The sequence below is a fragment of the Staurois parvus genome, unplaced genomic scaffold (assembly GCF_062004578.1).
Source record: "Staurois parvus isolate SC_StPar_1 unplaced genomic scaffold, SC_StPar_1.0 ptg001158l, whole genome shotgun sequence".
NCBI lineage: Eukaryota > Metazoa > Chordata > Amphibia > Anura > Ranidae > Staurois > Staurois parvus.
The window spans coordinates 299,244-443,422 of NW_028318954.1; the positions used below are offsets into that span (position 1 = coordinate 299,244).

General features: G+C 43.6%; 1 long non-coding RNA gene across 1 annotated transcript; it reads left to right on the forward strand.

Moving 5' to 3' along the window:
• The first annotated feature begins 450 nt into the window (after positions 1 to 450).
• On the forward strand, positions 451 to 112,519 carry LOC149439108 (uncharacterized). The gene is made up of 3 exons (XR_016307856.1): positions 451 to 685; positions 107,651 to 107,793; positions 110,212 to 112,519. It is a non-coding gene; the product is annotated as an uncharacterized LOC149439108 (long non-coding RNA).
• Positions 112,520 to 144,179: the final 31,660 nt, after the last annotated feature.

The window sequence follows — 144,179 nt, forward strand, 5'->3', positions numbered from 1 at the left end:
CTTTGTGCTCCTTCTTTTTGCTAGCTAGTAACTCTAGAAGCAAGCAGAGCACATTTCACAGCTCCAGTTTGTCAATAATGGGCAGCACAGTGGCTAAGAGGTTAGAACCTCTGCCTAGCAGCTCTAGAGTCCACCACAGCACTACCTGCTTGGAGTTTGCATGCTCTCCTTGTGCCTGTATGGGTTTCCTCCCATACTCCAAAGACATGCTGGTAGGTTAATTGGCTCCTGTCTAAACTGGCCCTAGTATGTATATGGATGAATGTAAGTCAGTGACCTTACTGTAGAACGTAAGCTCCTTGAGGGTTAGGGACTGATGTGAATGTACTATATATATATATATATATATATATATATATATATTGTAAGCTGCATAAATTGATGGTGCTATGTAAGTACCTGTAATTTTAAAAAAAACCATCACCGTGCTTTATAAATGTGTGCATTTGTTTTCTGTTTTTACACCCAGCACAATGGCTGGTTAGCACTTCTGCTTAGAAGCACTAGAGTCATTGATATAAATCCCAGCCAACTTGCTGGGGGCACATTTCTGGGGGGGAACATTGCTGGGGTTCTTTCCTGTAGTGATTCTTTCTAGAAGTGATTCTTTATACAAGTGATTTGCACTTCAGACTCTGCTCCACCTGAATGTCTCATCTGAACATATCTTTCTGTCCCTCCACAGGTATGTTGCTGCCTGCATCCACCCAGAACTGAACACTGACTGTTTATTTTCACTGTGTTGTTGTGCATTTTGGCATGTTGCTGCCTACATCCACCCAGAACTGAGCACTAACTGTTCATTTTCACTGTGTCTTTGTGCATTTTGGTATGTGCTGCCTTCACCATCTGTTGCCCTTTCTGCATCATTATGTTTGTGTTGCTCTGTAAGTGTCTTACCTAAGTTATGGCTGCTCTTATCTTTACAACTCTGTCTGCCCTCTTGCAAGCTTGGCTTAGATGTCAACAGCTTGCTTTGCTAGCCAGCCATCCTTATATTGATAAATTAATTAACAACCAACCACCCCCACCCTTAATAGTATAAATCTAGAGCACCTTTATGGGGAAGCACTTTCCTAGGGGGAATGTTGCTAGTGTTCTTTCCTTTAGTGATTCTTTCTAGAAATGATTTGCACTTCAGAATCTGCACTTCAGCGATTGTACGAACTGAGCATACATAGAAAACTGCATTGAAAAGCCCGAAACAGGCTGCAGGTGACCCTCTCTCTATTCTGCTCTCCTACTCTGTAGCATGCGCTTTCTCAACCAACAGAGCAAAAGGTGCGCCCACGCAGGGGCTATCAATGGCACATAGATTACAAAAACAGTGATATAACACTGACAGTAGCTCAAACTAAAAGGCAGCTATCCACCACCTCACAAAAGACAAAAATAGAAAGGAAAGAGGAGTAGAAAAGGAAGAAGACAAGACCAGGAGAAGGGGTCCGGGAACGCCAATACCGAACAACATCACAAACCCAGACTAGCCGGGGGGAGCGTGGGAAAAGCATATGTCAACCACGGCTCCCATACTCTCAAATATTTCTGTTGGGAGTCGTTACAGATACTCGACATCTGTTCATTGAGCATCAGAGTGGTCCCCTGAAGAGGGACAGACGGGCTCTTCCAGGCCTGAGCAATTGTTCTAGTGCCCGACAAGAACAAATAGGAAGCCAACTTCTGCTGGTGAGCCAACAGGTCCAGTATGGGACAATGAAGCAAAGTGTACAGAGCATCCTGGTGTATGGAGAGATGGAACAAGGTGAAAAGGAGGCCATCTGGGCAGTTTACGGGACTGATCTTTTCCACGCCTGTAACTTTGATGGCCTTCAATATTTAGGATATTTAGTGTTCACCATGGCATTATTGTGATTCTTCAGTTACAACGGCTGTAGTACTCTTAATGTGAATTCCCCTTTATTTGCTACCGTTTTGTTTACCGATTCCCATGTATGCATGTATGTGGCCGGATGAGCTGCTTGGGTGTCTAGACAACATTGTCTTTTTAATTTAGTAAAGTGCCAGTGGTGGTTGTTCACCTTAATAGTTTGTTGTGTGACTTTATACTTTCTATCTAATAAAGCCATTTTTTTTTATAAAGCTGCATGGTCCCTAATGAAACTTTCTTTGGGGGTACCCCTCAGTACCTCTTTCTTCTTCCATGTTGTCCCCAAGTTTTGGTGACCACACCCAATATTGATCTATTCATGGGGGTGGAGTCAGCAATCATTTGGCGGCCCTTATATGCAGGATTATGTATATTTTGTTCGTTTTCTTGCATTGGCCATAGAGGTCAATGGCGTACCTATGTTTTATAGTCTGCTGTCCATTGTAAAGTGCCCTGCCTCCATGTAATGTGCCTGCTCCCACAAAAGTGCCTTGCCTTCATGTAATGTGCCCTGCTACCCTCATGTAGTGTGCCCTCCTGAGCCACTGTATCCTGCCCTGCCCCCTCCCCCACACACACTGTTTATCTCAAGTTGGACCCAGAATGGAACACCTCTGCAGAAAAAGAAAGCACAAGTTTCACAGTATATAGGCATGTTTTAATATTTATTCTTTTATCTAATGCTATTTCTAAAAATAATTGTTATTATCAACAGCTTGCTGATCATACCAATGTTCCGTGAGCTGTAGATCATTATTTCAGAGGTTGCTCGAGATCTAAAACGTTTGACAGGGGTTCCTCGAAGGTAAAAAGTTTGAGAAACACTGGCCTAACACATTACCCCAGGTTTTAGGGACAGTGGACCTTAACACTGTTGTGCTCAGGCAATGTTAAGAGCCCTGTCACACTCATTTCTCACATAACCGCATTTGCGCACATCACCCCTTCCATCCACAAGACAGTATTATCAGTGCTGGGCCTACAAGGAGGGGCACTCCACAGTACAGCATTATCAGTGTGGCAGATAAAGGGTTAGTGGAGGCACAGTAGTGCGGCAGTTGGAATCTCATGTCTTGACCTGCGGTTGGTATGTACTGTATTTGCTCTGTCAGCCATGAGACACTGCAAACATGTAATGGACTTTTTTCCACCTTCCATCCACCCCCCTTCCCAGCCTAACACAGAGGTGAGAGTTAAAGATTACAGCACATCGAAATTGTTAGCCTCACTCCTGAACTGCCAGTGGTTGCCTTACCCATCCCTCAGTTAATTTTTATCGCTTGAATTATTTTTCCCATTATGGGTGTGAGTGGGGGCCCATGTCTAAATTTTGCCTAAAGCCTCACAAAGCCTATAGCCGCCTCTGTCTCTCACGCAAGTGGAGAAGTAAAGAATGACAAATATGTGATGAGCAGTAATTGCAAGATGCAAATTGTATAATCTTCTTTAAATTTATCAAAATGTGCATATAATTTGAGAACCTATTTGAACAGTTCATTGAAATTGTATCCAGTAAGGCAGCTACTCACACTACAGAGCAGTATCTAGATCTAAAGGGGTTGTATACTAAGAATGTAAGAAAAATGAAAAGGTGAACTAACACCCTACACCCTTGCCAGCTGTCAGGGATCCCGGCCGCTCGGAGGTGCGCGCATGCGCAGAGCGCCGACATGCACTAGCTGGCAAGCATTGAGACATAGACGATCATGGCCGCGCATGCGCACTCGCGATCGCGCGCCTGTCACCAATGAGGGCACAGGGCGCCCAATTCAAATCAGCCCTGTGCATCTCCAAATCACCTTATAGTATTGTTCCCTGTTCCTGTGTTCCTGATTGCTCCTGTGTTCCTGATTACCTTGTTGGCGACCCAGCCTGTTCCTGATACTGCTGTCTTCTCCTGCTCTGACCCCTGGCTCGTCCTGACTATTCTCTGCCTGATCCTGATTGCCTGACCTCCTGTTACTGAACCCGGCTTGTGACCTGTTATTCTTTTGCCTGCCCTGTACTGTCTGCGCCGCTGTTGCCAACCCGGCCTGTCTGACCACGCATACCTCTTCACATCTGGCTCTTACCTGCTCTACGCCATTGGCATCCGCCTCTACCACAGCTGGTGTTTTTCAGAGGTCGCGACCTAGTCTCAGGCTGCTTCAAGTCCATCTCCACCATCAGGGGCTCTGGTGAACCAGCAGACTGAGGCTTAGACTCCGCGCCCTGAGGGACTCCGGCCAGTGGGCCGCTAGAGGCTGACACCAGCCCTTTGGTCCCAGCTTCACCTACCTCCGTGGGTGATTAGCTATCAGTGCCCTCACAACCGGTGAAGGGGATTTGAAATGCCAACCGTTCTTCCCTGCTTTTAGAGCTTCCAGGATGGATCATGATGGCTCCAATTGGTCAAAGGGGTCACATGTCAGCTTGTGACTAATCAGAATTGTTCTGATCTATCTCAATATTTATAAGGAAATACATGGAAGAAGAGCTGGGCTTTCAAATCCATGGACCACTGCAGCGACTGCATGGACAGTGACAGCTAATCAACCACGGAGGTAAGTACAATGGGGATTGGAGGCTGGGGACATTGTAGAGTGTTAACTCACCATTTCATTTTCTATGAAAAGATGGACTTACACTTTAAGAGTAAAAAGCAGTAATTAGTGAAGTTCTAGACAGCCTTTGTAAAGCTAGAGGCAATGAAAAATGGTACAGAAAATTATAGAATGATGAAAGACAGAAAACAAGAGGGGTATGGAAAGGAAGAGCTTTTAATGAAATAGTGTCAGTGGAAAAAGGGGCTCCATTTATTGGTGGTCAGTGGTTACTTTACCTGAAACAGGAGCTCCCATTGGACATGCTGACTCCTGCACTTTCTGGTCCAGAAATTTAACTGACCACAGACCTGGAATCTGGCCATGGTACTTTCATTTACTGGAAGCACTTTAGCAATCATCTGGCAGCTGAGACTCTGGGAACTATTACTGGTAGGGCAGCCCCTACCTGTGATGGGCCCCAGGATTTCAGTGGCCCCGATGCAATTGCACAACTGATAGTCTGCCATTGCAGGCTGAGAGGAAAAAAGACCTCACCAATGCAATTCAGAAAAGTAAAACACAGTTTCCTAACTGACCCTGATCTGTTTCTGCACAGTTTTCATCTCTTCCTACCCTCTTCATACAGCACCTTTTATTACACTGACACTATGGCTGTTCTTTGTCTCCCCTATTATAGTGAGGGGGATGACCTATCCAAAAGAGCCCTTTTTATGCTCTTTATGTCTTCTTGCCTTGGTTCATAAGCATAGGCTTTCCAAGCTTAATTATTATGTGTGCTTCCAGATATGTATGATTGTTTTCTGCATTTACAGTGTTACTAAACCCAGGACCCTGCATTCACTATATCTGGTGTCCCACAGTACACACAACATGAAAATGCAATTATTTTAGTAAATATAAAATTGCTAAATAACTTTTCTCATCAGCAGTTAGAGCAGTCGTGTGACTTCTAGCAGTGTCCAGCAGAGCACTGGTTAAAGCTTGAAAAATATATATAATAGCGCCTATGGAAAGAACAAAATTATATATAAATCACTTGTTGTGATATACCAGCTGCAAAAAATCACCATAAATAAATAAAGTGTAACGATTATTACAAAAAATATTTTGCGCTAGTAAATATAAAAATATATCCGTGAAACAAAAAATATATATATATGCATGAATAATATTAAAATAAAAAAATGTTCAAATAATAAGTCCACACTTTAAAATATATGTAACACAAAAAATGTGCACTAAAATGTCTAAATGTGACAAACCACCACCAAAAAACTAAATAAACTCACCAGAGCTAAAAAACAAAAACATGTATTGCTCTGGGAGCGATAATATAATGGCAAGTCATTCGTAGATATATCTTCAGGAAATGATATTCTGCAGAACACCGATCCACATAGACCAATTTCAGATGGAGCAAAATACTTTCAAATTATCATCAAGGAAATCCACTTCTCCAAAAAAAGCCACCCTTAATCGTATCCAAGGAAGAAGATGCCAGACACTCGGAAGAAACAAAAGAACTTCATGGTGCAGTATTATTATTATTATTATCCGCTCCGTGAGGACGTCGATGACAAAACGCGTAGGGCGGAGCTTGATCGATGTGACATCATTACGTTTGTCTACGAGCTACTGCGCATGTGCTGAGTAGCTGGGTCCATTTTCTGTGATTGCTGTATGCTGTTGACGCTGGTGTCGGCTGGGACACCTCCTGAGTTAAGTGCAATGAGTACCTAATAAAGGAATTTGGTTTTTAATAATACTGCACCATGAGCTTCCAGAGCAATACATGTTTTTGTTTTTGTTTTTTAGCTCTGGTGAGTTTATTTAGTTTTTTGGTGGTAGTTTGTCACATTTAGACATTTTAGTGCACATTTTTTGTGTTACATATATTTTAAAGTGTGGACTTATTATTTGAACATTTTTTTATTTTAATATTATTCATGCATATATATATATATTTTTTGTTTCACGGATATATTTTTATATTTACTAGTGCAAAATATTTTTTGTAATACTGGTTAAAGCTTGTAGGAGGAATTTTCTTCTGCTCTAGGAGGATACAAAACACCTGACCTCTATCTGGACAATGCTGATCACATGCACTTTCCCAAGAAAAAAAAAACCTCTCTAGCAATACATGTTAAACTGAGCATGTGCAGAGTGACTCCACACCATATGTCTTATCAGGAGATAAGAGGGGGACACTTGAAGAAGGGGAGGATCAGAGAAGACAGGATCAAACAGCATTTTTAAACTATGCAGAGGATTAACCCCTTAGGTTCCACAGTGAGTATAACAAGCATGCTTTACTGAATATACACACTGATTTTACTGCTGTGGGTTTAGTAACACTTGAAGTCTGATTATTCTATAAAGGGAATGTAAAAATACCAGTACATAGAAGGCCTTAAAGTTTTTGTAAAGGCTCAAGGTTTTTTACTTTCATGAATGCTATGCATAAGGGTAAAAAACCTTCTGTGTGCACCATCTCTCCTAATACTCACCTAAGCCCCGTCTCGATCCAGTGATGTGCACTGGTGTCAGGGCTCCAGGTAAGACCAGAGGTGTGTGGACCGACACAGGGAAACACAGACTTCAGGTATAGTGTGTGAAACAATATAATTTATTAAGGGCAACACAAACATAAATGCAGTGCAACAAACAAAACCCAAAGCTAACACAAATACGTACAACAAGGTGCAACAAACCCAAAACCTTAACTGATATATATATTATATATAGAGCACAACATAGTCAGGCAGGCTGGGTCGGTAGCTAACAGGCAGACAAGGTACAAGGAGTAGGCAGAAGATTGGTCAGGGGTAGCCAAGGTCGGTGCAGGCAGAGTTCAAGCAGAGTCAGGATCAAGGAGAGTCAGGATCAGGCAGGAAGCAGACAGGATGCAGGTACAGGGGCTCATGGGAACAATACACCAAGGCCCTGACTGCAGGCCTGGCCATTCCTTAAATACACCTCCTGCAATCAGCCTCAGGTGATGGCTTGATTGCAGGAGTGAGTTTCTGGCTGCTGAGAGCACCCGCTGGCCGTACTGCAGCCCACAAGGCAGGTGAGTCCCACCACCATTGGCGAGTCCATTCCTGACAACTGGAGTCTCAGCAATACCGGAACTCTCTGTCCTCGTTGGCTGAGATGGAAGCGAGAGCCACTGGCTCCCGATGCTGTCAATCACAGCCAGTGAGCTAATGAGAAGAGATAGGGATGAGGCCAAGCCGCGGCTCTGTGTGTGAATGGACACATGGAGCAGCAGGTACCCCCATTGCAAACTGCTTGAGGGGCCAGGAGTGCCGGCAGGGGACCTGAGAAGAGGGCTGCTCTGTGAAAAAGCGCTGCAGAAAGCAGGTAAGTATTATTTTTTTTATTATTTAAGCCTTTAATATCACTTTAAGCCCTATACCAGAATACATGTTGAATAAAAAACATATTTCCCCATAGTTTTCTATACTGAAATAACTAAGATGACCCAGTTTCCATACATATCCCAGTTCACACACAGCTGTGCTGCTGATAGAGACTAGTAAAACCCAGCCTGATCTACTGCTGTTTCTGAATTTTTCTTGTAATTTCATATAAATAAAAGGGTAAGTATAGTATTTTAACATATTTTCTTTTTTTATGTTCATACTAAATAAATGTTGGTTATTTATTTTTTAACAAGATAGATATTCTTTGTTGTATTTTAAATGTATGAAATATTGCTTAACATGGATTTTCACCACCATTTTCATTACCTTGAAATGTGTAATAAAACAGTAAGATATACAGTTTACAGTACATTTCTGTAAAAAAGAATGTTAGTCATTGGCTTTAGCAGTGAAAAAATGTCACTTTACCTGTGTGCTCAAACATGTAGCTTAACAATTGAATTTACATATCAGCATATACTTCTACTCAGGGAAAAAAGTCCTGGTTCAAACTAATACAATCTGCCTATATTGCTTTCAATTCATGCTAGGTCTAGCAATGCCAAAATGATTTACACGGGTCTCATTATCAAACAATTGGTGAAATATATGTCCATTATGCAAACTGCTAAAATTACTAAAAATGTCTCTGGTTATTTTCTTGCCAAACCACCTAAAAAAAATATACATGGGAATATCCTAACAGGTTTTTTAATGAAGCAGTGCTACTATATTCTGACAACTGGGAGACTCCCTCACTGTCAGAATAAACAGATCAGCACTGCAGCCATTAGATGCAGCCGCTGATCATGCAACTTTTATCTGACAGGGTGGTTGAACAGAAGCCGATCAGTAGATAAACTTCTGTTCAACTGCAGTTGCCACACATAGATCAAAATTCAACCGATTCCTGCTGATCCGGTTGAATTTCTATCCATTTAAGGCCACCTTTTCAAACAGAAAGAACACATCTCATCTGCTAGCAAAGACAGCAATGTCCTAAATAGTGGATCAACAAAGTCTGCCAGAAGCTATGACAGTAGTGCTGGGCATTTTTTAGAGGTTTTCCTGCAGGCTTCCAGCTGTGTCGGATGCCTTGCCCTCCACTGCACTTTGTGGCTCTCTCCCAATCACAACAGTCATCACAAATGTAAGCAGTGTAGCAAAGCCTGCCCATTCCTCTTAAAATTGAGGAAGAGAAGAATGGAGGAACTAATGAATCAGTCAATCAAATGAGGTCACCTTGAGATCCGAGTGTTTTTTGGGGGGTTTTTGCACTGTCCTGGAATTTTCATTTTGTTTTATTTACTGTATATAGTAAAAACTTAAAAAAACAAACAGTGGTTATTAAATACCACCAAAAGAAAGCTTCATCTGTCTCACGAAAATTATTTTAAATTCAATTGGGTACAGTGTTGCATGACCAAGCAAATGTCAAACTTTCACAGCAATGAAGCATGAAAAATATGTGACAAAATCAATCAGTGCAGTTATATATAACACTTCTGTGAACAAGAAATATATATATATATATATATATATATATACAGTCAGGTCCATAACTATTGGGACATCAACACAATTCTAACATTTTTGGCTCTATACACCACCACAATGGATTTGAAATTAAACGAACAAGATGCGCTTTAACTGCAGACTGTCAGCTTTAATTTGAGGGTATTTACATCCAAATCAGGTGAACGGCGTAGGAATTACAACAGTTTGCATATGTGCCTCCTACTTGTTAAGGGACCAAAAGTAATGGGACAATTGGCTTCTCAGCTGTTCCATGGCCAGGTGTGTGTTATTCCCTCATTATCCCAATTACAATGAGCAGATAAAAGGTCCAGAGTTCATTTCAAGTGTGCTATTTGCATTTGGAATCTGTTGCTGTCAACGCTCAAGATGAGATCCAAAGAGCTGTCATTATCAGTGAAGCAAGCCATCATTAGACTGAAAAAACAAAACAAACCCATCAGAGAGATAGGAAAAACTTTAGGCGTGGCCAAAACAACTGTTTGGAACATTCTTAAAAAGAAGGAACGCACCGGTGAGCTCAGCAACACCAAAAGACCTGGAAGACCACGGAAAACAACTGTGGTGGATGACCAAAGAATTCTTTCCCTGGTGAAGAAAACACCCTTCACAACAGTTGGCCAGATCAAGAACACTCTCCAGGAGGTAGGTGTATGTGTGTCAAAGTCAACAATCAAGAGAAGACTTCACCAGAGTGAATACAGAGGGTTCACCACAAGATGTAAACCATTGGTGAGCCTCAAAAACAGGAAGGCCAGATTAGAGTTTGCCAAACGACATCTAAAAAAGCCTTCACAGTTCTGGAACAACATCCTATGGACAGATGAGACCAAGATCAACTTGTACCAGAGTGATGGGAAGAGAAGAGTATGGAGAAGGAAAGGAACTGCTCATGATCCTAAGCATATTACCTCATCAGTGAAGCATGGTGGTGGTAGTGTCATGGTGTGGGCATGTATGGCTGCCAATGGAACTGGTTCTCTTGTATTTATTGATGATGTGACTGCTGACAAAAGCAGCAGGATGAATTCTGAAGTGTTTCGGGCAATATTATATCTGCTTCACAGTGCAGATGGACAATGACCCAAAGCATACTGCAAAAGCAACCAAAGAGTTTTTTAAGGGAAAGAAGTGGAATGTTGTGCAATGGCCAAGTCAATCACCTGACCTGAATCTGATTGAGCATGCATTTCACTTGCTGAAGACAAAACTGAAGGGAAAATGCCCCAAGAACAAGCAGAAACTGAAGACAGTTGCAGTAGAGGCCTGGCAGAGCATCACCAGGGATGAAACCCAGCGTCTGGTGATGTCTATGCGTTCCAGACTTCAGGCTGTAATTGACTGCAAAGGATTTGCAACCAAGTATTAAAAAGTGAAAGTTTGATTTATGATTATTATTCTGTCCCATTACTTTTGGTCCCTTAGCTCCTTTAGGAGAGGCTTCCTTCATGGACAACACCCATGCATACCATTCCTCTGCAGTGTATGCCGTATTGTGTCATGAGAAACAATCACCCCCGTTTGGCTTTCTACTTGTTTAGCTAACTACAGTGAACTTGCATGGTGATTTTCTTCAACTCTTCTTATCAGAAGATGTTCCTGTCGAGATGGTAACTTCCATGGATGGCCTGGTCTTCTCTGTGAGATAGTTGCAGTTCCATCTTTGTTACATTTTTGTATCACTTTTGCTACAGTATCCTGACTAATAAGTAAAGCTTTCCTGATCTTCTTGTAGCCTTCACCTTTCTTGTTTAAGAAACTATTTTCTTCCTCAGGCCTTGTGATATTTCTTTTCCATGTGATGCCATTGCTAACAGCATGAAATGGGAAGGGGTTTTCTTTGTTAAGTAATGCCCTTCTATAATCAACTGTCTGCTGGACACCTGTTTAATGAATAATTAGACTCACCTGTAGTTGAATTCTTGTTAATTAGGATTTTGTTGTCTAAAATTTAGCTTTGCTCGTAAGATTTTCATTGGGGTGTATTCATTTTTGCAACATGGTCTTGAATGAATTTGTTATGAAAAATACTTTTTTATGTGTGTAAATTAACAAATCTTGCTTGCAATGGCCCACATTTGTGGTAGTAATTTGTAGTATAGTGTCCCATAGAAAATGTTGATTCTGAAAGGAAAGTAAAGGTTTTCTGACAAATCTTTTGGGGTGTACTCACTTATGCTGAGCACTGTACTCTAGGTGGGCTGCACTGGTAGAATCGGCAGTTATTTATTGGACACTAAAATAAGACTGTAAATTGTAAGCGCTAGGAAGCAGGGCCCTCTGATTCCTCCTGTATTAAATTGTATTGTGATTGTACTGTCTACCCATATGTTGTAAAGTGCTGCTTAAACTGTTGGCACAATATAAATCCCATATAATAATAATAATAAAAAATATTCAGATGCGCTTATACCTGTAATTACATGCTGCTGCACATATTTTTTAAATTAGAGACTATAATTTTACTTTATATTGTAAATGTTTTTTATTTTTAAATAAAATACTGTTTAGATTTGTTTTTTTATTTCTACCATCAATTTAACAATAAATAACAAATATGGAAGTATACACAATGTTTTTAAATCAAAAGCAGTCACCGTTGGTCTCAGAAGCACAAGGAATCCAATTCTTCTTCCTCTTCCTGGTATGTTCGCTGTGTAGAACTGATGATTAGTTGACATTCATTCCCAAATATTCACCATCTGCCCACGCACATTTGTTGTCATTATTATTTGCTTGTCAGTTATTCATAGCTGTTTAAAGCATCCGGCCAATAGTGTCAGGAAAAATCAAATTGTGTCTGGATTTGCTGTCTCTATAAATAGGTTCCTTTCCATTAATAGGATATCTATACCTCTAGCTTGTTACAATTTAAGTGCAAAATGGTAGCGCTCCCATTTCAGTATGTCACAGCTGTCAATGGTGATGGTGGGCATGTAGACAAGTTGCTCATTATTGTCCATTGTTCCTAAAGATAAACCCAGGAGTCAGAGCTGGAAAGTGTGGAAATTAGTCACTCAAGCGTTAAAGAAAACCTATGCCCAAACTATGCACATAAAGTAAATACATGCATATTCTAAACCAGCAGCATAGGCACTTTAAAACAAGCACTAATTAACCTCTGTAGCAATAGGCATTGTGGAAAAAATTATTCTCAAAACCCACAAAAAAGGCACTGAAATCACAGCTCTTCTTCCATTATTTTCTGTGGCAGCAGGGACTTTGCAGCCATCCAGTTCTCTAATTCAAAATAACCCCAGGTGCTAAATGCTGTTATAAACTGATTAAAACCGTTAAGCAGCCTCTTAGCTCCTCCCGTCTTCCTTGTCAGCTGTGGGGTATTGTTAGGCAGTCTACCTGTTCCTCCCAGCATTTACTGGCTATCTTCCTAGATGTTCCCATCTTCTTTGTCAGCTGCAAGGTAACAAGTCTGGCCACATGTCCTCTAGCTCTGGGATTGGTCTATGGTGCACGAGGCACCTTATCTAAAGTGCATCAGCCTGTGCCAATGAAAAAGATTTTCTGCTGCCTGCATCGTTGCATGTTTATTTTTGTTGCTGACCTTTGCTACCTTTATTGTAAATCTCTACCGCCTGCCATCTGTCCTGAGGTTTCTACATTAACAGATACTTCTACTGTCTGCTGCCTGCCCTGACCTTTGCTATGAATAATGGATACCTCTACTGCCTGCCACCTGCCCTTATATTTTCTGTGTTTAATGGATACTTCCACTGTATGCTGCCTGCTCTGACCTATGCTACGTATATTGAATATTTCTACTGCCTGCCACCTGCCATGATATTTCTATGTCCATGGATTACACCCGCAGCCAGTCACCAGTCCTGACTTCTCCACAGTGGTTTTCTTCTTGTTTCTCCCATTGCTGTACAGTTTGTCTATTCTCCTCTACCTGGGGTCCACTAGCAAAATTCTACAGCCAGAGTATATAGTTTTGTGTATTACATCCTGGGGCAATCTACTACTGATAGGTCTGCTTTCCTAAAGATGAAGTTACACTTATCTGCTATTTACTCTGGAGTGTCTACAGAAACCTGATTTCAGAGTCTCAGTTTTGATCATTTATGTCAAGGGTTAGGCTTGGAGACCAGTAGCTATAGCAGTAGGGAGGTTCACACTGACCAGCAGCCTAAATACATGAGCAAGCCACCCTGGTGGATGATGCGGGCTCACCCGAGATATGGGGTCTAAGCCCTAACCCAGCTGCAGGAACGCAAGAAAGAGGCTAGAAAGAGAACAACAATCTGGCAAACAGGAAGTACAGAGACATGCCTTAAATCAGGAAGTTCATGGGAGGAGCAAAGAGTTCAAGGTTCACCAGAAATAGGATACAAGGCAAGATTGTCCAAGGGGTCAGACATGGAGTTGCCCAGCATTTCAGCTGGAACAAGGAGAAGAGCTACAGCCAGACATTGCAGAGGTCCCAGGTTAAGATCCAGACCCTGACACTTTAAATTGTCTGCTTTACAGTACATACAGCCAGAGAGGTCAGTGATGGTTTATTTTAAAGTATATCTAACACCTTACAATGAACCTATTTGTTCCATTTTGGTCTGTTAAATATACAACTGAAGAAAGTGTTTTGTTAAATCTATTTTGATAAGTTAAAAAAATACCTGTTATTCTTGCAAGCTAATAACTTTCTGTGATCTGTGCCTGAGCTTAGTGCTATTCTTAAGATTGTTCTCTGAGGACTACAGAACTATGCCCCTGTATGTTATGGACAATAGAAGAGGGGTGGGATTCCATAGTCCTATCTTCATATCTAGTACATGATCTGTGCTCTCAGGTGGGGAGCGCACTTACGAGTGCCCCTTGGCCCGACAGTGCTGTGATTCGGTACAGCACTGATCAGTCAACAGGTCCAGGCCAGCCATTTTTTGGCCTGGACCTGTTGATCAGTTGTACTGAATCAGAGATCGTCTTGTGCCTGTGTTTACAGAACACAGGCACATGAAATGATGCAATCTTCTCTCCTGGAGCATTTTCACTAAAACACAGTCACATTTTAAACCCCTGATCCCCCCCCCCCCAGTTAAGCCTTTCACTACCCTGTCACCAGTGTCATTAGTGCAGGGTACATTTTTTTCTACCGATCACTGAAATTGACTGAGATATCGTTAGTGTCAGTTAGCATCCCTCCCAGATAGCATCAGATTGCCCACCACATATTCACCATCACATTTAACCCTTTGATTGCCAGGAACACTCTCATAGACACACTATACGCCTCCATTACTAGCATAGTGTCTGAAAGAATCAATATATTTGATCAGATCAGAACTATACTAGCCAATACCAATAGCATAGTGTCCCGAAAAAAACAATATTAGCAGGATCATCCCCAACACCTGCCAGCACTTGCATTTAGCCCCTCCCAACAAGTGCAGTGTCAGTAGATCACTGTCACTTCTGATACATTGCATACATAATCGCAGCATTAGTAAAATCAGGCCTGATCTGCTAGCACTAGCAGGTGATTTTTATTTGTAGTGGTTCAAGGAGTCCCTGACAGCCAGGTGCTCTTTTTCCCATGAGTCACACTAGGTACCTATAAATTTAGTGGCAAAAATATCCAAAGAAAGGTACACTGATGAATAAGCCTACAGGATTCTGAGTATGTCAGATGAGAGCGAAGGGGAAGTCTCACTGACAGAATAAGGCTTAGAATACAAACCTGTAGAGTGCAGCGGCACCCTGACAGATAGCTCATAAATGCATGATGATTCTTGTATGCTGCAAAGTGCCAGTACTTGTGCCGTGCTACCTTCTGGTGAGTTGGCAAGCACCAGCAGCTTAGTACATCCTGGCGTTTTACAAATCAGCATTGCAGTATCGCTTGGTGATGTATTGATTCCCATAACTGCAGTACAAGCTGGTGAGGTGGCTAGCACAAGTAGTGTCTCACAGCCACCAAAAATTTGAACACAGGCCCATAGATTCTGCAGCTCTGGTACCTCCCCCATTCACTGCCCAACCTAGGATTCAGGGGAAACAGCTAATTTAACAACCCCAGAGACTTTTTTAAGCTGTTTATCACGGAAGATCTGTATCATTTGATTGTGGACCAAAGCAATTTATATGCCAACTAGTACATCACCACCAATCCAAATTTGTACCTTGCCAGACCATTAGAATAGAAATGTATCATGGTTTCCGTGTTTAAAATGTTTTTGAGCCTTGCCCTCAACAAGGGCATTACTAAAAAGAATGAGTTGCAGTTATATTAGTCCACAGACCCGATTCATCATATGCTGTGTTCCCTGCTGCCATGGTCAAATGTATGAGAATATAATTAGTGATGGGCTGAACACCCCCCTGTTTGGTTCACGGTCAAACATTCAAACGAAAGTTCGACCGTGAACTTTGAAATTAATGCAAGTCTATGGGACTCGAAATTGTAAATTCAAAAGTGCCTATTTTGAAGGCTTATATGCAAGTTATTGGGCATAAAAGGGGCATGGGGACTCGGGTACTGCCTTGAGGGACATGAATCAGTGAAAAAAGTACTGTTTTTAAAGGGGCAGTCATTTTTAATTGCTTAACCAAAAAAAAAGAAATATTCCTTAACCACTTGCCAACATATAGCTATAGCTGAATGATGGCTACAGCGCGGTTGTCCAGTTCTGGGAGGGCATCATATGACATCCTCCCAGAACACGCCCTCCCACGCACCCCCAGCGGTGTGCACCTGGTGCTCTCCATGATCACTGTGTCCTATGGACACAGCTGATCACATGATGAGGTAAAAGGCCAATCACAGTACTTTGTACTGCCCTGCCATTTTAGCACCTCAAGAAATGTGATAGGCAGACAGTAAAAGCTGCGTAAATTCCAATATATATACCGCCATTTGTAGACTATATTTTCACACAACCAATAAAAATACATTTATTGGGATTTTTTTAACCAAAGACATGAAGCAAAGTACATTTTGGCCTAAATTTATGATGAAATTTTGCAAAAAAAAAAAAAGCGGTGATCAAATACCACCAAAAGAAATCTATTTGTGTGAAAAAAAAGGGTATAAATTTTGTTTGGGTACAGCATTGCATGACTGCGCAATTACCAGTTAAAGTGGCACAGTGCCAGATAGAAAAAAAATGCCCTGGTCAGGAAGGGGGTAAAACCTTCCAGAAGTCAAGCGGTTAAGGATTTCACACTGTTTACTTTTTTTTCAACTTTATTGGAATGTCATATTTCATTCATCTTTACTCACTGCAGTGAACTGCAATACAGTGTAGTGCACCGCAAAACTCTGCACTGAAAAAAACGACAGCATGTCCTTCTTTTACAGTATTGACACTGTGTTGCAGCTAGTATCTGTCGCTTTTGGTTATCTAGGATGAAAAGTCCCTCTCTGTGCACTGTGGTTCCAGCCGCTATGTATTTACTATCTCTCATAGAGCTGTAGCAGCTGGTAATATTACTCAGTGGCAGGGACGGACTGACCATTTGGAAACTCCGGCACTGCCCGAGGGCCCAGGGTCAGTAGGGGGCCCCATGAGATGCCCCTGGTACCTTTTCATAGGCTTTTTTGAGTTTGGGCAAGGACACAGGGGCCCCATGATCCCCTATTGCCCGGGGGCCCCATGAGTTGTCAGTCTGCCCCTGCTCAGTGGGACACATGGCATCAGATACATTCAGAAGTGATGGATTCCAATGGAGCCTGTAGCTCTACAAAAGAGCAAAAGATTGGAGTTCCCACCAGCTGGTTTGTTAAGTGCAGGGGTGGACTGACCATTTGGAAACTCCCGGGGTCAGTAGGGGGCCCCATGAGATGCCCCTGGTACCTTTTTCATAGACTTTTTTGAGTTTGGGCAAGGACACAGGGGCACCATGATCCCCTATTGTCCGGGGGCCCATGAGTTGTCAGTCCACCCCTGGTTAAATGTCAAATATTTGCTGCTTGCAGTTCAAAGGAGAATTCCAGGGCAAAGAAAAATGATCCACTGCAGTGGGGCTGTCCCAGCATTGCATGGGTTAAAAGCTTGTTTATGCCTTTATTTTCCTGATCTTCTGCTCCCGCAGACATCCTCTAGGTTGCAAGACCTATGCTGTGGCAGTCGGATACCTTCTTATGTCATCAAATCCAATGCAGAGCCCATAGCCCTGCATCGGACATGAGGATGCTGAGAAGCAGTCTACTGCTGGAGCATAGAGGAGCAGAGGAGAGCGCCAGCTGCTGGGGAAGCTGAAGACAGACCTAAACAAGTATTTAACCCTTGCAGGGAGGGGGCAGCCCCACTGCACGGGGGAATGCTAACTTTCCCTGGAGATAAGGTTTAACCACTTGCCTACCGCCCTATAGCTGCTACAGGGCCGCTGCTCTGCGCAAAATCACGTAAATAAATATATATATATATATATATATATATATATATATATATACATATACACACACATACACACACACTCGATTTTGCTGTTTCAGGTAGGGGGCACGCGTGCCCTACTCACGCTGCCATTGGTTCTTGGCTGGCACTCAGGGATCGCCGCTAAAGCTGAGAGGGGAGAGATCTGTGTGTAAACAACACCGATCTCTCTCCTGTCATCATGGACATGCTGATTTCTATCTCTCTCTCTTCACAGCATGTCTCCCTAGTAAAACACACACAGCACACAGTGTAAGCCCTAGGTCATTAGTTACAGTGTCAGTGCTTTTAATTAGCCCTGATTACTGTATTAGTGTCACTGGAGATGTTAGTGGCAGTTAGTTCCCACCCAGTGTCAGAATGCCCACCGCAGTCCTGCTATAAGTCACTGATCGCTGCCATTACGAGTATAAAAAAAAGAAAAGAAATTCCAGTATAAATACTGCCATTTGTAGACGCTATAACTTTCACGTAAACCAATTAATTTACACATTTTGGGAATTTTTTTTAGCAAAGACATGTAGAAGAATACATATTGTCCTAAATTTATGAAGAAATTTGATTTTTAAAATTTTTTTTTGTTGGATTCGTTTTATAGCAAAACATTTTGTGTTTTTTTCCAAATTGACAGTCTTTACTTGTTTATAGCGCACAAAAATAAAAAATGCAGAAATGATCAAATACCACAAAAAGAATTATCTATTTGTGGGGGGAAAAAAATGACAACATTTCATTTATGTACAGTGTTGCATGACCGCACAATTGTCAGTTAAAATAACGCAGCGCCCTATCGCAAAAAATTGCCTGGTCAGGAAGGGGGGGGGGTAAATCCTCTGGAGGGCAAGTGGTTAATTTTATCATAAAGTAGCAAAATAGTCTGCGCCACAGATATAACAAACTGAATGACTGATCTGAAGTCACTGAGGTGCATGAAAACAAAAAGAGAAAATGTAACCATGCTAAAAATGAAATAACATGAATGTATTCTTGGTAAGGTATTGAAATTATCTCATTTTTAGCACGGTCACATTTTCTGTTTTCGTTTTAATTTTATCATGTTTAATGACCCATTCGCTTTAATACTATCCACTGGGAAATCGTGACAGGTTGTAGTTACAACTCAAGGTCATTCTATGCAAACAAATATAACAGTAGCAGACTAGCACAATGACCTATTTAAAGCAGCCTCTGCGGCAGGAGAAGAATTCAACGCTCCGCGGTAAATGAAAACATGATTACACAACAGCAGTTAGGTCAGCCAGTACGACCACAGCTGTATGGGACAGAGCTTGCTGCAGGCGCACAGAAAGACCTCTGTATTGTTGTGTCACTACAAACACATACAGTACACAGCAGTGCTATTGTATAATAAATACTGGCCAGCCAGTACTTCCAGCAGAGGGCATCCCATCCTTTTGGACCATATGATCCAATTCAGAGCCCAAGGAGGAGCCACAGAGTAACCTCTGAACAATGACTCATCCGGAAACCTCTCTGCTTTTCCCAACTTGGAAATGACATATCCCTTCCTTTCCCTGGTGAATCAATGGTGATACAATTAACCCTCCCCCTCCTGCACACAACGCTTACATGCTCCTCTAAGTACAGATTATGAACATGCTGAGTTATCATTATCTCTAGTAATTTTCAGAGTAAAGAAAAAGGTCCCTTGATTGTGATTTAAAGTATATGAAACTCTAAAAATAATTTTCTTTTATTTGCTCCCTATCATTCTGTTACATATACCATTGAAAGTGTTTTATTGTTTATGACAGACAAGTTAAAAAAATATAAAAGCTGTTCAACCAGCCAAAAATCATGAAAATTGTGAGCTGATACATTTTTGTACTCTTTGCTCTAAAAAAAGAGGAAAGGCGCTACCCATATCAATATTGAAGTGATCACTACCTACATAAATAATAAACACATATCATTCAATAACAGCACAGTGTCAAATCAAGTTATAAAATGTCCATAAAAGAGTGTTGAATCAAATTATAAAGTATCCATAAAAGAGTGTTGAATCAAGTTATAAAGTATCCATAAAAGAGTGTTGAATCAAGTTATAAAGTATCCATAAAAGAGTGTTGAATCAAATTATAAAGTATCCATAAAAGAGTGTTGAATCAAGTTATAAAGTGTCCATAAAAGAGTGTTGAATCAAATTAAAAAGTGTCCAAAAAAGAGTGTTTAATCAAATTATAAAGTGTCCAAAAAAGAGTGTTGAATCAAATTATAAAGTGTCCAAAAAAGAGTGTTGAATCAAATTAAAAAGTGTCCAAAAAAGAGTGTTTAATCAAATTATAAAGTGTCCAAAAAAGAGTGTTGAATCAAATTATAAAGTGTCCAAAAAAGAGTGTTGAATCAAATTATAATTTGATTCAACACTCTTTTATGGACACTTTATAATTTGATTCAACACTCTTTTTTTGGACACTTTATAATTTGATTCAACACTCTTTTTTGGACACTTTATAAAGTGTCCATAAAAGAACAGCCCATGTATTAATTCCACAAAGAATTGACCTTCCACACCCAGTGTCAAAATAAACAAAATGATCCACTTGTGCAAATTCCACCGCATGCAGGGAGAGTAATAACTCACCAGATATAGAATATTTAAAGGATAATCATATTCAACTATATCAGAATGACCGACTCAACCCAAGTCTTCACAGTCTTCCACACAGTAGACTTTTGCAATCGGGGTGGAACAGTACAAACACTCAAAAAAGAGAGATGTTCTGTAGTGTAGCAAGTTTACTAAAATCGAGAAGAATATAAAAAAATATATATTATTGCACTCACATATTTCGGTGCCAAATGGCACCTCCAGAAGGCAGAAACAGATGCTCCGCACTGCCCAAATGACCCTTTTTTGGAAAGTAGGCAGTACAAGGTATTTAGTAAGAGTTTTTTGAGGTTGTAATTTTTTCCCACAATTCTATGTAAAATGAAGACATTAAAGAAAATTTGGGGGTTTTTTTTCACAAAATTGTCATTTTAACAACTTATTTCTCACACACAGCATAGTTATACTTACAATTACACCCCAAAATACATTCTACTACTCCTCCTGAGTATGGCGATTCCGCATGTGCAAGATTTATTCATAGCTCAGCCACATAGAGAGGCCCAAAAAATCCAAAAAGCACCTTTGGGCTTTTAAGGAGCATAAATTATGCATCTAATTTCCTGACTACCTATAACACCGTTTTGAAAGCTCTTGAGCACCAGGACAATGAAAACACACACAAAATGACCACACTTTGGAAAGCAAACACCCAATGTATTTTCTGTGAGGAATACAGTAATGAGTCTTTTGAACATGTTATTTTTTGGAAAATATGGAAAGAAAATGAAAACATTATTTTTTTACAAAAGGTTGTCAATTTATAAGATATTTCTAACACACAGCATGGACATACTAAGAAATACACACCAAAATACATTCTGCTACTCCTCCAGAGTATGATGATACCACATGTGTGAGATTTTTTTACAGCCTAGCCACATAGAGAGCCCCAAATAAAGGAGAACTTTCAGGCATTATAGGGGCATAAATTACACATTTAATTTCCTGACTACCTATCACATTTTTGGAGGCCCACTGAGGACACCAAAAGATGTTGATGGTCCACTAGGGACACTGACAGATGTTGATGGTCCATTAGGGACACCAACAGATATTGATGGTCCACTGGGACACTGACAGATGTTGATGGTCCATTAGGGACACCAACAGATTTTGTAGGTCCACTAGGGACTCTGAAAAATGTTGATGGTCTAATAGGGACACTGACAGATGTTGATGTTGCAATAGGACACTATTGCAGATGGTAATGAGACACTGGTACAATATGACAGATGTTGATGGGACACTGGTAAACTGTAACAGATGTTTTATGCACTGGTCCTCTGGAGACACTGACAGATGTTAACGGTCCACTAGGGGCACCAACAGATTTTGATGTTGCAATGGGACACTGACAGATATTGATATTGCAATTGAACACTATTGCAGATGTTGTGCACTGGTACACTGCGACAGATGTTTTTGAGCACTGGTACACTGTGACAGATTTTTATGCACTGGTACACTGTGATAGATGTTGATGGGACACTATTACACGTTGAGAAATGTTTTTGTGCACTGGTGCACTGTGACAAATGTTGAAGGTCCACTAGGGACACCAACAAGTGTTGACAATCAACTAGGGACACTGACAGATGTTGGTGTTGCAATGTGACACTGACAGATGTTGAAATGGGACATTATTGCAGATGTTGATAGAACATTGGTACACTGTGACAGATATGTTTGTGCACTGGTACACAGTGACAGATGTTTTTGTGCAGTGGTACATTGTGACAGATGTTGATGGGACACTGGTACATATTTTGATGTGGATAGGGACAGATGGTGTGTGGTGCACTGGTGTGAGATGGCTGCACTCTGTGTGACCTGTGTGTAGCAGCACAGTAAAATCATCAGCTATGCATAGATTGCTGAGAGGCTGCAGTGCTCCCCATCCTCACTGAACTCTCACTGAGCCTATAAAGAGGCACGTGCCTCTGTTTACATTGTGTGATGGCTGTAATTGGATATAGCCATCACATGACCGGGAGGGCCAATCAGAGAGCCCATGTCCCGATCTGCGATGCGCTGTGTCCGAGGAGAATAGCTGTCATGGGACTGCATCGCTGCAGGGCACCGAGGCTGAACGCAAGCATAGGTTCTGACAGGCCGCATGGGTACATCCTGTCAGAACAGACTTGTCCCACCCAGCTGTTTATGTACAATGGCCAGGTGGGAAGTGGTTCCTCCTAGATTGTAAGCTCTAATGAGCAGGGCCCTTGGTTTCCTCTTGTACCAAATTGTATTGTAACTGTAATGTCTACCTTCATTTTGTAAAGCGCTGCGCAAACTGTTGGCGCTATATAAATCCTGTATAATAATAATAATCTGGTTATATTTTGCCTTCCCTGGTTCCTCTTCCCCCCAACCCCATCAACATGCTAATGAAATATTTAAATAACACCTGTTTTAATTACATACCTTATATTAAATCCAGTGACATCATCACTTGGTCTTTGTGCTTTACTATGCATTGCAAGCATATCATGGGTGGCAGGAGGGGCCAACAGAGTGCTGTTCATAGATTCCTGAAAACATCACATCATCCTGCCTCAGTACTGCTGCCTTCAACTCTGCTGCAAGCCGTGGGATGGCTCATAGGAAGAGTTATACAATCAAAATGCCTTGATGGGTGCACATCAGTCTGCAGCAATGGACATTCCTAGGCAAACTGTATTTGCATTCATAATCTCCTGGGTAATGCCCACATGTGATGCTCAGCCGCCACAATTGAAATAACTGAAATCGAACAAATAAAGGTGGTAGAGCAAGGACAGTCAGCTTGGGAAAGGAAAGCGCTAGATGATGCTGGACATCCTTCAGCCAGGAAATGAGGTAGGATCTATCTGACTGGCTTCAGCTTCTAATGCACACTATAGTATGAGAGGCTTACAGTGTGCAGTGAAAGCAGAGTAACTAATTACAGTGCAGGAGAGGAGCCTGTAGAGCTGTGCAAGACTGAAGGGAAGTGCTGCTTGATTGTTGATTATTACCCAAAGAAATTTTTGTTTATACAATAGGCAGAATGTGAATAGAGCTTACAATATACATGGAGGGACCCTTTGAAATCGTGCGATGTGCATGAAGCGCGTCATAGAAGGAGCCTACATGCTGACGTCACGCCGACAAGTCCATGCGATGGTCCGGCGGCCATACTTGTAAGTGTGGCTGTTTGTTTTTATGCTGTACTCCATATGAATGTAATCGTTTTACCCAATAAATACTACATTATATACTACTTTCTCCTGGGCTCTGGTTTGTGAGCTCTTTTCTAGGATTTGCCAGTGCAAGGTCGCATGCCTGTTCCTGTAATGGAGAAGTAATATGCGCTTCAGGGGGTTCTCTGTATAAAGCCCAGGTGTTTTGCTTTTCTGAATTTGCTTCCATAAGGCTACATGTCTATTCCTGCAATGGAGAAGTAATATGCTCTTCAGATGGATTTCTGTATAAAGCCTGGTTGATTTCAATTTCTGGTGAGTGCATAGTGGTGGAGGATTGTCATGGATGTACTCTGCACAGATGTCACCTCTATTCTTTGGTCATTACTGATTTTGCACATTGAAGAACACTTCACTTTTTTGACTTTATTTATGGATATTTATATGTTTGACCTAATCAGTCCACATAACAGTTTTTTCACATGTAGCAAGATGGTGTTGGCATCTGCAGAGAGGGGAAAATTGGAGAGTGGAGTAGAGCAAGGAGCAACAGAAAGGTGATAGCAAATTTTTTTATTGATAATTAATATTTTAGCCCAGACCATTTTTAATTTAAAGTATAACTGTACTTTTAGCATAGTTATATATTAAAGTTCCCCCCAGCACCCTAACCAAGTGTTATACTTGTCCCTTCTCCTCTGATATCTTCTCTTTGTGGACTACTGCGAGTCCAGAATTGTTGCTTCAGAAGTTAAATTGCTGGAATCTTCTTCCGCCGTGCAATCTCCAAATATTTCTATTGAAGGGCCATCCACTTTGGGCTACCACTACTAGGCCATAGAGCAGAGATATTAGAGCAACGGGGACAGTTAACTAAGACATGTGCAGCTAAGTTTACATACTGGTGCAGATACTGTACGCCAGGTTGACATCATCCCGCACCTACCATTTGCCACAGCCCGGCACTCGGAATATGCCAGGTAGAAAATACCGGTGCCGATGAGGGGCATTGAACCATTCAACGGAGAGGTAAGTATTGCAGACTTTAGTTCTGGTTTAAGATGGGGTAATCTCTTATATTTCCATGCTCCAGGAATAATATAATTGCAGTGTAGGCTGCAGGGAGGTACAGAACCTACCTGTGCTCTTTGGCAGGAGTATATAGATCACATGACTGGGTGAATAGAATTATACATTCTTCAGAAGGTAAATCAGTTCACATACTGTATATCATATGTATATTTAGCTGTTTACCTTGACTTTAGTTGAGATCATTTGACAGGTAAGTCAACACATTATGGCTAACAGCCCTTGGGGATCAAAACTACACAGTTTAATTCCAGTTTAACTAGTTGCCGACCGCAGATAGCCGAATGACGGCTTCACTGCGGCCGGCCAGTTCTGGGTGGACGTCATATGACGTCCCCCCAGAACGCGCTCTCCTGCGCGCCCCAGGGGGCGCGCACCCGGCGATCTCCGTGATCGCTGTGTCCTACGGACACAGCTGATCACGTGATGTGGTAAAAGGCCGATCCCAGCAGCCTTTTACCACGTGATCAGCGGTGTCCAATGACACGCTGATCACAGGGAAATGCAAGTGCCGGTTCTCGGCTGCACTTTCCTCACGCTGTCAGATCGTGAGGAAAGTACTGCCGAGAACCGGCAGTTGTCACAGCGGGGATCGGCACCGATCATCAGGACACTGATGATCAGTGCCCTGATGATCGGTGCCCAGCAGTGCCACCCGCAAGTTCTGCCCACCTGTGCCCAGCAGTGCGCCCACTAGCTCCGCCCACCTGTGCCCAGCAGATCACCCACCTGTGCCCAGCAGTGCACCCACCTGTGCCCAGCAGTGCACCCACCTGTGCCACTCTGCAGTGTCACACACCTGTGCCCAGAAGTGCCACCTACCTGTGCCCAGAAGTGCCACCCACCTGTGCCCACCCACCTGTGCCCACCAGTGCCACCCACCTGTGCCCACCCACCAGTGCTGCCCACCAGTGCCACCCACCAGTGCAGCCCAGCAGTGCTGCCAGTCAGTGCCCAGGGGTTGTGCCAGTCAGTGCCGCCAGTCAGTGCCCAGCAGTGATGCCAGTCAGTGCCGTCTATCAGTACCCATCATCAGTGTCACCTATCAGTGCCACCTATCAGTGCTGCATATTAGTGCCGCCTATCCGTGACACCTCATTAGTGCTGTCTATCAGTGCCGCCTATCCGTGCCACCTCATTAGTACTGCCTATCAGTGCCCTTTAGTGCTGCCTATCAGTGCCCATCAGTGCCGCCTATCAGTGCCCATCAGTGCTGCCTCATCAACGCAGATCAGTGAAGGAGAAAAAATACCTGTTTGAAAAATTTTATAATAGAAACAAAGAAAAATTATTTTTTTTTCAAATTTTTTGCACTTTTTTTATTTATAGCGCAAAAAGTAAAGCGCCCAGTGGCAATTAAATACCACCAAAAGAAAGCTCTATTTGTGAGAAAAAAATGATCAAGATTTCATATGGGTACAATGTTGCATGACCGCGCAATTGTCATCAAAGTGCGGCAGCGCTGAAAGCTGAAATTGGCCTGGGCACGAAGGGGGTATAAGTGCCTGGTAGGCAAGTGGTTAAGGAACGCTTATGCTTATTTCCAAGATGTTTCCCAATATGATGTGTGCAAAGAAACAAACAGAAGACTCACAGGCCTAGTGCATTGCCTTCTAAAAATTAGATTTATTGAATAAAAAGTAATATACTCACAAGAATAAAATCAAAGGCACATCACAAAAAAGACAGCATGGTCCAATCTCCCTAAATGGTGGCTGTTGGGGGACTGTAGGCTTCCAAATGGCTGACCCGTTTCAAGGCAGAACCAGCTTCCTCAGGAAGCTGGTTCTGCCTCAAAATGGGTCAACCCTTTGGAGGCTTACAGTCCCCCATCAGCATCATCTAGGGAGATTGGATTATGCTGTCTTTTTTGTGATGTGCCTTTGATTTTATTCTTGTGAGTATAGTACTTTTTAATTCAATAAATCTAATTTTTAGAAGGCAATGCCCTAGGCCCATGCACCCTCTGTTTGTTTCTTTGCACACAGCTTCTTTGGATTTCCCTGGTCCGTTGAGGGTAACAAGGCTTGCATTCTCAAAAAGTACTCCATGTGGGGTCACTGACATTGTAGAGCTCATCATCCAGCGCAGGAGTTCCAGCATTCATTTGCTCATGCTTTTATCAGTTTCCCAATATGATACCTGATGTGTTGTGATGGGTGTAAGGAGGAAACCCTGCAGCTTACATAAGAAGCAACCAAACTGCCACAAGGTAGAACACCAGGTCTTACATGTGTCCCAGTAGGTCCTGTTATATTTCCCTATATTTAATTCATAGTAACAGGAAGGTGTTAGACTGTTTATGTAGTCTGTTAAAGGGGAATTCAACTAAATATTGAGCAGATAATGCTCATAAGTGCAAACAAAGCTTCACGACTCATAAATATGCGCATACCAGCAACTGGCCGGGCAGATGTGCAAAAATATGAGCACAGGCACTTGTGCCTGTATGTGGGTGCGCGCCTGTCATCATGGCTGACACCATATGGACTATTTACATAAAAGTGTGTGTGTGTGTGTGTGTGTGTGTGTCCAGCATTCTAACCTGATCTTGACCCGGCTTGCTCCTGACCCTGCTTGTCTGCTATCTGCCCTGACCTCACCTTGTTCTCTGGATTTTGCCTATGCCTACTGTCACTGCCTAATCTGCCTCCACTACTGCTGACATTGGCCTATGACCCAACTTCTTTCCTGTCTGCCTTTTATGCCTGATCTGCCCGTCTGTTGCCAAGCCGGCTTGCCTGACCCTGCATCCTGTTCATCCAACCTGCTACAACTCCGTAGTCCAGCAAGCTCTCATCTGACTCGTCTGCCTGCTACCAGCCTGCCAGCTGTGACATCTGCCTGCTGGCAGCCTGTCTGCTACCGATCTGCTCTGCTGTGCCATCTGCCTGCTGCTAGCCTTCCCTGCTGAGACATCTGCTTACAGCCGGCTGCTCTGTTTCTGGCATCCTTTCAGCAAAGTAACAGCTACTACTCATGATGACTACTGGACTGCTCACGGCACTCATACCTCGCTGTGCTCTCGTGGTTACTGTTCCACTATCGGTGACTGCTGAGCCACAGCTGTACAAGAGGCCTTCCTCAACACGTCAGGCTCACTACTAGGTACGTGACACTAATAAGTTGAATCCTAGATGAGAAAAAGGACTCCAGTAATTTATTTCTGACAGGTTAACAACATATAGAAAAGATTAACATGTTAAGATGGTTTATTACAATGACATCAGCACTGCACCTGTATTTTTGTAGTCACATAAAATATTGGTCCACCTATTAGTGGCAATTATGATTGTTTTATTATTGCCTCAAAGAAAACTTAAACTGCTGACTGATAAATTCATCTAAGTGAGCATGTACTACATAATATACTGGAAAGCAAAGATTAGATAAAGAAAACCAGGGACACTTTACAGCATGGTCATGGGTCACCACACATACTTATATGCTCCCAAACACAGACTATAGCAGTTGTGAGCATACTGTATACCCAAAGTAAATATTACATACCCCCAGCATCCTCTGTGTATAATACCTACCACTTAGACAAGACTAAAGTCAAGGCTATGCACAAAGAAATTATTATTATCATCAGGGACAGTAACAAAAATGTTCATTTAGTATTGCTGAGCAATTAAACATATTTCGTCATAAAAAGTTAGTTACAATTCTTTAAAGGAAACTATTTTTTTTTACTATTTGTAGATATATACAGTCAGGTCCATAAATATTGGGACATCAACACAATTCTAAAATTTTTGGCTCTATACACCACCACAATGGATTTGAAATGAAACAAGCAAGATGTGCTTTAACTGCAGACTGTCAGCTTTAATTTGAGGGTATTTACATCCAAATCAGATGAACGGTGTAGGAATTACAACAGTTTGCATATGTGCCTCCCACTTGTTAAGGGACCAAAAGTAATGGGACAGAATAATAATCATAGATCAAACTTTCACTTTTTAATACTTGGTTGCAAATCCTTTGCAGTCAATTACAGCCTGAAGTCTGGAACGTATAGACATCACCAGACGCTGGGTTTCATCCCTGGTGATGCTCTGCCAGGCCTCTACTGCAACTGTCTTCAGTTCCTGCTTGTTCTTGGGGCATTTTCCCTTCAGTTTTGTCTTCAGCAAGTGAAATGCATGCTCAATCAGATTCAGGTCAGGTGATTGACTTGGCTATTGCATAATATTCCACTTCTTTCCCTTAAAAAACTCTTTGGTTGCTTTTGCAGTATGCTTTGGGTCATTGTCCATCTGCATTGTGAAGCGGCGTCCAATGAGTTCTGAAGCATTTGGCTGAATATGAGCAGATAATATTGCCCGAAACACTTCAGAATTCATCCTGCTGCTTTTGTCAGCAGTCACATCATCAATAAATACAAGAGAACTAGTTCCATTGGCAGCCATACATGCCCACGCCATGACACTACCACCACCATGCTTCACTGATGAGGTGGTATGCTTAGGATCATGAGCAGTTCCTTTCCTTCTCCATACTCTTCTCTTCCCATCACTCTGGTACAAGTTGATCTTGGTCTCATCTGTCCATAGGATGTTGTTCCAGAACTGTGAAGGCTTTTTTAGATGTCGTTTGGCAAACTCTAATCTGGACTTCCTGTTTTTGAGGCTCACCAATGGTTTACATCTTGTGGTGAACCCTCTGTATTTACTCTGGTGAAGTCTTCTCTTGATTGTTGACTTTGACACACATACACCTACCTCCTGGAGAGTGTTCTTGATCTGGCCAACTGTTGTGAAGGGTGTTTTCTTCACCAGGGAAATAATTCTTCGGTCATCCACCACAATTGTTTTCCGTGGTCTTCTGGTGTTGCTGAGCTCACCGTTGCGTTCCTTCTTTTTAAGAATGTTCCAAACAGTTGTTTTGGCCACGCCTAATGTTTTTGCTATCTCTCTGATGGGTTTGTTTTGTTTTTTCAGCCTAATGATGGCTTGCTTCACTGATAGTGACAGCTCTTTGGATCTCATCTTGAGAGTTGACAGCAACAGATTCCAAATGCAAATAGCACACTTGAAATGAACTCTGGACCTTTTATCTGCTCATTGTAATTGGGATAATGAGGGAATAACACACACCTGGCCATGGAACAGCTGAGAAGCCAATTGTCCCATTACGTTTGGTCCCTTAACAAGTGGGAGGCACATATGCAAGCTGTTGTAATTCCTACACCGTTCACCTGATTTGGATGTAAATACCCTCAAATTAGAGCCGACAGTCTGCAGTTAAAGCACATCTTGTTAGTTTCATTTCAAATCCATTATGGTGGTGTATAGAGCCAAAAATGTTAGAATTGTGTTGATGTCCCAATATTTATGGACCTGACTGTATGTAGCACAACCCCCTTAGGAGTAAGTTTTGGGTTCCCCTATAGTTCTGCACAGTCAGGCAACATGTATTTTCTTCCACGCTTGCACTGTGGAGACAGTAATCAGTTCTTGAGCTTGTTTTTTGTTTAGTTTTATTAAGGGTGTTAAACTTGGATGGGTTGAGGGGTTTATGGGATGCCCAATGGAACTGTAAACTGAGGACAACTTCCTGGCAACTATATACAAGTCTTTACACAGCAAACTCTTATGGGAGAGGTCTCCAGCCTCTCCTGGTGTACCACCCCAGATAAATCCTCTCCTTTACCCAGGGGTTCCTGTGCCTGCCATTTTAAGATGAACAGTACTGGGTAGGGAGATAGTCAGGTTTCCCACCAGAATGCTCTTTTCCCCTTAGCTGGCCCAGGGGTGTAGAATTACTAACTTAGTCTCTTTTCTGTGCGCTGGTTTAGGTTGGTGGCTGCCTTTAGGCTTTCTGCTGTGCTGGGTCCTTTCCTGGCTCCACAGGTAGTCCTCCCTCCGGGGACTGGTGAGGCAGAGTGATCCTCCTGTCCAGGTCCCAGCCTGTAGGTAGACTTCTTCCCACTGGGCCCCCTCCCAGGCTCAGTCATACTTAATGTCTGTCCTGACCCCATGCCAAGCTTACTGCCTGGGAATTGGTCAGGATCCCCTAAGTATGGAGATCAGCCCCTCCTCACCCCTGCCCACTGCCTTCTAGAAACTTATTAAGTCTAGAGCAGGGGGAGGTATCAGAGAACTGATCTGCAGAGACTCTCAGCCCTGACCCAAATTTGATCCTACTGACTATTTCCAGGCTGCTGCTCAACCATTTTAAGCCCTTGACGCCGACGGCACACAAATATGCGGCCCCACGGAACTGAGCTTTTTTCAGTTGGGCCACATATTTGCGTACCTGTCTTTGTGCTGGGAGCGCGCCGCTCGGCGTGCTCCCAGCACAGAGACCGTGGTGTCACTGAGAGCCCCAGGTCCCGTTCTAATGATCGGGACCCGGGACTACCGATTTCGGGTCACGTGATCGCTGTAATAGCCTCTGATTGCCTGTCACAGTGATCAGTCACTGTGCAGCCCGGCCCCCTTGTTTTTTCTCTCTCTATGAATGGAGAAGAGAGATACATTGTATCTCTCTAACTCCTGGCATAGAGAGATAAAAAAATGTTTGTGAAAAAAAAAAATTATAAATAAACAAATATTAAAAAAATAAAATAAAAAAAATAAATAAAAAATGCCAAGATCAAGGTTTGATCTAGTTCAGTGCCAGGGTTAGTGTTTGGGTCAAGGTCAGGGTCAAAGGTCAAGATTCAAAAAGAAATTTGGTGTCAGTTAATGTTAATGTTAGTGTCAGTGTGTTTTAGGTAAACAAAAAAAAAAAAAGACAAAAACAAAATGCGCACTATTGTTTCTGGGCTGTACTACGGGTATAAACAACAAATAACATACACATATATGGTATCGCTGCGATTGTTAAGAGCTGGAAAATTTATTTTGGGTTGTTCTATGGAGGTAGGTTATGGTCGTAACAAGAAACACACAGCTAAATAAAAAAAATTTTTTTTACTATTTTGGGCCAGTTTTCCTTTGATAATGAAAAAAAATTAGGAGCTATCCATTACCATTTACCACCAAATGAAAGCCCAATTTGTCCTGAAAAAAACGCGGTAAAATCCACCTGGATGTACAAAGTAGTTGTGATGATATGTACGGTTTTCGTAACGTTGCAGAATTGTGCTTAGGCATTTAGATTTGTTTTACCCTTAAGCCTGAAGGGGTTAACTAACAATTTGCAACAATTTGCAACTAGCTCCCCCTGGCTATCTAGAGGGGTGCTACTTATAGATGAACATGGTTGATTTGATGGAACTCTTTGAGGACCCATTGTACAGGTATGGCCAGCAGCATAGATTTCAGCTGCAGGCTGTAAACATTGTGAAGGTCCATGGCTGTCTGATTCAGTTAGGTATGATGCATACCTAAGGTGGAGTAGGAGGATATACTTTTAATCGGAGGGCTAGGCAGACAACTACACTTATTCTTAAAACTGACTGAACTCCAGGCAAACAGCTAAAACACACAGATGAAATATATATATGACAGCTATTTTACCTGCCAATAGATTTGTTTTCCTAGCCATCCAGTCCTGATGTTTACAAATCTGACTAAATCTTATGCTCGATATGCACATAGCGAAAGTCGGACAGTTCAGCATATGTGAATGGGCCCCAAAAGCTAAAATATTTGTAGTTTATTACATGTTGCAGTATAAATAAGGTATATCTAAAGCCAATATCTCTTTAACTTACCTGTAGACTAAATGGGAAGTGTTAGGAACTCATTCCAATGTGAGGGAAATCCTCTTTTTGTCAGTAGTCACCAAAACAAGTGATCCCACTGGAAGATTTCACCTTCACCTCTATTCCAAGCTCAGTTGCAAGTTGGTTGCAGCTTAACATTTTTGATCTTCCCTCACTTTCAGTATTGAAGACAGTGTTCACCGTTAAGGATGAGCTTGAGTTCAGTCTGAACTGGATTCATCCTGAATCCAAAAGTTTGCTGTCATTGCTAGGCCTATGTGCCCATATTTGGTTATTGATATCACAAGCATCCCCACCCTTTTGTGTACATCAGCTACAGGCCAGGAAATCTGCCTCCTACCAGGGGTGTATTTGCCGCAAGGCAAACAAGGCGTTTGCCTAGGGCGGCACTTTTCAGGGGGGCGGCGTGGCAGTGGTATAGACCCCCCTTTCCCACGAAAGGGACACTTCCGTGGGAAAGGGACAGGGGCTTCTGTGTCTTACCTGTCTCCGTGACTCCGTGTCCCACTTCAATCCAGTCTACGAGGCAGTGCTGGAGGAGGGGGTCAAGAGGGTATCCGTCCGGAGTCTTTATCTCCCTGGATCTTGATCACGATGTGGGCGGGATGACATGCCACCCCTCTCATCTGGCCACTCCCCCTGGATCACTGGGCAGCCTATGGCAGCCTGTCCCTCCCTCTGCAAGCTCCGCCTCTTCACCGGTGATTGGCCGCCGGATCTGTAGCTCAGGAAAGGCATACAGGCGGCCCATCACCGGCCAGGAGGCGGAGCCTGGAGAGGAGGAGCCGAGAGGTAGCTCAAAGATCGAAGATCAAGTGAGGGACCAGCATGAGCCAGTGAAGAGGAGGAGAGTGGCTGGAGAAGGAAGACAGCTGATCGGTAAGGTATCTGTGAGGCCGGGATCTGGGCAGAGCAGATGGTCTGCTGCAGCCAGGTGTGCTGGCTGTGGATGGGAGAGGGAGCCCAAGCTGGAGCAGGGGTCAGCAATGTAAGCATCATTGGTGTCAGTGGGAAGAATAGTGCCCCATTATTATGTCATGGAAATTTTGTATTGTTGGTCGAACTTTAAATGTGTCATGTATTCGTGTTATTCATATGTCTCTCGTGTGGCTTAATTAAAGCTCTGAAGGCTGCAATTGGGCCATGCGCATGTACAATGTATGTATTACAGTACTCGGCTTGGTAATGGATGAGATGGCAGATCTGCGCTTATAGACCGACGTGTATACCACCACGGCATTCCATGCGAATGCTGCTGTCAGTAGACCGCGGGCCTGTATCCACATATCAGCAGCATGGTACCACGTGGGCTTCATAACGCAATGCGCAAGCGGTGTGAACTCCACGTGTAGGCTTATGCATATCTTACAACCCATTACCAACTTGAAACTGTATCTTGGATGGATGTGTTTTAATAAAGATCGTATCGGGCCCATCCAGGTACAGACTGATATTTTTAGGGAGTGCTTGTGCAGAGAATTTTGCATACCAATAGAAGCTAGTAGGACAGGAAATATGACCTCAGATGGCTCATAGGGGGGAAGGGGAGGAAGTCTGCTGACCTCAGAAGACTCATGGGGGAGGACCAGTGATAGATAATAGCAAAGGCTATGCTCCAATTGGAATGTATATCCTCTGTATAGGCAATCCCCATTGTATTGTTTGGTGGGAGGGATTGACTTTATTCATGTGGGGGGCATGTGTGTATTCTTAATAAAAACAGAGAGCTGAGCCTAAAGCCGGCCCTTATGTGGATTGCAACCAGCCTTAGAGTGTCGTGTGATCATTCCAGGGCAACGGAGCTCCATCACCCACAAATTCAACAGAACCAAAGTATTTGGATGGGCAGGAATCGTGTAGTTTGGCTGCAGTCGTGGTAAGCGAGATTCGCACAGCTTTATGGGGGATTTCTGCACATCCAACTGCGAGTACTCACGGTAAGGAGAAATTCGTTAAAGCGAATTTCCAAGACAGTTTGGCGAGCCTGGTGGATACTAACGCGTATTCTTGCGTAGCTAACCTAGAACGAGGGGGGAATGGCCATCATGAACTAGCAAAAAGTATGCCGGCACATTTCAGGTCTCTCTGCCATTAAGAGGATCGCTTTTTGCGTGTTCGTGTGGCTGATTTCGCTCTCTGTTAGCTAACAAGAAATACCGCTTAACAAGGACCTCGTTTTTTGTCCTAAACTCTTGATTTGTGGGTGAAAGACAAGGGTTTGTCTCTGCGGAACGCAGCAGAGGGGGGGGTTTTGGTTGGCTGGATTTGGTCAAGTTTAAAAAATCTTCCAACCAAAAATTAAACGGGTATATGTTTTAGTGGGTAAAAGTTGTTGCATAGTGTTAGGTAAGTATTTGCGGGTTGTAGGTACTGTGGTGATTGCTTTACCCCCCTCCACGTGAGGTAATTATTACAGTGCTGAAAGGCTTAGGTTAATTGTTAACTGTTGTAAGATCTGTGTTATGTGGTCTGTACAATGTTTTGTGGTACCACTGCTCCCAGCAAGCATGCAGCAGGGGGTCCTTTTTGTTACATGTGCATGTTAGTGTGATATGTTGGTGTTTTATGTCCGTTCTGTGATTGTGCCCAAATTGTGTTGTATGTGTGCTTCATATTGTTGTGTAATTGTCCAGTGTATGTTCTGTCTAAAAGTCTGTTTTATGTAAGAGGCAATTTTGAGGCTAGAGTCTGCCGTGTGTTTTTCTGTGGGGGGTCATTCTAGTATCTGCCATGTGCTCCTCTGTGGGGGGTCATTCTAGTATCTGCCATGTGCTCCTCTGTGGGGGGTCATTTTCTTGACTAAACCACATGGACTCCTTTTGTTTGGTGGCCATTTTGTTGGCTACCAAATGTGCAGTAATCTCTATGCAATGTGCATGAAGTTTCCTATATGCATTTGACCCATATTGTGTTTTTAATCCAAATTTTTTACAGTTTCATTTGTTTGCTTTTAGCTTTAAATTTGCGTATTGCCAGCCAATTTAAAGTGTATTAAGCGAGTTTTCCCTTCACGTGTTCCACATTTAGTGAGCGCGGTGAAGTCTGGGTTTTTGCACATAGATTTCTTGTATAGTGATTATGTTTTTCTTGTGTTTTTCCTGTTAAAAGTAGTTCCTTATTGTAAAGCGGGTTTGTTTTAAGCTGCTGTGTCGCGTGTTTCACGTCCAGCAGACTTTTTGTGTAAACGGTTCTAGGTGGTTGCAGTAAAGATTGCGTGTATAACGTGGATCGTTTAGCGGTGCTGATAGGAGTGATTTTTGAGTCAGCAACAAGGTTACTTTTGGCGCAGTTTTTCGGTTTACCTCTGTGTAATTGTTTTACTGTGAAACGTCCCGTGTTTTTCATAAGGATCCACTTTGTCCTTTTTAACAGTTTTTCAGGTTGAAAAAGGGTTTTTCTGTGTGTATTAGGAAAGTTTTTTTCTTTTTACACAAATTTCCTAAAGGTCAGTTAGCAGGTTTCTGCCCAACCAGTGACCCCTAAGTAACATCCAAGAACCCCTCTTTTTGTTTTGACTTGTGTTAGCTACTGTGTGCAGGGAGAGAAAAGCCACTTTCATCATTGTGCGGTGTGGCCTGCCAAACACAGTGGGTGATGAGAACCACATAAATTACGCTGTGTGAGTGGGCGGTCCAGGGAAGTCCTGGTCACCACAAACACTTCGGGTGGTCAGGATCACACAAATTGCGCTGTGGGAGTGGGAGGTGTGCTCTCAGTCTGACCGCCACTTGATGCGCTTCGGGTGATCGATAAGTATCACATAAATTACGCTGTGCTGGGAAAGTGGTGGAATCAGGCCTCTCGGTAGGATCCCACCGAGTGCTCCAGGGGGTAAACAGGTACCCGGACGCGGGATATATACCAGTGACTAGTCACGATGGGCAGTAGTCAGTCCATGAAGAGAGAGGGGGAACCAGCCCTCTTCAGGGTAAGGACAGCTGCACAACTGATGAAGGTGAGTTTGGGGGGGAAGTCTACAGAACCCCTCAAAAGGTGGAATAAATGGTCGAAGGGTACCAGATGGGAAATTCCCCGGGAAGGTACATTTGACGCATGGAGGTGGGAAAAATTCATCTCTGAATTTGAACCACGGATGCAGGCGTCAGAACTAGAGATCGCACAACTATGGCTTCACAGGTCAATCCGATTAGGGAAGCAGGGCATACATAAACTGGTGTCTGTCCGGAAGAACCAGGTGATGTATACCTGGCCTCCAGAGGGAATAAAACAGGAGGATCCAGTGTCAGAGGTGGAGGAAGCTCTTTCAGGGCTGACTCTACTAAAGCAGGCAGGATCAGGGTCTACTGGGGTCCCCCAACAACCAACAGTGGCTGAGATAAGTATAACTGCACCTGTCTCTTCTGTTAGTGACGTCACTCTTGACATACCTTCTGTGTCTTCTGTCTCTATGCCTCAGCCTCTGCCTCTACCTCTCCCTTCTCCCTGCTTCACCCCAGCTCCTTCTGTTTCCAACTATGAAGCCTACTCAACAACCGATTTGCAGACTATCTGTGAATCAAGGGGAATAGACACCCGGTTAAAAAACAGGGCGGATTGCATCAAAGCGCTACGAACCACTGATCAGACCCCTGCCCCCCAGCTATACCCTGATCTGAGGGACCTCAAACCTGAAGGTGCAGTAAGCGAGGTGGTTAATCTAAGCCCACCGATGATGCTGGGTCAGCCCTTGCACTCTTCCCGGACCGAGGCCTATCCAGTCAGGGTGCAGCAATTTGAAGGTCCTCCCAATGCACGGGGGGAACGGACTTTAGGGGAACGGGTAGTTTGGCATGTCCCCTTCACCCCGGCAGAGATCCGCACTATTCTGGCTGAGCTCCCGGACTATCGAGTCAATCCGAGAGGATTTGCTCGAATGTTTGGACAAAACCAGTTCAGCTATGGTATGAGCGGGTCAGATTGTGCACAGATCCTACGGGCAAAGGTGGGCATGGAAGTGGCCAGTACAGTGATTGCAGGGTGCTCTATAACCACGCATGAGGAGATGACTTCAGGGGGCAAAGAGTTCTGTACACAGCTAAAGGCAAAGCTTCCAGAAATGTATGGTGCTACCTCTACTACGGACATGATGAAGCTCACCCAGGGTCCTAATGAGGAAAGCGCCTGCTTCTGGCGCCGTCTCAAGCAGACGGCACTGGATGCGGATCTGGAAGTTGGACCTGATGCTCCAACTGAAGGGGTAAAGGTGACCGCGACGCACATTCTGTTGCGGGCCAAATTTTTGGAAGGCATCGATACTAAAATTCGGGAAAGGCTGGTTCTGGCCCGACCCGAATATAATGAGATGTCTATCCCTGCTATCCTTTCCACTCTTGCGGCAATAGAGAGGGAAATGGATAGAAGAAAACAAGACAAGGCCAAAGTTCTTATGTCCCAGACCCCACACGAAAAACCAAGGGATCTGGGTCACAGGAAGGATAGGCCCCCACCCAGGTGCTTCCAGTGCCACCAAACGGGGCACATGAGGAGGAGCTGTCCCCAATTACCTAAAGGTCGGTGGCAGTTCATTCCTGATGAGTCCTCCGCCCCTATGACCACCATGGTAAGTAACTCCTATGAATTCTCATAGGAAGTTGACAAATCGGTGTCGGCCCAGATCCATCTTTTTCTAGAGGAATTAAAATATCCCCTCCCTTGCCTCACTGACACCGGTGCAGCAAGAACGGTCCTACGAAAACAGGACATCCAAGGCAAGGTACCCCTCTCAGGGGAAAGCCCTCCTAACCCCTACTAACCTCACTATCAAACGATGCACTATTCTTAACCCAGCTTCTCTTCTTCCTGTGTCGGAAGATGAGAAGGGGGGGGAGGACAGCAATGACAGTGCTGAATTTTGCAACACGACTAACAATACTAACACCTCTTCTGCTAACATGTCTTCTTTGTCCACTACTAATCTCTCTTCCAAAGGACACGACTGCATTTCTTTGGTGGAACTGGAGTCAGCGGCGACACACCCCATATCACCCCGAGAGTAGCGGTAAGGTTGAACGTCTTCCGATACCCAAAAACCTTGGCCTGAGTGTCTCCCCATTGCCCCCTATTCCATCCGGAATGCCCCTCGGCAACCACATGGGCTGTCACCCTACGAGGTGTTGTTTGGGGGACCTCCCAAAACAGGGTTGTACTTTCCTCAACAGTTGTTGTCTTTGCATTCACAGCTTACAGGTTATGTGCAATCTCTGCAACGGGAGCTGCAGAAGATACACCATCGGGTTCGCGAATCGCTCCCCGATCCAAATACAATAACAGGTGTTCTTTCTATTGAGCCAGGTGATTGGGTCGTCCTAAAGAAACATCAAAGAACCGGACTCGAGCCACGGTTCACCGGACCATACCAAGTCCAGCTGACGACACCTACCTCACTCAAACTCGAGGGACGAGACAACTGGGTGCACGCAAGCCACTGCAAGAAGCTTTTCAGCTACACCAGAGAATGAGGGGTGTCATTTTCCTTTTTCTTTTTGTTTGTATGTCATACATGTGTGTGAACGGAGGAAAAGACGGCAGATACCCCAACCTTTTATTTAAAATGCACCTGCGTTTAGCCAGAACCGCCAACAAAACCAACTGTTGGGTATGCTCAAAGCCCCCACCCAGTCATCACATGTCCGCAATGGCCGCTGTTCATGCCCTATATGACATCCGCGTCGGCATGAAAAAGCAAGGGACCCCTGGTCAGCCCCCACGTAGACATTTGTCGGTAGAACTTAATGACACATTTTTAGCAGGTAACATCAGTTTCAGCACCAATATTAGCTCTAGCTCCTGTAGGGCCCTCACCAGTCCATTATGGGTAACTGGGCAGCTAGGCAGCCCTCAGGTGTGCTTTAACATCAGCTTTGGCACAGGTAACAAGTTTGTTGGGATTACCACCTGCGAGGGAGGTATAACTGTCAATCTGACTAACCAGACTTCCTTTCTGAGTAACCACACTGACCGACCAGACCACGTGTGTTGGAAGGACGGATGTGATGTGCAGACTGAGGGAGCAATCCCCCAGTCTGTGCAACTGTTGCTCAGTACCAGAGGCCAAACGAGGAACTCCTCCTGTTCTGCTCTGACAGGTCCATACTATTTTCTGTGTGGTTCGGCAGCCTATAGAACATTTCCCCAGAACGCGAAAGGTTCGTGTGCCCTCATAAAGCTAGTCCCCGCATCCTATGTAGTGATGGACCATGAAGAGTTGATGGTCCACAAGAAGGTAAGGATGGCAGGGAGAGTTCGCAGGGAGCTGTTCTCTGAGGGCGACCAGGCATGGGCTTGGTTCCCCTCATGGACAGGATGGGGAATAGAACTTATGAAGCGCCTGAACAATTTTTCTGTCATCGTGGATAGTATGTTTAACGAGACCGTAGAGGCTGTCAGAGAAATTGCCCAAGAACAACGACAGATGGGAATTTTAGTGCTTCAGGAGAAGATGGCCCTCGATTATCTTTTAGCCGCCAAAGGGGGGTTCTGTGAGTTCATCGGAGAGGATTGTTGTACTTGGATAGAAGACACCGATGACAAGGTCCATGCCCATATGGACAAAGTTAGTGAACTACAGGGAAAAGCTAGAGCTATAGCTAGTGAGGGTTGGAACCCGTTCAAGGGTTTGGGAGGATTGGGAGATTTCCTGTTCTCCATCGGATCTTGGTTGAAGGAAGTGGGAGTGTATATCCTGATGCTTCTCTTTTTCATCTGCCTTTTATATGCCGCGGTGAGATGTTCCTGTTGCCTCATCGACCGTGTAAACCAAGCTCGGGCAGACGACCACATCTCCTTGCCCGCTCCTGGGATCCCACTCCAACCACTGATCGGAGGAAGACCTCACCAACCATCCACCTTCTCTACAGATTACGTCCTGGCTTCCCTCTAATTTATCTCTCTGAAGACCACATTCTCCAAGACCTTCAAGCAAGCTTCAAGCCTCATCATGGTTTGTGTCTGCGATTTGGAAAACTGTCTGGGTCGAGACCAGCCTTGTGTGGCCCCGTCTGCAGGGGCAATTTGAGAATCTGTTGCTGGATCTCCCCAGACCACCGTGGGATCACAAGCTTTATTCATACCACAAGTCTGTTTGTGGTTTTTGCAAGAGCCTTCCTGTAGTGAAGGTTCCAACGCTCTTGAGGATCATCGCTTCAATCAAGCCTGTTTGCGTCGAGTCTGCGTCGGGTCTTGTTGTTTCAGGTACCCCGTGGAGCTTTATTCTCAGGGACAACTACAGGAACTCTTTGAAGTTTGAGACTACACCCATCAAGCTGAAGAAGATCAAGAAGGGACACGAGGAGAATATGATAAAACAGGAGGGAATGTCATGGAAATTTTGTATTGTTGGTCGAACTTTAAATGTGTCATGTATTCGTGTTATTCATATGTCTCTCGTGTGGCTTAATTAAAGCTCTGAAGGCTGCAATTGGGCCATGCGCATGTACAATGTATGTATTACAGTACTCGGCTTGGTAATGGATGAGATGGCAGATCTGCGCTTATAGACCGGCGTGTATACCACCACGGCATTCCATGCGAATGCTGCTGTCAGTAGACCGCGGGCCTGTATCCACATATCAGCAGCATGGTACCACGTGGGCTTCATAACGCAATGCGCAAGCGGTGTGAACTCCACGTGTAGGCTTATGCATATCTTACAACCCATTACCAACTTGAAACTGTATCTTGGATGGATGTGTTTTAATAAAGATCGTATCGGGCCCATCCAGGTACAGACTGATATTTTTAGGGAGTGCTTGTGCAGAGAATTTTGCATACCAATAGAAGCTAGTAGGACAGGAAATATGACCTCAGATGGCTCATAGGGGGGAAGGGGAGGAAGTCTGCTGACCTCAGAAGACTCATGGGGGAGGACCAGTGATAGATAATAGCAAAGGCTATGCTCCAATTGGAATGTATATCCTCTGTATAGGCAATCCCCATTGTATTGTTTGGTGGGAGGGATTGACTTTATTCATGTGGGGGGCATGTGTGTATTCTTAATAAAAACAGAGAGCTGAGCCTAAAGCCGGCCCTTATGTGGATTGCAACCAGCCTTAGAGTGTCGTGTGATCATTCCAGGGTAACGGAGCTCCATCACCCACAAATTCAACAGAACCAAAGTATTTGGATGGGCAGGAATCGTGTAGTTTGGCTGCAGTCGTGGTAAGCGAGATTCGCACAGCTTTATGGGGGATTTCTGCACATCCAACTGCGAGTACTCACGGTAAGGAGAAATTCGTTAAAGCGAATTTCCAAGACAGTTACTGTCAGTGTGGGAGGAATAGTGCCCCATAATTGGTGTCACTGACACCAATGAGGGGGCACTTTTCCTCCCACTGACACCAATGATGGGACACTATTCCTCTCAGACTGACACCAATGATGGGGCACTATTCCTCCCACACTGACACCAATGATAGGGCACTATTCCTCCCACACTGACACCAATAATGGGGGAACTATTTCTCCCACACTGACACCAATGATGGGACACTATTCCTCCCACTGACACCAATGATGGGACACTATTCCTCCCACTGACACCAATTATGGGGCACTATTCCTCCCACTGACACTAATGATGGGGCGCCATTGTTGGTATCAGTGGGAGGAATAGTGCCCCATTGTTGGTGTCAGTGGGAGGAATAGTGCCCCATTGTTGGTGTCAGTGTGGGAGGAATAGTGCCCCACCGTTGTTGTCAGTGGGAGGAATAGCGCCCCACCGTTGTTTTAGTGGGCGGAGCTCTAATAGGAAGAGGTGGAGCCTACAGAGGAAGGGGGGAAGTTTACAGATGAAGGGGTGGATCTTAAACAGGAAGGGGTGGGACAAATTTAGATGCGGGGGGTGCCCGATTTTAGTCTTGCCTAGGGCAGCACCAAACCAAAATACACCAATGTCGCCTACAGCTCATTGGCGCAGCATTGACAGCTAACTTCTTGGTTTGGACAGAACTCAAGCCCAAACCCAAGCTCATTACTAGTCACTGGAGTAAATAAGTTGAATCATCCCAGCAGCAAAACAAATAAATAAAACCTGACAATTGTTCTAAGCTCTAATTGCTCTATCCAAACTAAATAAACTCGGCATTTGATACTCTATAAAGGGTTAGTTCACCTTTACGAAAAAACTGCCTATGTGGGTAAGGGGTACTCGTACATAAAAAAAAACCTGTGCAGCTTTGATCAAAGTTAAATAATGCCCTTGCTATAGGTGTAGGTAATTTATGGACCTCCTGAAGCCTGGCTGAGAAATCTCCAGAGATGGCATCATCCTATCCTGCCTTGTTGCTAGAAAGTTGCTAAATTACTCCCAATCCAAAACTCCCTTTCATGTACTCTCTCTTCCCTGTTGCAGTAGCTGTGAACTCAGCAATACTGTGATGGAGAAGATAGTGGACCACGTGTGCAGGGGTTTGAGAGCTCACTCCTGTGATGAGAGGGATGACCAGTAACAACTGGGAGGGTTTCAACAATATCCTACCAGCAAGGCAGTGCAGTATGGTGCCATCTGTGGGAGTTTTTTTTGGCCAGGTTTCGGGAAGAAAGTAGAGTATATGGTCTACACCTATAGCAAGGATATTATTCAACTTTAGTAAAAGCTGCACAGTTTGTTTTTATCTTCATGAGCCCTTACCTGCAAAGGCAGTTATTAGGTAAAGGTGAACTAAAGCAAATAACCCTTTACGTTTTTAGGCACTATAAAAAACAACTAAATATAAAACAACTCAGATTTATTCTGTACACAGACACATAGTGAGACAGATATATTATAAGTTCAAAGCTTGATTCATAATGGTTGTCCTCTGCGGCTCAAAAATAACACTGAACTAATATACAACAGGCCACTGACCACTTCATAGGGCTGCATTCACACTTTTCGGGAGTTTTCATACCGCGTTTTTAAGCTTTGGCATGGTTTTTTATTCATCAATAGAGAAAAATATTGAATTATATCTGTTGCATCATTTGTTGCTAGGTTTTTCAGCATTTTCATCAGCTTTTATTTCTATTATTATTATGCATTTTTGTTAGGGTAAGAAGTTAGACCTAAGGTTAGGTTAGGGTTAGAATTAGGGATTGGGGTTAGGGCTAGGATTAGGGGGTTAGTGTTTGGGGTACGGTTAATATATTATTTATTGTCTTCTTATTAATTCTTTATCTTTTTTTTGTTAGGGCGTTAATATTATAACACTACTACTACTAATAATAATAATAAATGAATAAATAAATGTAAAATAAATAGACAAATAAAAATAATCATAAGTAATTAATAAATACAATAAATGAATACTATGTTATAATAAATAAACAGTAATTAACCCCTAACCTTAACCCCCTAACCCTTTAAATAAAAATAAATTATTAATAATAATAATAAACACCCTAATCCTAACACAAATTTATTATTAATAATAATAACAATAATAATTAATTTTTTTGTTCGGGTTTTGGTTTTTATTATATTATTATTACTGTGATTATTATTATTATATTTACATTGTTTGGGGGGGTTGGGGGTTAAGGTTAGGGGTCAACTATCATTTATTTATTATTACATATTATTAATTTATTTATGATGATTTGTATTTATTTGTGCATTTATTTTACATTTATTTAATCATATATTATTACAATTTTTTTTACTTTTTAATTTGAGCAGAAAAGCATTCATGACAAAACATTTCCATTTATTTCTATGGGAATAAAAACACACCAAAAATGCGCAAATCTGCCCAGTTTGAGCTACAAAAAAAAAGCTGCAGAACTTGTTTGAGCTTCGGGCGTTTGTCTTCAGGTGACTTGGAGTGGAGTGGAGAGCAATCTCCTTTGAGAATAATTGATTTTTGCTCCTCAAGTATTTTGGAGCTTCGAGCTACAAAATACTCAGATGTGAATGGCCTAAGTGTGCTTTGCAGTGGAAATTTGATGCAAGGCCAATGTTAAATCTATCACAGAGCTTTGCAAACCTGTCTTATACAGCACAATGTAAGACATATGGTAGAGTCACAAATCCTCCATTAAATGAGAGAAAGCTTATTTGAACTACATTTTCACCTGATGCTGTTGGTAATTGTCTATTTCTGCCCCTCTTGCTTCTTCAGCCAGTCATCACTGCAGCTAGCATGCCCTCTGTTTTCCGTACAGTACTGTCAAATTTGTGCTTTTGGTCAGTGAAGAACAGGACTAAAAAAACTGGCCTAACTACTGGTCTAAACCATATTTCTAATAGGACTGACCTGAGTGCTCCCAGAATTAGTAAATTTATCTGCTCACCACTGTTGATGGGATATTTTGCAGCCAGGAATGGCCAAGACTATCCCTGAAAATCATTGATATACATCTCTTCATTTATTTGATGAATGATAGATAGATAGATAGATAGATAGATAGATAGATAGATAGATAGATAGATAGATAGATAGGATAGATAGATGAACATAAATAATCTAGTGGCGCTGTGACCAACTAGTAAATGAAACACATTCTCCAGTGATAAAATACAATGGAATATAATGAAATAAAACAATCATGTGATATAAATCAATCAACTAATGTGAAAATAAAGTCAATCAGAACATATAAATGTCACTTTCAGTGCTGTGATCTTATTTGCTGAATATTCCCAAACCAAAATCACCACATGCTTGTGAAACAGCCTTCCCTTTTGGGTATGCACTCACCAGATTCAAATGCCTTCCACTATCATGGTCAGCATGTATCGCTTGTAAAATCTCCAATTGTGGTATCACCATGTAAACTTCATAGACTTCATAAATCTCTTTACTCCTGTCCACCAGATATCATGGTCATGTAAAAATAAGAGTTAAACTCCAATCGTACAGTAACCAATAATCTCTACTTTATTAAATAAGTAAAAAGCCACTCACAAAATGTACTAGAAAAAATGCTTATTATAATCCAATGATATTAGATGCAAGTATCGTGTTCTCACCACCGCCGCATCCCACAAAATCGTGCTTCCGCATCATTTCCGGTTCCGGTTCACAATGTCACTTCCGGTCGCCACACAGTCTCACCCTGATGCATTACGTCACTTACGACTTAGTCATAGATAGATAGTCCATTGCTGTGACTGACTGTTCTCTCTCTCTGCTGGGGACAATTTCTGAGCTCTGGATTTGTTTTGGTAAACTCAACCATCTTCTGTCATGTAATGTAATCAATTTCCATCAAGCAACTGTGGCTCTCTAGCTCACTTACCACTTTTCTCCCAGCATAGTAATAGAACCTATTGGTCATTGTGTTGCATTTTCTTTTTTTTTTTAAACCAAGAAAGTTGGAAGGATGTGGTGATGCAGTGTTTACCAAGGTACTGTATATCTGTTCAACATTGAGTATCGATTTACATCATATGTTTTTCTTTCTTAAACATTGTGTACAATATAAAGCATATGCAGTAGAGATTTCAGGTTTAAGTACTTGACAAGCCAAGGCCTGGGTGATGCCCTCATCCTCACATGATTTTTATTTGGCCCACATGCAGGATGTTTTGTGCAGAGGCAAAAAAACTAATTTCTAGGCACCTCCTATGCATATTCTGAAAACATTGGAGGACCATCTCTAGCACTCTTAGCATATTCAGAGAGAAGATGAGGTCATTCCCTGTCCTCATTTCTGCCTGGTGGAGGAATCGTCAGCATTCTTGTGGCATGATACATCGATCTTAAGGCTCATCTTTCTTTATGGTAGTCAGGCCTTTGTTGATATGGTTGGTTATCATGTACTGCATTGTAATTGTGTATTGTATTATGGCATTCAGTATGCAAAATACAGGACATATGGAAATGTTGATCATAGTGACCTAATAACTTCTTTTCATATACTTTAAAACCTGTTGTAGGAATATATCAGCTGTAATCTGACTGATTTGTGTTTTTATCAGCTCCATTTTTCCTTTCTACTTCTTTTATAGTATAAATCTATAAAGGTACCCATAGGTACTCGATCATTGTCACCTGTCCCACTAATTGTAGTTGAATGTGGTGGCTGTTCTGATGGTTGTGGTTGATCTCAGACTGAAAAAGATTTCTCATTCCCACTGTCCCCATAAATAGAAACACTGTGTTTGCTGAGCATATAAACTTGCAGAATAACTTGCTAAACTCTGACCTCTTTCTGAAATCAGTGACCTGGAGCCTATGATCAGGGTAGAAGAGGATGTGGTTGCATCCAACTTCCTGCTCCTGGAAGTTCCTATAGGACCTACCAAAACCGTTTCCAATAACCTACTCCATTTTATGCAACTTGTGATAAAGTGGGTTGCTTCATGTTTTTCTCCTGAAAGACAGGAGACATACTGTGTTAGGTGGAGGAAATTATTAGGACTGGGTAGTTTAGTGCAAGGGAAAGGATATAATGGTTGGCTATCTAGGTAGAGGGGAAAAGGGAGTGTAGCTGCATCTAACATATGTTTATAGGTGTTTATAGGAGATAAGTCTGGAGCATTAACTGCAGGATTGAATCCTGCACGGGAGTTCAGGTGAGCCAGGCTATACCACTGTACATGCTAAGTTTCAGTGTATGCCATACCTCAAAATCACAGCGACCTTCTTGAAACCATACCCCTTGTAACATAGGTTGGTTCATATATAAAAGACTGAAGGAAATGGCACTATTATTGATGTCCATAGCTGAAGATGAGACTCCAACTGTCATAATCAAGGAAGTAGAAAATTAAAACTGGGTCCCAGTTGATTGGGTAACAAGGATATTTCCATTTTTACGAGGGGTGACTGAAAAGTTCTCAGCCTACCCATGAAGCATTTGTCTTAGCCCAATTTTAGTTTTGTACATATCTTTGCAAGGTTCCACACCAAATTTCTCTCAAATAGCTTTTTCTTTGTTTCAGTTATTGAAGACTGAAGCGCAGAAGGTCATCATTGTCTGACAGATGGAGAAAGTGAGCAAACGTACTGTTATCCAATACCTGCTGAAAAAGGGAATGAGTGGACAAGACATCCACAAGGACATGATGGAAACATTGGGGGAGGATGCCCCTTCCTATTCCACCATTAAAAAGTGGGTGGCGGAATTCAAGAGGGGGAACTGCCTGTACGAAGGAAAATGTCACAGCTATCCCGGATCTCGTAATGGCAGACAGGCGTGTGACAGAACATTTCATTGCAGAGAAAGTGGGCATATCCCAGGAACGTGTTGGACACATTTTAACAGTAGTGCTGGACATGCACAAGGTATCAAGTCGGTGGGTCCCGACAATGTTGACTGTTGAAAGCAGGTATTGGATAACAGCACGTTTGCTCACATTCTCCATCTTTCAGACAATGATGACCTTCTGCGCTTCAGTCTTCAATAACTGAAACAAAGAAAAAGCTATTTGTAAGAAATTTGGTATGGAACCTTGCAAAGATATGTACTATGAGTAGCAAAAATAAAATTGGGCTAAGACAAATGCTTCATGGGTAGGCTGATAACTTTTCAGTCGCCCCTTGTATGTCAGCGATTTGTTTGATTTTTCTAACAGTTAAGGAATCACCAAAATCAGATCAGCATTTTTTAAAGTCTGATGTTATTCTGTGCTGTGATGTAGTTTGTAGACAAGCAGCCAGTACTACTCAAAGGATTATATAAATGTATACGGCAATGTAGTTTTACACCCTCTTTTATATCCTTTGCATCTCATAAGCTTCCAACCAACCTGTCTTGACACGTTCAGTGTTTGTACGCCTTGGGTGTACCTTTACTGAAATAGAGCTCACGTGTGTCACGTGGAGCAGCCCAATGTGCGTGTTTCAAATTACACTGACACTTTTTTACATAGTTTCCTAATAATTATTGTTCCCTCTAATTTATATGTGTCATACACTTTTAATAGGTGACAGCCTATTATTGTCTTTTATTATAAACCATTTTTAGCAAGGGAAGTTAAACATATTCTTCAGTCGAATTACTGACAAGTTGTCTGCTCTGCATAGGAAAACATTTACCATCAGGAACACCACATTGTCTGGGTCTATGCTTTGTTATAGAATTAGTGCTTAGTAGGAGCAGTAAGATCAGATGAAGAAAGTCTTGTGGCTAGATCTTAAAGGGTCAGTACACCCAAAAACTAGTATTTCAAGCAAGCAATTATATGCAAAAAAGCTAAATACTCAATATATATGTATGAAGTGTTTTACCTGATACTGGATTTCTAATCCTTTTGTAATGGTCAGGGGTCAAGGTCAGAGACCAGAAGCTATAGCAGTAGAGAGACTCCCACCAACCAGCAGGACAGGTTTACAATCAGGTCACCCTAGTAGATGCTGTGGGCTCACCCAAGGTGCAGGGTCTAAGTACTAACCGGTATTCACCAGAGCTTCTGAAGGTGGAGATGGATTTTGCTACATGTTAGTACCAGGTCGCAGTTCTCAGGATCGCCCCACCAGGACGTGAGCAAGCCAGGATCCAGTAACTGATATGGCAGGTAAGGATCTAGCAGAAGCGTAGTCAGTAAACAAGCCAAGTGTCGGTAACAAATGGTAGCAGGTTGGGATGAGGCAGAATTGTAGTCAAGGAACAAGCCAAAGGTCGGTAGCGAAGGTATGGATGGCAGCAGGAGAGACAAAAGCGAGATACTGGCTGGAGAAGGCACAATAATCTGGCAAACAGGAAGTGCAGAGACATGGCTTAAATCAGGAAGTTCATGGGAGGAGCAAGGAGTTCAAGGTTCAGCAGAAAACAAGGCACAAGGTAGGATAGTCCAATGGATCAGGCAGAGTGTTGTCCAGTATCCCAGGTAGCTCAGTAAGAAGAGTTACTGCCAGACACAGTAGAGGTCCCAGGTTCAAGTCCAGGCACTGACAATTAAGCATACCTCTGGAACAGGACATGAAAGACACATAGTATTTGGTACCATGAATTTAGCTTTAGTATTGCAGCAATATTATCATTATATATTAATACGGTCATTAAAAAATACAGATATTGTGTTTTGAGTAATTAAGCCTTTAAGTCAAGCATGCAAATAATTCACCAACAGTTTAATATCACCCCATCCCACTATTATATATTATGAAGCACTTCAATTATGTACCATTTACCAAACCATTTCATGGAAACTCCACTGGTGCAAGCATCAGACAGAGTGCAGTATAGGAATGGAGACCTATGCATTCATGAGACAACATTAAAGGTAATATGGTTTCCACAGTTTGGAGATCTATCAGACTATTAGGATGGGCCCCCTACAGGATTCCTGGGTGTATTGCCAGGATGGCAGAAGCTAGCTTTACCATGTGCAGTACTATATAGCTCTAGGGAACTCTAAGACATGAAGGCTACACACTGTTGTATTTTAACACATTTGTTTTTCAAATAACCAAGTAACCATTACTGAGAATACTACTTAATGGATATTAACATTAGTGAGACTACAGAAAGAACACCAGTCTAATGGCAGGTTTTCTGATATGGCAGTAAAATTCCATTGATTAAAGCAACCAAAGCTTTTGAGGTTAAATGCTTCTAGAGACACTTTTGCATGCATGAATAATTTAAAAAGACATGCATTTTATAGCAGATGAATACAGAGCAGCCTCCTCAAAGAAAGACGTGTAAGAAGAAATAAGATGCATATTGATGCACACAAAATGAAAATAAAAGTTACCAGCCATTCATTGATCAATATTTACAAGCAATGCAAATTTTGATCAGCATTTATGGGGCTACATTGGTGTAGTGCTCCCAATGAGCACAAGCAGCTAACATCACTCGTTATTCTACGTTACAGGTCTGTCCTTGAATGGCTACTCTAATATAAGGCCGGTTATGGCCATAATGACCCCATGGATGGGATATTAGGCAGCACAGTGGCTAAATGGTTAGCACTTCCGCCTGGGCCACACTTCAAAGACATGCTGGTAGGTTAATTGGATCCTGCCTAAATTGGCCCTAGTATGTGTATGTATGAATGTGAGTTAGGGATCTTAGACTGTACACCCCTTGTTGGGTTAGGGACTGATGTGAATATACAATATAAATGTAAAGTGCTACCTAAATTGATGGTGCTATATAAGTACCTGTAATAAATAAATATTTACTAAAGAAATGGCTACTCTATATTAATCAGATAAAGAGGTTTGTTAGATTATTGCTTCTGCCCCATTCATTAAATAACTTTAACTCCACAAAGGATTTTTGCAAACAATATTCAATTGTATCAGAATAACAATTGCAAAGATTTGGAGAGAAAAGTATACAGCTGTATCCTCCTGGTTGGAAACTGGTGTAATGGTGAGCTGCATCTGCGAAATGGAAGATTTAACAATGTGTCTTCATAACTGAAATGTTTATTTTATAAGATAATTGATTATATTGTTATAACACTTGTTACTCATTAAAATAAAAAGAAATGATTACAAAGATACATTGTGAGTTAACTAGGTAGACCCTATTGGTATGCCTGTTCAGGATGGGGTGACAGAGTTACCCTACCCAATCAACTTGTACTCACCTTTCCCACACTCTCCCTCAGCACCATCCCTTTGCAGCCCAAACTCTGTGTTAGCTACTCGATTGATGGTTTACACAGGGTTTATGTGACTGAACACTGCATGCTAAGAGGATAACACATGCTGCCCTATAATGACAAACTCCTAGTATATTCTGTGGGCGCTGGGAAGCATGAGGAACACAAGTATAGGTGGGTTGAGGAGATGAGCTATAAAGAGATTCTGCCACTATACCCATTTATGTCAGTTCACCTGTAACGTAGATCTGAGCCTTACCTGGATGACATTTAGTTTGCTATAGCACTGTGTATCATAAACAATTGATTTGTTTCTTTGTATCTCTTCTCCAGTCTTCTCCAGCCTCTTTGAACTACATCATGTACTACATGTGTGCATTTCAGCTGCACATCATTGCTCAAGGCGGATTTCCTGACAAGGGCAGAACATCCTGCACAAGGACACTGTCACTTACAGTCTCCACAGAAAGCATATCAGGCAGGGTAAAAATGCAGGAGAGCAACCAGGAGACAGGAACAGAGCATTGTCACCCTACATCAGGAAGAATATTCAGACCCTTTGAATCTCATGCCTCCATCCATAATGTGCTGGGTGAACCTTCCTATAGGGTGTGATGCAAAACACTGTTCCATCTCTGCCTAATTTAAAGAAACAAGGAGAAAATATGTTTTTCTATCTTTATCATTTTCTAGAGTTTTCTCTTGAGTTCTTAGCTGAAGGTATTGATTTGTACAGTTGTACAGTTTTTTTCTCTTTATATACAATGAAACTGGATCTCAGTTGCATCAATGCCTTTCCAATCAAGTGACAATTTCACTATTTGGTAGGATACATTCATTTAGGGAATTTCATACCTAACTTGCTATAGATATCATCTATAGTCTATCAGTGTTTTTAGTTATCATGTGATCAATTCAAAACTCATATTTCTAGTTTTGTTAGGGTTCTTATAAACCCTATCAATTTTCTCCCTTTTGGTCTCCCAAATATACAGTTGAAAGTGTTTTGTTTGATAAGTGCCAGAAATACAGTGATCTTCTAATTTCCTTTTTCTATGCCTTTGCTTCAAGCAGTGTTATCAGAACTGCTCAGTTCTGTAAAGTAGCCAGAGCCCGTATCAGGAGCAAAAAGCATTATGGTCATTATTATTATTACTCCTTAGACACAATACGATGAATACGTTTTGTCACACTAGAATGGGAAGTATCATGTTATACATGCATCGTCTGTTTGCCTTTCCCTACCTCACTCCATAGCTAGGGAATGTCCAATATAGTTAGTCCCACCCTTCTTCTTTATGCTTTGACCTCCATTCACCACATGTACTGTATTCTGCTAGAGCTAGACACACTATCATTTTTTGCCTTAACTGATATTCATCTGTTATGATCTGCACAAGTTTCTGGATTAAAGCCTTCTCTGACCCACAAGATGTCATTTGGATCAAGTCACTGCCTGCCAAGCTACTGAGACAGTTGTCTCACCACAAATGGAGCAATTATGGGGATCACACTTTAATTGCTTAGAATGCATAAGCAGAGCAGGAAGTGTGTTACTAGCGGAACCACCAGGTTAAAATAACATTTTAAAAAGCCTTAAATAAGAAAACTACTGCTGCCACTGCAACTAAGGACTGACAAACATCAATTTATAACATTTTTATTCTTGAGCTTAGATACAATATAAGTTGATGAAAGTTATAACTTGGTGTTAGAAATCATTGTAGCTTTCTGCGATCTGCAAGATGTTATTTGTATTGAGTCACTGTCTGTCAAGCTACTGAGACTGTAAATTAATCTAATTCACCACAACTGGCACAGTTATAGAGATCACACTTTGGTGCTTAGATTGCAGAAGCAGAACAGTCAAAAAATCATTTAATTCCATTCAAAAAATCTTCTCCAACTCTGGAGAATACTGTGAGATGTGATATGGACTCTGGATATACAGCAGCTTAGGATAGTGTAGCCATTGTCATATACAGTGTTGTGAAGAAGTATTTTCCCCCTTCCTGATTTTGTTTTTTTTGCACATTTGTCACACGTAAATGAATCAGATCTTCAAACAAATTTTAATATTACATGAAGATAACAAAAGTAAATTCAAAATGCAGTTTTAAATGATGATTTCATTTATTAAGTGAAAAAAGCTGTCCAGACCTGCTTGGCCCTATGTGAAAAAGTAATTGCCGCTAAACCTAATATCTGGTTGTGCTACCCTTGGTGGCAACAACTGCAATCAATTGTGTTAACTGGTCTTTCACATTGCTGTGAAGGAATTTTTGCCCACTCTTCCTTGCAGAAGCACCCCCTTCCTACCCAGGCCAATTTTTCAGCTGCTGCACTTTGAATGACAATTGGGCGCTCATGCCACACTGTACTCAAACAAAATTTTTATCATTTTTTTGAGACAAATAGAGCTTTCTTTTGGTGGTATTTAATCACCACTGGGGTTTTTACTTTTTTCTAAACAATGTTTAGATCGCCGATTACTGGCTCTCCTCTCCTTGTGCCCTGTCAGGGTGAGGAGAGGTCTGCCGATGACCAACATTTCCTGTTTATGCTGTGATCAGCTATGATTAGAGACAGTTGGTCACATGCTAAAGGGCCGCTTTGATTGGCCCTTTACCACAATCTATGATCAGCTGTGTCCAAAAGACACAGTGATCACAGATCGCGCTCAATGCATGCCCCAGGTGGAGCGTGGGGGGCGTAGTTCTGGGAAGACATCCATGGACACCTTCCCAGACCCAGCCAACTGCGCTGTAGCCATTTTTTGGCTATGAACGGCCTGTTTAAGGTCATGCTCCTAACCCTCTTGTATTGAACTGTATTGTTGCTGTATTGTCTCCCGTTATATTGTAAGGCGCTGAGCAAACTGTTGGCGCTATATAAATCCTGTATAATAATAATAATGCCACAGCATCACAATCAGATTTAAGTGCGGACTTTGACTAGGCCACTTCAAATTTTGTTTTCTTTCAGCCATTCAGAGGATGACTTTCTGGTGTGTTTCAGATCCTTGTTCTGCTGCATAAACCAAGTGCGCTTGAACTTGAAGTCACAAACTGATGGCTGGACATTCTCCTTTAGGATTTTCTAGTAGAGCACAGAATTCATGGTTCTATCAATTATGGTAAGCTGTCCAGGTCCTGAAGCTGCAAAAAAGGTCCAAACCATGACACTACCGCCACCATGTTTGACTGTTGCTATGATGTTCTTTTTATGAAATGCTGTGTTCGTTTAATGCCAGATGTAACGGGATGTACACCTTCCATAAAAGTTGAACTTTTGTCTCATCAGTCCACAGAATATTTGCCCAAAAGTCTTGGTGATAATCAAGATGTTTTTTGGCAAATGTAAGACAAGCCTTTGTGTTCTGTTTGGTCAGCAGTGGCTTTCGCCTTGGAACTCTTCCATGGATGCAATTTTCACTATTTACATCTCTTTCTTATTGTTGAATCATGAGGCCTGCAGTTCATTAGATGCTGTTCTGGGTTCTTTTAGACCTCCTGGATGAGTCATCGTTGTGCTCTTGGAGTAATTTTGATAGGCCAGCTACAGCTACGCTGATACATGTCAGTCACTTTATTTCTCATCTGTTGATCATGATGCGTTGCTTTTTAAGATTTTTTAGCATGCTTCACTTTGTTAGACAGCTTCTATTTAATTGATTTCTTGATTCAACAGGTCTATCAGTAATCATGACTGGGTATGGCAAGTAGAATTTATCTCAGCTTTCCAAAAAATGTGGTTAATCACAGTTAATTCATGATTTAGCAGAGGAGATTACTTTTTCACATAGGGCCAGGCAGATTAGGACAGCTTTTTTCCCCTTAATAAATGAAATCATTGTTTAAAAACTGCATTTTGAATTTGCTCAGGTTATCTTTGTGTAAATTTGTTTGATGATCTGAATCATTTAAGTGTGATTGGCATGCAACAAAAAAAAACAGGAAGGGGGTGTGACGGGATTCACTTTGGGTGGGGGGCCCATGGAACACAGCTCACTTTGGAGAGGTGGGGAGACCCCTGTCTCAGGTCCCCATATCCCTCTTATGTGTAAGTCACCCTGTGCCTGTTAGGGATACAGGGTGATCTGTCCTAATATTGGGGTGGGGGATTGTTGATTGTTTAATGCCATGTGGTTGCATCCCGTTGTTCCTTTGTGTGTCTTGCTTGGGAGCAAATTATTATGGGATGTATGTGTTTTTGTGTATTAGCTTGGTGGGGGGTGTCTCCAGCAGCCTCTCTCCTGATGGAACTGTCTGCTGGTGTGTCTCTTGTTACTAAAGATAGATTGCCCCATCCTGTGTCATTATGCAGGGAGGGGGAGGGGTTGTTCCCTTGAATGTATATATCTTGTATCTGTGTTAAAATAAAGTAGTCTATTTCCCGGTTTACTTCAAGACTGGTGTCATCTAGTCTTGTATGGTCTGCTTTGGTGTCAGTGGTCAGTGTTTGGACGGGGAAGCGGTATTATAACGGAAGTACAAAAGTGCAGACTGGGTCAGTTTCATTACAGGGGGCAAATACTTTCTGTACATGCCTGCAAGTTAATCACAGAACAACATTTTACAGCCTACAATACCAATAATCCAGTGTTTTTCTAATGGGGCTGCTATGCAAGTTATTTGCGCATTACTTGTGTATACATGAGAAGCTGCCTTCATTACTACATGCCGTTCTTATTTCTACTTATAATACCTTCTCAACTGAGACAAGTGAGACAGAAAGCAGTATGTGCTCTACAAACAGCACAGGGCTAAGCAATTGATACATTTCTTAGAGACTGCCAGTTAACTCTCATTGTCAGCACAATGACACAAGAAAACATTACATTTTCTGTGGAAGCTGAAATACAGCAAGAATCAAAATTCATCCAGATCAAGAACTAAGCAGACAAGGTAAACACTTGGCTATATCAACTTGGACGGTTCAACAAAATTATGAGTCTGACAAAGAACTGCTGGTAAATGTTAATCATTTATGGTACAAAATGGTTGATTGCATGGCAAACCTTGAGGATTGCAACAGGTTTGCTTGTCTTTCAGATCTTTTACTACTATTGGGTCTGCCCAGGTCAAGGGAGGGGCAGAGATCTTATTATTGGACTCGTATATTGTGTTTTCTCAGTACACCAATCTATTATATACATTTATACTAACATAAAAAAATTAAAAAATGTGTATGTATATAAAAACAACTCTATTAATATAACTGAAAGACTTTTACTACATTAAGGGAACAAAATAAGTCATTGGTGACTGAGTGACCTAAGATAGACTACAATTTCAAAATGATTTTGCAATTTGTTGAATCATGCTCTGCAGACAATCCTTAGAGAATTGTTATCTGTATGAATAATTGCTTACAGTACAGGGTAATTACAGTTTAAAAGATATCTGCTACAGCTCAAAGAGCAAACAATTGGAAAAAGCATCACTACACTAAAATCGAAAAATAATGCATAAAATAAATGCACATTATATGTATTTGGATGGTCACTTGCGGACCACCTGCAGTAATTCTACTGCGGGTGGCTTGTACAGGCACAATCACGTTCCTGTATGTCGGCAGCTTCTTCCGGGTTCAGGGCACACGTGCACATACAGGGCTCTGTACAGAGGGAACAAACAGATAGTTAGTAAAAGCCAGCACATATTACACATATTAACACTTTTGGGCACATACTTAACCCCTTGATTACCCCGAGATGTTAATCCCTTCCCAGCCAGTGTGATTAGTACAGTGATGTATAGTATTATCAGTGATCACTGTTAGAGATGAGCGAAGTATTCAAAAATTCGATTCGACTGATTCGGCGAATTCGTGGACAATATTCGATTCGAGTCGAATATATTCGCTGTGAATTTAACTTAAAAAAGGGTGTTTCTAGGCTTCAGAGAGACTTAATATTAGTGCAGAACACTGTACCTTTAATTTAAATGCCCTTGGAGTCTGCTGGGGAAGAGAAATAATACTGTCAGTCAGTATGACATGCAGATGAGTGCCGTCGATCTTAGAATCACCGCACACTTCACTCATTTGGCCAGTCACGGGGCCAAAACCAGTGTTTGGAGCCACAGTGTGGCGGTGGAGGCAGCAGCAATGGGAGGCCATACAGCAACCTATGACAAAATGGAAACCAGCAGGAGTGTGAGGAGACCTCAAAGTGGCACATGGCAGAGTGGGAGCAATGGGAGGCGGTACAGGGACCCATGTCACACTGTGGACCCAGCAGCAGCGTGACGAGGCGGTACGGGGGCCCATGGCAGATTTGGGGCCTGGCAGCACCTATGGGAGGCCTGTAATCTGCCAGCAACCTATGACAAAATGGAAACCAGCAGGAGTGTGAGGAGACCTGAAAGTGGCACATGGCAGAGTGGGAGCAATGGGAGGCGGTACAGGGACCCATGTCACACTGTGGACCCAGCAGCAGCGTGACCAGGCGGTACGGGGGCCCATGGCAGATTACAGGCCTGGCAGCAGCAATGGGAGGCCCGTAATCTGCCAGCACCCTATGACAAAAAATGGAACACACCAGCAGTGTGTGAGGAGACCTGAAAGTGGCACATGGCAGAGTGTGGCGATGGAGACAGCAGCAATGGGAGGCCGTACAGGGACCCATGAGAGACTCTGGACCTGGCAGCAGCATGAGGAGGCGGTATAGGGGCCCATGGCAGATTAGGGGCCTGGCAGCAGCTATAGGAGGCCCGTAATCTGCCAGCACCCTATGACAAAAAATTTAACACACCAGCAGTGTGTGAGGAGACCTGAAAGTGGCACATGGCAGAGTGTGGCGATGGAGACAGCAGCAATGGGAGGCCGTACAGGGACCCATGAGAGACTCTGGACCTGGCAGCAGCATGAGGAGGCGGTATAGGGGCCCATGGCAGATTAGGGGCCTGGCAGCAGCTATAGGAGGCCCGTAATCTGCCAGCACCCTATGTCAAAAAATTCAACACACCAGCAGTGTGAGGAGACCTGAAAGTGGCACATGGCAGAGTGTGGCGATGGAGACAGCAGCAATGGGAGGCCGTACAGGGACCCATAACAGACTCTGGACTTGGCAGCAGCATGAGGAGGCGGTATAGGAGCCCATGGCAGATTAGGGGCCTGGCAGCAGCTATGGGAGGCCCGTAATCTGCCAGCACCCTATGTCAAATAATTGAACACACCAGCAGTGTGAGGAGACCTGAAAGTGGCACATGGCAGAGTGTGGCGATGGAGACAGCAGCAATGGGAGGCCGTACAGGGACCCATGACAGACTCTGGACTTGGCAGCAGCATGAGGAGGCGGTATAGGGGCCCATGGCAGATTAGGGGCCTGGCAGCAGCTATGGGAGGCCCGTAATCTGCCAGCACCCTATGTCAAAAAATTGAACACACCAGCAGTGTGAGGAGACCTGAAAGTGGCACATGGCAGAGTGTGGCGATGGAGACAGCAGCAATGGGAGGCCGTACAGGGACCCATGAGAGACTCTGGACTTGGCAGCAGCATGAGGAGGCGGTATAGGGGCCCATGGCAGATTAGGGGCCTGGCAGCAGCTATGGGAGGCCCGTAATCTGCCAGCACCCTATGACAAAAAATGGAACACACCAGCAGTGTGAGGAGACCTGAAAGTGGCACATGTTTGGGGCATGATTCATGGCGGATTTAGTCAGTTGTGTCAGGAACTGGTGGTTTGAAATCCAGACTAATCCACGCCTGATTCATTTTCACAAACGTCAGTCTCTCCACACTTTGGGTGGACAGTCGTGTCCTCCGCGGAGTTGCAATACCTCCTGCCGCACTAAACACGCGCTCCGATGCCACGCTACTGGCCGGGCATGACAGCCTTTCAAGGGCAAATTCAGCTAGTTGGGGCCAAAGGTCAAGTTTCGTTGCCCAGTAGTCAAGGGGATTGTCTACCTCGGTTGGCAGGGTGCTGTCCAAGTAGGCCTAAGCCTGTTGTTTGAGGTCCTGCTCCAGGTCCACCTGATGCTGCTGCTGCTGCTGCTGCGGCTGGTTATTAGTTTCCTCACTGCGCTGGTGAAGAAAGCTACTCATCATCGACTGCAGACTGAGGCAGCTGCTGCTGGTGGAGCTGCCACTGCTCCTACCACCCCACCCCTCCCCTGCTGCCATGGCAGCGTAACGCGAGCGCACAGGGCCCACAGTGTCTGAGGATGGACGTTGGTGCAGACAGGCAGAGACCAGCTGACTACATAGGTGGTTTTTATAGTACGTTATTTTGGCCTCCCTCTCAGCAGGTGTGAAAAAGGCCACCATTTTGGAACGGTAGCGAGGGTCCAACAAGGTGGACAGCCAAAAGTCATCCCTCTGTCTGATGGTTATTATTCGGCTGTCGGTACGCAAGCAAGCGAGCATGCTATGGGCCATTTGTGCCAAGGAATGCGAGGGACTCCCTGCCTCCATCTCCACAGCATACTGCCACGGTGCGTCTGGGTCCTCTGTCTCCTCTTCCTCCTCCTCTACCAGATGCTCCTGCTCCTCCACTCCTGTCCGCTGAGTGGAAAAACCACCCATTTCACTCAATAATTCCTGAGCACCAATGTCCTCCTCTACCTCCTCCTCTTCTTCCTGTCCTGCCCCCACAGGGGTCATGTGGCGTTGAGATCTGTGCGCCACGTCTACCGCACCCTGACCAGCCATTATTAACAGCATTTGTTCCAGGACGTGCAACAGAGGAATGACGTCGTTCATCCCATAGTCCTGCCGACTCACGAATAGCGTGGCCTCCTCAAAGGGCCTGAGCAAGCGCAGGTGTCACGCATGAGCTGCCAATGGCTGACATCTAAGTTACACAGGGAGTACCTTTATCCGCTTTTAACATCAGGAAATCTGTGATGGCCTTTTGCTGTTCGTAAAGGCGGTCTAACATATGTAGGGTTGAATTCCACCTTGTTGCAACGTCACAGCATGAGGAGTCGGTACGGGGGCCCATGGCAGATTACGGGCCTGGCAGCAGCAATGGGAGGCCCGTAATCTGCCACCACCCTATGTCAAAAAATTCAACACACCAGCAGTGTGTGAGGAGACCTGAAAGTGGCACATGGCAGAGTGTGGCGATGGAGACAGCAGCAATGGGAGGCCGTACAGGGACCCATGAGAGACTCTGGACCTGGCAGCAGCATGAGGAGGCGGTATAGGGGCCCATGGCAGATTAGGGGCCTGGCAGCAGCTATAGGAGGCCCGTAATCTGCCAGCACCCTATGTCAAAAAATTCAAAACACCAGCAGTGTGAGGAGACCTGAAAGTGGCACATGGCATGAGACACTGTGGACCTGGCAGCAGCATGAGGAGGCGGTATAGGGGCCCATGGCAGATTAGGGGCCTGGCAACAGCTATGGGAGGCCCGTAATCTGCCAGCACCCTATGTCAAAAAATTCAACACACCAGCAGTGTGTGAGGAGACCTGAAAGTGGCACATGGCAGAGTGTGGCGATGGAGACAGCAGCAATGGGAGGCCGTACAGGGACCCATGACAGACTCTGGACTTGGCAGCAGCATGAGGAGGCGGTATAGGGGCCCATGGCAGATTAGGGGCCTGGCAGCAGCTATGGGAGGCCCGTAATCTGCCAGCACCCTATGTCAAAAAATTCAACACACCAGCAGTGTGTGAGGAGACCTGAAAGTGGCACATGGCAGAGTGTGGCGATGGAGACAGCAGCAATGGGAGGCCGTACAGGGACCCATGAGAGACTCTGGACCTGGCAGCAGCATGAGGAGGCGGTATATAGGGGCCCATGGCAGATTAGGGGCCTGGCAGCAGCTATGGGAGGCCCGTAATCTGCCAGCACCCTATGTCCAAAAATTCAACACACCAGCAGTGTGTGAGGAGACCTGAAAGTGGCACATGGCAGAGTGTGGCGATGGAGACAGCAGCAATGGGAGGCCATACAGGGACCCATGAGAGACTCTGGACCTGGCAGCAGCATGAGGAGGCGGTATATAGGGGCCCATGGCAGATTAGGGGCCTGGCAGCAGCTATGGGAGGCCCGTAATCTGCCAGCACCCTATGTCAAAAAATTGAACACACCAGCAGTGTGAGGAGACCTGAAAGTGGCACATGGCATGAGAGACTGTGGACCTGGCAGCAGCATGAGGAGGCGGTATAGGGGCCCATGGCAGATTAGGGGCCTGGCAGCAGCTATGGGAGGCCCGTAATCTGCCAGCACCCTATGTCAAAAAATTCAACACACCAGCAGTGTGTGAGGAGACCTGAAAGTGGCACATGGCAGAGTGTGGCGATGGAGACAGCAGCAATGGGAGGTCGTACAGGGACCCATGACAGACTCTGGACCTGGCAGCAGCATGAGGAGGCGGTACAGGGGCCCATGGCAGATTAAGGCCTGGCAGCAGCAATGGGATGCCCGTAATCTGCCAGCGCCCTATGACAAAATGGAACCCTGGGCTGGGGCAGGCAGAACCACCGTATCTTTATCACGGTTTTCCCAGGCCACCAAATGGCGACGCTGCATATGCTGACGCAACGCTGTAGTCCCAACATGGGCCCCCTGGCCACGCTTGACTTTCTGGCCACATAGTCGACATACGGCTACGTTTACTTCCTCAGGCGGCTTGACGAAAAATTGCCACACCGCCGAGTAGGAAACTTTGCCCCCGCTACTCCTCACTGGCTGACTGCTACTTCCACTACTGGCCGTGGTGGTAGGCTGCAGTGGAGCTGGTGCTCTACTCCGTGGCCGTATGCCTCCACTGACACTGCTGCGACCCTGCTGCCTCCTGGCAGCAGCAATGGGAGGCCGTACAGGGACCCATGACACACTCTGGACCTGGCAGCAGCATGAAGAGGCGGTACAGGGGCCCATGGCAGATTACGGGCCTGGCAGCAGCAATGGGAGGCCCGTAATCTGCCAGCACCCTATGACAAAAAATGGAACACACCAGCAGTGTGAGGAGACCTGAAAGTGGCACATGGCAGAGTGTGGCGATGGAGACAGCAGCAATGGGAGGCCGTACAGGGACCCATGAGAGACTCTGGACCTGGCAGCAGCATGAGGAGGCGGTACGGGGGCCCATGGCAGATTACGGGCCTGGCAGCAGCAATGGGAGGCCCGTAATCTGCCAGCACCCTATGACAAAATGGAACCCACCAGCAGTGTGAGGAGACCTCAAAGTGGCACATAGCAGAGTGTGGCGATGGAGACAGCAGCAATGGGAGGCCGTACAGGGACCCATGAGAGACTCTGGACCTGGCAGCAGCATGAGGAGGCGGTACGGGGGCCCATGGCAGATTACGGGCCTGGCAGCAGCAATGGGAGGCCCGTAATCTGCCAGCACCCTATGACAAAATGGAACACACCAGCAGTGTGAGGAGACCTGAAAGTGGCACATGGCAGAGTGTGGCGATGGAGACAGCAGCAATGGGAGGCCGTACAGAGACCCATGAGAGACTCTGGACCTGGCAGCAGCATGAGGAGGCGGTATATAGGGGCCCATGGCAGATTAGGGGCATGGCAGCAGCTATGGGAGGCCCGTAATATGCCAGCACCCTATGTCAAAAAATTCAACACACCAGCAGTGTGAGGAGACCTGAAAGTGGCACATGGCATGAGAGACTGTGGACCTGGCAGCAGCATGAGGAGGCGATATAGGGGCCCATGGCAGATTAGGGGCCTGGCAGCAGCTATGGGAGGCCCGTAATCTGCCAGCACCCTATGTCAAAAAATTCAACACACCAGCAGTGTGTGAGGAGACCTGAAAGTGGCACATGGCAGAGTGTGGCGATGGAGACAGCAGCAATGGGAGGCCGTACAGGGACCCATGACAGACTCTGGACCTGGCAGCAGCATGAGGAGGCGGTATAGGGGCCCATGGCAGATTAGGGGCCTGGCAGCAGCTATAGGAGGCCCGTAATCTGCCAGCACCCTATGTCCAAAAATTCAACACACCAGCAGTGTGTGAGGAGACCTGAAAGTGGCACATGGCAGAGTGTGGCGATGGAGACAGCAGCAATGGGAGGCCGTACAGGGACCCATGACAGACTCTGGACCTGGCAGCAGCATGAGGAGGCGGTATATAGGGGCCCATGGCAGATTAGGGGCCTGGCAGCAGCTATGGGAGGCCCGTAATCTGCCAGCACCCTATGTCAAAAAATTGAACACACCAGCAGTGTGAGGAGACCTGAAAGTGGCACATGGCATGAGAGACTGTGGACCTGGCAGCAGCATGAGGAGGCGGTATAGGGGCCCATGGCAGATTAGGGGCCTGGCAGCAGCTATGGGAGGCCCGTAATCTGCCTGCACCCTATGTCAAAAAATTCAACACACCAGCAGTGTGTGAGGAGACCTGAAAGTGGCACATGGCAGAGTGTGGCGATGGAGACAGCAGCAATGGGAGGCCGTACAGGGACCCATGACAGACTCTGGACCTGGCAGCAGCATGAGGAGGCGGTACAGGGGCCCATGGCAGACTAAGGCCTGGCAGCAGCAATGGGATGCCCGTAATCTGCCAGCACCCTATGACAAAATGGAACCCTGGGCTGGGGCAGGCAGAACCGCCGTATCTTTATCACGGTTTTCCCAGGCCACCGAATGGCGACGCTGCATATGCTGACGCAACGCTGTAGTCCCAACATGGGCCCCCTGGCCACGCTTGACTTTCTGGCCACATAGTCGACATACGGCTACGTTTACTTCCTCGGGCGGCTTGACGAAAAATTGCTACACCCCCGAGTAGGAAACTTTGCCCCCGCTACTCCTCACTGGCTGACTGCTACTTCCTCCGTGCACACCGGCATCACTACTGGCCGTGGTGGTAGGCTGCAGTGGAGCTGGTGCTCTACTCCGTGGCCGTTTGCCTCCACTGACACTGCTGCGACCCTGCTGCCTCCTGGCAGCAGCAATGGGAGGCCGTACAGGGACCCATGACACACTCTGGACCTGGCAGCAGCATGAAGAGGCGGTACAGGGGCCCATGGCAGATTACGGGCCTGGCAGCAGCAATGGGAGGCCCGTAATCTGCCAGCACCCTATGACAAAAAATGGAACACACCAGCAGTGTGTGAGGAGACCTGAAAGTGGCACATGTTTGGGGCATGATTCAAGGCGGATTTAGTCAGTTGTGTCAGGAACTGGTGGTTTGAAATCCAGACTAATCCACGCCTGATTCATTTTCACAAACGTGAGTCTCTCCACACTTTGGGTGGACAGTCGTGTCCTCCGCGGAGTTACAATACCTCCTGCCGCACTAAACACGCGCTCCGATGCCACGCTACTGGCCGGGCATGACAGCCTTTCAAGGGCAAATTCAGCTAGTTGGGGCCAAAGGTCAAGTTTCGTTGCCCAGTAGTCAAGGGGATTGTCTACCTCGGTTGGCAGGGTGCTGTCCAAGTAGGCCCAAGCCTGTTGTTTGAGGTCCTGCTCCAGGTCCACCTGATGTTGCTGCTGCTGCTGCGGCTGGTTAGTAGTTTCCTCACTGCGCTGGTGAAGAAAGCTACTCATCATCGACTGCAGACTGAGGCAGCCGCTGCTGGTGGAGCTGCCACTGCTCCTACCACCCCACCCCTCCTTTGCTGCCATGGCAGCGGAACGTGAGCGCACAGGGCCCACAGTGTCTGAGGATGGACGTTGGCGCACAAAGGCAGAGACCAACTGACTACATAGGTGGTTTTTATAGTACGTTATTTTGGCCTCCCTCTCAGCAGGTGTGAAAAAGGCCACCATTTTTGAACGGTAGCGAGGGTCCAACAAGGTGGACAGCCAAAAGTCATCCCTCTGTCTGATGGTTATTATTCGGCTGTCGCTACGCAAGCAACCGAGCATGCTATGGGCCATTTGTGCCAAGGAATGCGAGGGACTCCCTGCCTCCATCTCCACAGCATACTGCCACGGTGCATCTGGGTCCTCTGTCTCCTCCTCCTCCTCCTCTACCAGATGCTCCTGCTCCTCCACTCCTGTCCGCTGAGTGGAAAAACCACCCATTTCACTCAATAATTCCTGAGCACAAATGTCCTCCTCTACCTCCTCCTCTTCTTCCTGTCCTGCCCCCACAGGGGTCATGTGGCGTTGAGATCTGTGCGCCACGTCTACCGCACCCTGACCAGCCATTGTTAACAGCATTTGTTCCAGGACGTGCAACAGAGGAATGACGTCGTTCATCCCATAGTCCTGCCGACTCACGAATAGCGTGGCCTCCTCAAAGGGCCTGAGCAAGCGGCAGGTGTCACGCATGAGCTGCCAATGGCTGACATCGAAGTTACACAGGGGAGTACCTTTATCCGCTTGTAACATCAGGAAATCGGTGATGGCCTTTCGCTGTTCGTAAAGGCGGTCTACCATGTGTAGGGTTGAATTCCACCTTGTTGCAACGTTGCAGATCAGGCGATGCTGTGGAATTCCGTTCTGCCGCTGCAGCTCAAGGAGGGTGTTCTTTGCGGTGTAGGAATGGCTGAAATGCATGCAAAGTTTACGTGACATTTTAAGGATGTCTTGCAGTGGGATGGTGGATTTTAGGAACCGCTTGACAACCAGATTGAACACGTGAGCCATGCATGGCGCATGGCACAACCTTACTTGACGCAGAGCAGACACCATGTTCTTTCCGTTGTCGGTCAACATGGTTCCGATTTTCAGTTTGCGCGGAGACAGCCATCTGTCGATTTCTCTGTTCATTACACTGAGAAGTTCCTCCCCTGTGTGACTACGTTCGCCTGGACCTGGCAGCAGCATGAGGAGGCGGTATAGGGGCCCATGGCAGATTAGGGGCCTGGCAGCAGCTATGGGAGGCCCGTAATCTGCCAGCACCCTATGACAAAAAATGGAACACACCAGCAGTGTGAGGAGACCTGAAAGTGGCACATGGCAGAGTGTGGCGATGGAGACAGCAACAATGGGAGGCCGTACAGGGACCCATGAGAGACTCTGGACTTGGCAGCAGCATGAGGAGGCGGTATAGGGGCCCATGGCAGATTAGGGGCCTGGCAGCAGCTATGGGAGGCCCGTAATCTGCCAGCACCCTATGTCAAAAAATTGAACACACCAGCAGTGTGTGAGGAGACCTGAAAGTGGCACATGGCAGAGTGTGGCGATGGAGACAGCAGCAATGGGAGGCCGTACAGGGACCCATGAGAGACTCTGGACTTGGCAGCAGCATGAGGAGGCGGTATAGGGGCCCATGGCAGATTAGGGGCCTGGCAGCAGCTATGGGAGGCCCGTAATCTGCCAGCACCCTATGTCAAAAAATTCAACACACCAGCAGTGTGTGAGGAGACCTGAAAGTGGCACATGGCAGAGTGTGGCGATGGAGACAGCAGCAATGGGAGGCCGTACAGGGACCCATGAGAGACTCTGGACTTGGCAGCAGCATGAGGAGGCGGTATAGGGGCCCATGGCAGATTAGGGGCCTGGCAGCAGCTATGGGAGGCCCGTAATCTGCCAGCACCCTATGTCCAAAAATTCAACACACCAGCAGTGTGTGAGGAGACCTGAAAGTGGCACATGGCAGAGTGTGGCGATGGAGACAGCAGCAATGGGAGGCCGTACAGGGACCCATGAGAGACTCTGGACTTGGCAGCAGCATGAGGAGGCGGTATAGGGGCCCATGGCAGATTAGGGGCCTGGCAACAGCTATGGGAGGCCCGTAATCTGCCAGCACCCTATGTCAAAAAATTGAACACACCAGCAGTGTGTGAGGAGACCTGAAAGTGGCACATGGCAGAGTGTGGCGATGGAGACAGCAGCAATGGGAGGCCGTACAGGGACCCATGAGAGACTCTGGACTTGGCAGCAGCATGAGGAGGTGGTATAGGGGCCCATGGCAGATAAGGGGCCTGGCAGCAGCTATGGGAGGCCCGTAATCTGCCAGCACCCTATGTCAAAAAATTGAACACACCAGCAGTGTGAGGAGACCTGAAATTGGCACATGGCATGAGACACTGTGGACCTGGCAGCAGCATGAGGAGGCGGTATAGGGGCCCATGGCAGATTAGGGGCCTGGCAGCAGCTATGGGAGGCCCGTAATCTGCCAGCACCCTATGACAAAAAATGGAACACACCAGCAGTGTGAGGAGACCTGAAAGTGGCACATGGCAGAGTGTGGCGATGGAGACAGCAGCAATGGGAGGCCGTACAGGGACCCATGAGAGACTCTGGACTTGGCAGCAGCATGAGGAGGCGGTATAGGGGCCCATGGCAGATTAGGGGCCTGGCAGCAGCTATGGGAGGCCCGTAATCTGCCAGCACCCTATGTCAAAAAATTGAACACACCAGCAGTGTGTGAGGAGACCTGAAAGTGGCACATGGCAGAGTGTGGCGATGGAGACAGCAGCAATGGGAGGCCGTACAGGGACCCATGAGAGACTCTGGACTTCGCAGCAGCATGAGGAGGCGGTATAGGGGCCCATGGCAGATTAGGGGCCTGGCAGCAGCTATGGGAGGCCCGTAATCTGCCAGCACCCTTTGACAAAAAATGGAACACACCAGCAGTGTGAGGAGACCTGAAAGTGGCACATGGCAGAGTGTGGCGATGGAGACAGCAGCAATGGGAGGCCGTACAGGGACCCATGAGAGACTCTGGACTTGGCAGCAGCATGAGGAGGCGGTATAGGGGCCCATGGAAGATTAGGGGCTTGGCAGCAGCTATGGCAGGCCCGTAATCTGCCAGCACCCTATGACAAAAAATGGAACACACCAGCAGTGTGAGGAGACCTGAAAGTGGCACATGGCAGAGTGTGGCGATGGAGACAGCAGCAATGGGAGGCCGTACAGGGACCCATGAGAGACTCTGGACTTGGCAGCAGCATCAGGAGGCGGTATAGGGGCCCATGGCAGATTAGGGGCCTGGCAGCAGCTATGGGAGGCCCGTAATCTGCCAGCACCCTATGTCAAAAAATTGAACACACCAGCAGTGTGAGGAGACCTGAAAGTGGCACATGGCATGAGACACTGTGGACCTGGCAGCAGCATGAGGAGGCGGTATAGGGGCCCATGGCAGATTAGGGGCCTGGCAGCAGCTATGGGAGGCCCGTAATCTGCCAGCACCCTATGACAAAAAATGGAACACAGCAGCAGTGTGAGGAGACCTGAAAGTGGCACATGGCAGAGTGTGGCGATGGAGACAGCAGCAATGGGAGGCCGTACAGGGACCCATGAGAGACTCTGGACTTGGCAGCAGCATGAGGAGGCGGTATAGGGGCCCATGGCAGATTAGGGGCCTGGCAGCAGCTATGGGAGGCCCGTAATCTGCCAGCACCCTATGTCAAAAAATTCAACACACCAGCAGTGTGTGAGGAGACCTGAAAGTGGCACATGGCAGAGTGTGGCGATGGAGACAGCAGCAATGGGAGGCCGTACAGGGACCCATGAGAGACTCTGGACTTGGCAGCAGCATGAGGAGGCGGTATAGGGGCCCATGGCAGATTAGGGGCCTGGCAGCAGCTATGGGAGGCCCGTAATCTGCCAACACCCTATGACAAAAAATGGAACACACCAGCAGTGTGAGGAGACCTGAAAGTGGCACATGGCAGAGTGTGGCGATGGAGACAGCAGCAATGGGAAACCGTACAGGGACCCATGAGAGACTCTGGACTTCGCAGCAGCATGAGGAGGCGGTATAGGGGCCCATGGCAGATTAGGGGCCTGGCAGCAGCTATGGGAGGCTCGTAATCTGCCAGCACCCTATGTCAAAAAATTCAACACACCAGCAGTGTGTGAGGAGAGCTGAAAGTGGCACATGGCAGAGTGTGGCGATGGAGACAGCAGCAATGGGAGGCCGTACAGGGACCCATGAGAGACTCTGGACTTGGCAGCAGCATGAGGAGGCGGTATAGGGGCCCATGGCAGATTAGGGGCCTGGCAGCAGCTATGGGAGGCCCGTAATCTGCCAGCACCCTATGACAAAAAATGGAACACACCAGCAGTGTGGGAGGAGACCTGAAAGTGGCACATGGCAGAGTGTGGCGATGGAGACAACCCACCGACTGTTTTGCTCGCTGCCAAGCTGCCACCCTCTTCTCCTGATGATGCGGAAGCAATAGCCTGATGACGACGAGGCTGCCAAGTGCGATCAGCCTCATCATCATCAATTAGGGTCTCCGCCTCACTACTAGCCCCCTCGGCTGCGTGTGGGTCAGGAGACAGACCTGTCTCTAGACCGGCTACCGAGCCACTCTCCTGGCCACTACTTCTTCGCCTGGCTGCTGAAGAGGCGGATGTCTCCCTCCGTTCTTGACCGCCCTCTGTTAGCTCTTCCTCACTGTACTGGATGACACCGGGAGCACTAGCCTCTGGCTGCGAATAGTGCTGCCTCGACCCCTTCCTCTGCTGCCACGTCTGCTCGCTCCTAAAACATTGCCTCCTCTGCCACTCCTCTGCATGTTGTCTGACATACTCTTTAATTAAACGATTCTGTGTCCCTGAATAACAATTCTGTGTCCCTGAGTAACGTTTCTGTGGCCCTAAGTAACAGTTCTGTGGCCCTCAGTAACAATTCTGTGTCCCTCAGTAACAATTCTGTGTCCCTCAGTAACAATTCTGTGTCCCTCAGTAACAATTCTGTGTCTGTCCCTGAGTAACAATTCTGTGTCTGTCCCTGAGTAACAATTCTGTGTCCCTGAGTAACGTTTCTGTGGCCCTAAGTAACAGTTCTGTGGCCCTCAGTAACAATTCTGTGTCTGTCCCTGAGTAACAATTCTGTGTCTGTCCCTGAGTAACAATTCTGTGTCCCTCAGTAACAATTCTGTGTCCCTCAGTAAAAATTCTGTGTCCCTCAGTAACAATTCTGTGTCCCTCAGTAACAATTCTGTGTCCCTGAGTAACAATTCTGTGTCCCTCAGTAACAATTCTGTGTCCCTCAGTAACGTTTCTGTGTCCCTGAGTAACAATTCTGTGTCTGTCCCTGAGTAAGAATTCTGTGTCTGTCCCTGAGTAACAATTCTGTGGCCCTAAGTAACGGTTCTGTGGCCCTCAGTAACAATTCTGTGTCCCTGAGTAACGTTTCTGTGGCCCTAAGTAACGGTTCTGTGGCCCTCAGTAACAATTCTGTGTCCCTGAGTAACAATTCTGTGTCTGTCCCTGAGTAACAATTCTGTGTCCCTAAGTAACGGTTCTGTGGCCCTCAGTAACAATTCTGTGTCCCTGAGTAATGTTTCTGTGGCCCTAAGTAACAATTCTGTGGCCCTCAGTAACAATTCTGTGTCTGTCCCTGAGTAACAATTCTGTGGCCCTAAGTAACGTTTCTCTGGCCCTCAGTAACTATTCTGTGTCCCTGAGTAACGTTTCTGTGGCCCTAAGTAACAATTCTGTGTCCCTGAGTAACAATTCTGTGTCTGTCCCTGAGTAACAATTCTGTGGCCCTAAGTAACGGTTCTGTGGCCCTCAGTAACAATTCTGTGTCCCTCAGTAACAATTCTGTGGCCCTAAGTAACGGTTCTGTGGCCCTCAGTAACAATTCTGTGTCCCTGAGTAACAATTCTGTGTCTGTCCCTGAGTAACAATTCTGTGGCCCTAAGTAACGGTTCTGTGGCCCTCAGTAACAATTCTGTGTCCCTGAGTAACAATTCTGTGGCCCTAAGTAACAGTTCTGTGGCCCTCAGTAACAATTCTGTGTCCCTCAGTAACAATTCTGTGTCTGTCCCTGAGTAACAATTCTGTGGCCCTAACTAACGTTTCTGTGGCCCTAAGTAACAGTTCTGTGGCCCTCAGTAACAATTCTGTGTCCCTGAGTAACGTTTCTGTGGCCCTAAGTAACAATTCTGTGGCCCTCAGTAACAATTCTGTGTCTGTCCCTGAGTAACAATTCTGTGGCCCTAACTAACGTTTCTGTGGCCCTAAGTAACAGTTCTGCGGCCCTCAGTAACAATTCTGTGGCCCTGAGTAACGTTTCTGTGGCCCTAAGTCCGTCGCCGCACATGTCCGCCGCCATTTTAGGAAAAATTTCGATTCGCGCGTCCGAAGTAGGCTATTTTTCGGATTCGGCGCGAATCGAAAATTTTCCAATATTCGAAACGAATTCCACTTCGCCTACTTCGATTCTCTCATCTCTAATCACTGTATTAGTGTCACTGGTGATGTCATTATCAGTTAGTCAGTGTCAGATTGCTTGCCGCACTATCACAGTCCCACTGTAAATTGCTGATCACTGCCATTAGTAGCAGAAAAATAAATAAATAAATATAAATAAAAATTCCAGTATATATACCATAGTTTGTAGACACTACAACTTTCACACAAGACAAACAATTAACACTTATGGAGAAATGTTTTTTTTTTACAAAGACATGTATCACAATACATGTTGGCCTATCTTTATGAAGAAATTAGATTTTGATATTGGATTTGTTTTATAGCAGAAAGTAAAATATTTTTTTTTCAATATTTTCAGCCTTTATTTGTTTATATAAAAAAACCTAAAGAACCTTGTGGATGATGGTGAAAATTATATTAATTTAATTTGGGTACAGTGTTGCATGACCGCGCAATTACGAGTTAAAGTAGCACAGTGCTAAATAGCAAAAAATGGCCTGGACATGAAGAGGGTAAAACCTTCCGGTGGTCAAGTGGTTAGAGCGTTACTAAACCCAGGACCCTGCATTCACTATATCTGGTCTCCCACAGTGCACACAACATGGAAATGCAAGTATTTTAGTAAATATAAACTACTAAATACCTTTTCTCATCAGCAGTTGGAGCAGTCTTGTGACTTCTATCTGTGTCCAGCTAAAGCTTGTGGGAGGAGTTTTCTTTCTGCTCTAGGAGGATGGAAATCCCCTGACCTCTGTTTGGACAGTACTGATTGGCCCTCTGCTAATCACATGCACACTCCCAAGAAAAAAAAAACCTCTCTAGCAATACACACAAAACTGAGCATGTGCATGCCTACGGTTCAGTCTGGAGATAAGAAGTGGTTCTTTGAAAAAGGGGAGGAAGAAAGGATCAAACAGCCTTATTACACAATGTAGAGAATTAACCCCTTAGGTTCCACAGTGAGTATAACAAGCATGCTTTACTGCATATACAGACTGATTTTACTGTTGTGGGTTTAGTAACACTTTAATAAATAATATTTGTTAATTCATCAAAACTTTTTCTGCAAATCTGTACCTACTAAGGCCAAATAGATTCCTTACATTACTTTGAACATTAATGAAAACATTATATTTTACAGATAAAGCAGAGCAGGGTCTTAATAGCAAAGTAAAAAAAATACCCCAAAAATGACTAACAAAGAAAAAATGGAAATAAACAAACTCAGTCAATACACTATATGGCCAAACGTTGATTGACTCCTGACCATAACACATACACTATATTGCCAAAAGTATTGGAACAGCTGCCTTTACACACACATAAACTTTAAAGCGATTCTAAAAGTTTTTTTTTTTTTTTTTTTTAAATAACAAGCATGTCTAAACTTACCTGTTGTGTACAATGGTTTAGGAGTGTGTCTATGGGAATGTTGAACCATTCTTCCAGAAACGCATTTTTGAAGTCAGACTCTGATGTTGGACAAAAAGGCCTGGATTGCAGTCTCCACTATAATTCATTGCAAAGGTGTTATATCAGATTGAGGTCAGGACTCTGGCTAGCCAAGTTCCTCCACCCTAAACTCCCTCATCCATGTCTATGTGCACTGGTGCGCAGTCATGTTGGAACAGGAAGTGGCCATCCCCAAACTGTTCCCACAAAGTTGGGAGCATGAAATTGTCCAAAAGTTCCCTTCACTGGAACTAAGGGGCCAAGCCCAGCCCCACACCATAATCCCCCCTCTACATAACGTTACACTTGGCACAATACAGTCAGGCAAGTACCAATCTCCTGGCAACCGGCAAGAAAATAAAAATCCCAGTGGTGAATAAATACAGCCAAAATAAAGTTTTATCTGTCTCAAAAAAATGCTAAAAGATTCACATGGGTACAGTGTTGCAAGACCGTGCAATTGTCATTCAAAGTGTGATAGCACTGAAAGCTGAAAATTGGCCTGGACAGGAAGGGGGTGAAAGTGTCCAGACTTGAAGTAGTTAAACAAGACATGTAATAGGCCATAACAATAGGAATCATACCAGTCAAAGTTTGGTCTGTTTGGTTGCCTGGTATTTAAAGCGAACGTCTAGATACTCTGTATTTACAGATCCATAAAATCATATCATTTTCTCCATTATTTGAGACTCTAGAGCAGCCTTTCTCAACCTTTTCAACACAGAGAAATCCTTGAAATAACTTTTTGGTTTCAGTGAACCCATTCTAAAAGTTACTATAGCTACAACTCATGATATATCAGTGTGATAGTTAGTGGAAAGAATGCTCTTTATATTTGTGGCCTTTAGGAATAATCTCCTCTTACAGATGGCTAAAAAGAACATTGGTGTCAGTGGGAACTTATCTGACAAGCAAAAATTGCTCATTGCTCAAGGAACCCCTAGCAACCTTTGGGGGAACCCTAGTAGAGAAACCCTGCTCTAGAAATCTTACATCTGCAGAAGTACTACTGGCAGCTCATTGGCTAAAAGGTATTCCTATTGGTTTTGGTGTCTCATGAGTGATTCATTGGTCTAGAACCCTGGAGCCCAACCTGTGGCCCTTTGGTGTCTGAATTGTGGCTCTCAGGCCCCAGCAGTCAATAGTCCGATCACTGATTTGTAAAGGGGCCTGTAATAGCCGTAGAGCCTAGCAGTTTCATGCAACAGAGAAGCGTTTGGTCATACAGGCAACATGAAGGGTAATTATTTACACTACTCTTTTACAGGTCTTCCTTGATTTCAAATGTCCATTATAGCTACATGGTCACTTTAATGCAGCGTCCCAGAGTTCCCCATCTGACTGCTGACGTCTCCATTACCGGCCGCTTTAATTGACCGGGTGGGAATGACATCACTGATGCACATGTATGGGAGTTCAGTCATATTCAGCATTGTCAAAATTTGTACAGTGAGCTGTGCCTACTATGCTCACTGTATAGGGGTGAACAGGCAGGTAGGCGACTTTAAAGCATGTTTCTTCTGCATTTAAATTCCTGCCTGTTTGCCCTTTTTGAAATATTTACCTAAAGTTCTACTTTAAATTTACTTCAAAGTGTCTATAACTATGCTCGCCTTTTCTGTCCAGCTCCTCTATTCATAGAAGCCATTTAGAGATGAGCGAATCGAAGTATCCGAAGTGGAATTCGAGTCGAATATCGGAAAAATTTCGATTCGTGCCGAATCCGAAAAACAGCCTAATTCGGACGCGCGAATCGAAATTTTTCCGAAAATGGCGGCTGACATGTGCGGCGACGGAGCGGGGATGTCGGGGAAGGCGCGCAGACAAGGCGCGCTGCCCCATAATGCATTCCTCAACGACATGTGATCGCATCAGCCAATCAGCAGCCAGCCAGCCAGCACTGTGTAATGGTCGAGGTATATATAGCGGCCATTTTGGAAATCTTCATTTGCCTGCAGTCATTGAACAGAGGCAGACCGCTCTGTACTAGGGACAGGGACAGAGTTAGGGCCACAGAAACGAGAATTGGGGACAGAGAGAAGTTACTTAGGGACAGAGAACCATTACTCAGGGACACAGACTTGTTAATGAGGGCCACAGAATCGTTATTTAGGGACAAAGAAACGCTAGTTAGGGCCACAGAATTCATACTCAGGGACAGACAGAATTTTCACTCAGTGCCAGAGAATTGTTACTTAGGGCCACAGAAACGTTATTAGGGCCACAGAATTTTTACTCAGGGACAGACAGAATTGTTACTGAGTGCCAGAGAATTGTTACTCAGGCACAGACAGAATTGTTACTGAGTGCCAGAGAATTCTTACTCAGGGCCACAGAATTCATTCTCAGGGACAGACAGAATTGTTACTCAGGGACAGACAGAATTGTTACTGAGTGCCAGAGAATTGTTACTCAGGGACAGACAGAATTGTTACTGAGTGCCAGAGAATTCTTACTCAGGGCCACAGAATTCATTCTCAGGGACAGACAGAATTGTTACTCAGGGACAGACAGAATTGTTACTGAGTGCCAGAGAATTGTTACTCAGGGACAGACAGAATTGTTACTGAGTGCCAGAGAATTGTTACTCAGGGACAGACAGAATTGTTACTGAGTGCCAGAGAATTGTTACTCAGGGACAGACAGAATTGTTACTGAGTGCCAGAGAATTGTTACTCGCACAGACACAAAATTGTTACTTGCACAGACACAGAATTGTTACTCGCACAGACACAGAATTGTTACTCAGGGCCACAGAATTCATACTCAGGGACAGACAGAATTGTTACTGAGTGCCAGAGAATTGTTACTCAGGGACAGACAGAATTGTTACTGAGTGCCAGAGAATTGTTACTCAGGGACAGACAGAATTGTTACTGAGTGCCAGAGAATTGTTACTCGCACAGACACAAAATTGTTACTTGCACAGACACAGAATTGTTACTCGCACAGACACAGAATTGTTACTCAGGGCCACAGAATTCATACTCAGGGACAGACAGAATTGTTACTGAGTGCCAGAGAATTGTTACTCAGGGACAGACAGAATTGTTACTGAGTGCCAGAGAATTGTTACTCAGGGACAGACAGAATTGTTACTGAGTGCCAGAGAATTGTTACTCAGGGACAGACAGAATTGTTACTGAGTGCCAGAGAATTGTTACTCAGGGACAGACAGAATTGTTACTGAGTGCCAGAGAATTGTTACTCGCACAGACACAAAATTGTTACTTGCACAGACACAGAATTGTTACTCGCACAGACACAGAATTGTTACTCAGGGCCACAGAATTCATACTCAGGGACAGACAGAATTGTTACTGAGTGCCAGAGAATTGTTACTCAGGGACAGACAGAATTGTTACTGAGTGCCAGAGAATTGTTACTCAGGGACAGACAGAATTGTTACTGAGTGCCAGAGAATTGTTACTCGCACAGACACAAAATTGTTACTTGCACAGACACAGAATTGTTACTCGCACAGACACAGAATTGTTACTGAGTGCCAGAGAATTGTTACTCAGGGACAGACAGAATTGTTACTGAGTGCCAGAGAATTGTTACTCAGGGACAGACAGAATTGTTACTGAGTGCCAGAGAATTGTTACTCAGGGACAGACAGAATTGTTACTGAGTGCCAGAGAATTGTTACTCGCACAGACACAAAATTGTTACTTGCACAGACACAGAATTGTTACTCGCACAGACACAGAATTGTTACTCAGGGACAGACAGAATTGTTACTGAGTGCCAGAGAATTGTTACTCAGGGACAGACAGAATTGTTACTGAGTGCCAGAGAATTGTTACTCAGGGACAGACAGAATTGTTACTGAGTGCCAGAGAATTGTTACTCAGGGACAGACAGAATTGTTACTGAGTGCCAGAGAATTGTTACTCGCACAGACACAAAATTGTTACTTGCACAGACACAGAATTGTTACTCGCACAGACACAGAATTGTTACTGAGTGCCAGAGAATTGTTACTCAGGGACAGACAGAATTGTTACTGAGTGCCAGAGAATTGTTACTCAGGGACAGACAGAATTGTTACTGAGTGCCAGAGAATTGTTACTCAGGGACAGACAGAATTGTTACTGAGTGCCAGAGAATTGTTACTCGCACAGACACAAAATTGTTACTTGCACAGACACAGAATTGTTACTCGCACAGACACAGAATTGTTACTCAGGGACAGACAGAATTGTTACTGAGTGCCAGAGAATTGTTACTCAGGGACAGACAGAATTGTTACTGAGTGCCAGAGAATTGTTACTCAGGGACAGACAGAATTGTTACTGAGTGCCAGAGAATTGTTACTCAGGGACAGACAGAATTGTTACTGAGTGCCAGAGAATTGTTACTCGCACAGACACAAAATTGTTACTTGCACAGACACAGAATTGTTACTCGCACAGACACAGAATTGTTACTCAGGGCCACAGAATTCATACTCAGGGACAGACAGAATTGTTACTGAGTGCCAGAGAATTGTTACTCAGGGACAGACAGAATTGTTACTGAGTGCCAGAGAATTGTTACTCGCACAGACACAAAATTGTTACTTGCACAGACACAGAATTGTTACTCGCACAGACACAGAATTGTTACTCAGGGCCACAGAATTCATACTCAGGGACAGACAGAATTGTTACTGAGTGCCAGAGAATTGTTACTCAGGGACAGACAGAATTGTTACTGAGTGCCAGAGAATTGTTACTCAGGGACAGACAGAATTGTTACTGAGTGCCAGAGAATTGTTACTCAGGGACAGACAGAATTGTTACTGAGTGCCAGAGAATTGTTACTCGCACAGACACAAAATTGTTACTTGCACAGACACAGAATTGTTACTCGCACAGACACAGAATTGTTACTCAGGGCCACAGAATTCATACTCAGGGACAGACAGAATTGTTACTGAGTGCCAGAGAATTGTTACTCAGGGACAGACAGAATTGTTACTGAGTGCCAGAGAATTGTTACTCGCACAGACACAAAATTGTTACTTGCACAGACACAGAATTGTTACTCGCACAGACACAGAATTGTTACTCAGGGCCACAGAATTCATACTCAGGGACAGACAGAATTGTTACTGAGTGCCAGAGAATTGTTACTCAGGGACAGACAGAATTGTTACTGAGTGCCAGAGAATTGTTACTCAGGGACAGACAGAATTGTTACTGAGTGCCAGAGAATTGTTACTCAGGGACAGACAGAATTGTTACTGAGTGCCAGAGAATTCTTACTCAGGGCCACAGAATTCATTCTCAGGGACAGACAGAATTGTTACTCAGGGACAGACAGAATTGTTACTGAGTGCCAGAGAATTGTTACTCAGGGACAGACAGAATTGTTACTGAGTGCCAGAGAATTGTTACTCAGGGACAGACAGAATTGTTACTGAGTGCCAGAGAATTGTTACTCGCACAGACACAAAATTGTTACTTGCACAGACACAGAATTGTTACTCGCACAGACACAGAATTGTTACTCAGGGCCACAGAATTCATACTCAGGGACAGACAGAATTGTTACTGAGTGCCAGAGAATTGTTACTCAGGGACAGACAGAATTGTTACTGAGTGCCAGAGAATTGTTACTCAGGGACAGACAGAATTGTTACTGAGTGCCAGAGAATTGTTACTCGCACAGACACAAAATTGTTACTTGCACAGACACAGAATTGTTACTCGCACAGACACAGAATTGTTACTCGCACAGACACAGAATTGTTACTCAGGGCCACAGAATTCATACTCAGGGACAGACAGAATTGTTACTGAGTGCCAGAGAATTGTTACTCAGGGACACCTAATCGTTGAATTAAATAGTATGTCAGACAACATGCAGAGGAGTGGCAGAGGAGGCAATGTTTTAGGAGCGAGCAGACGTGGCAGCAGAGGAAGGGGTCGAGGCAGCAGTATTCGCAGCCAGAGGCCAGTGCTCCCGGTGTCATCCAGCGGTCGTGTCTCCACCGACAACCCTGCCGTCATTGATTGGTTGGCTCGGTCGTCTTCCTCTTCCCAGGTCACCTCTGACACCTACAGCCAACGGTCGGTGGGTACGTCAGACACAACCGTTAGTTGGCATGGCCCGGGACCAAGCCCACTGAAATCACGTGTCCTCTACCTGCCCCTGTCCTTTGCTGTTCCCTCACCAAGCGAAGTATCGCATGCTGTGGGCTCAGCCCCACTGTACAGTGAGGAAGAGCTAACAGAGGGCGGTCAGGAACGGGGGGAGACATCGGCCTTTTCAGCAGCCAAGCGAACAAGTACTGGCGAGGAGAGTGGCTCGGTAGCCGGTCTAGAGACAGGTCTGTCTCCTGACCCAGACGCAGCCGAGGGGGCTAGTAGTGAGGCGGAGACCCTACTTGATGATGAGGAGGTTGATCGCACTTGGCAGCCTCGTCGTCATCAGGCAATTTCTTCCGCATCATCAGAAGAGGGTGGCAGCTTGGCAGCGAGCAAAACAGTCGGTGGGTTGCCCAGGAGACAGCAGCAGGGTCGCATCAGTGTCAGTGGAGCCAAACGTCCACGGAGTAGAGCACCAGCTCCACTGCAGCCTACCACCACGGCCAGTAGTGGTGCCGGTGCGCACGGAGGAAGTAGCAGTCAGCCAGTGAAGAGTAGCGGGGGCAAAGTTTCCTACTCGGTGGTGTGGCAATTTTTCCTCAAGCCGCCCGAGGAAGTAAACGTAGCCGTATGTCGACTATGTGGCCAGAAATGCAAGCGTGGCCAGGGGGCCCATGTTGGGACTACAGCGTTGCGTCAGCATATGCAGCGTCACCATTCGGTGGCCTGGGAAAACCGTGATAAACATACGGCGGTTCTGCCTGCCCCAGCCCCCGCTCCATCACCCGCTCCGTTACTTGCTCCGTCACCCGACGTCGTCAATCGCCCTCTATCAGCCAGTCAAGGCTCCAACACCTCTGCTGAGGGGAGTTGTCGCTCATTGGCATCTTCCGCTCGTTCAGATGCTCCTTCTCCTGCTACTCCTCTTCTCGGATTCCGTCAACAGTCTTTCTTGGAATCCGTATCCAAGAGACAACAGTTTGCGAGCACGCACCCGACGGTGCAAAAGCTGAACGTCCTCCTGTCCAAGTTGCTGGTGCTGCAGTCCCTCCCTTTCCAACTGGTGGACTCAGCACCTTTCCGAGAAATGATGGCTTGTGCCGCGCCGCGGTGGAGAGTGCCAAGCCGTCATTTCTTTGCCCAAAAGGCAGTGCCAGCCCTGCATTCACATGTAGAAGAGATGGTGGGCCAGTCTTTGAGCATGTCGGTCTCTGCCAAAGTGCACGGCAGCGCCGACGTGTGGAGCTGTAACTACGGTCAGGGACAGTACATGTCATTTACGGCCCACTGGGTGAACGTGGTGCCGGCACAGCCGCACCAGCAACTTGGACAGGTCACGACGCTTTTGCCTCCACGTTTGCACGTCCTTGGTCCAGCAAGCATGTCCGCCTCTACCACCTCTTTTTCCGCCGTGTCCTCAGCCGCCACCCCCGTGCCAAGTCCCATTACCCGACCGGCATATCACATGTGCAGGGCGCAACGGTGTCACGCTGTGCTGCACCTGGTATGCCTTGGCGAACGTAGTCACACAGGGGAGGAACTGCTGAGTGTAATGAACAGAGAAATCGACAGATGGCTGTCTCCGCGCAAACTAAAAATCGGAACCATGTTGACTGACAACGGAAAGAACATGGTGTCTGCTCTGCGTCAAGGAAGGTTGTGCCATGCGCCATGCATGGCTCACGTGTTCAATCTGGTTGTCAAGCGGTTCCTAAAATCCACCATCCCACTGCAAGACATCCTTAAAATGTCACGTAAACTGTGCATGCATTTCAGCCATTCCTACACCGCAAAGAACACCCTCATTGAGCTGCAGCGGCAGAACGGAATTCCACAGCATCGCCTGATCTGCGACGTTGCAACAAGGTGGAATTCAACACTACACATGTTAGACCGCCTTTACGAGCAGCGAAAGGCCATCACCGATTTCCTGATGTTACAAGCGGATAAAGGTACTCCCCTGTGTAACTTAGATGTCAGCCATTGGCAGCTCATGCGTGACACCTGCCGCTTGCTCAGGCCCTTTGAGGAGGCCACGCTATTCGTGAGTCGGCAGGACTATGGGATGAACGACGTCATTCCTCTGTTGCACGTCCTGGAACAAATGCTGTTAACAATGGCTGGTCAGGGTGCGGTAGACGTGGCGCACAGATCTCAACGCCACATGACCCCTGTGGGGGCAGGACAGGAAGAAGAGGAGGAGGTAGAGGAGGACATTTGTGCTCAGGAATTATTGAGTGAAATGGGTGGTTTTTCCACTCAGCGGACAGGAGTGGAGGAGCAGGAGCATCTGGTAGAGGAGGAGGAGGAGGAGACAGAGGACCCAGACGCACCGTGGCAGTATGCTGTGGAGATGGAGGCAGGGAGTCCCTCGCATTCCTTGGCACAAATGGCCCATAGCATGCTCGGTTGCTTGCGTAGCGACAGCCGAATAATAACCATCAGACAGAGGGATGACTTTTGGCTGTCCACCTTGTTGGACCCTCGCTACCGGTCCAAAATGGTGGCCTTTTTCACACCTGCTGAGAGGGAGGCCAAAATTACGTACTATAAAAACCACCTATGTAGTCAGTTGGTCTCTGCCTTTGTGCGCCAACGTCCATCCTCAGACACTGTGGGCCCTGTGCGCTCGCGTTCCGCTGGCATGGCAGCAGGGGAGGGGTGGGGTGGTAGGAGCAGTGGCAGCTCCACCAGCAGTGGCTGCCTCAGTCTGCAGTCGATGATGAGTAGCTTTCTTCACCAGCGCAGTGAGGAAACTACTAACCAGCCGCAGCAGCAGCAGCAGCATCAGGTGGACCTGGAGCAGGAGCTCAAACAACAGGCTTGGGCCTACTTGGACAGCACCCTGCCAACCGAGGTAGACAATCCCCTTGACTACTGGGCAACGAAACTTGACCTTTGGCCCCAACTAGCTGAATTTGCCCTTGAAAGGCTGTCATGCCCGGCCAGTAGCGTGGCATCGGAGCGCGTGTTTAGTGCGGCAGGAGGTATTGTAACTCCGCGGAGGACACGACTGTCCACCCAAAGTGTGGAGAGACTCACGTTTGTGAAAATGAATCAGGCGTGGATTAGTCTGGATTTCAAACCACCAGTTCCTGACACAACTGACTAAATCCGCCATGAATCATGCCTCAAACATGTGCCACTTTCACGTCTCCTCACACTGCTGGTGTGTTTAATTTTTTGACATAGGGTGCTGGCAGATTACGGGCCTCCTATAGCTGCTGCCAGGCCCCTAATCTGCCATAGGCCCCTATGAACCGCCTCCTCATGCTGCTGCTAGGTCCAGAGTCTCTCATGGGTCCCTGTACGGCCTCCCATTGCTGCTGTCTCCATCGCCACACTCTGCTGCCATGTGCCACTTTCAGGTCTCTTCACACTGCTGGTGTGTTAAATTTTTTGACATAGGGTGCAGGCAGATTACGGGCCTCACATAGCTGCTGCCAGGCCCCTAATCTGCCATGGGCCCCTATATACCGCCTCCTCATGCTGCTGCCAAGTCTAGAGTCTGTCATGGGTCCCTGTACGGCCTCCCATTGCTGCTGTCTCCATCGCCACACTCTGCTGCCATGTGCCACTTTCAGGTCTCTTCACACTGCTGGTGTGTTTAATTTTTTGACATAGGGTGCAGGCAGATTACGGGCCTCACATAGCTGCTGCCAGGCCCCTAATCTGCCATGGGCCCCTATATACCGCCTCCTCATGCTGCTGCCAAGTCCAGAGTCTCTCATGGGTCCCTGTACGGCCTCCCATTGCTGCTGTCTCCATCGCCACACTCTGCTGCCATGTGCCACTTTCAGGTCTCTTCACACTGCTGGTGTGTTAAATTTTTTGACATAGGGTGCAGGCAGATTACGGGCCTCACATAGCTGCTGCCAGGCCCCTAATCTGCCATGGGCCCCTATATACCGCCTCCTCATGCTGCTGCCAAGTCCAGAGTCTCTCATGGGTCCCTGTACGGCCTCCCATTGCTGCTGTCTCCATCGCCACACTCTGCTGCCATGTGCCACTTTCAGGTCTCTTCACACTGCTGGTGTGTTAAATTTTTTGACATAGGGTGCAGGCAGATTACGGGCCTCACATAGCTGCTGCCAGGCCCCTAATCTGCCATGGGCCCCTATATACCGCCTCCTCATGCTGCTGCCAAGTCTAGAGTCTGTCATGGGTCCCTGTACGGCCTCCCATTGCTGCTGTCTCCATCGCCACACTCTGCCATGTGCCACTTTCAGGTCTCTTCACACTGCTGGTGTGTTTAATTTTTTGACATAGGGTGCAGGCAGATTACGGGCCTCACATAGCTGCTGCCAGGCCCCTAATCTGCCATGGGCCCCTATATACCGCCTCCTCATGCTGCTGCCAAGTCTAGAGTCTGTCATGGGTCCCTGTACGGCCTCCCATTGCTGCTGTCTCCATCGCCACACTCTGCCATGTGCCACTTTCAGGTCTCTTCACACTGCTGGTGTGTTACATTTTTTGACATAGGGTGCAGGCAGATTACGGGCCTCACATAGCTGCTGCCAGGCCCCTAATCTGCCATGGGCCCCTATATACCGCCTCCTCATGCTGCTGCCAAGTCTAGAGTCTGTCATGGGTCCCTGTACGGCCTCCCATTGCTGCTGTCTCCATCGCCACACTCTGCCATGTGCCACTTTCAGGTCTCTTCACACTGCTGGTGTGTTTAATTTTTTGACATAGGGTGCAGGCAGATTACGGGCCTCACATAGCTGCTGCCAGGCCCCTAATCTGCCATGGGCCCCTATATACCGCCTCCTCATGCTGCTGCCAAGTCTAGAGTCTGTCATGGGTCCCTGTACGGCCTCCCATTGCTGCTGTCTCCATCGCCACACTCTGCTGCCATGTGCCACTTTCAGGTCTCTTCACACTGCTGGTGTGTTAAATTTTTTGACATAGGGTGCAGGCAGATTACGGGCCTCACATAGCTGCTGCCAGGCCCCTAATCTGCCATGGGCCCCTATATACCGCCTCCTCATGCTGCTGCCAAGTCTAGAGTCTCTCATGGGTCCCTGTACGGCCTCCCATTGCTGCTGTCTCCATCGCCACACTCTGCTGCCATGTGCCACTTTCAGGTCTCTTCACACTGCTGGTGTGTTAAATTTTTTGACATAATATGCAGGCAGATTACGGGCCTCACATAGCTGCTGCCAGGCCCCTAATCTGCCATGGGCCCCTATATACCGCCTCCTCATGCTGCTGCCAAGTCCAGAGTCTGTCATGGGTCCCTGTACGGCCTCCCATTGCTGCTGTCTCCATCGCCACACTCTGCTGCCATGTGCCACTTTCAGGTCTCTTCACACTGCTGGTGTGTTTAATTTTTTGACATAGGGTGCAGGCAGATTACGGGCCTCACATAGCTGCTGCCAGGCCCCTAATCTGCCATGGGCCCCTATATACCGCCTCCTCATGCTGCTGCCAAGTCCAGAGTCTCTCATGGGTCCCTGTACGGCCTCCCATTGCTGCTGTCTCCATCGCCACACTCTGCTGCCATGTGCCACTTTCAGGTCTCTTCACACTGCTGGTGTGTTAAATTTTTTGACATAGGGTGCAGGCAGATTACGGGCCTCACATAGCTGCTGCCAGGCCCCTAATCTGCCATGGGCCCCTATATACCGCCTCCTCATGCTGCTGCCAAGTCCAGAGTCTCTCATGGGTCCCTGTACGGCCTCCCATTGCTGCTGTCTCCATCGCCACACTCTGCTGCCATGTGCCACTTTCAGGTCTCTTCACACTGCTGGTGTGTTAAATTTTTTGACATAGGGTGCAGGCAGATTACGGGCCTCACATAGCTGCTGCCAGGCCCCTAATCTGCCATGGGCCCCTATATACCGCCTCCTCATGCTGCTGCCAAGTCTAGAGTCTGTCATGGGTCCCTGTACGGCCTCCCATTGCTGCTGTCTCCATCGCCACACTCTGCCATGTGCCACTTTCAGGTCTCTTCACACTGCTGGTGTGTTTAATTTTTTGACATAGGGTGCAGGCAGATTACGGGCCTCACATAGCTGCTGCCAGGCCCCTAATCTGCCATGGGCCCCTATATACCGCCTCCTCATGCTGCTGCCAAGTCTAGAGTCTGTCATGGGTCCCTGTACGGCCTCCCATTGCTGCTGTCTCCATCGCCACACTCTGCTGCCATGTGCCACTTTCAGGTCTCTTCACACTGCTGGTGTGTTAAATTTTTTGACATAGGGTGCAGGCAGATTACGGGCCTCACATAGCTGCTGCCAGGCCCCTAATCTGCCATGGGCCCCTATATACCGCCTCCTCATGCTGCTGCCAAGTCTAGAGTCTGTCATGGGTCCCTGTACGGCCTCCCATTGCTGCTGTCTCCATCGCCACACTCTGCCATGTGCCACTTTCAGGTCTCTTCACACTGCTGGTGTGTTTAATTTTTTGACATAGGGTGCAGGCAGATTACGGGCCTCACATAGCTGCTGCCAGGCCCCTAATCTGCCATGGGCCCCTATATACCGCCTCCTCATGCTGCTGCCAAGTCTAGAGTCTGTCATGGGTCCCTGTACGGCCTCCCATTGCTGCTGTCTCCATCGCCACACTCTGCTGCCATGTGCCACTTTCAGGTCTCTTCACACTGCTGGTGTGTTAAATTTTTTGACATAGGGTGCAGGCAGATTACGGGCCTCACATAGCTGCTGCCAGGCCCCTAATCTGCCATGGGCCCCTATATACCGCCTCCTCATGCTGCTGCCAAGTCTAGAGTCTCTCATGGGTCCCTGTACGGCCTCCCATTGCTGCTGTCTCCATCGCCACACTCTGCTGCCATGTGCCACTTTCAGGTCTCTTCACACTGCTGGTGTGTTAAATTTTTTGACATAGGGTGCAGGCAGATTACGGGCCTCACATAGCTGCTGCCAGGCCCCTAATCTGCCATGGGCCCCTATATACCGCCTCCTCATGCTGCTGCCAAGTCCAGAGTCTGTCATGGGTCCCTGTACGGCCTCCCATTGCTGCTGTCTCCATCGCCACACTCTGCTGCCATGTGCCACTTTCAGGTCTCTTCACACTGCTGGTGTGTTTAATTTTTTGACATAGGGTGCAGGCAGATTACGGGCCTCACATAGCTGCTGCCAGGCCCCTAATCTGCCATGGGCCCCTATATACCGCCTCCTCATGCTGCTGCCAAGTCCAGAGTCTCTCATGGGTCCCTGTACGGCCTCCCATTGCTGCTGTCTCCATCGCCACACTCTGCTGCCATGTGCCACTTTCAGGTCTCTTCACACTGCTGGTGTGTTAAATTTTTTGACATAGGGTGCAGGCAGATTACGGGCCTCACATAGCTGCTGCCAGGCCCCTAATCTGCCATGGGCCCCTATATACCGCCTCCTCATGCTGCTGCCAAGTCCAGAGTCTCTCATGGGTCCCTGTACGGCCTCCCATTGCTGCTGTCTCCATCGCCACACTCTGCTGCCATGTGCCACTTTCAGGTCTCTTCACACTGCTGGTGTGTTAAATTTTTTGACATAGGGTGCTGGCAGATTACGGGCCTCCCATTGCTGCTGCCAGACATGTAATCTGCCATGGGCCCCCGTACCGACTCCTCATGCTGTGACGTTGCAACAAGGTGTAATTCAACCCTACATATGTTAGACCGCCTTTACGAACAGCTAAAGGCCATCACAGATTTCCTGATGTTAAAAGCGGATAAAGGTACTCCCTGTGTAACTTAGATGTCAGCCATTGTCAGCTCATGTGTGACACCTGCGCTTGCTCAGGCCCTTTGAGGAGGCCACGCTATTCGTGAGTCGGCAGGACTATGGGATGAATGAGGTCAAATCGGCCATGGGCCCCCGTACCGCCTGTTCACGCTGATGCTGGTCCCACAGTGTGACCTGGGTCCCTGTACGGCCTCCCATTGCTTCCACTCTGCCATGTGCCACTTTGAAATCTCCTCACACTCCTGCGGTTGTCCATTTTGTCATAGGTTGCTGGCAGATTACAGGCCTTCCATAGGTGCCACCAAGCCCCATATCGGCCATGGGCCCCCGTACCGCCTGGTCACGCTGCTGCTGGGCCCACAGTGTGACCTGGGTCCCTGTACCGCCTCCCATTGCTCCCACTCTGCCATGTGCCACTTTCAGGTCTCCTCACGCTCCTGCTGGTTTCCATTTTGTCATAGGTTGCTGTATGGCCTCCCATTGCTGCTGCCTCCACCGCCACACTGTGGCTCCAAACACTGGTTTTGGCCCCGTGACTGGCCAAAGGAGTGAAGTGTGCAGTGATTCTAAGATCGACGGCACTCATCTGCATGTCATACTGACAGACAGTATTATTTCTCTTCCCCAGCAGACTCCAAGGGCATTTAAATTAAAGGTACAGTGTTCTGCACTAATATTAAGTCTCTCTGAAGCCTAGAAACACCCTTTTTTAAGTTAAATTCACAGCGAATTTATTCGACTCGAATCGAATATTGTCCACGAATTCGCCGAATCAGTCGAATCGAATTTTTCATTTCTTCGCTCATCTCTAAAGCCATTACTACAGCTTCTATGAATGAAACAGGATCTATGAGGATGGGTGGATGACTAAAAGGTCTGCCTCCTCCATTCATAGATCATGTTCCATTCACAGAAGTTGTAGTATGGCTTCTATGAATGGAGGAGCTGGTCAGAAAGGGCAGGAATATTCGGCACTTTTGATGAGAGCCTGTGATAGCTCCTCAGTTCTAGTAACCCATAGAAACCTAGATAAGTGACGCCAAAAAAAGTCCAAGTGGTCCATCGAGTTTGCCTTTTTTTTCTTTTTAATTTATACATGTTTATGCATTTTTGTTTTTGTTTTTAACTATTTGTCTGAGTTTAAATCTATGCTTGTCCCATGCATGTTTAAATCCTCTTACTGTTGACTGACTCTCTACCTCTGCTGGAAGTTTATTCCAAGCATCAACTGCCCTTTCAGTAAAATAATACTTTCTAAACTTAGTTTTGAACTTTCCTCCCATTCGTTTGAGGTCATGTCCCCATTTTCTTGATTTTGGTTTCATATTGAATATACTACTCTCTTGAACCTTATTCACCCCCTTGATGTATTTAAACCCTACCACACTGGAAGATCACGATGACAGGGGTGTGGGAGGGGGGCATTGGAGGTTGGAAGATTTCTACTGAACTAGAAGACAGAAGCATAAAGGACACATCACACTAAAGGTAAGTAATGTCTCTTGTACTTACTTTGTACAATTTTTTAGGGTAAACCTAGGCTTTACTTTACAGTGATTGATTCACTTGCAGTGAATGTCTAGTGAATGTTACATTTACTGCTCTATAAATATGCCCTGTGTCATTACTTTAATTGAATAGGCATTTTTCATTTTCACAATCTCCCTTTTCCCCAAGGTTTGTATAGTGATATCCCCTTGTGTGTCAAAGTGTTTTTTTTTTTTCATTTTTGAACAGAGCATGAAAAGGTTAAAGCCTCTGCCAGGTTTTTACTATTGCCTGTGTTCCCACTGCATTTATTTTTTTCTGATGACCATTGTCACTGAGAACAAAAAAGTTGGAAAAATGCAAATTTTACAGCTGTCACTGGAACAAGAGGTAAGGGAAATTCTTTCAAAGTTGACATCTCTTCTGGTGACAGCTATCCATGATGGGATATCCACTCAATTTGAAGAAATGCCCTGTCACTTCCTGATGTGTCTCAGGGCAGGAAGCAAAGAGAAATCTTCCCAGACACAGCAGCAACAAATAAAACAAAATTGATAGAACAGTGCAGCCTCATGCATACAGGGCATTTTGCATCCATTTTTTAAGGGCATCAGGCGGTTTTTTTTAACTGCTTCCAAATAGCTCCATATGATATTCTATGTGTCCATGCACACATAGACTTTTAGAAGTTTTTAGTAGTAGTAGCGTTTACCAACAGGATAAAAACCCAGGGCCAGTGCGTCCAGGAGCAGCAGAGTTTTGGCAGAAAAAACGCTTGGCGCTGCTAAATGTTGGGCGCGTTTAGCGCTTGAGCGTTAATTCATTTCAATGCCCAGAATAAATTATCATTCTGACCAATTAAATGAATTAATGCCCAAGCACTTGCCACTTCTAAAGACACCTAAACACTTGTAAAAGCGTTAGATATTTTTACATGCATCAGGCGTTTTTTCTGCAAAAACACTGCTGCCAAGAGGACAGCTTCTAGGAGAGTTTTTTTAACGTCCTGTGTGCATGAGACCTTTTGATCATTCCCTACCGGGGCGGACTGACCATTTGGAAACTCAGGCACTGCCTGAGGGCCCGGGATCAGTAGGGGGCCCCATGAGATGCCCCTGGTACCTTTTTCATAGGCTTTTTTTGAGTTTGGGCAAGGACACAGGGGCCCCATGATCCCCTATTGCCTGGGGGCCCCATGAGTTGTCAGTCCGCCCATGTTCCCAACCCTCTGCAAAACTAAAAAAAAGTTTGCTTTTTTAGGATTATAGGATTATAACTTTTTTTTTTTTGGTTGAACTGGATGGACTTTTGTCTTTTTTCAGCCAGACTAACTATGTAACTTTGAAACCTGAAAAATGTTTGAAAACACATGCAATTTTTTGTAAGCAGCTTTCAACTGACTAAAACAAAAACACTCCAGCCCAAAAAACTCTCAAAAAATGTACACCAAAATTGCCAGCAAATGCTTACACTTGTATTCGAATTGTCAAGCCGAAAATCTATGCATGTATGTCAGCCTTAGGCTATTCAAACTTCAGCTGCTTCCTGGTGAACCACATTTCGTTGGATTGGTGGCAATGTCAGCCACCCCCTGCACAAGGAGCCTTGTAGGCAACTGTCAGCTGAACAGTGGCTGTATCCAATCAGGGGCCGGCTGTCAAAATATAATAGCTGCAGCAGGAGATTTGTCCATCTGTGCTGTTAATGTGGATGGAAGATTCTGTATGCCTAATCTCATGGCAAGATTTGTTTTACACTAAGCTATACTAAATATGATACAGCAGCAATGCTTGTATATCGGCATAAGAATTAGTAAGTACTAGCTTTTAAGCATCTATAGATACAGCAGCCCATGTGGCAGAGCTGCCGGTCCAAAACTGTAGGACACTAATGATCTTGTGCCTACGTGTCCAAGCAGTTTTAGGATATCAGTTGAATTATACAGTTCATCTTATCTGGCAATGTCAGACACCAGTCTGTATGTCTAAGATTACATATCTCAGTTCTGTTCTTTCATATCAATAACCATATAAGTATAGCTGGGTTATGTTAAAGTGACACTAAACTCTGGTTTAAAAAATAAATTCTGTTCAAGTATGTATTCCTAACTCAAAAAGTGCCTTCTATTGCTCTCAGCCTCTTCCAAATTCCCTTTTTTCTTGCTGCTGTGCTCCAATTTCCTGTTAGAGGGTGGCTCCATTCATTCTCAATGGTCCTATTGTACAGTACCTTGAAAAAGTATTCATACCCCTTGAAATTTTCCACATTTTGTCATGTTACAACCAAAAACGTAAATGTGTTTTATTGGGATTTTATGTGATAGACCAACACAAAGTGGAAAACCTGTTAGAGTCTTCAAAAGACTTGAGGCTGGGGTGGAGGTTCACCTTCCAGCAGGACAACGACCCTAAACATACAGCCAGAGCTACAATGGAATGGTTTAGAATAGATCAAAGCATATTCATGTGTAATGATGGCTGAGTGTTCAAGTTGAACGTAAGTTCGGTGGGCTGTTTGTCCCACAATGCACTGCGCCCTGACAGTGCATTGTGATTGGTCAAAGCATTGCACAGGTCAGGTGCAATGCTATGGCCAATCACAGGATATGATAACCACACAAGGGGGTGGGGTGATCCCACCGCCCTTGTGGCATCATCACCCAATTCAAGAACTGTCATTGTAGCGCAGCTGTCAGACGACGGGAACTAGCGGTATTTTACCGAGCGGTATCTTACCGCATACTCAGACGTGATAAGATACCGCTCAGTAAATTGTCCCTGTTCGGAGTTTGTGGTCAAACGTTAGGTAGGTTTGAATGTTCAACCATGAACAAAACAGGTAGGTGTTCAGCCTATCACTATTCATGTGTTAGAATAGTCCACTCAAAGTCCAGACCTAAATCCATGTGTCTGAGAATCTGTGGCAAGACTTGAAAATTGCTGTTCACAGACGCTCTCCATCCAATCTGACAGAGCTTGAGCTATTTTACAAAGAAGAATGGGCAAAAATGTCACTCTCTAGATGTGCAAAGGTGGTAGAGACATCCCCAAAAAGACTTGCAGCTGTAATTGTAGTGAAAGGTGGTTCTACAAAGTATTGACTTGGGGGGGCTGAATACAAATGCATGAAGCACTTTCAGATATTTATTTGTAAAAACATTTGAAAACCATTTCTCATTTTCCTTCCACTTCACAATTATGTGCCACTTTGTGTTGGTCTATCACATAAAATCCCAATAAAACACATTTACGTTTTTGCTTGTAACATGACAAAATGTGGAAAATTTATAGGGGTATGAATACTTTTTCAAGGCACTGTATGTCAGAACCCTCTCCTGCTTCCTCCTGAGATGGACTAAGGGCCCTGGACTAACGGATTTGTAGTGTGCAAAGAGTCAGACATGTCCACACTTAAATTGCACTGACTGTTCCAAACAAATAGAAATGAAGAGGAAAAAGGAGAGATTTGGGATCTCACATAGGATGTTCCAAGGAGGAAGAAAAACACAGTTACACTAGCCATGGATGACTCGGTTTTTTTATGATCAGCCAGTGGTCTGATCAAATGAAAATTTAGCAACAATCCTGTTCAAGAGGAGGCGATTATTATATTTATTTTTGTGATTTTGAGACACAATTGGGAGTGAATTTAATTTGAACACATTTTTAAGTTTAAGTGAATAATATTTATTTTGATTGTATAAATTGATTACATTTGTAGAATTTAATTTTGGGTTTTATGTGGGATTTATATGTTTTACCACAAAAAGATATGTTGGATTGTATACTTTCTAGAGAGAAAGTGTGACTTTTTGGTGGGACTGGAAGGGAAGGAGTTTATTGATTGATTGATTATTATATTGCTTCCTTTTGAACAGGAATGTTCATAAATGGATCGAAATTCAACCAGAACCAACTGAATTTCCATCTATGGTCGGCGTAAAGTGTTACTAAACCCAGGACCCTGCATTCACTATATCTGGTCTCCCACAGTACACACAACATGGAAATGCAATTTTTTTTCAGTAAATATCAACTGCTAAATACCTGTTCTCATCAGCAGTATATAGCACTCATGTGACTTCTATCAGTGTCCAGCTGAGCCCTGGTTAAAGCTTGTAGGAGCAGTTTTCATTCTGCTCTGACTGTCCTGACGCTGCATAACCCCTGATCTTCTGTCTGGACAGTGCTGATCGGCCCTGTGCTGATCACATGCACCCTCCCAAAGTAAAAACAAACTCTCTACCAATACACACCAAACTGAGCATGTGCTGAGTGTCTCCTAGAGCTCTGTACTACCAGCAGATGGATTGGGGACAGTAAAAGAAAAGTAGGATCAGAGAAGACAGGATCAAACAGCCTTTTTACATAATGCAGAGGATTCCCATATGGAAGAAAAATATATTTGAAATATATTCTAAACATATTCTTCCCAAATATATTGACATATATTTGAAATACTACAATTTTGGCCATATTTAATATATTAATATATATATATATATATATATATATATATATATATATATATATACTGCATGTTGAAATGCGTTTTTAAAACAAATATTTTTAAAAATACATTTCAAATATACTGTATGTCTTTAAAAATACAAATCTACATTTTTATAGTGCATTTACAGATATAAAAAAGTCATTTTAACATATATTTTTACATATATTTTGAAAAAATCTTAAGAATATATTTAAAACATATATATTTTTAAAAATATATATTTTTTAAATATATTCTTCAGAATTTCTTAGATATTTGTAAATGCATTCCAAAAATGTAGATTTTTATTTTTTAACCAATTCAATACTGGGCAATTTTACACCTTCCTGTCAGGTTTCAGCACTCACACTTTGAATGACAATTGCACGGTCATACAACATTGTACCCAAACTAAAATTTTATCATTTTCTTCACACAACTAGAGCTTTCTTTTGGTGGTATTTAATCACCGCCGGGGTTTTTTTTTTTTGCTAAATTAACAAAAAAAGACCAAAAATTTTGAAAAAAAAACACGTTTTTCTTTGTTTCTGTTATAAAAGTTTACAAATAAATAATTGTTCTTCATAATTTAGGCCGAGATGTATTCTGCTACATGTCTTTGGTGAAAATAACCCAAATTAGGATGCATTATTTAGTTTGTAGGAAAGTTATAGAGTTCACAAACTATGGTATAGATCTGAAAATTGATCAATCCTGAAGTACTGACAGCCAATCTAATTTCTTGAGGTCCAAAAATGTCAGAACAGTACAGATATCCCACAAATGACCCCTTTTTGTAAAGTAGACAGTCCAACGTAATTTATAAGAGGAATGGCGAGTTTTTGAAGTTGTATTTTTTTGTCATCATTTTTCGGAAAATGAAAAAATTAAAAAAATTATTTTCACTATTTTTTTTTTCATACTGTCACCAGTGCAGTACAGCATCATCATATAACTGGCATGGCGGTGATCAGGGACACGGACTGGTGACAGTATGAAAAAAAAATATATATTTATTTTTTTATTATTATTTTTCATTTTTTCTTAAATTTTTTTAAATTTTTTTAAGATTTTTTTTTTCATATTTTACTATGACCAAAGTAGTACAATGTTACCATAGTAACATTGTACTACTTTGGGGAAGTGATCTTTTTTTTTTTTTTTGTTTACACAATTTGCTTATAGCAAAGAATGACTTTGCTATAAGCAAGCATTTACCTGAATGACATTGATTCATTCAGGGGTTTTTTTTTGCTTAGCTGTGATTTGGCCACAGCTAATCACATGACATGTGCATGTGATCGCTGTGACCATTCACAGCTAGACACTAGTATACAATGGATGGCATGAATGAAGCCATCCATTGTATACAACTGTCATGTGACCTGCTGTGATTGGTCCGATACTCAGATTTGTCATTGGCCGTGTCCGAGGTACATGGGCGGTGACAGATCGCGCCTCTGCAAGGGCGAAAACTGCGCATGTGCGGGAGGACGCCAAATGGCGTCCACCCGGAAAGCTAGTGCATTTTTGCGGCCGCCAAACGGCCATTGGCCGGGCGGCAAGTGGTTAAAGACATACAGTATATTTGAAATGTATTTTTAAAAATATTTTTTATATATTTTCTAATAAAAACGCATTTCAACATGCACTATATATATATATATATATATATATATATATATATATTGAAATGTATTTTGAAATATATTGAATATGGCAAAAATTGTAGTATTTCAAATATATGTCAATATATTAGGGAAGAATATTTTTAAAATATATTTCAAATATATTTTTCTTCTATGTGGGTTAACTCCTTAGGTTCCACCGTGAGTATAACAAGCATGCTTTACTGCATATACACACTGATTTTGTGGGTTGTAACACTTTAACCACTTGCCTACCCGGCACTTATACCCCCTTCTTTACCAGGCCAATTTTCAGCTTTCAGCGCTGCCGCACTTTGATTGACAATTGCGCGGTCATGCAAGATTGTACCCATATGAAATTTTTATAATTTTTTTCTCCCTAATAGAGCTTTCTTTTGGTGGTATTTAATCGCTGCTGGGCGCTTTACTTTTTGCGCTATAAACAAAAAAGTGCAAAAAATGAGAAAAAAAATTTCCTTTGTTTCTATTATAAAATTTTTCAAACAGGTAATTTTTCTCCTTCACTGATATGCGTTGATGAGGCAGCACTGATAGGCAGCACTGAGGGGCACTGATAGGTGGCACTAATGAGGTGGCACTGATAGGCAGCACTAATGAGGTGTCACGGATAGGCGGCACTGACTGGCATCACTGCTAGACATTGACTGGCGCAACTGCTGGGCACTGACTGGCACAACCGCTGGGCACTGACTGGCAGCACTGCATTGTTGGGCACTGGTGGATGGCACTGGTGGGCACAGGTGGGTGGGCACAGGTGGGTGGCACTGCTGGGCACAGGTATGTGGCACTTCTGGGCACAGGTAGGTGGCACTGCTGGGCACAGGTGGGTGCACTGCTGCGCACAGGTGGGTGCACTACTGGACACAGGAGGGTGCACTGATGGGCACAGGTGGGTGCACTACTGGGCACAGGTGGGTGCACTGCTGGGAACAGGTGGGCAGAACTGGTGGGTGGCACTGCTGGGCACCGATCATCAGGGCACTGATCATCAGTGCCCTGATGATCGGTGCCGAAACCTGCTCTGACAACTGCCGATTCTCGGCAGTACTTTCCTTGCGCTCTGACAGCATGAGGAAAGTGCAGCCTAGAACTGGCAATTGCATTTCCCGGTGATCAGCGTTTCATTGTACACGGCTGATCATGTGGTAAAAGGCCGCTGTGATTGGCCTTTTACCACATCACGTGATCAGCTGTGTCCGTAGACCGCTGGGTGTGTGCCCCCCCCGGGGGAGCGCAGGAGAGCGCGTTCTGGGAGGACGTCATATGACACCCTCCCAGAACTGGCCGGCCGCAGTGAAGCCGTCATTCGACTATCTGCAGTTGGCAAGTAGTTAAGGAACAATTTCATTAATATTAGATTATAGGACCATTAAGTAGTGGAGGAGTATGGATATAATTTAGTGTCACTTTAACTCCAGATCATAAGGAAATATTAATATCAAGAGGATTTCTTTTCTGTAGCCCCCACCTACTGTGTAAGTATTGAGATACACCTGTGGTTTCATCTGCCTTACAGAAGACAAATAAGCAATGTGGTGACAGGTGGAGTCAGCCATTGCTCGGCAAATATACTCTTGGCTTGGTTTGTGAATAGCTTTTTATTTGCTTTGTGCACTCTCACTACTGCATGTATAAAACAAAGGCGAGATTAAAAACAAATAAACTGGGGTTGGGAGAAGCTTTGCCAGTCCGGTAGCTTAAACTTAATTATCAAAACATACTAATAAAATAGACTCAAACCCAGCCATCGCTGCATACACAACTCTTCCTTGGCTATAAAAAGAAATTGTAGGAGATACCAGGTCATTAATTCCTTTGAGTCACTTCTTTCTGTGACACAGCGGTCAGGTGCTCTAAATTCCCTGGGACTACATGGCCTTGAGAATGGAAATTTCCTTCCTTTTGCTGTGTACAAACATATCAAGAAGCATAAACAAGTAAAGGAAAGCTAGGCAAAGACATAAGAGGATAGTCATAAATATGGGCATGACCTGACGCTCAGAGAAGAGCGATTTTAATTTCAGCATTTTTGCATGTGTACGTTAGTGTTTTAGAAGTGTATTTCAAGCATTTTACAGGTGTGTTCAACCTACTGGCTTTGTTAATTTTAGCTATGGAAAGTACTAGAGAGAGACCAGTTCTTGCAGGCTAAAAACACCTGAAATATGCCTGAAAAAAAACACTCAAGAACAGGCATTCCCATTTAAAGAGGATCTTCATCCTACAGAGAAAAAAATGAAAAGTCAACAGCTACAAATACTGTAGCTGCTGACGTTTATTAAAAGAACACTTAAAGAAGAATTCCGGGAAATTATTTTCCTATGCAGTGGAACTGTGCTTGCATTGCATAGAATTAAATGTTTCTTTTTGTCTAACGGCTCGGTAGGCAAAGATAAATTTACCTAATCCACCAATCCTTCCAGTGCAAGACCAGTCTCCGTGACTCCTGTCCCCCTGCTCACTGTGAATGGACTTTTCCTGACATCATCACGCTCATAAACCAGCTCCGGACGTGAGGAGCACTGATTTCTGGAGAATCAGAGGAATAGGTAAGTACAGCTTTTCCCTGAGCCCCTTGACAAAATCAGCTCTTAATCTATGCAGTGCAGGCACAGCCTCACTGCATGGCAAAATAAAAGTTCTGATCAGAGTTCTGCTTTAACTATCCTGGGTCCATCGCTGTCCTCACCCAAGCCAGTTCTGCTTCTGTCTTCAGTTCCTGGCATGCTTACTGTGGGAAGCCTGTTGTGACTCATTGTGGCTTCATCACTTCACATGCACAAGCCTTACTGCACTTTGTGAATGGTCCCTCAGCCTTCTGGGACCTGCGGGCAAAGAGGGGGGCACGAACTTGGTACCCACTTTACCAAAAAAATTTTAACATGCCATATGTGGTGGGGGGAGACATCCACAGAAATCCATGGAAGGAATGGGCCAGTCCTGAAACCCAAATGTGAGCATGAATAAAATATGTTCATGGGAGGAGTTGATTACAACCATCAGATGATCCAGCCATATCTTGCCACAAGAAGAACCCACCACTGGTACAAGAAAGTCTTCATTTATCTTTTCGATTTGGCAATTTATAGTTCTTATGTTATCTACTGTAAATCCATTGAAAGACTCAAACCCATTCTCAGATATTAGGAGGAAATTATCACTGCCCTTGTGTACCAGGAAGGCCCACCAGAAAGCACTCGCTCAGATGCAGTGAGCAGACTCCATGTACACCCTTTTCCAGATAAAGTCCCTCCCAGAGAAACAGGCCATAAACATAAAAAAAAATGTAGACTATGCTTCAGAGTGGGAGTTAGATGAGACACCATTTATTGTTGTCCCCAGCGTCCTTCGTAACCAGGCCTCTGCAGCCGTGTTGCTTCTCAATATTAATGAACTCTGGTGAATGTAATTCTGGCTTCCTGCTGTTTCCCCATACCTTACCATTTGTCTTCACACTCATTAAGCCTCTGCCTGCTCCTGACCTGACCCTGGCCTGTTATTTGACCACACCTCTGCCTTCTGCCTTCTGCCTAAACTGACCCTGCCTCTACCTGCCACCTGAACAGACCCTGGGCTGTTTATCGATGATGCTTCTGCCTGCCCCCTAGATTATCGACCACTTTCTGCCCTCCACCTGAACTGACCTAGGCCTGTTACTTGACCACGTTTTTTGCCTGTCGCTTGGACTGATCTTATGGGATTCAAGATAACACAGGGGTCTCACATATGTGTGGGGCTCCAGAGTAGTTTTTCCAAGTGGAGAAAACTGAGTTTTCGTTTTTCTCCAGGTTTTATAATTCTTAGATTAGGATCTGTAGACTGGAGGCTTTGAAAAGATTTTGGTGGGAAGCCTCCACCTCTGTGCCCATGTTTTACCTGGCTGAGGACCGAAGCCTGATATTTCTTCCTGCTGCGACTAATCCTGGCCTGTTAATTTATCGTGCCTCTGCCTTCTGCCAGAACTGATCACACCTCTGCCTGCTATGGACCCTGGCATCCTTATGGACCATGTTCCTGCCTAATGCCAGTGTCTTGGATGTTGTTACCTCTCTATGTGGCTAAGCTGTGAAAACATCTCACACATGTGGTATCGCCATACTGAGGAGGAGTAGCAAAATGTGTTTTGGGGTGTAATTGCAAGTATGCTTATGCCGTGTGTGAGAATTAAATTGTTATTATGACAATTTTCTGTAAAAAATATATTTTAATTGAATTCTTCATTCTCCAAAGAATTGTGGGGAAAAAATACAACGTCAAAAGAAATCAATATGCCCCTTACTAAATACTTTGGATTATCTACTTTCAAAAAAGGGGTCATTTGGGGGGTGTTTGTACTGTCCTGACATTTCAGAGCCTCAAGAAATGAAATAGACAGTCAGTACATCAGGACTGATCAATTTTAAATGATACATAGCATAGCTTGTAGACTCTATAATTTTCACACAGGCTAAACAAAATACATTGATTTGCGTTATTTTTTTACTAAAGATATGCAGCAGCATACATTTTGGTCTAAATTTATTAAGAAAAATTACTTTTTGCTAAATTTTATAATAGAAACTAAAAAAAAGTGTTTTTTTTTTTTTTTTCCAAAATGTTCACACTTTTTTTTGCTTATATTACAAAAAAAAAACAGGGATGAAATAAATACCACCAAAAGAATGCTATATTTGTGTGAAAAAAAATGATAAAATTTTTGTTTGGGTACAGTGTAGCATTGCTGAGTAATTGTCATTCAAAGCGTGAGAGCACTGAAAGCTGAAAATTGGTCTGGGCAGGAAGGGGGTAAAAGTGCCTAGTATTGAGGTGGTCAAAACTGGGTGCTAATACCAGGAATGATGTTTCAATCAGTGGTATCCAGGTAGTCCACCATCCTAGGAAATTCTCCACATAATGAACATGGAAAGTTCAAAAAGAAAAGTATACGTATTGCTCTATGTGTATTCACCACTCCCAATTTGTACAAACTCAACTTTAAAAAGTGCACTATAACTGGTGCACTCCAGAATACATGTATTGTATATGGTATCATCTCACGCAAAATGGCAGTCCTTTCACTTCCAGTCTGGGAGGCCTGGCATCAACAAGCTCCTCCCTACGTGTATCGTCTCCTGGTCATGTGACTTCATCAGGGGATGGATTACATGGTGTATATGATTTTTTAATATTTAGGTTTTTTCCCTGGAAGAAATCACTATATATTGTTATTTGTAAGTGGGATAGTATTGGTTTGCATGTTTTACTGCGCAACATTATTTGTAAACTTATTTTATACTGTGTTACATGTGGGAACACATACAGTGTGAGCAGCAGTATATACCCTACGCTTTATAAGACAATTTTTGGTAGATGGGTAGTGGGTTTTTTTGGTATATATTGCTGAAAGTGAAAGACAGGTGAAACAGAGCTACTGCCTCCTTAATCATCCACAGCTTGCAGGCACTGACTCCAGCTAGGAAGGTCTCTGTTAACCCCCAATCTTCAATTTATACATAAGGAAAGCTGGCGCTCCAGTGGAATGGCTATAATCAAATGCTCTTTATTAAAGCTCATGTGGTAAAGTCATGTAAAAAAACCAATGAGTTTCGGCCAGTACATCAATGGTAATGATCGCAATTTAAAATTTACTACTAATTTTGATGATAAAACCATTGATTTTTGGAGTGTGATCCTGTTGCTCATTTTATGAAGACTAAAACATACCGCAAACCTACTTCTGGAAATGCCACTCTCCTGGCTAGTAGCTGCCATCCTCACCACTAAAGACATCCCTGTAGGTGAATTCACTAGAGCCAGGAGCAATTGTTCCACTGAAGATGCATTTACTCAAGAGTGTAAAATCATTAGTAAGAGACTTATGTCCCCGGGGCTATCCTCAATGGTCTATTGACAGAGGTTAAAGGTTCGCAGCTGCTAAACAGAGAGAATCTCTATTGGAATATTCTCATAATGTAGAATTCAGTATTAAGAACATGGGAAAATTTAAACGCAAAAATCAGCAAATAAATTTGTTACCTCTTACTCTGCAGAGTATCACTATATTGTTAATAACATTAAAAAGAACTTCTCAATTCTTTCTTCCGATAAGATCTTGCATGATGTTTTAAAAAATGAGATACGTTTTTCCAGCCACCGTCCTTTCAATTTATGTTCAGTTTTATCTTCCAGTCATGTAGTTTCCAACAGCAGAGTAACACCTTGGTTATCTTTTCCTGGTCTATTTAAACGCGGACTAAAAACTTAATTCATTTTTAATGGTATAGAAAGAGTGCTGCCAGCTAAAAGGGGAGGTGACAGATACCATTGTTTTTTGAAGCAAGAGGTATTCTGGATATATTTATTTTTTACTTCAGGTACATATATAGCGCTCATCAACAAAAAAGAAAAGAAAGTACCCAGTTCAACTTGCCAGCCAGCTAGCCGACAACCGAATTAACCTGTCTAACAATATGCGTTTAAAAACGGGTTTAGTTAGCAAACATTTGCAAAAACATACATAAGCCACAGAGCCATGTCACGGCACCCCGATATTGTGTAGTCCTAACTCTACAAATTTTGAGAGCCCCCATAGTAGAGGCACATGTATTTAATGGATAGACCAAGGGAAGGTGAACCTGAGGGAGCCCACCACTCCTTAAAGGCACGTGAGCACACTGGACACCCAGCATATAGCACAATAAATAATAAACTCTAATAAATAGTACAAACCAGGCGTGGACTGACCATTTGGAAACTCGGGCACTGCCCGAGGGCCCGGGGTCAGTAAGGGGCCCCATAAGATGCCCCTGGTACCTTTTTCATAGGCTTTGAGTTTGGGCAAAGACACAGGTGCCCCATGATCCCCTATTGCCCGGGGGCCCCATGAGTTGTCAGTCCGCCCCTGGTACAAACATGATTGTCAATCCCGCCTCCAAGGATCACATGACTCCAGGAGGGAGGAATAAATTATGCAGTATAAAACATGCATTCATATAAAAAGGAAATGTATAAAAGCAAGAGCAAATAGACATCAGGATATGGATCGCTGCATAAACAGAAAAAGCTGTTGCATAATCAAAATATCAGATAAATCATAAACAAATGAACGCAAAACATATGTAAACCATGAACACATCTAATAAAGGGAGGAAAAATAGCAAAAGACCAAAACATCTCACTTTAGAAACAGGTCCACATCCCACCTGTGATTAAAGTGTTACTAAACCCACAACAGTAAAATCAGTCTGTATATGCAGTATGGCATGCTTGTTATACTACTGTGGAACCTAAGGGGTTAATCCTCTGCATTGTGATTAAGGCCTGATGGCCGAAACACGTTGGTTTTTTTTTTTACATGACTCTACCACACAAACTTCAATAAAGAGCATTTGATTATAACAGTCGTTCTGGGGCGCCAGCTTTCCTTATGGATTGCATTTCCAAAAGTGGAACTAAACTGTATTCTATATTCTGATTCTGGTGGGGCTCTCAGAAAGATTACTGTAAAGAGAAAAATATCATCTTAACTCCTTGCATTAGCATTAAATATTTTTTACCCTTATGCTGCTAACAGTAAACAGATAGGATGACATAATTTATTTACTTGTCCTAAACTTTTTTTGTACATTTCTTTAGTTGCTTCCGGATTTTGGACCTAGGCCAAAATGATGTCACACATCCCAGAATTAAGAAGCCACTATGCACTCTGCACTTTTACTGAATATACCCACAAGTGTTTATTTCAGTATTCTTCAATTCAAATCATAAAATATAAAAACCTAATCTTGAATCTGCTTCTTCGTTTACATAAGCCTCAGGTCTACATGCAAGTAAAATCTGTGTTTTACGGGAAAGAGTATTATATTACTAACCCATGCAAGTCAATATTTAACCCACAATTTTCAGTGTTAGCTACTGATAATTGTTTTCTATGAACTAGAATGGAAAAACAATAATGATTGCTTGTTAGGCATTCTTATGGTTAGGCCTGATGGCAGATTTAAAGTGATGCCAACTGTAAATTTTGTTAACTGTGCCTAAAAGCAAAACTTTTTTTTTTTTTTAGGATAGAGTAGAGATGGATTAAACATATGTTATGTTTTTAATGCTGTCTTTGCCTCCGTTAGATAGATTCAATATCTATTTGTCCTGTTTATCTTTATCACTGATAATGAAAGAAAATCTCAAAATTTTGGTTTGTCCCCAGAACCATAATAGAGGGGAAATCTTCCAATGGTGACACTAGTTTTGGTGACCCTGTTACCAAACAGGGATTCCAGCACTTTGGATGGATTTCCCCTAATTTCCTGTTTTGTCTAGGAGACAGAAAGTGAAGTAAAATCTCCCCAATGGGACACAGATGATAAAAAATACCTGACAGGAGTTATAACCCTTCATTACTCTATCCAAAATGAAAAAAAAAAACTTTTTGCCTTTAGTTTACCATCTTTTTCTTGCAGCAGGATGCAAAAAAAAACTGTACAAATCAGTTTATGTTTTTACTGCTATCAAACCTAATCTGGGGTAAAAGGCACTACTTAACTTGTCAAGACTGATCATTAGTACAGATGTTTTACTAATGATGCAATAATACGCACTAAATAGGATTGTACTGGCTGGAGATGGTGCTTGGGTTACACTTTGTGATAACTGTCAATTTTGTGTGTAGAAGCTATACTACATAGTCAGAGAGACAGACAGCTACACAAAGAATAAATCCCAAGATAGTGCATTGTATCCCCTTTGATATTGAGTGCTGCCACATATGACAATAAGGGTCCTGTAGCTTCTCGGTTATTAAACCAAGGCATTATGCCAGGTCTGAGTTTAACATCGTGGTGATATACTTGGAAATAAAATTCATTTAGACATGGGTATTGATGGTCCATGAGGATATTTCGTGGCCCATTGCCAGTACATTGCCAGTCAGGGGTGCTCAAAATTTGACCCATAGAGCCCCTTGCTGTGGCCCAAGACCTCATGCTCTGGGATGGCCAGGTCGGCAAGCCCATGTTGCAGGATGCCGACCTGCCATCCCAGAGTATCAGAGTGCATGGAGCCGGCAGTGGAGGAAGCAAGTGGCCACAGAGGGAGTAGGAGCCGACTCCTGTCCAAGGTGGAGTGATGCCAAGTGTACTTTGCCTGGGACCTTTCAAGCAGCCTAACGATGCCAGCAGAAGGTCAGTGTATTAAATATCACATAGTTTTGCAATGGGCATATTAGCAATTTTAAAAAAAGGGTTATTAGGCTGCTTTCACACTGATTCACACTGCACTTCACCTGCAGCTTTCCTGGGGGCATATCTGCACTGAGCCATAGACTTCTAATATATTCTGCGGGTTTGGTGCAGGAGTTTTGGTGTGCTTTCAGAAAGTGCACCACACCTTCAAGATATAATAGAAATCTATGGCAAAGCACAGCGAACCCACAGGAAAGTCACATAGTGCGGTTAAACCGCAGAACATCAGTGTAAAATCAGCCCTAAAGGGAAATCAGGACAGTAAGGGTTAATTTACATATGCAGTTTTGGGGCAGAAAAAAAACCATAGTTGAGACTTATTTTTTACCACGCACCCGCAAACACTGGTTTAGCATCAGGGGTCACAATGGCAATCCAGCCCCATGCTCCAGGTGGCCCGTGCAGCCTCCCTTTCCTGTTCTGTTTTACATTTGGACAAGAGGGGCAGCATCTACAGAAACCAATCTTCTCAATTTTCCTCTTGCAACTGCTGAAATCCAGATTCTCCTCCTCTCCCTCCCACCAGCACTCAGCAGCTGCAGGAAGAAATAACTTATTATGCTATTCAAAATAAAAATTCTAAATTCTGAACCATTTCATTTCATTGTGGCCTGCGACCAGTTACCAAATAACGTAAGTGGCCCTCGCTTTTCAAAAGGTTGAGCATCCCTGCTTTAGGTGATTTACCAAACAAGAGAGGTACATCTGCTCTTATAACCCCCACAGATCGCAGTGCAATGCACTATGTGCTTGGATATTGGTCATTGCACCACTCAACTGCTTTGTGATGGTCATTGTTGTATTGTGGACTGGCAGTTAGTTGTCTTACAAGCTGACATCTTTTATATTAATTTACCAAGGGAGACCTCCCAGACAATGGTCTTTTTGATGACACATCTTGTGTTCTGGTCTTTGCGTTCATTTTGAAATCATGGTAAGATAACACTAATTTTCACCCTTTGAGCACTTTGTGAATCTGCCCTTAAATGGAAGTTAAATTTATCAGATGATCAAAAGTATGTAGTGCTCTCCTAGACAGACTGCTAGCAAAATTTAGTTTTTGGCTTCATTGTAATCAGTGGAATGATCGTTGATTTTTGTCTGCTTATGATTTCTAGACTGAAATTTTGATTATTCCCCCTGCCTCTGGAAGACGTTTTCAGAGCATAGGGAGGGAGATTCAATTATTCAGTTGAATATTTATCATTCATTGGAAGGGGGCATGCAGGAGGTGATAAATGTGCAGAAGCTCTGAGCAGACAGTTTTCACTTTGTTAGGGAGAGTTCCCATACTCCTGGAGCTCCTGCCTGTAGGAGAAGTATCACTAAGACTAGAGACCACCATTTGGGTCTCAGAATTTGCTGTATTAGGGCCTGAGGAGGACAGCTGAAAAAGGGATACCTGCTGAAGGACACAGTTTCAGAGTTTACGTCTAGCGGAAGACTTTGCCATTTCCCTTAATAAGGATCTGCCTGTAGACATTGGGTGGCAGACAGGTCTAGGAATACTGTGAGTAAAGACCTTTTAGAAGCTGGTAGTTGGCACAGAGACGGAAAGAGAACCAGTTACTAACACTTCCCTATGGTCTGCAGCTGTGGGGCCTTAGATGCACCTATACCCCTTGCTACCTCCAGATAAGCTGTTTTTGGGAGATTAGGCTCATTCTTTTGTTGCTGATCATTTTTGGAGTACCCCATGACCCTAAAACCTTTCCTTCTGGTAATTTCTATTGCAATAAATCCTAAAAAGATATCCCCTAAATAGAATTTTAATTGTCGGTGTGCTGGTGGCCTATGTACTATTTGGGAGAACCTGTCTGTTTCCATCAGCTCCTTTGGGGATGAGTGCTACAGGTACTTTACACTGCACAGCTGCCCAGGACTGCAGAGTTCTCATATTCAGTGTTCACATCCTGCTTCCAATTTGGTGCATGACTTGGTAGATACCATAAAGACTAGCAGCTGTTTATGTATTTATCTCAGTTTATTTGTATGGTCATTTATCTCCATGATGTCCACTGGCACAGGCTCTAAATTACAAAAGCAGGCCAGGAGTATTAATGATCCAAACATTGTGCCAACCATGAGTAGTAAAGCATTTCTTCTGGTTGTCTGATGTATTTATTATATTTAGAAAGCCACTGCACCAGACAGCAATAAATGAATAAGGTACATGAAAAAGTGCAGTTATTCTTTATGTTCAGGTATCTGTTCACTTCCAAATGTATTTAGCTAATTTACTGAAATGCTCCAACACTGGGGTATGATATACTCTTTAATACTAGTACAGACACCTGGCTCTACACTGGAGTGAAGTGTGGGGCAAGATGAATAATGGACAGATAATAAATATCAACTTATCACATTGTCTATATAGCACTTCATGCCTGGGGGGTCAGATACATCAGAAGACTGATGCATATATGGCAAAGGTTTTCTTTTGTGACTTTTTTCCATATCAGTTTTCCATGTTGAACAGCGTGGCATACAATTTTCATCTCACACAATGTCAAGAAACAAGATATAGATAATATATAACTTTATTGTACTTTGTTTAACTAGTTTTAGGAAACTGGCACATACAGTTAAAGTAGATTTAAAAGCAAACCTTTTTTTTCTTATATGGAATGTGGAAGTGTTGAATTCCCTGCCAGATTTTATTGCTGTGGGTGTCCTAGTGTGGAAATTCACTCCATTTGCCCTGGTGGCCTCAGAGAAACAGGAAATGTACAATTTTACTGTTGAACTGAATTGAATGAGGCAAGGGTTTCGATGAAGAGATTATAGTTGCATCTCAATCAGAAAGTAAATGGTAAACAACAAAAAACAATTTACATGGTTTCAACCATTCCTTTCTCTTTGTATGTTAGCTGGGCTGCTTGAAACATGGCAATTTTCCCAGTAGGTTGTATCCCACCTGTTAAAGCACTTTTTATAGAACAAAAATGTATATGTACCAGTACATTATTCTTAGTTATACCAAACTGGTAGTGCCCAAGTTGGTATGATCTCAGCTCATACCAAGAATATTGTTCACCTAAAGCTTTGCCCAGTGCACTGGGTAAAACAGAAAAGAATGCTTTGTTGGGATCAATGGAAGCAATTTCTTTTCAGAGAGATACTGCTGAACAACAACCTAAGTATTACAGGGTACATTCCACAGAGGCTACATATCTGTTTATATCAGCAACAGATCTTTAATACTGAACATGGTGATTGGCACTCATAATATATAAATTCACTTAGAAGGATGCCATAAGCTCATAACAACATGTAGAAGTCAACCCATATTTATGGCAGTACCAAGAATGAGTGCATTTTGCATGATGAAATCACAGGCCAGTGTATTTTATTTATTTATTACAGGTACTTATTAAACTTAACAACATCAAGGATAAGCTGACTTTAGCATAAGAATGGGAGGCAGCTCTTTAGACATCTGCTCTCATTAGATTTTGTGTCAGCTAGTACTGATCCACATATTGCACACAATCAGAGGACGCCTTGGCCTGGAGTGATTTTGCTCCCTGAGAAAGTACCAGTATTTTATGTTGGGCTGGTGACCCTGAGTAAAGATACTTCACTATTCAGAAATTGATCAGTGCTATAGCCGCTGGAAATAATCACATACTATAAATCTGACAAGCTGGCTGAACCCATGTTGATCGATGGATCAACTTTGGTACAATCAGCTTGCCCATAAATGTATCAAATCTTGGCTGGTCCCTCTTGAACTGGCTGAGATTCAAACCATCTATGGCCAGCTTTAATGACTTTATATGATGCCACTGTATAATTTGGCTCTCAGGATTGTCTGTTCACTATCTTCTATTATTTTTCTAACATATGTACTTCTACATGTATTAGAAAAAGTATTGCTTGCTTGTTGTTGGTCAACATGGGAAGTACTTTAAGGACCAAGCCACAACAAAGATGTAACCTGGATCCTGGAGCCCTCCCTTAGGGGAAAGCTCAGGACTGCTGGGACTACTTGCATCCCCTTTGCAGGGAATGCAGAAATCTAAACATTTTAAAAGGTATGGGCTCCTTGACTCTCTGCTTACTAATGCTCTATTATTTGCAACCTGAAAGGAATTTACCATCACATCTGGGATTGCTGATGTATTTAAATATCAAAATCAATTGGTTTAGTAAGCAGTTAAAAGGCTTCCCATTGTTTGGCCTCTCCCTTCTCCTAATCTCAAGATGAAGATGCCCTCTGGAAACAAACTGGTGCTGAGTGAGGCAGATGTTGGGGTCAATTGCCATAAGGCTTAAAGAAGTTATGGAATGGACTACTGGTGGAGTCAGTTCAAGCCAGGGGCCTCCCAGTAGTGTTCACTTATTGGTCAGTCCCAAGGGTTACCCAGTGGATGATCCTGTGTCCACAGTAGCTAGTGAGTCCTAGGAGGAACAACTTATGCTTTGGTGGGAAAAAGTTGAAGATAATCAGTGCTCCCCCACCATATAGTTAGTGCGCATGGAGGACATGCAACTCAGTAGGCCACCATACAGTATAACAGAGTCACTGATAAATACACCCATTTTCCCAATGACCACTTTATGTTATCACTTCCATTAGAGCTAAATAGACTATACTTCTTGCCATTATCAGAGGCTTTTTAGAATTTTAACTTTGCAACAGATTCCCTACAAACATCTAGGTACAACTTTAGATCTTTGGTTGGAACAATATTAAAACCAAAGATTGATATGGGTTTTTTTTTCCCACACAGATCTGAGCTAAGTATGACACTGAAATACAGCTCTCACTTCCTGAAACAAAGTGCAACTATCTCTTCGTGAAAGAATTGGCTTTGGGCAGAAATGAAGTTTTCTCACTACAGTTTCTGTGCTCTTATCACAGGGAAGGCCCCAGGTTAGTAAATGTTTAACAGTAAACTCTGATTGGTCAAGGAAGCTAGATGATGAAAAATTACAGAGGGGGAATTCGATCATTGATTTATAATGTGTAAACTAGTGTTATCTGTTCCTGGCTGCAGATTTCTTCCCCAGAGCCCTGAGAATTTCCATAATCCAGGGGTGTTCATTTATGCAAATTTCTACCCAATATGGAAAGTTGCACTCAGGCACACCCCCTTCCTTGTCACCCTATTGGTCTGAGGCTGCACTGATTGAAAATCTGGTCCATCCGCCTACACTGGTCCATCTCCCAAGTTCCACCCCACCATCTCCAATACATACGTTAGGGGCAGGGGCGGACTGACCATTTGGAAACTCGGTCACTGCCCGAGGGCCCGGGGTCAGTAGGGGGCCCCATGAGATGCCCCTGCTCCCTGCTCCTTTTTTTATAGGCTTTTTTGAGTTTGGGCAAGGACACAGGGGCCCCATGATCCCCTATTGCCCGGGGGCCCCATGAGTTGTCAGTCCGCCCCTGCTTAGGGGTTTTCAGCATGATTAGCAACATGACACACATCTTGTGGTTCTTTCCTTACATTATTACTTAGTCCAATGCCTTTCCTCTTATGGAAATTTTATGCAATACGCAGACTAAGGCTGGCCATACATTATACAATTTTCTTGAGAATTTTGCTTTAGATTGACCAAAATCCATATAATATGAGGTCAAACCTAAACAACACTTTCAATTGTATCAAATTAGGCAGGCCCTTGCACTACATAGTTAAAGGTAAATCTAAAAAATTGGGCAGAAATTGGGACAGAAAATTGTATAGTGTATGGCCAGCCTAAAACGTGAGCACTCAGAATATGGTGCAGCTGTGCATGGTAGCCAATCTGCTTCTATCTTCAGTTTGTTCAGTTAAGCTTTGCCAATAAAACCTGGAAGACGACTGGTTCCTGTGCAGAGATGCACCATATTTTGAATGCTCCAATGTTAATAAATCCCACCAAATGCCAGTGGTACATTACTGAGCTGCACCCTGTTCCCAAACGTGGCTCATTGTGTGCTGTATTTTATTTAAAATAATAAATACTTATGAACCAGAAAAAAGGCATTTGTAACCACTTCAAGTCTGGACACTTTCATCCCCGTCCAGTCCAGGACAATTTTCAGCCTTCAGCGTTGTCACACTTTGAATGACAATTGTGTGGTCATGCAACACTGTACCCAAATAAAATTTTTATAATTTTTTTTTTCTAGACAGATAGAACTTTCTTTTGGTGCTGTTTATTCAACACTGGTATTTTTATTTATTTGCTATATAAATGAAAAAATACCAAAAAGTCTAAAAAAAAAGTTTTTTTCTTACAAAATGTTGCAATTAAATAATTATTGTACATAAATCTTTGCCAAAATTTATTCTGCTATCTTTTTGGTAAAAAAAAAATAATAACCCAAATCAGTAGATAGAAAAATAATGATACTTTTTACATTTTTTTTTTTACTTTTTTTTTTAAATATGATTCATTTATGTGGGGGTTTTTTGTACATACAGTCACCCTAGCAGTACAGAGTCACCATAGTGACATTGTACTACTTGTGGGAGGTGATGAAGATTTTTTTTTTTTTTTTTTTACACCGATTGCTTTTACACCCATAAAGGCTGTAAAATCAATAATTTCTCCTCCCTGATTGCATTCCTGCAACCACTGAGAAATCAGTATATAGAAAAATAATGATACTTTTTAAATTTTTTTATTTACATTTATTTTTAAATATTATTCATTTATGTGGGGTTTTTTGTACATACAGTCACCCTGGCAGTACAGAGTCACCCTAGTGACACTGTACTACTTGTGCGGGGTGATGAAGATTTTTTTTTTTTTTTCTTTTACACTGATTGCTTTTACACCCATAAAGGCTGTAAAAGCAATCATTTCTCCTCTCTGACTGCATTCCTGCAACCACTGAGAAATACTGTGAGAGCTGTAGTTGGTCACAGATTATCACATGGTACAAGGCTGCTATGAATGGCCTTGTACCATGTGACCTTTGTGATCATTCACAGAGTTCACAAGTAGTAAACCGTGATGTCAAGAAGCGACTTGTTTACTACTGTTCGTCTGATTGGCCAATCAGTGATCACATGAATCGGGACCTCACACAGTGGCCCCGAACAGAAATCGGTGTTCCCCTATGTCCGGTTGACACAGCGGGCACAGATCGCGGCGCTGCGTGTTCAGGCAGTGGATGTGGAGGGGGGGGTCGGCAATGCTCCCTTCCGGACGTTTCTTGGCATGGGCTGGAGGTTAAAATGATGCTACATTACCAGATTTAGTGTGATTTTTAAATCCAGCAGCCTAAACAGAAAATAGCTCAAAGTGTCATTTTGAGATCAAGTTTTACAATCTGTCCCTGTTTCTATTTGCATAGGTCTACCCGAGAGTAAACGGAGAAATCTGGTCCCTTAAACAAGCAACGATGAAGGGTTTCCTATCTATGTTCTAATGTTGAATCTGAACCGAGACAATACTACTTAAAGAGTTAATGTTTCCTGGCCTTCTGCTAAAATAAAGGTTAAAGACTGCTTCTTCTTTACCGCTTCGGTAAACCTGCTCGACAGGTAGACGCTCACATTTCCCAAAGGGTGGGGCTCAAATTGCCTGCAAGGGAACGCTTAGCTGTATCAGCTCAAACAGAAGACTTTTTCCACCTGTGTATTTGAATGATGACATCAACACTCTGTACATGGGGGAAGGGCATGGATTCTCTAAGGCTGGACTGATCACATTACTACTGCATTGCAGCCCTGACCCTGTTTATTCTTTGCTCCTTATACAACATTTGCCTTTCTTGCCACGTTGAACCCCCAATATCTGACAGTCTATAAAATTATTATTGATTTCACCCTGTTACATGGCCAAAGTCAGGCATTAAGACTTGCACACCACTGATACATTATCCTGGATGTAAAAGTGTAAAATACTAGTATGATAAAGAAAAAAGGAAAACGCATTATGCTTTTAAATTAGCTGCTCACACGCCACAAATGATATTTTAAAGAACATCAAAATAGTACATAACACACAGAATGTTCACAGTTAGTTACAGGACAGTTCTTTTTATTGCAGCAAACAAGACCATTGCTGTAAATGTTACAGCTTGGTGACCATGCATGGAGGCAGTAGTGCGTCATCTGGCCCTAAAACTGGTCAGCAAGGGCCATTTCCACAGCTGCCATTCTCTTCATCGGTGCTGTAAACCCCACCAAAGACATAGCTCAAGGGAAGTGCAAACTAAAGGTAGATAGATCACCAATAATGGAGTATTTATATAAATAATCAGAAAGACAAGCAGATATAGTGCATACAATTTAGGCTACAAGAATTTGTGATATCTTCCTATGGTTAGTGGTTCTAGTGCACGGGTGTCAAACTGGAGGCTCTCCAGCTGTTGCCAAACTACAAGTCCCATGAGGCATTGCAAGATTGACAGTTACAAGCATGCCTCCCAAAGGAAAAAGCATGATGGGACTTGTAGTTTTGCAACAGCTGGAGGGCCGCCAGTTTGACACCCCTGTTCTAGTGTATTTTATACTAAGTTTCTGCACTTATGAATTGTGGCCTGCCACTTCTACCTCTTAGCTAGCGCTCTCATGAACCATAATGAATTGTGGCCTGCCACTTCTACCTCTTAGCTAGCGCTCCCATGAACCATAATGAATTGTGGCCTGCCACTTCTACCTCTTAGCTAGCGCTCCCATGAACCATAATGAATTGTGGCCTGCCACTTCTACCTCTTAGCTAGCGCTCTCATGAACCATAATGAATTGTGGCCTGCCACTTCTACCTCTTAGCTAGCGCTCCCATGAACCATAATGAATTGTGGCCTGCCACTTCTACCTCTTAGCTAGCGCACTCAAGAACCATAATGAGTTGTGGCCTGCCACTTCTACCTCTTAGCTAGCGCTCTCATGAACCATAATGAGTTGTGGCCTGCCACTTCTACCTCTTAGCTAGCGCTCCCATGAACCATAATGAGTTGTGGCCTGCCACTTCTACCTCTTAGCTAGCGCTCCCATGAACCATAATGAGTTGTGGCCTCCCACTTCTACCTCTTAGCTAGCGCTCCCATGAACCATAATGAGTTGTGGCCTGCCTGATTATTAAGGCATAATATGAGAGCAAAACATATGTAAAAAAATAACTTTATTTTACAAATCCATAAACAAAATTCCTAAAAATACAATAGTCACACCCAGGGATATCTACTCCCACAAGGAGGAATATTGCCCTGGTGTTACTCTATAGCACAATAAATTCTGTGTCACCGTATAAGATATAGTCAATGTTCGTATCATCACAATATTGCTGTTGGATTGTGAACGGTCAAAGCATTTAGCTTATGTGTAAGGACCGTATTAGTAGAGGGAAACAACACGAGTATAACTAAGCAGAAAAATAGACACCATTACATTCACATACTGTGATATATGAGGGGAATTAAAGCAAGAGAAGGGGCTGGTTCACATATACTGTGCCACACCTAAACACAATGTACAAATAATTACAAGGATAGTGAGGATATCCTGGGCATATGTAAAAGGAATAAGTGACCAAAGTAGCAACACCCCAAAAAATTGTACCCACTTACAAAGAGACCAGATGCTTAGAAATCAACATATAGTGAGGAACAGAAGTATTTGAACACCCTGTGATTTTGCAAGTTCTCCCACTTAGAATTCATGGAGGGGTCTGAAATTCACATTGTAGGTGCATTCCCACTCAGAGACAGAATTAAAAAAAAAAAAATTCAGGAAATCACATTGTATGATTTTTAAAGAATGTATTTGTCTTGCACTGCTGAACATAAGTATTTGAACACCTGAGAAAATCAGTGTTAATATTTGGTACAGAAGCCTTTGTTTGCAATTACAGAGGTCAAACGTTTCCTGTAGTTCTTGACCAGGTTTGCACACACTGCAACAGGGATTTTGGCCCACTCCTCCACACAGATCTCCTCTAGATCTGTCAGGTTTCGGGGCTGTCGCTGAGCAACACAGAGTTTCAGCTCCCTCCAAAGATGTTCTATTGGATTTAGGTCTGGAGACTGGCTAGGCCACTCCAGAACCTTGATATGCTTCTTATGGAGCCACTCCTTGGTTATCCTGGCTGTGTGCTTCGGGTCATTGTCATGTTGGAAGACCCAGCCATGACCCATCTTCAATGCTCTGACTGAGGGAAGGAGGTTGTTGCTCAAAATCTCACAATAAATGGCCCCATTCATCCTCTCCTTAATACAGTGCAGTCGTCCTGTCCCCTTTGCTGAAAATCACCCCCAAAGCATGATGTTACCATCTCCATGCTTCACAGTAGGGATGGTGTTCTTGGGATGCAACTCATCCTTCTTTTTCCTCCAAACACGAGTGAAGTTTAGACCAAAAAGTTCTACTTTGGTCTCATCTGGCCACATGACTTTCTCTCATGCCTCCTCTGGATCATCCAGATGGTCATTGGCAAACTTCAGACGGGCCTGGACATGTGATGACTTGAGCAGGGGAACCTTCCATGCAATGCATGATTTGAAACCATGATGACACAGTGTTCTACCGACAGTGACCTTTGAAACTGTGGTTCCAGCTCTCTTCATATCATTGACCAGCTCCTCCCTTGTAGTTCTGGGCTGATGCCTCACCTTTCTTATCATCAGTGATACCCCACAAGGTGAGATCTTGCATGGAGCCCCAGTCCGAGGGAGACTGACAGTCATCTTTAGCCTCTTCCATTTTCTAACAATTGCTCCAACAGTTGATCTATTTTCACCAATCTGCTTGGCAATTGCCCCGTAGCCCTTTCCAGGCTTGTGGAGGTCCACAATTTTGTCTCTGGTGTCTTTTGACAGCTCTATGGTCTTGCCCATGGTAGTAGTTGGCATCTGACTGACTGTGGGGTGGACAGGTGTCTTTAAAGAGCTCAGACAGGTGCTACTAAGTTAGATTAATGAGTGGAGTAGAGGTGGACTTTTTAAAGGCACAGTAACAGGTCTTTGAGAGCCAGAATTCTTGCTGTTTCTTAGGTGTTCAAATACTTATGTTCAGCAGTGCAAAACAAATACATTCTTTAAAAATCATACAATGTGATTTCCTGAATTTTTTTTAAATTCTGTCTCTCAGAGTGGGAATGCACCTACAATGTGAATTTCAGACCCCTCCATGATTTCTAAGTGGGAGAACTTGCAAAATCGCAGGGTGTTCAAATACTTCTGTTCCTCACTGTATATCAATTATAATATGTCCCAAAGATCCTCTCATAGAATAATACACTTCAAAAATGATGTACTTACACACATGAACTATAGTGTGCTAGTGACTACTCCCCAATTAGGTTTTGCTTATAGTATTCCGATTGATAACAAGGATATCTCCAATAATTGGAAAGATGTTAAAAAATATGCTATCCTTCAGTCAGGACCACGTCTAAGAATAACAACACATATAGAGAAATCAGCATTCCAAGCCAAAGCAGCAAACAACAGTATATTTGGAGACCCAGAGACATCAAAACACCTCACCTGCTATATGAAAAAAGCCAAGGTAGAGAGTGCAGATTCCCCTACTATGCCATGTATTCTGTCAGTATACCTATAAGATAACCCATACAGAGCTCCATAGCATAAATAGTCCAATCATGCTTCTAACAAAATAAAGAACATCTGGGTCATTGCCTGCTGTGTCACATAGCTAAGGTCCTGATTGCATAGAGTAAAGCATACGTCCCATGCTTGTTTCTCACAGAGCACCCATCTGAAATACCCCCACCGTGCCAATCCGATTGGACCACATGAAATACACTGCACCAGCCGATTATGTCATGATGCAGCGTGTGTCCAAATTCACCATGCATGAATGGTTGACGTCAAACGCAGGTGGCATACATATGTAAGCCACACACACGCAGAGTCACCCAAGGTAGAAAGATAAGACCGCGCCTGCACAAGGGGCTTGGCAGAATCCCTCCACACTCCCTACCCAGCAAGTTGCTGAAGTGGGGACCATAGAAAGACACACTGCCGATACCCACACACCACCCACCACAGAGCAATAGGGATGTATACAGGACACATATGCCTGCTCCCAAGCTCACCATGGACCCACAGGTCTACTGCCACAATCCTGAGGACCGAAAGCCTACATATTAATGAACTGTGTCAAAATCACATACCCAAATGGTGGATAAACTCTACAGGCACCTAAACGGGATTAAATCATTCTACTCATTCAAAAAGATATATTTGGATATTGTGAGTGTACCTGGTAACATAGTAATGACTAAGCACGTGTTTGTGTGAAACGTGTCTACTGCTCCTCTGTCCTGTCTTGGAGCTGTCATGTTCTTATCATATTGCATGTAAAGGATTCCAATAAAGGATTTAATTCACCACATTGCTGTTTGTGCGGCCAACCATTCTGTTTTTCCATAACATTCCAAAGCTAACATACTGTATATAATATCTATAAGAAAGATTTATACTTATTGTCACACTTAAACCATGGAAAGATGTTGTTCTAAGATGAGCAAGCTTCTCGCGTTAAGATCAGTTTGTCAAAATTGCCTCCTCTCGGATTTGCTTTAATGCTGCAAACCTAATGACATCTGTACTGCTCTTATGACACAGACCTACATGTCTCCCTATAGGGATAGACAATAAGTTGCCATTAATGTAGTATATATCTTTGATTCTTCTCCAAAATTGAGGTTTAGATTTACCTACATAAAAGGTTCCACATTCGCAGAACATTATGTAAACTATGCCGATAGTTTGGCAATCAACATACTGTTTTATCGTATGTAAATGACCATTAGGTAAGTAAAATGACTGATTTTCATATATCGAATTGCAGAAATTGCAACTGCCACATTTCCATGTACCAAGTGGTTCAGAGTTATTGTCCGATATATCCTTCTCAAAAGTCTCCTTGTGACTATTTCTCACTGAGCGGGCTCTTTTATATGTAATTTTTGGATAGTCTTGAATATATTTTTTCAAAATATAGTTTATTAATACCAATGTTGTTGAAGGATACTTCGTATTAGCCCATGTTGTTAAGTGAACGGTGTTGATGAGTCTCACTGTGTCTGATTTGGGTTGTCTTTTTGTTTGGAAAAGGATGTCTTCCCTTCTATGATGATACACCCATTTATATGCCTTACGGAGTATTGGACACGAGTACCCCTTTCCAATAATCTATTACGTAATGTGTCTGCTTCCTTTTTAAATTCCTGTTTGAGCAGATTCTTTGGAGTCTAAGATATTAAGAGTAAGGTATACTCCGTATTAGTAACTTAGGGTGGAAGCTGTCTGCATTCACAATGGTATTTCCTGCCATTGATTTGCGGGTATAATGTTGTCCCAAAGGTATCATCATCGGTAATCATTAGTTGAATAACCAAAAACGAGATGAGCCGCTCATGATATTGAAAAGTAACTTTAAAATTAAAGTCATTATCATCCAAGGTGACCATAAAGTCTAGAAGATCATGGGTGTCCTAAAAATGGCCATACACTTTTAGATTGTTTTTTTTTTTTAAATTCTGCCTGGTTGATCCAAGCCCCTGGGCTATCACATTCTGATGGCAGACAGCAGCAGCTGTCAGAATACAAGAACAGTAACAATTTTCTGCCCAGCACTGTCAATTTTTCAATCAAAAAATATTGGGTAGGAGGCAGCAGAATGAAATATAGGGGCCATTGCTAACCTTCTGAAAATGCTAGTTGCCTAGCTGTAAAATGCTGACTTTCTGACCACAGTACTTAATGGGGTTGACTTACTAAAGGCAAATAGAATGTGCACTTTGTACTCATTTTCCCCAGAACTTGGTAAATGTAGTAAACCTCTGCTGATTTCCATCATTCAATCATGTGCAAGCAAAAATGCTGTTTAATTGTCCTTGAACCTGATTGGGTATTCTTTAAAAAGTGAAGCTTCACCACATTCACTCAGCTCTGGAGAAAATTATTATTATTATACAGGATTTATATAGTGCCAACAGTTTGCTCAGCACTTTACACTATAACGGGAGACAATACAGTAACAATACAGTTCCATACAAGAGGGATTTGAGGGCCCTGCTCCTTGGAGCTTACAATCTAGGAGGGAGGGGCTAGTGGTACAAAAGGTAGTAACTGTGGGGGATGGACTGGTTGGAAGAGTAGAAGATTACAGTATTAGCTGGGGTCGGGGTAGGCTTCCCTGAAGAGATAGGTTTTCAGAGATCGCCTAAAAGTGAGCAGAGTAGGCGATAGTCTGATAAATTGGGGTAGAGAGTTCCAGAGGATGGGGAAAGCTCTGGAGAAGTCCTGGAGACGAGCATGGGAGGAGGAGACAAGGGAGCTAGAGAGTAGGAGGTCTTGCAAGCACATGGCGAGAAAATGACTGCAAGTGTATTTGCAAAGTGCGCAGTGTGTTTGCCTTAAGTAAATCCACTCCAATGAGTGACTGACTGGAAGAAGTATGAAAATCAGAAAAGTCGGAATAAAATCAGAAGCTATTATCGGTTTACTTGTATTGAGTAAGAGAGAAAGTGCACTGAAGCGTGGAGGTAAGTATGAAAGCCAGACAGCTAGCATTTACAGAATGAGATGTCTGCAATGATAATGTGTTTCTTATGGGAAAGGTATTACTTAAGGAAATATATTTATTGATTTAATGGCAACCTGTATGGAGAGAAATTTGGAGGTTTGTGCTACTGATAGCCAGGCATTTTTAGAAAGCCTCCTATCAAGATAGTTCTCTGTTTTGCTGACCTAGAAGTATGCAGATAAGAGTTCTGGCATGACAGCATGCTCTCAAGCCTCTCTGTTGCTTTCCTCCCAAAACACTTAGTTGCTCCCTGCAATAGAACACTCTGAATACTTACCTCTTTGGTGGTTCAAACTCTGCTTTCTTCAAACACAAAAACCTCCGGCAAAGTCTTCAGCACCCAATGCTTCTAGGTGTTTCAGATCCCTGCACCGCCCCTCACTGCATTTACTGATTATTGTGACCAACCTCTATGTCACTACTGATAGTGTCTTATATGACATAGGGGCTGGCATAAGGTGCCAAAGGCACTTCATACTCCTGTGTGTTGAGAGCTGAAGAAATTAGTCCTTATAGCTGAAAAAAAATACTTGCAGAGAGGGCCCCCACCCTAAATGCTTGTGTAGTCTAGGGGGTACAGAAATAAGAAGTAGCACTACATTTCTGGCTGTAGCAAGCTTTCTCCATCCATGCAACCAATTCAGCCCTGCCACCTCTCTAAGGCACTCTCAGCCACAGTTGCATGCTCACCTCCTCCAGGTAAAGTGCATTGTGTTTGATGATCTCAAGGGACCTTCTTCAATTTGGAAGGAGAGATTAAGCAGACAGTATGGCAAGTAATACAGCCTCTTCTTATACCCCTAGAACAGGTATTTAACCCTTGCCATGTAGGGGGACCCCACTCCAAGGGTATTTATTTTATACAATCCCCAAGTTCAGCTTTAAAAACAGGGGCATTTGGACTCATCGCCCAACCAAGAAGCAGTGCGGTATTTAGGTTTCATGCTGCCCTAGGCAACACAAAAATCGGCTCCCCCCCACAGACAGACCCTGACAAATACCCCCTCCCCCCATGACAAGGGCCTGACATTGACGAACAACACCCCATCCCAGCACCCGCCCTTACCCGAAAGAGCCTTCCACTACCACTGCCCCATATACACTGGCAATCCCCCCCACCCTTGCAAGAGAGAAGACACTCACCTTCTCAACTCTGGACATCCCCAGGAACAAGAGTCATGCTGCTGCCCTCCTAATAAAATGCCGCCCTAGGCAAATGCCTTGTGGTAAATACGCCCCTGCCAAGAAGTACTGTGCATATTCAAAGACTTCTTTCACAGGAAAAATATTTTAGATTTTTGGGGTGGATGCAACAGATAAACAAGACCATTCAGCCCAGCAAGACCTTCTCACATCGTAGTGTTAAAGGGCAGTCAATAATGCATACGTCTCTTAGCTCTGCAGATACCATGAAATCTAATCCTAGAAAACAATTGCACTATGAAGTATGTGTTTTAAGTAGCTGATGTCTAAAACAAAATAAAAATATTGCTGACTATATTTATTTGTATTGTTCCTCTTTCACATTTTTCAGGGAAGAGCAATAATAGGGACAACTGTCAAACTGATTTCATGTTATATATACAGTATAGATTGCCATCCAGGATACCGGTTGTCAGCCTAGCTGTGTCAAACACAGTGGAGCTAACTAGCACTGTTGGTGGGGGTGGGGAAGGGAGGATGTTCTTCTTTATAACAGTGTGTGGCGATGACAGGTGACAGGGTTTCAGGAAATGCTGGGAAGAAGCAGACTTTGATCTTTCAATGACTAGCCTCAACATCAGTAAAACATTATGGTTCTTTTGAAACTAGCATTAACTAAGGAAAGCAGTGTATTTATTTAGAGCCAAACTGTCTGTATTGTGGTTACGGCTTTACAGTAATTGCTGCTGGGTCTATAACAAAGCGTATGCAAACGCAAACCCTTAAATCATATATATTGTTGCATATGTTCCTGTAATGTTAAAAGTCAAGTCTTTATTTCAACATCTCCTTTGCATCAAATGATACCTAGTGATCCTACCAGCTAATTATATCCAGAGGAACTTCCTTTTGTAGGGTGACAACTCTTACTCAGTTCATCTGCATAGTTATCACTTTTTTCCTACACACTCCCAAGTTGGATTACTAGTAGGCATACCAAAACAAACTGGGGGAGGTTTATTCAAACTGGAGCACTTAGGATCTGGTGCAGGTGAGCATGGTAGCCAATCAGCTTCTAACCTTAGCTTGTTCAATTACAGTTGTGCTCAAAAGTTTGCATACCCTGGCAGAAATTGTGAAATTTTGGCATTGATATTGAAAATATGACTGATCATGCCAAAAAATGCTCTTTTATTGAAGGATGATGATCATATGACACCATTTATTATCATATAGACGTTTGGCTCATTTTTAAATCATAATGATAACAGAAATCACCCAAATGGCCATGTTCAAAAGTTTACATACCCTGGAATGTTTGGCCTTGGTACAGACACACAAGGTGACACACACGGGTTAAAATGCCAATTAGAGGTTAATGTTCCACATCTGTGGCTTTTTAAATTGCAATTACTGTCAGTGTATAAATAATCAATGAGTTTGTTAGCGCTTACGTGGAAGCACTAGGCTAGATACTGAGCCATGGGGATCAGAAACGAACTGTCAAAAGTCCTGCGTAACAAGGTAATGGAACTTTATAAAGATGGAAAAGATGTCCAAAGCCTTGAATATACCAATCAGTATTGTTAAATCACCTATTAAGAAATGGAAAGTGATGTTGGGGCTAGTCATTCACAATTTCCGCCAGGGTATGCAAACCTTTGAGCACAACTAAGTTTTGGCAATGAAACTTGGAAGCTGATTGCTGTTTGTACAGATGTGCACTTTATTTTGTACTCCCCAGGTTTAGTAAGTAAACCCCAAAGCACTGGCACATTCCTCACAGCCAAAACTGTGATGTTGGAGCACACAACTGTGTAGGTGAAACTGATCAGTAAAAGGCCATTGCACAGTTTTGTTCCCCTTCATCGCTATAGACATACAAATATAAAAGACTTGTGTTCAAAGTCCTTATGATGATCTTGCTTCTCCACTGTGAAATGATAAAAAGGAATGTTTCCACCATTGAGCAGATAAACCATCACCAGAAAACCAATAAATCTAATAGAAAGATCATATCAAGAGTGTTTAAATAACTCCTTGGCATCCTTGGCATGCAGTAGAATCCATCACTTGATAGCAGATCACATATAAGCACACCCACCGATGTCGATTTATTTATTTCAGGTACTTATATAGCGCCGTCAATTTACACAGTGCTTTACATATACAGGCGTACCTTGGTTCACAAATTTAATTTGTTATGCAAGACTTTTCGTATTGCGAAAAATTTGTAAACCGAAACACTGTTTCCCATAGGAATGCACTTAAAACCAATGAATCCATTCCGGAGGTCAGAAAAAAGTTTAAAAAATGTCTTATCTGTTCAAAACTATTTATAAAGTGCACTTTAAAAGGCATAAATACTGTACAGGGACATGATTAAAAATTAATTTGTAAATGCATTGAAAACCAATGAATCCGTTCCGGAGGTCAGAAAAAAGTCAAAAAAAGTTTTCTGTTCAAAACGCTTTATCATGTGCACTTCAAAGGCATAAAGGGACACGATTAAAAAAATTTTTGTAAAAGCATTGAAAACCAATTAATCCGTTCCGGAGGTCAGAAAAAAAAAAAGTAAAAAAAGAAGTCTTATCTGTTCAAAACTCTTTATAAAGTGCACTTTAAAGGCATAGTACTGTACAGGGACATGATTAAAAAAAAAAAATTTGTAAAATGCATTGAAAACCAATTAATTTGTTCGTATTGTGGAAAAAATTAGTAAACAGAGCCATTATTTTCAATGGATTTTTATTCGCAAACCGAAAATTACATTAACCGAGGCATTCGTAAACCGAGGCATGCCTGTAAACCTCAAGGGGCATACAATCTAAGGTCCCTAATTCACATTCATATATACTAGGGTCAATTTAAACGGGAACCAATTAACCTACCAGCATGTTTTTGAAGTGTGGGAGGAAACTGGAGTACACGGAGGAATCCCACGCAGGCACAAGGAGAACATGCAAACTCCAGGCAGGTGATGCCGTGGTTGGGATTCAAACCAACGACCCTAGTACTGCCAGGCGGAAGTGCTAACCATTTAGCCAGTCTAGAGATCCCTCAATTGAGATGAAAGGAACCCCATAAAATTTTCTGGACCAGTCTCCTTGGACATCAAACTAGGTAGATATTTCTCTAAAGAAAGGAGAGCCATGCCCCACATATTGAAAACCAGGTAAGACATTTAAAGATAAAATTGCATTTACAAGGTAAAAACGCAGTGCTGTTAAAACACATCCGAAGTTCCAGCTTCCAAGTTGCGATGACGTCATGTGTGCGGCCCCGTTAGTTAAAAAGGCTTTTTTGAAGAAACAGGAGAAGCAAGATCATTGTAAGGACTTTGAACACAGAAGGACTTTAAGGTTTGTTTTCCAGAAGATTACATTTTTCAGTATTTTTTTAACTTTATTTAAACATTACAATTATTTTTAGTGCAGCACAGTGCATTAGATCACTTGCACTAACTTGCATTCACTAATGTGATTTATTTTCAATCCATTTAGATATACTGCAACCAGGGGTGGACTGACAACTCATGGGGCCCCCGGGCAATAGGGGATCGTGGGGCCCCTGTGTCCTTGCCCAAACTGAAAAAAGCCTACGAAAAAGGTACCAGGGGTACCTCATGGGGCCCCCTTCTCACCCCGGGCCCTCGGGCAGTGCCCGAGTTTCCAAATGGTCAGTCCGCCCCTGACTGCAACAGATATGCAGCAAGCAGGAATTTAGTCAACAAAACAAAAGAAAGAAATATATACTAGATGAGGGTTACGCTTTCGGGGAACTCAGTACAAAGTCACAGCTGGGCAGAATATGTTTTTAAATTTCCCTGACAAGTCTTGTGTTATGGCGGCCACATGTTTGAAATTCGATAAAAAAAAAAATGAATCCACAAACAAATTGATTAGCTATATCTTCTCGTACAATCAATTTAGATTGCATTCGATCAAACTGAATAAATCAGCCAGCATAGAAAGTTATCTATCATTTTACATCAATCAGCAGCACTGAGATACATTGTTCATGAACATGATCGTATTTCAAATGATCAGTTTATGAGATTACATAGTGGAAACAAAGATGTGATCGATCGCTTATCATCGTACACTATCGCTGAAATCTACTTCTGCATGTGTGGCATAAAGATCTTATGGGTTGTCCAATATAGCTCTATCATTCCTAGCAGAAGTGATTGATTGGAATATAACTCAATCACTTATCCAAGCATGTATAACTACCATTGGATATTTTGTGAAATTCAGCTGCACTCCGAAACATCCCATTTATATAGCCTATTCTCCATTTTCATTGTATTTTAATAATGTAATAAATTAGCAAAATATATTTTGTAGATGGTAAAAACCCTCCCTAGAACATTTGGCTAACAGTTTAGTCCATCCTTGATGCTTGTGTAACACATCTTTTTCAGGAAGAGAAATCGCTTTTCTATTAATAAAAATAGTAAACATTTTTCTCTTGGCATGTCAGTTGAGTCTTTCTTTTCACTCACCCCCAGAATATGTGAATTTGTCATGGTAATTTGGCATCATTACTTTCAAGGTCAAAGTTTTATAAAACAGAGAGAAAAAACAAAAAACAAAACACAAATCTAGAGAAAAGGCAACAATTTTGCTTGCATTTATAAAGCATTCATTGTTGCTTTGAGCTTATGTAACTTATTGGCAGCACTGCCTGTACATATTACAATAGGTTACTCGACTAACTCGTCCATTTCAGCATGATTGACCTTGTAAATGTGTGCCTTCTCAACAGGTTTTCATTGTGAACTGCATTTTACCCAAGGTTTGTGGCATTTAGCAGACATTTCTAAATTTCCTAGGATGCTTGTAAGTACAACTGAAGAGTAAATGTTTTTTCGGGTAGGGTAGGAAAGAGCTAAAACCATTGGCAGGTTTTAAGGCCATCTGTATTCTATTGGGATGATTTTCCTTCACTTTCTGTCCTGTAGGCACAACAGGAAATAAGTGCACATAAACACTTGTGAATTGTAGCAACTCACAGGTTAATGAGCATTGACACATGCATGGCAATGAACCTGCTCTATGTGCAGTGAGTTCCAGTGCTATTCATTGTAAATGGCAAACCAACGCATTGCACTGTAGAGTTCAATGCACTGCGGCATGTAACAAAATTCAACAGGAAAAATATAAGGCATTCGGTGATTGGAGGTTTGGCTAAACATCACAATCTTCCCTCCTCCAATCACAGAACACCTTGAATTCTGTGTAAAGATTCCAAAGCTTTTTTCTGAATGGAAGATGGTGTACAGCAATACAGCAAGTTGACCCTCTGATCAACTACTACAGCCAGAACTGGACATCTCAGTGACAGACATTCTGCGGGAATAGAAGACTAAGTGGTGAAAAAAAAAAAAGATAGGAAAAAAATAGCTGCAGCAGTCAGAGATGTGGCACACTATATTAGTGGTCATTCATTTCTACTGTGCAAATATACAAAAATAGTTTTTAGTTGGCATTCAGTCTTAAAGCGGTAGTAAGCTGAAAAAAAAATTTGTAACAGGAGAAACCCTAGAGTCAGCTTCTGTCATAAATGCCCCCTTGCCTGTAAGTGGGCAATGTGATCTGAGCTGCACTTGTGCACCTCCCAGTGGCCTGCAGAGGCCTTTCCGACTGGACTTCTCTCCGACGCGTACCACCCTGACAGTTTGGGACAGAATGAATGGGTCCGGTACATATGCCCCCAGGATATCTCCACTGGACCCATTAGGGGGTTATCCCTGGTTCCTTCCGGGGGAGGATATTGGATTTTTTTGTTCTTGGGTGATAGACAGGGATTTTTCCTGGGCCAAGTTTGCTCCTATGGGTACCCCCCTACCCCTTCCTGTGTTGCTTTCTAGATATGGGACTTTCCCTCTTGCTGCATGGAGACACTGTCAACTGACTAACTTTTTGATGAGCTTGCACCCTAGGCCGCGTTGTGGACATACCCTTACACCATATGAGCGTATGTGCACCACACTATCAACCTCTACGCAATTATCTCAAATGTATAAATTGGTGTTGAGTACGCATTCTACGTCGGTTCCATGCTACATAAAGGAGTAGGAGAGAGAGTTGGATATGGAATTTACCCCCAACAAATACATACGAATATTAAAATTACGCATACCTCATCTATTTGCTCCCATACTCAGGAGTCCTCTTATAAATTTCTCAATCGGTGGTATAGAACCCCATCCCATCTAGCCCAAATCTTTCCTACTGCCAATGCCCACTGCTGGATGTGGTCACCGCGGTACCTTTCTCCATCTCTGGTGGACCTGCCCCAAATTTGCTGCCTTCTGGGACGCAATTTTCCCATGTATTCAGAAATTGATGTTGAGTCAGAGGGAGAAATCTCCCCTTTGTCTCCTCTTCCATGTGACTTCTACTTCCATGAAGGCTTATAAGCATAGTGTCACTCCCCACCTCTTGAATTCAGCTAGATCCTTGATCCCTAGGTTTTGGAAACAATCTGTGTGTCCCATGCTTTCTGATTGGAAACAGGAGGTGGATATAATTATGGAGGCTGAGCGATGGCTAAACTTGGTTAGGAATCAAAGGGAGAAATTTAAAGATGTCTGGCAGGGCAGATATACTACTCCTCTGAGATACTGGGTGTCTAAGTGTTTTTTGGTAGATTGGACTTTCAGTGATCCCTGACCCTGTTGATATATGTACCTGAGTAATATGTACTATTGTTTGTTTAATGTTACCATTATGGAATATTCATCTCAACCCCTTTCCAATCCACCCCTCCTTTTTATTTATTTATTTTTTTCACCCCCTTTTCTTTTCGTTCCCTCCCTTTGTTTGGAATATTGGAGTTATTGACTGCCATTGATATTCAGACTATGTACAACTCTTGGTCAGGCTGCATGTTTGCTTTTACTGTCATACATTTTGTTGCCGTTTTCTTGACCGATCGACATTGGCTTGTTAACATTATCGTCGATTCTGTATCGCCAGAAAATGTTAATAAAGATTGATATATTTTATATATATATATATATATATATATATATATATATATACACACACATACACATATACACACACATACATACAAAAACCACTACTGTGCACATATGCAGATGTGACAAAATCTCGGCTTGGCCAATCAAGAGTCCGAACATACAAAACCCAGATGGAAGAATGGGTGAAGATGAAAGTGGCAGGGACCATGGAGAGCTGAGACAGAACAGTGCTGGAGGACTCCATTTGTAGGCAAGTCTGTCATAATGTACTGGTATGCAGTGCATACTAGTACTTTATGATTAAAACCTGCATGGAGCCCTTTTTTTTTTTCACATTATTAAAGGTTCAAGGTTTTTTACGTTTTTGCATTCTATGCATGAAGGTAAAAACCTTCTGTGTGCAGCGGCCCCCCCCCAGCCCCAATCTTTATATGAGCCCCCTCCGATCCAACAATGTTCTCGACAACCTCTCGGGTCTATTCCTCCTCATTGGCTGAGACAGCAATGGGAGCCCAATCATAGCCAGTGAGCCAATAAGAAGTGAGCATAGGGGGGTGGGGGGGGGGAAGGTGGCGCTATGTGTCTTATGGACACAGAGCAGCAGACGAGCATGCAGAGGTGCCTCCAGGGTGAGTCGCTTTCCCTGGGGGCACTGCTTGAGGGGGAGGAGCGAGGAGCACCAGAGAGGACCCAAAAAGAAGAGGATCGGCTGCTCTGTGCAAAATCAGGTAAGTATAGATATGCTTGTTATTTTAGAAAGAAAGAAAAAAAAAAAAGACAAGCTCTAGTGACATTTTAATAATTTATATAAACAGCAATATATTGTACTACACTTTACAGTACCAATACTGTGCAAATACACACACTAGCTTGGGCCAGGTAGAGATCAGCCTTATTTTTTTTTTTTTGGAATGTGTGGGGGGGAAATCCACATAAGCTTGATAAAGCATCCATGCACTGCTTGGACCTTGATGAAAGGGGCACACCCGAAAAGCTTGTCCTGAAAAATTGCATGTTAGTTAAAATTAAAAAAAAAAAAAAAAAAAAGTATCACGAACTACTCAAGTCTTCCCATACAGACAGTGAAACTTTTAGGAATACAGTACAAAGCCCCAAGTGCTGCATAGTCACAATGCTAAACAGCAATGCAGATTATAGAAGAATTTAGAGAATTAACCTGAATATTCCGGAAGCTACTTCTAAAACTGCATCCCTTTTAAACAGTATTTAGAAACTCTGCATTTAAGAACCGTGCCGTCTCCCCTCCTGTGCTGTAGAGATGAACTTGTGCCCTGTCAAGGTCATACAAGGACGATGACAAATTAGTTCCCATCAGCCGCCAGCCAGGAGTTGGCACACAGTCTGCAATATGCGTAAGACACTCATTTTGCTAAACAAAGCCCTCATTCTTTTGCGTTTATTATTCACAATGAAGTCAGATCTTCCCAGTTAAAATACTGGATGTCACCTGGATCTCTGTACACAGCCGCACCTGCATTACTTCTTTATTTTGTTCTGTAAGTTGACATTATTTCCAGAACAAAGCAATGTCACAAGGTAAGCCGAAATACCATGATAAACTGAAAGGACACCCAATCTATTTATCAACCAAAGGAAGCCATGCGCAATTTAGAAAGATCAGACCATGACTGGCATTAACTACATGTTGCTGGAAATACGCATACACCGGAAAAGGGGGCTTGTGAACACTGCAAGAAATACTGTGAACATTTGTTATCATAGACTAATTCCAAGGGAGTACTTATCAGTGATTGCTAAATACCTCCAGCCATTCTTCTTTCCACCGAGCAATCATTTTCTTCTATGATCAATGTGCTCTAAAATATGCTGACAGGTGGCTGCTCAGAATAGATGAGAATCAGTACCAAAGGGAAACACTTAGATAAAACAGAATAATCTTCATGGTGTTACAAAAGGAAATGAACCCCCATACTTTAAAAGGTAAATGCCACCTTCATAAAAAGACAAGAAAAAAAAAAAGGTTTTAACATAACTAGTTCACATTCTCTTTGGCAAATCAATATTACAAAACCTCTTTTCATTCAGAGGAGATGCTGTTAGGGCTGGTTCACACCAGATGCAGTCCAGTGCATTTTTATTCTGCATCACAAGATGTCAGAATTCCCATTGCACACGTTCCTGGTCATGGGTTCTTCAGAAGCGGGTGCTGCAGCGATTACCAGCTGGAAACTGGACTCATCACAGATCAATGCACATATGCGCCAGCACACCATGGATCATCAGATGTCGGCCAAAACTTTTATTGCAGAAAGATCACATCACAAAGAACCAAGTGCAATATATCAGTAAACTGGACAGTTTTGCATCCTCCAGTTTACTAAAACAGGAGCGTGCAAAAACAGGTACATCTGTGCATAGTAACCAAATAGCTTGTTCAATTACAGTGTTACTAAACCCACAACAGTAAAATCAGTCTGTATATGCAGTAAAGCATGCTTGTTATACTCACTGTGGAACCTAAGGGGTTAACCCTTTGCATCGTGTAAAAAAAAAATGCAGTTTGATCCTGACTTCTCTGATCCTCACCCACTTCTAGTGTCAACCTCTTATCTCCTGATAAGACAAAGCATGTAGAGTCACTCTGCGCATGCTTAGTTTAGCGTGTATCGCTAGAGAGGTTTCTCTTGGGAGGGTGCATGTGATCAGCACAGGGCCAATCAGCCCTGTCCAGACAGAGGTCAAGGGTTCTGCATCCTCCTAGAGCAAAATGAAAACCACCTCCTACAAGCTGTAACCATTGCTTGGCTGGACACTGATAGAAGTTACAAGACTGCTATACACTGCTGATGAGCAAAGGTACTTAGCAGTTTACATTTACTAAAATAATTGCACTTCCATGTTCTGTGGGAGACCAGATATAGTGAATGCAGGGTGCTGGGTTTAGTAACACTTTAAGCTTTGACAATAAAACCTGGAAACTGATTGGTTTCTATGCAGAGCCGCACCAGGATTTTGTATACTCCAGTTTTAGTAAATCAACCCCTATTTGTATAAATCTCCTTCAGTTCTAGTTCTAGATTGGCTCATTGGTTTTCTTAGAAATCTGCACTAAGATGCAAATTACAGGCATCCACTGAACATGATTTTTATCAAGATGTTTTTTTTTTTTTTTAAAGGCTTGCCGACATCCAATGAAGTATAGACCTTGCAGGGTTTACTGGTACTACCCAAAGATGGCCTATTCCTGCTGAATCTGCCAAAGCTTGAGCCGATGGGGTGCCCTACTAGTGCTACCTGCCCCCCCCCCCCGAAAAAAAAAATTGATATAAAATTTGACAGCCAGGTGGAAATGTGTCTTATGCAGTCACTGTGCAGCAGCTCCATTGGATTCAGGTTGGGTACAATAGCTGGTAGTGAAGATTCCTCGATCCACATAGTCAGACAACAAGAGGCGGTCAGCCATTCACTATGTTAGTTTATTCTACCACAGCAAGAACTATACCATAGCCCATGTTCACCAGCCAGTACCACGCCAAACACAACCCGTATAAGTGAATGGGGCCACAGCATGTCCATTTGTAATGTGCTGCAAGGCTTTCAAGGTTTAAAACAGGCATGCAGCAGGCAACATGTAACCTCTGAGCCACCTGTCAAATGCCTCGGAAAAGTGAACCACCACCAACTGCATTTCAGAGGGGCAGAAATCACAGCTGCAAGGATAAACAAGTCCCTGGAGTGGATGAGGGAATTGAATTATTTTCTTCTTCAGCTTACAGAAAATCAAATCAAGCAGTGTATGGCTGCCTTACGATGGCTCCCTCCCATTCAGACATGGAAAAACCCCCCCAGCAGTTTTCACTTAGAAAAGGAAAGGTATGACTGCAGTTTGCTAGAATCCCGAGTTGTCATTAAAGAGGGCTTGTTGTTAAAATAGGGGTTCATCTGTTCTCCTGCCCACTGTGTTCTTTAAAAGTCAGAGTAGGTAACGTAGCAAAAGCCATGAATTACTTTCACTACAGAAAACTCAGTTCTGGGCTGCTGAAGAGGAAAATCACAGTTCAGATTGGCCAATTCTCCCTTTTAGCAGAGATGATGAAATCAAACCTTTAGCCTGAACTCTATCCTATACCTCACGCTGGTGCAGTCTATTCAGTATGGATTGCACTGACGCACAAGTGTTAACGCAATAATGTTGATTTACTAAAACTGGAGAGGGCAAAATCTGGAGCACCTCTGCAGAGAAACCAGTAAGCTCCCAGGTTTTTGTTATTGCTTAAAGTGGAACTTCACCCAAAAGGGTAAGTTCCACTTATTTGCATCTCCCTCCGCCTCCACTGCACATTTGGCATTTTGGGTTTTTTTTGGGGGGGGCATGTTTCTGTTTTTGAAAAGGTACCCACTCCCACTTCTGGTCTGATCACTGCTGCGATATGAGCAGCAGTTTGCCCCCCCCCCCCTCCTTCCCCACACAGCCTTCTGTGACATCACATATCCCAGAAGACTGCAGGACCATTCACAAAATGCAGCACACAGCGGTTCCCCTTACCTAAGATACCTGGACCCAAATCAAATTGAAGAACGGGCTCTGGACATTGCTGGATCCCTGGACAGGTAAGGGTCTTTATATAGTATTTGTAGCTGCTGCTTATTTTTTTTTGGAGGGAAGCCTGGAGCTCCTCTTTAATAGAACAAGCTGACGTTAGAAGCCGATTGGCTACCATGCACAGCTGCACCAGATTTTGCACTCTCCACTGTTAGTAAATCAGCCCTAATGTCTTATGCTTTAATGAATGCTGCTATTGTGGTGTGCACATTACCATGCATCGCAGTGACACATTTTTGTAATGTACTTGTGTGAATGGGCCCTAAAGTAAAAATTTCCTGAGAAAAACTGGCTGACATGATCAAATTCCTTCTGAACATAGTAGGTGCTGTTGTTCTAAGTCAGGACTGTAGTTAAAGCAGAACAATACTTCCCTCCAGTGATGCGGCCTCCCCAAGCTCCCTCCCCGGCTGCTAACATCTTTGGGTGGATGGATGCTGTCAATACTCCCCATTCATGGGAGTTCAGTCAGATTCAGCATTCCAAAATCTGTACATGCACAGCTCACTGTACAAGGGCATACAGGCAGGTAAGTAGCTTTAATGGAGAAGAGACTATGCATGTTCTGTTCACTTTCAATGTGGAGCCTAAAGTTCCACAAAAGAAAAAAACACTACATCCCCCACCTGAACAGTACAGTGCCACTATGGTGACATTGTACTGCTCTATTGACGAGAGACACAGTGCAATAGCCATCATCTATGATCAATATCCACAGCAGGAATGTTACCATTCTTTAAGTAGTTCAAGTATTAAAATCAAAAGGTTCGGCACAGTCCTTAGAAGTCCTTATCTGCAAACTTGTTCTGGGTAAAAGCCAAAAGGGACATGACATGACAGCCACAGAATGAAGTGAGCAATTGCAGCCTCAACTGCTTCCACAAGGTTTTTATTTAGGGGAAAAGTACAGCTGGTTCTGACTTAACCACCTCAATGCTGCCGCATGTATATATGCAATCTCATTATGAAGTGGTTATACCAGGAACATGGTTGCAGCTACAGACATCCCAGTACCATTTTGTTCATCCATTCTGCTTTATGTAAAAGTAATTTGAGTGGCTATACTGTCGCTGAATCACTTTTACACACAGTGGAAGGGGGGCCTCGTCTTTCCCAGGCTCTCCTGTGCCACTATAGGCCAGGACCAATGCAACCATCTGGCATTGGATGCACTAGACAGAGTGAGAGGAACTTCTGTTCCTCCCACTCAGTGACACCAGAAAATGGAAGCAACAAGTATTTCTTCACTTCTATTTTACTTTTGTTTACTTACAAGCCGTTACCAGCTTGTAAAGCAGCTGATCACACTGGTTGGTCGAGGTCACTGCTGTCACAAGTAATGTTGTTCATCCCTTGTGATAGCAATAAAGTTGATAAAAAAAAAAAAGTTAAAAAAAGTACCCCTATCGCCCCATGCAAATGCTAACATGCACATCAGTCCCACACGCATATGTAAATAGCGATCACACCATACATGAGAAGCATCACTGAGCAATAATTCTAGCACCAGGCCTCCTGTGTAACTAAACTGGTAACCTGTAAAGGCTTTTAACCACTTGCCCTCCAGAGGATTTACCCCCTTTCCTGACCAGGTCATTGCGATACAGCGCTGTGTTATTTTAACTGACAATTGTGCAGTCATGCAACGCTGCACCCAAATGAAATTTATCCTCTCTTTCCCACAAATAGAGCTATCTTTCGGTGGTATTTGATCACGTCTACATTTTTTATTTTTTTTGCGCCATAAACAAAAAAAGACCGACAGCTTTGAAAATAAAAATTATATATTTTTGACTTTTTGCTATTAAATATGTCCAGTAAAAAAGCGTCTACAAATGGCAGTATATATTACACTGGAATTTTTTTTTTTACTAGCAATGGCGGCGATCAGCGACTTATAGCGAAACTGGAGCGGGCATTCTGACACTAGGGGGACCTGATTTGGTGTCACTGACATCCCCAGTGACACTAAAACAATGATCAGTGCCAATAACAAGCACTGACACTGTACTGACACTTGGCAGGAAGGGGTTAACGTGGGGCGATCAAAGGGTGTGCTGTTTTACTATATGGACTGTGTGTGTTTCACTGTAAGCACACTGTTTTGTATAATGTAAATAAACATATAGGAGGCTTGTTTCACAACATGCCCCTAGACCAAATAGTTATATTTAATATATTGCACCCATAATGGGTGCTCCATTTCCCACTGACTATATAAAAAATATAAAACACAATGAAAGTCCAAGAGTGAGTTTAGGTTTTAAAACAAGTCCTTTCTAATCCTCTATGCTGTAACCCATATAAGTGAGTGATTTAATATCTTCACCACGTGTCGGAAAATTATATATAAATTGCTCACTCACCAGACCTTTTGACCACAATTAAGGTGGTCAGATGCGCATTTTGGTCATCTAGGGAACCATCCTCTCTGGATTTCCTAGATCATTGCTCCCCTCCAACAGCTCTCCAGTGATAAGGCCAAAAGTTAAGGCAATGGGATTTTCAGTAAACTCTCCGATTCATCTATGTAATTCAATGCGGGCTAAAAAATCCTTAAAGAGATGTGGTGCCAGGCCGCCAAGATAAACCAGACAGATATAAAATCTAAGTGTAGCATTTATTAAATAAACATTATGAGCAAAAACAAACAATTTTGCACTCACATGGAGCAGTACCTGTAGTACAGGCACCAGCATCTGCAGCTTGTGAATGTCAAAGATGGCTGACGTGCGCTCCAAGCCTCACTTTCGCTATGGCTAAACGTCCCGGAAGTGACGTATTGACGCTTCAACGTACGTTCCGCCCAGCTGCGTCTTCAGGAGGTTATGACCGCAATGTCCGGGCTTACTATATAGGAGTACCTAGCTCATGATTGGATAAGAACTAATTTTGTCTCTGATTCTAATTAGACGGCTCTGGGAACATGGCTGACCATAACAGAGTGGTGACATGATTGGTGTCCATTTACTTGATGTAACATCACCTTCTATATTTAAAAAAAAAAAAAACTTTGCAATTAACTGCTGCGTAAATATCGTGTGACATGAAAAATTGCAAAATCCACCATTTTATTGTCCTTGGCCTCTTCTTAAAAAAAAAAAAAAAAAAATTATATATATATATATATATATATATATATATATATATATATTTGAGGGTTCCAAGTAATTTTCTAGCAAATACTGATTTTTTACATGTAAACAAAAAAAGTGTTCGAAAAGGCTTGATCTTCAATTGGTTAACAGCTGCACAAATTTTCAACAAAAATTTCAACACCCACCATTTTATTCTCCATGTCCTCTACCAAAATGTTTACGTGCAGATTTTAACATGGATGTAAGAAATGTCAGATATGGCCTGGGGGTCAAGTGGTTTATTATGCGTCAACAAAACCACACATAAATCAAGACTAAAAGGCATCTAACAATACATCTGAGATCACAGTTATGATCATAGAACAGTGACATTTAAATTTTCTTCCTTAACCACTTGCCCTCCTGAGGATTTACCCCCCTTAACCTCCTTGGCGGTATGATTTTTTCCGATTTTTTGTGCTGAAAGCGGTACCATTTTTTTGCATGGAAATATGTAGTTTTTTATTGTAGGCTGTAATTTTTAGGAATAACTCACTGAAATCTGTACGAACAAGAGTCTATTAAACATTCCGGATATGATAAAATTTGAAACACAAAATCATAAATTATAATTTAATAATCATAAAAAATAATATAATAATTTTGCAAAGTTGCAAAATCGTTTTCAGTGTCTGATGACGAATTTCCCCACAAATCATTAACACTGAATTCTGCAAGTGGTTCTGATTTACTATCGCTTTTCTAAAACCGCTTTTGACGTAAAGGGACGCTTTTTGGACGCCATGGGCTTTTCTAAGTTTCCAGGCAGAAAGAACATTCAAAATGCAGGCAGGGCACAGGACAAAGCAGTAGGGACAAAATATATGTGAAATGCATTGAAACAGCAATGACAGCAAAAATTACATTTTTAAAAAATTTCAAATTTCCCGCCGTCACAGGGACCGGAACACATCGGCTGGAGGAGATGGCCGGGGACGCTGCAGGGGACACATCGCAGGAGCGAAGGACAAGGTAAGTGCTGCAGGGACCCCCAGAGCAGCGCTGCATGGTAAGCCCGAGTGTAGCTCGGGGTTACCGCTTTTGGTATAGAAATTTTACCCCGAGCTACACTCGGGATTACTGCTAAGGAGGTTAATAACCAGGCCTCTTTTTGCTACTCGGCGCTGCACTAATTCAACTGATAATTGCGCAGTCATGCAATGCTGCACCCAAACAAAATTTACGTCCTTTTTTTCACACAAATAGAGCGTTCTTTCGGTGGTATTTGATCACCTGTGCGCTTTTTATTTTTCACGCTATAAACAAAAAAAGACCAAAAATTTTGAAGAAAAACGATATTTTTTACTTTCAGCTATAAAAAATATATAGTAAACTCAAAGTTAGTTATAAATTTATGCCAAAATATATTCTGCTACATGTTTTTGGTAAAAAAAAATTCCAATAAGTGTATATTGATTGCTTTGTGTGAAAGTTATAGCGTCTACAAACTATGGTAGAGATACTGCAATTTACGCCATTTTTTTGCTATACAGCGCTGCGCTAGTTTAACGGACAATTGCGCGGTCATGCAATACGGTACATGAAATTTACCTCCTTTTTTTCCCACAAATTGAGCTTTCTTTCGGTGTATTTGATCGCCTGTGCGGGTTTTAATTTTTGTGCTATAAAAAAAAAAAAAAAAAAAAAAAAAAAAAAAAAAAAAAAGGGCTGACAATTTTGAGGAAAAAAAAAAAACAATATTTTGGACTTTTTTGCTATAAAACATGTCCAGTAAAAATTTAAAAATCAAATTTAGTCAAATTTCTGCTTAAATGTATTCTGCGACGTGTCTTTGCTGAAAAAAAAACCCCAACACGTGTAAATTAATTGGTTTACGTGAAAGTTATAGTGTTTACAAATGGCGGGAAAGATACTGGGATTTTTAGGTTTTTTTTATACTAATAATGGCAGAGATCTGCGACTTATGGCGGCGATCAGTGACTTATGGTGGCGATCAGCGACTTATGGCAGAACTGTGGGACTACAGCGGACATTCTGACACTGGGGGAGAACTGACTTGGGGTCACTGACATCCCCAGTGACATCAATACAGTTATCAGAACAAAAAAAAAAACAAAAAAAACACTGACACTGTACTAATGGCACATGGGGAGGAAGGGGTTAAATATTGTTCACTGAAAGGGTGAACTGTGTGAGGAGAGTGTTTTACTAGGCGGCGGGGCTGTGTACTGCACGGAGACACACTGATCCGGACAGATAAACTCTTCTGTCCCGATCAGTGTGTCAGGAGCTGTCAGGGAACTGACAGAAAGCACAGCTACTGCAGCTGTGCTCTCTGTCAGTGATTGCCGCTAATCGCCGGGACATAGCTGGTAACGACCGGCTGCGACACGGTGACTGACATCCGCGGCCGTGATCAGTGGGACAGGTAGAGCAGTGGCTTGCCTCGCGCTCGCCCCCTACCTGTTTTAAACCGTGGTTTTGCCCAGCCGTGCCGCCCTGCCAATGTATTTATACAGTGGCTGGGCGGCATGTGGTTAAACTTTGATGTTCTTCATTTTCAGCTTCTCTTGATCATCAGCACTTTTACAGAAGAGCTTGACTGACTGTGACCCTGTCATTTATTGATTAGGTCTACAGTTGTCTTAGCCAATTCTCCAGTGAAACTAATGTGCATCTATTATAGATGAGAAAATGGGACAACTGCTGCTTTTGTGAACGGTTGTGCTGCAGCCACATTGGATTTTGCATGTTGTCATGAGATGCACTTTATTATTATTATACAGGATTTATATAGCGCCAACAGTTTGCTCAGCGCTTTACATTATAAAAATGTTCCTTAGGCAACCATGGCAAGAAAAGAACTGCTGTAGCTAAATGTTCAACACCAAGCAACTGTATGCCAGTACACAAAATGGCCACATTATGAGAATGAATCTACCAGAACCTGATATTTCAGTTTCTGATGATGGTTTATGGAATCCATGTATTTTTAGTAGGGACTCCAGCAGTTAGATCTTTGAGCACCAAGGGTCAGCTAGCTGCTGCAAGGATACGGATCTAGGTCAGTGTGTTGGGGGTGGCAAATAGTTGAGCTGTGTTTTTGCCACCTGCCAAGTACCTCCCCCCTTAAGTTGCAATAGGCAGCGGAGGGGGATGTTTACATGTCGCAGCCACGATACCTTGAGCCTGCAGCAGTCTACTCAACATGTAACGATCAGTGGGTGTGGGGGAGGTGTGGGAGGGACAGAACACAAGCGGAGAGCGGTGGGACACACAAGGCTTTTATTGAGTGATAGGGAGGGCACACGAGTAACAGTGTTCTGGCAGGAAAAAAAAGGTTAAGTACGTAACACAGAGTGGGGCACTCAACAAGGATCACTGAGTTCTGGTAGGCAACAAGGGGGTTAGTCTGTGGCACAGTCTGGGTCCACAACAGGGAGGTAGGACTCTGGTGGGCAAGGGTTAAGTCCTCAGCCCAGGAATTAGCACACAGCAAGAAGGCGGAACTCTGGCAAAAAGGGTTAAGTCTGGGTTAAATCCTCAGCACACGGGTTGGCACAAAGCAGGGAGGCAGAACTCTGGGGGGCGATGGACAGGGACCGGTAGCAGTGGCAGGCCAGCCAGGCTCCTCAGAGGTCTACAGGTTCTGGGACGAAGAGGGGGCTGTAGGATCTGGCCACAGCACAAGTCTTCTCAGCACAATAGCAGGGGGTTGAGAGGAGCAAACGGGGGAGACTGCCTGTGCCCGGGTCCTACTCCAGTATTTATCTCAGGAGCAGGAAGCTTGCAAGTTGCAAGGCAACACAAGCCCTGGCATCGTGTTGCCGTGGTGATAAGCACACCCACTCACACTGGCTGCACGGCCTTGGTCACCAGAGGGCGCTGCGCACAGGAACAGCTGTGCCCGGTGAGATAAGGGAAGGCGGCGCACAGTGACATACAGGTGGCCTGCATGTGGGGAATCCACACGCAGGCACAGTGGGGAGGCAGACTCCTCAGTGCTCGGCCGAGAGGTGTGGAAGCCCGCAGCAGGAGGCAGCGCCCTGGCACCCAGCAGACCTCTTAAAGGGGGTACGTGCAGGGCATGTAATGGGGACATGAAGTGCAGAGATCTGGAGGGGGTCGAAGCAAAAGGAGCAGAGGGGACCTTGACTGGGGGCGACTATGCATTCACATAAATGGGGAAGCCTCACCATTGTACACATTTGCAGTGCAATTGCAAAAATGGGGTTAAAACAGGTAGTAAGGAGGCTTCGCACTGCTTCCTCACCACCTGGCAGTAGCCTTTGGGGCGCGATCCAAACACGGATTGGGCTTCAGAGGCGAGGAAGATTTAGACATGTCTAAATCTACCTCTAGGATCAAAGGTCATTATCCAAGTCAGAATTTAGGTCATTGTCCAAGTCAGAATTTATTTTAGGTTGTTTAGGAGGTTATGGTAATAGCAATAATGTTAAAATAACAAATTGTGCTTTTTTTTAATTTACAGCAGGTAAAATAAGTATTAAACACATCACCATTTTTCCTCAGTAAATATATTTCTAAAAGTTAATATTGACATGCAATTTCACCACGTTGGTAACAACCCATGCAAAGAAACAAAAACAAATAATTTCAGAAATTAAGTTGTGTAATAAAATGGAATAGGGAAAGGACAGAAAATATGAAGAAAGGGAGGTGCAAAAAGGCATGGAAAGACAAGACACCAGCTGAAATCTATCAGTAATTAGAATGCTATCCTGCCCCTTGTCAGTGCAAATTAATATCAGCTGGTTCAGTCTTAACTGATGACCCATAAAAAGGTGTCTCATTACCAAGACATCACACAAAAAAAACATCTAATGATGGGTAAAAGCAAAGAACTCTCTCAAGACCTTCACAACTTTATTGTTGCAAAACATACTGATGGCATTGGTTACAGAATGATTTCTAAACCTCTGAATGTTCCAGTGAACACTGTTTTGGGTCATAAACCGGAAGTGGAAAGGACACCATTTCACCATAATCCAGCCACGACCAGGTGCTCCTTGCAAGATTTCTGACAGAGGGGTGAAAATAATTATCAGAATAGTTGTCCAAGAGCACTTGTGGAGAGCTTCAGAAAGACCTGGAATTAGCAGGTACAGTTATTTAAAACAAAACAAATAATGCAATCAAAGACCATGGCCTGTATGCACGCTCACCACACAAGACTCCATTTCTGAAGAAAAATCTTGTTGAAGCTCATTTAAAGTTTGCTGCACAACATTTAGACAAGCCTGTGAAACACTGGGAGAATACAGTCTGCTCAGATGAGAACAAAATTGAACTCTTTAAATGCCATAATACACATCATATTTGGAGGTCAAATGGCACTGCACATCACCCCAAAAACACCATACCAACAGTGAAGTTTGGAGATGGGAGCATCATAGTGTGGGGCTGTTTTCCAGCATACGGTACTGGCAAACTTCATGTCATTGAAAAAAGGATGAATGGAAAAAATGTACCAAGACATTCTTGATAAAAATCTGCTGCCATCTACCAGGATGATGAAGATGAATCAATGATGGACATTTCAGGAAGACATTGATCTCAAACATAAAGCCAAGGAAACAACTGGTTTCAAAGAAAGAAAATAAAGCTGCTAGAATGCCCCAGACAATCACCTGACTTGAATCCATTAAAAAAATCTATGGAAAGAACTAAAGATCAGAGTTCATAGAAGAGGCCCACGGAACCTTCAAGATTTTAAGACTGTGTGGAAGAATCACATCTGAGCAATGTATACGACTAGTTTCTCCATACAGGAGGCATCTTGAAGCTGTCATTACCAAAGGATTTTGTACGAACTATTAAATACATTTCAGTTAAGTTTGTTCAATACATTTTCTCTGTGTCATTCCATTTTATTACACAACTTAATTTCTGAACTTATCTGTTTTGGTTTCTTTGTATATATGGATTGTACAGGTTGTTACCAACATGTGATGAAAATTTCATGTCAACAGTACCTTTAGAAATATATTTACTGAGAAAAATGGTTATGTGTTCAATACTCATTTTACCCACTGCAATTTACCAATTACAGTTTTGACTTTTCAGTCAGTTAACCACTTCCCGACCGCCCTATAGCAGAACTGCTACAGGACAGTAGGGCTGCGCAAAATCTCATTTTATATAATTTTGTATTTCCGTGTAGTGGGCGTGCGCATGCCACCATTGGCGACTACAGATTGGTAAATACAGATCTCTCTCCTGTCAGCACCAGCATGCTGCTATGTATTGCTCTGCATAGCAGAGCAATACAAAAGCAGCATGCTTACACAGTAAAGCGCACACAGACAAAATGGTACAACAGAACACAGCACAGTTAACCCTTTGATCGCCCCAGATGTTAACCCCTTCCTGCCCAGTGCCATTAGTACAGTGTCAGTGCTTTTTATTAGCACTGATCACTGTATTGGCAGTGGCAGTTAATCAGTTCCCCCCCAGTCCCGCTATAAGTCGCTGATCGACACCATTACTAGTATATAAAAAAATTCCAGTATGTATTGCGCCATTTGTAGGCGCTATAACTTTCACGTAAACCAATTAATTTACATGTATTTGGATTTCTGTTTAGCAGACATGTAGAATACATTTTGGCCTAAATGTATGCCAAAATTAAATTTTTCAAATTTTTTTTTACTGGATATGTTGAGCAAAGTCAAAAATATTGTTTGTTTTTTTCAAAACTGTCAGTCTTTTTGTTTATAGCGCAAAATATAGAACACAGAGGTGATCAATTACCACTGAAAGAAAACTCAATTTGTGGGGAAAAAAATGGTCTGGTCAGGAAGGGGAGTAAATCCTCTGTAGGGCAAGTGGTTAAACCTTTTTTGGCCCATTTTGCCTGAGGAAAATAAACTGCCTAATAATTATGCACACCTTGATATAGGGTCTCCTTAGGCCACACCCTCCCTCATTACACAAATACATATCACCAGATATGCTGGACAATATGCATAAAAATGATGATTTGATCAAAATACTCACTTGGCTAATATTTGTGCACACAGTGTATGTATACACTTGGAGGGAAGGGGTTTATGAAGGTGAACCCATACCCATGAAGGTTCTCCCTTATTCTATCTATCCATTCAGTCGTATCCGACCCTTTGCGATTGCATGGACCATCACTCGTAAACAACATTTTCCATGAATTCTCTTAGCAATTATTTTACAGGGTAGGTTGCCAGGTCTTTCCCCAACCCCTACCATGCAGGAGATCCTGCATAGCCAGGGATGAAACTAGGAGAATTTAGACAGGAGCCAATTAACCTACCTTTGGCGTGTGGGAGGAAACCGGAGTACCCGGAGGAAACCCACGCAAGCACAGGGAGAACATGCAAACTCCATACAGGAGGCACCATGGTTGGGAATTGAACCCATGACCCATTTACTGCATGGCAGACATGCTAACCACTAAGCCACTGTGCCGCCCCTCATTTATTCAGGTAGTGGTATATCTATTAGTGGTCACTTTCAATTGGACTTGTTCTTTAAAGGTTTAAGATATTTTGTGACCAACCCAGGTGGCTTCCTTAGTTCTAAGTGTCTGGATTGTACCCTGGCATTTAGAACTACACAGGCAACTCACACGTTTAGCCATGTCAGTCAAACGCTAAGACACCTATCCCATAGTAATTAGCAACATAGCAATTGGATTATGCAAACAGAACAGGGTGGCTTTACAAACCTTCACACTTCTCATTTTGTACTTGGGCAAACATTTGCCTTGATACATTCTTTGGTGGTTGGGCTGTAGTAACCAAGTTACTCACGTGGTTATATATGAAAAGCTAGGGAAGCTAGTTTGAGGAGTGATAAAACATCTTCAAAATTATAGAACAAATTCAACTGAAATTTGACAGATTACTACTAGCTGAGGTGAAAGGCAATTTACATGTTTTCATGCACTTCCATAGACACCAATGGACCAGAAACATGTAGATAAATGCATAAAATACCAAACATTCCTCTTTGTTTAAAACGCAGCACACACGTAAACAGCTTCATTGGATGCAATGTATTTTCATGACATGCGGTTTTTTGCGCTGCAAAAGGCACATAAAAAGCGCAGATTTGGAACAGGCCTTATACCAAAGCTGAGAAAGGATACAGCAACAGAGGTAAGTTGTGGCCTTGAAATGAAACTCGGCTGTTCTTCCGATGTACATCAAATCTTGCAACATCGGAATGTGGAGTGACAAGAATAAGACAGAGCTACAATAGAACTATAATGGTTCAGTAAAATTAATATTAAGAAATGACTCAACAATGGTGTAAGCATCAAGCCAGCTTCCTTAAACAGAAATTCTCCATTTAAAAGGGAGTCAAGCAATACAAAGCATCTAATTAAAGGATGACACCTGTCTGCTCTAAACAGATGGAGTCTGGAGATAAATGATTTGCAGGCTAAAAGAATGCCAACACAGCCCTTTCTTAAATGGGAAAGCAAATCGCTGCTTGCATTACTAAATCTATTATTTACTATTAGTCACAAAACTACTTCTGCTTTTAAGCGTTGCACACAACAGGCTGTGTTCCTCCCTGCCTTTTCCCTGAAGTGAGCATATGGATTTTATAGTAAACAGTTATGATGACTATATAAGAAAATCTGAGCGTTTCGCTTCACTGGCGGGTACCCAATCTTAATCCTGCTATGTACAATATGCTTGCAGTTAAAATTAAGGGTTCATGGTGACGGGCACTGTAGTCAAACGCTGCATTTTCCATTCAAAGGTAGCTGCATGTGGAAAATGCTGCCTTTTACATTAAAAGGCTGCATAGGATCTGCTTTGCTTGCATCACACTAGGAAGGAAACGCTGAGTCCAAAGAAATGCAGTGCAAAACAATGCAAGTCAAACACAGCTTCTCCCATGTGTACTGCTTGAGTAAAGTTGATGGTATTTTGCTGACATACATTCGAGGTGTGTTCAAAATGCACATCAAATGCAGAAGAGTCGACATGAGTCCTAAATGATTCTGGACATTTAGTACGCAAGTCACAGTTGTACAAAAACTCACCAGCTAAGGGTAACTTTAAAGTTACCTGCTATACTGACTGTTCAAGGTCTGGTTACAGATTACATCAGCCAGTAACCACTCATACCTTAGATTGTACACCCCTTGATGGTTAAGGACTGATGTGAATGTACAATATATGTATGTAAAGCGCTGCGTAAATAGCGCTATAAAAGTACCTGAAATAAATACATTTGTCCTTAGGTATGCTTGGCGTAGGTTTTCAGCACAAAGCACCATGAATAGTTTAGCTGGTCAGCCATTTATCCCCCTACACCCTTGGCACCCAATAGTTCTCAACCTGTGTCCCGGCCCTCTAATTGGTGACAACAGCAGTCTAGCACTAAGCCCAAGAGCTGAAATGACAGACTTCCCGGCATCTGCTCTTGTTGCAGCTCTGTCCAGCTTCTCCCTGCATAAAGCAGATTACTGCTATAATGAGATACAGTATTGCTGGCTGATTGCAGCCATCAGTAGATCACTATTGAAGTGATCTGTTATCACAAAAATGCATTGGGTGCTGGATCAGGTCTCCACTGACCAGATCCATCCTTTTATAAGGAAAAAAGGAGTAAATAAAAAAAAAAAAAACCCTCTCCCCTTTAAACCATAGGCCAAACAATTTCTTTGCATATTCTGGGTGACATTTGCATTCATAATTTTAAAGATTGGCAAGCTTACCTGTATGTAAAATTATCTCCTAAATGTGCACTGTTTAGGAGACATCACCAGCACATGTGCATTGAAGGAACAGCATACCTGTACCATTCCCTCAGAGCTGTATGCCGTGCCCAGGGCTCCCGCACGCATGCGTGGGAGTGACATCAACGTGGCTTGGCCAGTGAAATGGTCGGAGCCCGCAAACCTGAATGAAAACTAGGTGAAGATGGAAACCCTGTCAGAGGTGACAGCGTGCCTTTAAGTTAAGTATTGCATAATGTGGTAGTATGTGATGCATACTAGCACATCATATTACCTTGCAGGGGGAAATTTTTTTTAAAGGCAGCTCATTTTGAATGAATTGAAAGTGCACTTAAAATTAGACATGTCTTTTTCCTATAGACACACCCCTGTGTACATCATGTGCATTGTGAGCTGCAGTGTAGAAGACTGAATGTTTACCTGGTAAAAAATTTGAAGAGGTATGAACAGATGACCAGTTGGCAAGCTTTTACGTTTAGAGTGTAAGCCCTTGAGATGAGTTGTCTTAACATCCATCGATGGCAACTTTTGAAGCATTATGTCCCTGGGAAAGGTCTAAGACTAAGATAAACAGGGAATCCGTCTTCCTGATAGAAGCTGTAGCTTTGTGGTAGGTAGATTCTGATGGCTGTGTTTAGGCCATTTTGAGTGCTTCGGAGTAGGGCAAAGAAGGAAGGACAATGACTTCACTTAAATGGAAGACAGATACCATCAGAATCTATGCAGCTACCTTGTCATGATGAGGAATAGCTCCTTACAAAGGAGGGATGCTATTTCAGAGAAAAATCTGAGACACATGATAGCAACCAAGAAGGCTACTTTGCGGGAGAGATCAGGGGTTGGCAACCTGTCAATTGCAGGAAGGTGAATCACATCCCTTCCTTGTCAAAACCCAAAACCTGGACAGGAGGGGCGGCATTTACTCTAATTGATCCCCTATATTTTCCTTCTCCAGCAGATGAAAGTTGGCTTCTCCTCCTCTCCTTCCCACTGGCATTTGCTACCAATAACCCACTGTGTTCATTCATTACTGAAGCACAGTAAACTGTGTTTACTATTTTAAAGGAAGCGTAGGCAGGACAGAACACACAAAGAAGATGGGGAACACACAAAGCTTTATTGAACTATGAAAGGCACTCAATCAGGACAGTTCACGGCGCTCTGCGACATGCGGCTTGTAGGGACAC